The sequence below is a fragment of the Sturnus vulgaris genome, chromosome 7 (assembly GCF_052056855.1).
Source record: "Sturnus vulgaris isolate bStuVul1 chromosome 7, bStuVul1.hap1, whole genome shotgun sequence".
NCBI lineage: Eukaryota > Metazoa > Chordata > Aves > Passeriformes > Sturnidae > Sturnus > Sturnus vulgaris.
Window position 1 is genome coordinate 17,564,752 of NC_142249.1, and position 122,752 is coordinate 17,687,503.

At 39.4% G+C, this 122,752-nt stretch overlaps 3 protein-coding genes across 4 annotated transcripts; 2 read left to right on the forward strand and 1 right to left on the reverse strand.

Moving 5' to 3' along the window:
• The first annotated feature begins 14,502 nt into the window (after positions 1–14,502).
• NEUROD1 (neuronal differentiation 1) lies at positions 14,503–18,218 on the forward strand. Of its 2 annotated transcripts, XM_014880258.2 has the most exons (2): positions 14,503–14,621; positions 15,714–18,218. In XM_014880258.2, the coding sequence occupies exon 2, from the start codon at positions 15,723–15,725 to the stop codon at positions 16,809–16,811; it is 1,089 nt and encodes a 362-aa protein (XP_014735744.2). In that variant the 5' UTR covers positions 14,503–14,621; positions 15,714–15,722; the 3' UTR covers positions 16,812–18,218. The 2 variants fall into 2 exon arrangements, with proteins under 2 accessions (XP_014735744.2, XP_014735743.2); XM_014880257.2 differs by lacking the exon at positions 14,503–14,621 and having other exon boundaries at positions 15,708–18,218.
• Positions 18,219–27,003: 8,785 nt separating this feature from the next.
• CERKL (CERK like autophagy regulator) lies at positions 27,004–76,682 on the forward strand. Its single transcript, XM_014880252.2, has 13 exons — positions 27,004–27,229; positions 47,970–48,212; positions 54,103–54,234; positions 59,162–59,225; positions 61,831–61,973; positions 67,960–68,034; positions 68,762–68,939; positions 69,208–69,273; positions 69,598–69,623; positions 69,708–69,816; positions 72,705–72,801; positions 73,997–74,163; positions 74,997–76,682. The coding sequence occupies exons 1-13, from the start codon at positions 27,004–27,006 to the stop codon at positions 75,076–75,078; spliced, it is 1,608 nt and encodes a 535-aa protein (XP_014735738.2). The 3' UTR covers positions 75,079–76,682.
• Positions 75,091–111,817, reverse strand: ITGA4 (integrin subunit alpha 4). Its single transcript, XM_014880326.2, has 28 exons — positions 111,594–111,817; positions 111,357–111,478; positions 105,397–105,503; positions 105,173–105,302; positions 103,814–103,881; positions 103,026–103,155; positions 99,571–99,656; positions 99,179–99,238; positions 98,948–99,085; positions 98,164–98,275; positions 96,453–96,547; positions 96,053–96,143; positions 94,658–94,703; positions 94,114–94,268; positions 92,647–92,801; positions 89,399–89,548; positions 87,888–87,964; positions 85,517–85,667; positions 84,704–84,802; positions 84,187–84,266; positions 83,775–83,861; positions 83,097–83,187; positions 82,319–82,426; positions 81,991–82,110; positions 80,413–80,532; positions 79,804–79,902; positions 79,473–79,592; positions 75,091–78,628 (listed from the first exon to the last, which is right to left on the reverse strand). Exons 1-28 carry the CDS (start codon positions 111,776–111,778, stop codon positions 78,536–78,538), a joined length of 3,075 nt encoding a protein of 1,024 aa, XP_014735812.2. The 5' UTR covers positions 111,779–111,817; the 3' UTR covers positions 75,091–78,535.
• Between the last annotated feature and the right edge of the window lie 10,935 nt (positions 111,818–122,752).

The window sequence follows — 122,752 nt, forward strand, 5'->3', positions numbered from 1 at the left end:
ACTTTTCTTGGGGTGTCCACCCCATGGATGTCCACAGCAGCCTGGAAGTCACCAGTACCTGCTGATCTTTGTGTGTGTGTGCTTTCTGGATGTGGATACCCTGTCCTGTTTTTCAGAGACATGTTCAGGAGTGGATGTCTCAGCAGCTTCCTGGCTGCATGAGGCAGGGGGAAGAGTTCCCTCTCCTTTAACTTCTGATATTCCTTATCATAATCATCCTGATCGTGATTAGCTTCAAATGCAACCCGCGTTCCCTCCTCCAACAAAGGCCAGTGTTCTGGTGATGTGCACAAACACCTGCAATCACATCAGTCCTGCAGAGCCCCCTGAGTGAGGAGGGGCAGCGTGCAGCCGGGGCGCGCTGTCCCAGCGAGCGGTCCAACGGCCACTGCGAGCATCACGGTGACCAAGCACCACCTGCTGCCCAAAAAACTAAGCTCCTCAAAGCCCTAATTGCAGATTCCAAGCTAGCTGCAACAGGCATCATCTAATAACCTGCTGAAAGACTGAAGTAACCTGCAAATCTTAGCTTGCTTCTGCAGAATTTCAAACATTACCACTAGCCCTTACCAAACCTCAGAAAGTCGTGGCTACTTTGAGGTATATCACATCTATCAGTACTAGCTCTGTGTGCACTTTGAAATGCATAGTACTGCTCTCTACTCTGTGATTAGAGTCCTTAAATACATAAGATAAACTGTTGCTAAATTTACTCGAAAATTTAAAATATCACATTAGCTTCTCCTAACTTCAGCTTGGTATTTATTTGTATGGCTACCCAAAATCAAATATTGACCCTAACTTCCAGGAGAGCAATCCAAAACTTCAGGTGAAACATTCATTTTGTACCAGCTCTTTCTCCTCTCTGAAGAGATCTTGCAAGAATACATTAACCTGATCCTGCAGTTCTAGTTGTCTCATACTCTTCTAAAGCCTTCACAAAAGCAGAGCAGCACTATTCCTACCTGAAAATTAAGAATAAGGCACGAGATTCATGAGGCCAGTCCCCAGTGATCTCATGCAACTTTGCCAAACATTGCAGAAGAGATCCATCTCTGAACCCTTCTGTCCTAACTCTTGGACGCTTACTCTTGGACTTCTAGAAAGCTCAAGATCGCCTACAATTCCTGCAAAATAGAAATGCAACATTCAAACCCAGCCTTGAACTTGCCTCAGAGTATCCTACAGATTGGAGAGAGAAATGTGTTTGTCAGTATTTCATGTCCCCTTAATTCTATCTGTAACTGTAAGCCTGCAAGAGGGAATACAAGACCTAGATGGAAATTAAGAATAAAGGTATTCAATTATTTTTCTATGTGGCTATTTGGGAGGACATCTCAAGTAACCACAGGAAACTGCTGCTGAGATCTGATTTTCCAGAACTTGTCTGGAACTGCCCGGTTGCTCAGGTAGTTTGAATGAGACCACTCCATGTTTCCAGACCTACTCTCCTCTTACCTCAGGCAGCCTCACCTTACATATAACCGGTAAGATGTCTCCAAATACATCTTCCAAAACCCAAACTGAGTGACTGAGTGTTAACTGTCAGCCTGCAGGTGCCCAAACACCTATGGATGCTCCGAGTTTGATAAGACATTCACACAGGGCTATATCAATCCCATAGCTTTGCAAATCCAGCAGAAATCCTGCTGCTGCAACACTTATTTTCTCAGATCCTAAACTGACTCTTAACCTCAAACCCTCCTTTTGTTTTATGAAACGGCAAATTTTACCGATAAAGTGGTTCTCAGGGCCAGTTTCCTGCTTAACTCCAAGAAAGTTGCTGAGCATGAGAGGGAAAAGACCCCCCTGCCCCAAAGTTGAGTTTTCCAATTCTCTCCGTGCTCAGATTTCCAGGTTAAACCCAAACCGAGTTATTCGGATTTTTCTGTAACGTGGTCCAGCCGCGAGGCGGTGAGCTTGCTGTCCGGGAAGGGCTGAGAGACGCGGAGGAGGAGGCGCACGGTCGGAGGAGCCTCCCCGGGACGGACGGTGCCCCTGCCCGGGAGGGGGAGCTCCGCGCCCGCTCCTGCTCCGGCTCCGCTCCCGGCCCTGTCCCGGCTCCTCTCCCGTCCCTGCTCCGGCTCCGCTCCCGGCCCTGCTCCGGCTCCGCTCCCGTCCCTATCCCGGCTTTTCTCCCGTCCTTGTCCCGGCTCCGCTCCTGTCCCCGTCCCGGCTCCTCTCCCGTCCCTATCCCGCCTCCGCTCCCGTCCTTCTCCCGGCTCCGCTCTCGTCCCCATCCCGGCTCCTCTCCCGTTCCTGTCCCAGCTCCGCTCCCGTCCCTGCTCCGTCTCCCCTCCCGTCCCCATCCCGGCTCCTCTCCCGTCCATGTCCCGGCTCCTTTCCCGTCCCCATCCCGGCTCCTCTCCCGCTCCTATCCTGGCTTCTCGCCCGCTGCTCTCCCAGCTCCCTTCCCGTCCCTCTCCCGGCTCCTCTCCCGTCCCCGCCCCAGCTCTTTTCCCATCCCTGTCCCTGATCTGCGCGCGTCCCTGTCCCGGCTCCTTTCCCTTCCCTGTCCCGGTTCTTCTCCCGCCGGGCCCGCATAGCTCTCGGGAGGCGGCTGCAGCAGCCAGGAGTCCCAGTTTAAACACACTGCAATTATCTAAATCCTAATCTGACCGCTTCATGTCGGTTTATGACTTTGCAGTAATTAGCTGCGGTGCACAAAGCGCTGCGGGCCGAGAGCTATAGATCAGCAGCCTGTCCCTGTCCCTGCCCCTGTCCCTGTCCCTGTCCCTGCCCCTGTCCCTGTCCCTGTCTCTGTCTCTGTGTCTTCAGCCAGTAGCACAGCTGAGTGCGACCAGAAGTGAAGCAGCAGGTGAATAATACCGAAAATACAAATTTCAGCATAGAATTACGCGGAAAATAAGGGGAAATACAGCGAGGGAAACGCAAATCCATGCAATTTGCACACAGTGATAGCAAAAAAAACAAACTGTGATATTGAAATGTGAGGAAAACAGCCCAAATTCATAAAAAATCACATTTATAATTTTCAATATGCACAATATATGAAATAAAAGATGTCGAAGTGGTTTACTAAGCTAAACATTCAGGTGCAACACCGTAACTAAATACTAAAAGCACACGCATAAACAATGTTTTAAAAATCACTCGAAAATTGAAAGCTCAATTTGAAATGTGTTTAAGTATTTCATCGAGGCGTGCATAAATTAACATATTTTAAATAAAGCCAAGAAGAAAACTCGAAGATATCTTCCTGGAGCACAGAAAAAACCCCAAACAATAGTAGGTAGCACATAAAAAATGAGTAACAGATGGACCAACTGGAGGATTGTGCTTAATGTAATTAACATTAGCACTTACTGGTAACGGTTAATGGTCCTATACCATCACACCTCCCAAAACAAAGCCTGATCAGGGACGCATCAAAAGACATGAAGTGAACCCTGAGGCATAAGTGCCATTTAGATCATGTTGAAGACATTTTCATCAATCTTCATGAGAAGTAACAGCTACTGGAGAGAAAGAGATGTGAGCAAGTTTCCATCTTGTAATCTCTACATTTTCTTAAGTAACTAGACTTTTCCCCAAAAATATTATATATGGCTAAATTCTTCTCGTGTGTCTGCTGCTAAAGATGAAAGATTTACATCCCTTCAGCTGTCATTCAGTAGTAGGAGCCTATCTGAAAGCACCATTTTGCTTTTTAAGACAGGAGTATGAATTTACTGAAATTCTTCAAGAAGTCAAAGAAAGATTTAGTATATACCAGGTAAGTATATAAAAGGTGGAAATGCTCATGTCACTAGAAAATCCTTTGCATTTTTTATTGAAATTTGAAAAAATGTGTTTCCACATGAAGTTGCTAAAATTGCTTTTTATCAGTCGGAATTATAGCTCTATTCAAAATAACTTGATTGTTCATTCAAAAAGCATGTGTTATAAATAATAATTATATGAGAAAACCACTTTTTGCTCATAAGATCTTGTATTTGAAAGCTTATCAGTGTTGTAGTTTGATAAGAAGACTTGAGAAAACAAAGAAGTGCTTCGCTAGGCAAACCCAGATGGCATTTTTTAGGTGCTGTGGTTGGTTGCCTTTTAGCCTCTTATTCATCATGTTTGAGAACAAAATGAAAAAAAAACCCCAAAGTCTTAAGTCCTTCCTAAAAGCAAATACTACCGAGAAGAGATATCTTTTGAATTATTTTGCGTTCACAGCCACAGCCCCGGTTCGTGAATCCGGGTATTCTGCCTTTTCGGGTCTGTCTGTGGGACAGGTTCTTCAGTGCCATCTCCTGGTGGGCACGACAGGCAGGAACACCGACTGAGGCACTGAACCTTATGTAGGGTCGAGAAGAGGAAATGTCAATATTTATTTCTACCAACTTATTAAACAGAATGACACAATCTAGTGGCAGATAATTGGGGTTTTTTTTCTGCGTATGAATTGTGTAATTTGTACCATGATTTGTAACCCTTCAGTACATATATATATATGAATTTAGTTACATGGAAATAAATGGAGCACATAGAGCATTACTGCTTCTTGTCTAGAATATGTGAGAAAGATTTTTTCAAATAAATGAGGAGCGTTAGCTTTCTTATTTTCATCACCTAATAAATATTTCCTCTATTGAGTACACAATAAAAGGACATCCCCATCTTCTCTGCCACAAAACCCATGCAATTTTTGCCAAGGAGAAGAGGGTCATTATCATCACTTTATTGCTGACTTTACAGCAACCCCTCTGTGCCATCTTCAATTATATATGTGCTGAGCTGGGCTGAGGACAGAGGTGGAGAAAAAGAAATTAGTGCTCAGATATTACTGCAATTCCAGAGCAGGACAGAACATCCACAGACAGAATCCTGCTGCTGAGTGACCATGGCATGGTCCTGGATGACAAACTGTTGAGGATACACCCCTAACTGCTGAGAGCGTCATGGCCCCTGCAGATCATGGAGCACAGCAGTTCTTCTCTGCACATTTTGATTGTGCAAGGCAACTGGCAGCTGGTGTAAGTTGGAGACATTCTTCATCTTCTCTAATTTATCTCAGAAGTTGATTGGGAATGCAGGAGGCAAATGAGCTCAGAAATGGCTCTAAGTTACTTCGTTTCACGTCGTCCCCCACTCCTCCCACTCATCTGCACAGCACTGCCCCCATCACCATCCATCTCTCCACCACGGCACTAATACACACAAATGAACTTTGTGCAGGTGCTCCAGTTCTTCTCTGTTGCCTGTATGAAGAAAAAGATCTGATCAATTATTTTTTTCTTCCTTTAATATTCTAATGTCTGTATGTCACTAAAGGCTTGTTTTCAGTCTCTTGTAAACTACCTTACCATAACGGTCAAGAATATTATCTCTAATTTGCATCTCGATGAAAAGAAAGGAAGATGTGCTCTCTTGCACTTAACTGGATACAAAATAAAGCAAAGCTTTGTTTAAGTTGCCTTTAGCATAAAGCTTATTTAACCATTTCAATCCTGTGTAAAAAGGATTCAGAAAATACTAATTTTTTAATAAAATAAATTTTAGCATTAAGGTTGTTGGAAGCAAGCTTCTGATGGTTGATGCATGAATTCCTGTGCCACTAGCGATGGTCACTGAATGCCTCCTTCTTTAAGTCTAATATGAACTCTTGTCTGTTTCTTCCCAAATATTGCTGTTAATCCTTTTACAGAATTCCCTCCAACCTGGTCTTAAAGAACATCAATATTTGGCTGGATATTTTCTTGCTAGTTTGGTTGCTAACTAAAACAATTCTATTGGCCAGACAAATGAAAGCTGCCATCCCTTCAAATTGAAAATTTAGATCTAAGCTGGATCTTGTGTCTGCTCTTCCGAGTGAAAGAGCACAGGTGACACTTTGGGGTTAACTTGGAGGAAAGCTCAGCACATTAACTTGGAGTGAGAAGGAAACACTTTGCAGATGGACAGTGCAAAAGGTAGTATGACATGGACTTAAGCCATCCAGGGAGACTTCAGCTTCACTGAAGACATCTCAGGTATCATTTTTTCCGAGATCCAAACTAGAATAGGCAGGACTTCCCTTCTGCCATTCCTACAAAGCTAAAAATGAGGAAAGGACAAAAATATTGTTAATGTAATAGCACAGAGATCCCATGCTGGGCCAGATCAAAGGTTCATCTAGCCTGGTAATGATGTTTTCAGCAGGTCCATCTCAGATGGTTTAACAAGGAGACAAAAATGATGCAGTGCCACCAGTGATGATGGCTCAATGCAGAACCACATTGCAGCAGAAAAAGTGAGGGTCTCCGTCTATTACTTTTCCTCCTCTCTCCCTGTCCTGATTTTGTGCTTGGCTGTGTGCTTCTGCTTCTTATCCTGCATGTGCAAAGGTGTTTGTCAGGTCTTCTATGAGCCAGTGCAGCCAGTTCAGTGACAAAAGAGTTTTCTAAACTGATTCTCACAAACTCTAGACCTGTATCAGAGGATGGAGTAGATTACACCAACAAGAGCAAAGCAAAGAGAGAAATAGGAAAGTAGGCAGAGGGAGTGAGCCTTCCCACCATGAACAGCATCATTTCACAACTGCACATGGACATAATGCTCTGCAGTAACCACATGGCTTTTGCTGAGCCCTCAAGTGCTACATGCCCCTGCACTGCCCCACTCGGGCTCATTTTCTCAGTCCTTAATCCAAGGTTGGAATACAACAGTGCTGCCAACCATCGGCCAGGCTGACTCCTCACTGCTGTTCCTTCCTGGTCACAGCTCCCACATGTTTGTTCACAGCAGCTACTGAATGAGCTGCCCCGAACTTTCAACAGAAAATTTGAAATTGAGGTGATCTAAGAAACTTATAATTACTTGTGGATCGATAGTAGAAGAAATGGATTATAAATTACACTTGAGATCAAGTATATGCTTGACACCAACTGAAATTGCCAATCCTTTTTAATAATAAATCATTTTAGAAGTACTAATCTATCAGAGGTAGAGATTCTTGCTGTTGTGAACCTTCTCCGCTCAGTTTAAAAGAAAACCAAACAAAACCAAACAACCTGCTGACAGTTTCTTTTCAATCCTGGACAACTGTAACTTTTAAATTAATTTTGGAAAGAATATTCTCTTTACTGATAGTTTTACAGAGCATCAGTCTACCTAGAGATGACACAGAAACAGAGGAACTACAGATGATAGTTAGAAATAGATCTTTGAAAAGTATATCTTAATGTTATACTCTATATTTCTGCTTCCACCACTGCTTTTTAAAAGTCAGCTTTAAAAATGCTAGCTCTCATTCTGCATTGTCTTTTCGTTGGTTTTGAGGTTTTTTGTGTTGCCAAAAAGATTCTGTAAATACCACAGCATGAAATCTGAGGATAAATATATAGAAATACAAAAATCACAGATTTCTTCTCTACTGATTCACATGCGAAATTCTCAACTACAGATCTGCAAGCCACCTGAAGAGTGACCAGGTGAGAGTTCTCCACTCCTGTTGGAAGGAGAGGTTTAACACCCCCTTTCAACAGTGACCCCACTCTGCAAAGCAGTGGAGAGCAGGGTTATTTATGTGCTCTTGTTCGAGGGAACATAAACAACTGGATGCTCTAGCAAACTGACAATAGTCTACTAACAAAGGGCCAGATGCTCTTATCCACTTGCAAGGGTGAAGTGGGACAAAATGAGTAAATATTTATATTATCACAGTGGCATGTAACTGGAGCTCAGTTGTAGGGAAAACAGTGATTTACAAGCATGTTCCTCCTCTCTTGGGAACCCACATAAACCAAGCAAAGGTTCAGCACTAAGAAAAAAACTCTGACAGAAGGACTAAGCCAAATGAGAGAGCTACAGGTTTTCAAGACATACTTTTCTCTGGGCTCAGATGATGACCAGCAAAGAGAAATGTTTTCCTGGGCAGGAGTCATCACAAATTAATAGGAAAGATCCACCTGGTACACGAGAGAAGTGAGTGTGCATTGTGGCACACAACTTCAGTCCCAGCACCTCAGAAATACTCCCAGCTAGAGCTTTGGACTAAAGCCCAGCATTTAGGATGTCTCTCTGCAACATTACTCCAGCCAGAACACCCTTAGCTGTTGCATCACTGGCTGCTCATGCCATAACTCTGCTATAGCCAGCCTTCCTCCAAAGGGCACCTGGCAGGCTACACTATGGACATCATTCCTCATCTACTGCTTTTTTCAAGTTTGTCCACACTTCTCCCACAATCACTTAGAGTCACGGCCATCAGTTCTCCAACACTGAGCACCTCAACAAGGCTTGCATCTTCTCTACTGAAAGATCACAGAAAGTTAATTTTGCAGAAGAACTTACAGTAAAATATTTTGGGGTTTGGACATATTTTTGATCTTCATGGACGTTTGCCGTTGAAAGTCCTTGGAACATGATTGCAATTTATTTATGTCTATGTTGTGCTTGGTTTCAGCCCTAGAGCCTTCATATAGCCATATGTCTTGTAGGTGAATTTTAAGATTGCTCCCAGCCAATGGAGGGCAATACAATCAATCACACTCTGCAGGAAGTGATCTAAGAAAAAATTATTTTTTTTTATTACATGATATCATCTTTTATGTGATTCTTTTCAAAATGTGGTATCTAATGCTTATCATGTCCTTTGTGGATTAGAGGTTGAGACACCTCCTCAAGAGACAGAGAAGGAGCGCATCATGTCAGTGTAGGTTTGGGATAATCACACTCATGGCTGGGATAGTGACTGTCCCAGGAGTATCTCTGAAAAGTAATCACATGTGATGACACACTCTTAGGCATTTGACACAATGTTCTGGGCTGACAGCGATAATCATGGCAGTAAAAAGGGAGCAGTGACAGGAAGGCCAGAGGAAGGCAATCTCTTAAAATGTGGTGATGTGTATAACTAACAATATCCTCATATACACTTGAAATGCTTAGCAAGGGTTTCAGTTGACAACTTCTGTTCTACAGCTGTACTGTGATGGGAAATGATTCTCCATCATGCCCAGCACACTGTGGAACACTTAAAGCACAGATCCAGGTGTGAACTCACTCCAAGAGGTAAAAACAAAGCCGCATTATGTAATAAGATTTAATGATTATTTGAATCTCTTTTTCCATCCCTGTGGATCATTGATTTAATCTTTCTTGTTTTGTTCTCAGGATATTGCTTAAACAAGTAACCATGTTCTGAGATTAATCAGGACCATTTTTGTGTATAACTCTTTAAGATAATTTTGGCTTTAACTTTCTTCAATAAAGGAACACTAACAGAAGTAATAGCTTTTCTAGGAAGTGCAAAATGTTGGCAAAATGTTCAGATTGGATGGCCATAGGGAACAAACCCATAAGCTTTTATGTGCACAGCCTAGGGTTCAACTGCTATTTTCTCTCAGAGGAAAAAAAAGCAGACCTTTTAAAGCCACCACTAAGGAGATTTCTATTTAGAGAATATGCAATAACTCATATTGAGACAAGATTTTAATCTCAGCAAAGCTTTGGATAATCTGCTGGCACCTGTGTTTGATGCTCTTCCACCCCATTGCACTGCTTAGACTGAGGCCAAAGGCCAGATCCTGCAAGTGTGTTTGTGGCAACAGTCCTGCTTATGTGGGGGAGAGTTCTAGCTGAAAAGAGGCAAAGACTGGTCCGGATTTGACCTTGAAAATATCACCTGCTACGAAATGACACCAGTGTCATCATCTTTTCTACTCCTTTGGAGCCTCATATTCTTTTAAACAAGCACTGCACGAATTGACATTATTTGTTGTAAATATCATAGCAATGCCTTGTGCTGCCTTGCTGGAGGACACGGTGTGAAGTATAGACCATTCAGCCTGAGGGAACCAGGAGAAAGGTAATATCTAGGATGATTTTAGAAAGAATTGAGAAAGGTTTTTCACATGTAGATCTTAGCTGCTGGAGGCTGTGCATCAGCCTGTGTGTGACCTAGAGAGATTTTTACAGAGGTTTCAAGGTACAAGGAGATGGGGATGGGTTTGGTACTGTGCAGATACCATTAGAGAGGCTGTGGAGTCTTGTTGCTGCTGAGGCCTCGGTATCCAACTGAGATGTGAACTCCAGTTAACAAGTGTGGTGCTTGTAGAAGTTCAGTCTCTGCAGCTCAAGGAAAGAGAAACAAATGCACAAAATAAAAATCGGCTTGGGTCTGATAATTTAGGCACAGAGTGAATGGTGCTGTAAAAGGACATAATGTGGCTGACATAGGAAAGAAAAGGAAAAAAAAATCTACATTGATGTATCTTACATTGATGCATGCATCTTTCATCCCCTTAAAAATGAACTTTATTCATTTGAAAGGGTTAAAAATAACATCAGGTTTCTCTCCTTCTTTGATTCTGTGATTCATGTGTCCCATTTTAAAGCCTACACCCTGTGAAGAGGAGTGCATTATCAAGGAAAGAGGCTTGCCAGGGACAGAAGGCAATTTCCCGTAGCAGGTGCGTACAGCAGGTGGTACACAGTGTACCTGCAACGAAAAGGTAGATTTAGGCTAAGATTTTATTTAATATGGAAAACTTATTGCATCCTGAGCCACTACTGGGGATGTGCCAAAAATCGTGTCTGCAGCATGATTTATTACGTGAAAATACCACCGAACTAATCAGTGGAGTTACTAATTAATACAAATCTGCATTTTTGCATAAGCAATTAGTGCAAAGAGAGTGCAATGAAAGAGGAAGTTTGACTCATTTAATCTCAGTGTCTATTCAAGCGGAAAGACCCACTAGGGCAAGGCACTAGGATCTACATTTGGATTTTTTTTTCCTTTTGATTAGTTAAAGGAACTAAAAGGTCAAATTATCAATATTTAATTCAAATGGAAATGCATTTGTTCAAGAGGAAAGAAAACACTTTATTTAAACAAGGTGGGACTCTGGGGGTAAATGCCTGGATCAAAAATAATTAGATTTTGCAGTTACAACAGCATCTAAATCCCTTCTGATAAGAATCCTTTTTCCTAATAACAGAGGTGGTTTGACACCGATAGCAAAGACTGCTGACGCTATTTAAACTGTAGCTCAGGCGGTAGCCACCCTACCAATACAATTTAGACAGTTGCTTTAATGGTACGTACTTCTCTGATTTGTTTTTTTTTAATCAATTTGAATTATATTTTAAATCTATTGTGATTTCATAATTGTGCGCGCTTGACTAAAAGAGTAATTTAAAAAGCTGATAATTAAACCTTGGTGGTGATGTATTTTCCATTAACTAAATAGAAGTTTACATTTATAGAATTAAAATAACAACAGCATTTATCTAGTGGAGAAAGGCTCAATAAAATTAATACACTGAGTTTTAAGGGGGAAAAGAGCAGAAAAGGCACCTTAATCAGCCATACCAATTTCCGAGCCCAGATGTACATTTTATCCTAGAGAGACGCTACCCAGTGCGAAGCAGTCTCACTCCGCACCGAACCGGTACCGGAGCGCCGCTCCGGAGCGTTGTTCTCCCGCGGTGATTCCCGAGCCACGGCAGCCAGAGCAGGCTGTCACAGCTCGGGGTGATCCGGGCGATGGGGCTGCCCTCTCCTCCCATCCCCTCCCGTGGCCGCAGCGTTTGTTAGTGGGCGAGCGGGGAACACCGCGGGCAAACCCAAGCCGGCCCTTCCCGAATCCAACCCCCGCTCTGGCCCCTCGGTGCTGTGCGCTGGGATGGAGGGACAGGGATAGGGGGGAGAGACGTTTTCCCTTCTCTTTTTTGATTCAGGACAACCTTCGTGTGCTGTGTGGGCGCCTCTCTGGAGTGGGAGAGAACGGGAAACCTGGCAGCGAAAGGAGAGAGCCTGAGCAGCCCGGGCTACCCGGGCAGTAAATCACTCGCTCAATTATAAGCGAGGCTTCCTCTCTCCAATAGCTCCAAGCTATTTGGGCAGGCATCTTTCCCCCGCACTCTCGCAGGTGCAATATGAATCAATTATCTTAATTAAGATAATGCCGCAAACCCAAGAGATTTCATCGGGAGCGGATTTCGTGCTCCGGACAACTGCAAGGCGTTTCCACAGCGCGGTTCCCCGCAACAATCCCCTCTCCCTCCCGGCTGGGAAGGGGCTCAGCCCCAGCGGCGACCCGCGGAGGGGCCGCGCTGGCCGCAGCCTCAGCGGGCCCCAGGCGGCCCCGGGACCGCCTCCTGCCAGGGCCGGGGGCAGCAGCTGGGGCGGGAGCGGGGGCGGCCGGGCCGGGCCGAGCTTTGTTGGGACGCGTGCGGTTCGCGTGCCGCGCCGCGGGAGGAGGGGAGCGGATGGGGGGAGGGAAGGGAGCTAGGGAGGGAAAGCAGAAAGGAAAAAGAAAAGGAAAGAAAAAGGAAAAAAAAAAAGAAAAAGAAAAGGAAAAGGAAAGACAAAAGGAAAAAAATTAAAATATAATTTTAAAGAATAGAGAGAGAAAATAAAATCAAAGGATTCGGGAGGAAAAATAAACAGAAGCCGAATTAGAAGCCAGATGGAGAAGGAGGAGTCTGTAGGTCAGGGAGAAAAAAAAAAAAGACACGCTTGGAGCGATAAAATCAAGCGGCTGGGGGAAGAGGAGAACAGGGAAGGTGGGAAACTGGAGCTGTTGAGCGAGGGGACGGCCCGAGTAGGGGAGGCAGAGCCGACTGCCTGGGAGATCGGGAGAAGCAGCAGCGCCGAAGCAGCGGGAAGAACGGGAAGGATGAAGGCGGAGTGCAGAGAGCCCCGGCGCCCCCCCCAGAGCAGCGCTCGTCCCCTGCCCCGACGGGGGGCACGGAGCAATGCCTCGAACCTGCCGGCCCGGCTCCTCACGGCCACGCGTGTCCCCTCGCCATAACCCACCGGGACGGAATGAGCCGGGTTTAAACCCCTCCGTCCGACTGCCTGCTTCTTTATTTGTGTCTCTGGCAGGTTACCTGCCAATGGACAACGTGTTGATTTTATTTTGCTCCCAGGGAAGATGACTGTGTTGATCACACTCAGAAGCACACGAGCACCCCAAAGTTCTCACCGCTCCCTGAGATCCAGTTTTCTGCCTCCTCCCAATATTTTTGCCTAGTGTTTACCCAGAGCCCCACATTCCCGGGTGTATTCCCAGTCCCATTTAAAGGGACGTTTTCCAGCAACCGAGACGGGGCTGGACCAGACCCATCTCTCTCCTGCGCTCTCCAAACCCGTTCGAACCTCTCCGCCTCAAAAACGCGCCGGTTCCGGCAGCGCGGCTGCCCCCGCAGCTCCCGTTAATGGGGTCGCACTCTCGGGGGGTGCTGCCGGACCGGCGGGAGGCCCGGCCCAGCCGCCCGGGGTATGGGCATGCTCCGGGACCCTGCCCCGGGGGAGGGCCTCTATGGCCAGAGAAGGCTCGCCACGGGCAGGGACTATCCATCGGTGAGTCGGGGCCGGCGCTTCCCTCCCCTCTGTGCCCCAGGGAAGGGCCGCAGCCGCCGGTCACCCGAGGGTGCCCCGCTCCAGCCCCACCCGCCGGACCCGGCGGGGTGGCACACACGGAGCTGCTGCTCCTCGCTTCTCACAGAGAACCGCACAGCTTTGAAATAACAAAAAGTGGCCGGTTGCCCTCTGTATTTGATTACCGAGAAGGCGAACATCCCCGGAGTCCCTTCCTGCTGCCCCACCGGCCCCGGGCTATGTAGGTCACCAACAGGAGAGAAACACTTTAGAAATAACCCGACCTGGAAAAATATCCTCCAAATCCATCTCCTTAGGGCGGAACTATTTGTTTCACATTTAAAGCCTCAAGAGGCGAAAATAATTTTATTGTTATTGAATAAATACCCAGATAATGCGTGCCGGTAGCACAGCTATCATGCGAGCGGGCTATCTCCCTCCTTAAAGAGCATCCCTAAGGTTTGACGGCGTTCGCAAACTCCGCCGAGGCGTTTAAAGACTCTAAAGCCACCCCACTCGGCGTCTTTCTTCCAAACTTCCCGTTAACCGGCAGTATTCCCATCGAAAACCCGGGAAAAGCGAGCCGGCGTTTACTCCAGGCGTTAGGACAGATCGGGAGGTGTGTGTGTGTGTCACAACAGCCCCGGGACGTCCGTTTTCCCCAGCACAGGAGAAACCCGGGGAAAGAGAGGGGGTCTGTGGCGGCGACAGGGACAGGGAATCTCCTGGGGTCAGCGGCGCCCGTTAGGAGATGAAAGGGGGTGGCGGCGGGGACCCTCGGTGGGCGCACCCCAGAACAATGGGAACAATGCGGCTCTGCGGGCCGGCGCTCGGCGGCGGCGGGCGCGGTGCGGAGCGGAGCGGAGCGGCGGGCGCGGCGCTGTCGGGGTCGCTGGGGCGGTGACAGATGGCGCGGCCCGCGGGTCAGCGCGGGCGTGGCGGCTCCGCGGGCGGGCGCGCGGCCGCATACAAATAAGGCGCGTCACGTGGGGGGGGCCGCCGTGCGCCTGACGTGCGCGGCCATATGGCGCGTGCCACCGGGCGGGGCGGGGCGCGGGGCGGGGCGCAGGCGCGCGGGGCGCGGCGGCCGGCGGGGCCCGGGGCCCGGTGCCGGCCCCCCGCCGCGCATCCTCCGTCCCGCTATAAAACGGGGGGAGCCCGGCGCTGGGCGACCTCGGGAAAAAAAAAATAAAACAAGCACCGTACACATACACACACATACACACGCGCGGCGCCCTCGCACGAGAGCTGTGCCGGGGTTATGAGACCGTCACCGCGCAGGAGAGGCTGAGCAACGGAGGTAACGGGAAACCGTGCTTTACCCCCGCGGGAAAAGGGATCGCGGCGGCTGCCGGGGTGGGAGAGAACCCTGCGAGGTCGGGGAGGACGGGATCTGCCTCTGCCGGAACGGCTGCAGGTTTTATTGTCACTTGCGGCCGTTCCTGCCGGTGTGTGCGGGCACACCTGTATCCACCCGTATAGGCGCATATACATATGTGTATACATATGTATATGTAAATGTGTAGATGCGTCCATACACGCATATAAATATGTATATGTGCGTCCGTTTGTACAGACGTGTATTATATATGTTGATGCACCTTCGAACTTTCGGCTCCCTTTCCTCCGCGGTGCGCGATCGCCACGGTCCCAGCGCAGGCTGCGCCCCGGCGGGCGTGCGGCATTGTTTCTTCCCGGTGTGCCCGACGCTACCGGGGGGCGGTCGCAGCCCCGCACGAAAGGTCCCCGCGGGAAGCGGGGGAAGCGATGCCCGTTTACAACAGAGGGGACGACGGAGACAGGGAACCGGGGCCAATCCCGCACCTGTTACCACGGGCAGGGGCCGCGCAGCCCCGCCGCGGGCACCCAGTGACAGGGGACGAAGGCAGGACCGGGGAGCAGGTGCTCGGCGCCCGCCGGGGCGGCACAAGCCCCGCGCAAGGAGGCGGCAAGGGGGAGCCGCGCAGAGTGGCGGGGACGGGAGTCACAGGCGCCATCCGTCCCTGCAGGTGGCCTGTGTGTGCGTGTGTCCCCCTTCCGCTATTCGGTAAAAATGTTTGAGGATTTTTTCCGAAACAAAACAAAACAATCCATTTGCCTGGTCCACTTGCGTTTTGCTGCTCGGGCTGCCTCCCGCACGCATAATCTACTTATATTCCCCGCTAATATCGGCGAGTTACATAATGGTATTTGAACATATGTCAACTTAATTACAAGGCAGAAACGCGGAGACAATTAAAAGTTTGCCCTGGCACGGTGGGGAATCCAGGGCTTCCCTCGGGAGGGGGCGGCGGGACCGGGGAGCGAAGCGCGGGCAACTTCTCCCCGCGGGTGGCCACGGCCGCTGCTCCGGGTGCTGACACGTCTCTTTTCTGTCTCCCCCGCGATGCAGAGGCTCACCATGACCAAGTCGTACAGTGAGAGCGGGCTGATGGGCGAGCCCCAGCCGCAGGGCCCCCCGAGCTGGACGGACGAGTGCCTCAGCTCCCAGGACGAGGAGCACGAGGTGGACAAGAAGGAGGAGGACCTGGAGGGTCTGCACGCCGAGGCCGAGGAGGACTCGTTGCGGAACGGAGAGGAGGAGGACGAGGAGGACGACTTGGACGAAGAGGAGGAGGAAGAGGAGGAGGAGGAAGACGACGACCAGAAGCCCAAGAGGCGGGGCCCCAAGAAGAAGAAGATGACCAAGGCGCGCATGGAGCGGTTCAAGCTGCGGCGCATGAAGGCCAATGCCCGGGAGCGCAACCGCATGCACGGGCTGAACGCGGCCCTGGACAACCTGCGCAAGGTGGTTCCCTGCTACTCCAAGACGCAGAAGCTCTCCAAGATCGAGACCCTGCGCCTGGCCAAGAACTACATCTGGGCGCTCTCCGAGATCCTCCGCTCGGGCAAGAGCCCGGACCTGGTGTCCTTCGTGCAGACCCTCTGTAAGGGCCTGTCGCAGCCCACCACCAACTTGGTGGCCGGCTGCCTGCAGCTCAACCCGCGGACTTTCCTGCCCGAGCAGAGCCAGGAGGTGCCGCCGCACGTGGCGGCGGCGGCGGCGGGCGCGCCCTTCCCGGCGCATCCCTACCCCTACCAGTCGCCGGGCTTGCCCAGCCCGCCCTACGGCACCATGGACAGCTCCCACCTCTTCCACCTCAAGCCGCCGCACGCCTACGGCGCCTCGCTGGAGCCCTTCTTCGAGAGCGGGCTGGCGGAGGGCGCCAGCCCCGCCTTCGACGGGCCGCTCAGCCCGCCCCTCAGCGTGAACGGCAACTTCTCCTTCAAGCACGAGCCGGCCGCCGACTTCGACAAGAGCTACGCCTTCTCCATGCACTACCCCGCCGCCGCCGCCGCCGCGCTGGCCGCCGCGCCCGCCCACGCCGCCATCTTCCCGCCCGCCGCCTCCCGCTGCGAGATCCCGGTGGACGGGCTGGCGCCGTACGAGGGCCACCCGCACCACGAGCGCGTCCTCAGCGCCCAGCTCAACGCCATCTTCCACGACTGAGCCTCCCCGCGCCGCAGGGAGGGCCGGGGGAGCCGCGCCCCGCCGCCCGCACCGCCTTGTTTACAGGGGGCAGCCCGGCGGGTCCCCCCGCTCACCCGCTCTCTTTGCTTCCGCTCCTCCGAGCGACGCTGTAAATTGGGGTAGGGGCATTGGGATCGCGTCAATTACCTGATCGGGATAACAAAATCACAAGCAATAATTAGGATCTATGCAATTTTTAAACTAGCGATGGGCCAATTACAAAATATATATGAAATCTATATTTTTCAACCAACGTTTTACTACTTGTTACCTTTCCCATGCTGAATTATTTTGTTGTGATTTTGTACAGAATTTTTAATGACTTTTTATAACGTGAATTTCCTATTTTAAACCATGCAGCTTCATCAATTTTTATACATATTGGAAACGTAGAATTATATCTAATTTATACAAAATGATTTAACTAATTTAAACCAGCAGAAAAGTGCTTAGAGAAGTTATGTTGCCTTAGCACTTCTTTCCTTTTCAAATAGATGAAGAAGAAAAAAAAAATGCACAATCCGGGCAATTTCTTTCCCATGCAAGTCTATTTTTTCTTTTTTATTTATTTTTCTTTTTAGTTTCTTTTTCCTTTCCCCCGTACAACAAGAACCAGATCCCCTAGGTCTTGAGAAGATATAAGAATGATAGACTTATTTTCTATTAAAACATATCATTTCAACACATTACTTGCACAAACTTGTATATAAAGATTATAAGCAAATGCCAACACCCTTTTTAAATCGAAAGCTGCTTGACTATCACATACAATTTGCACTGTTTCTTTTTAGTCTTTGAACCCCTTGGCATTCCGTGTTTTTGGTTCGTTGGATTTTTTTTTTCTGTTTTATTTTTTTTTAAGATAACTTGAAGATGTTAATGTTTCCAGGCGCTATAAATGCATGATTTTATACATGTTCACACAATCCGTGGTTGTCATATGCTCATTTTATGAATCTGAACCGAAATCTAATCAGGTTGTTAAAGTCGGGCTATATACCTATTGTAGTCGATTAGTACGGTAGCTTGAAACAAATTCAAACCATTTAATCCGTAATTAGAACAATAGCTATTGCATGTACAATGCAGTCCAGAATAAGTGCTGTTTGAAATGTAACGCTGGTTCAACTGGAATCAATCTGTACTGTAATTTTGTTTGTAATCCTGTATATTATGGTGTAATGCACACTGGGATTTTAGAAAAAGACATCCATCCTTTGGCAACAACATAGTATTGAACATTTGGTCGAATGTTGCATTTTTCCTTAAATGTGATTTTTTTTTTCTTAGTGTATGTAATTCCTATGGGATTATTGTTTTATTCGGATAGCTCATGAAAGGTGCAACACTTATTATTTGTAGAATAAAATTGGACTAAAAAAAGGACGCGGATTCTTTACTTACCTTGAGGAGCACTCGGGGCGGGGGGGTTCGTTTGTTTGTTTGATGTGCGGAGCGAGGGGAACGGGACAGAAGCGCGGTTCGCCTGCGACCTGCGGCTGCCGGCACGGGCTGCGCCGGGCGGCTCAGCCCCGGTCCGCAGGGTGTCCGCAGCCGGTCCCGGCCCGCGGGGTGTGCGCAGGGTGTCCGCAGCCGGTCCCGGCCCGCGGGGTGTCCGCAGCCAGCCCCGGCCGGCCCCGCACACCGGGAGCGGGCGTTCGGCCCCGGCGTGGCGGCAGCAGGTGCGCCTTCCCTCCCTCCCCCGCAAGGCAGACCTGGACCCGCGCTATCGATTCATCGTCCCTTCCTCTTCCCAGAGGGGAAACGTATTCCTTTAATCTTCACTGATTATTCTGAGGCTTAAGAAACCCGGAGACACAACCTGCGGGAGAGCAATTCCCCTAATGACCAGGAACAATTATCAACAGGTCTTTGCCTCCGACCGTCAGAAACAGATTCAAGACGTAACCTCAAATACTTTATATGAAGCCTGTCACAAAGCGGAGGTATTTAATAATATTTCAGCAGAAAGCAAACAAGCTTTCCCATGGATGACGGCTTTCCTTCCCCTCCCCCCGCCCAGGAGAAATCAAGCTTCTAGCATCTATTTTAAAGGCGTTTGTAGCTACGGAAATCCAACGTCTAAGCACGGCAAACCTGTCCTAGCAGTTCAGCAGCCTCTGTTGCCAGGCTTCCCCGTTAAAAACATGCTAAAATTTAATTGCGATGGCGACTGATGCGTTTTGCAGCATCTCCCTGCGTTTTGCCAGACCCTGAAGCTCCACTCTCGAAAACTGCTGCTGAATCTGAATAGAAAGAAAGCAGAAGGCAACTTTTCAAGCACCCATTATTAACCTTTCCCAGTCAGTGGCAGTACAGGTACATGTGCCCCAGATAACCCGAGGGGGATGGATGAATGACGATATTTCAGGTAAAACTGAAAAAGCTGACCCAGGCTCGCTTGCCTTTTGGTTATGCACCTTCTTAAATACAAGGATTCTTCTAGTCAGTCAAGGGGCAACTCACATGCCACCATCTTTTATTCAAAGGCAGGCACAGATGTTCCTTCTGCAGGGGAGGTTTTAATTTATGAAAATGATATTGTTTATGCATGAATGCACTCTGCATAACACACAGTACTTCCATCTGATGAGAGAAATACCACAGAACCAGTGCCAATGTCAGGAACATATTCTGCAAATTTAGTCGCTTAAATGTTTAATGAATATTTGGAAGGCATTTCCAAAGCACAAGAAACCTTTTCAATTACCTTTTCTTTTTCCACTGTTGATAACAAAATTCAACTCCTCCAGCCAATGCAACCTACTTAAAAGATCTACCTAGGCTATCTCAATATTTGCTACTGTGATACTTCAGAGAAAGTAGTGTTTTAATGCTATGAGCAATCTAACAAGGAAAATTAATTAGGCATTTTGGTAACTAGAGGCTCTATTCTACAAATCACTTGTGAGTTTTCTTATTTCAATTAGTTTGGGGTGGTTTTTCCCTACCACCACCCTTACAAAATATTGGAGACCTTCCCCCCTCCCCCGCTTTGCTGATGCTTCTGATGTCTCCATGATACTTCTTTCATACTATTAACATCAAGCCAAATGTTGAAATTTCTGCTCATGACTCCCACAGGAAGGTCTATCAAGGTCTCTTTTAATGGAAAGAATTACTCACACTGTTCCTCTCCTATGAACATATCGCTAATTAACTAAGGCTATAGGGGGATTATCAAACCTCCGCACGCAGAGAAAACTCTGGGCTTGATTTGTACCCACACACGTACTGGGTCAGCCAGCACAGGCCTAAAACTCTATTTTTAGGGCTAGTTGTGACCAATGGCCTTTCCCTTCTTCTTTGTGACATACTTTTGGCAGCAGAAATTGCTCTGCCACCAGTGCATGCTTAAGGTTAAATCTGCAGGTACAGTACATGAGAAACAGTCACGACTTGCAGCTTTTCCTTTCTTGGCGTTCTGGAGCAACAGAAGAGGATCTGTGGAGGTTGTGGACCCATTGCTGGCTGTGACAGACACAGCTGAGGCCCCAGCCAGAGCAGAGAAACCTGAAGTGGTGGAATTCCAGGTTACATCCACAAGATGTCTGAGAGACTGAAGCCTCTGGTTTTTCCTAGCCCAAATGAACAATGGGCCTGAAAAACATCTGACCTTCACCCAGTGCACTCAGGAGTCTCCAGGTGAAGGGAAGTATATTCAAAGAGAACCAAGATTCCTCAGTTCACCAGAAGAAAACAGGGAGTCACTTTTTCCAAAATACTCTGTTACAGCATATTAACAAACTAACACGGAAAAGCAACATGCAATTCCAAAGGTAATAAGAGATCATAGAAATTAATAGGAAAATAGAAATAATTCTAAACTACATACAAGTAAAGCAAGTCTTTTCTGTCTTCTGTAACAGTAAAGAAATCTTGCAATTATTTCAATATTGTAACTGATTAAAACGAGATCCACCATGACCTTATCAATTGCTTTTGACATATTAAAAACATGAGTCTGTCTTTTTAAAAAAATACAATACTTCTGTTCAGAGAATCATCTTGTCAAATAGTTTTAGAAAATACAGAGTTAAATTTAATTCTCTTTTCTTATATAAAAGGTATCTTAAGATAAAAAAAATCAAACAAAACCCACTAATTTCTCACTCATTTCTATTGAGGAAGAACAGAAATGAAACTTGGAGTTCTGCCTGGTGCTGTATCAGGGAAAATATGCAGAAATTGGTCTTTGTTTTTATTGACCAAGATGGGTTGTATGGTAATTATTTCAGAAATTATAAATGGTCTACACTCTTTCCTTAATTGAAAATTCCATATTACAAAAAACCCTTGAAAAACATAGTACATAAACACATACTGAAACAGTGAGCTGAAGATCTACAAATACACTGTTATTTAGATATCTACACAAGTGTTTTTTTAAATAATTCATATATGTATTTAACAAACTGTCAGAAGCTATGCAATACAAAATTAAAACTGACAATGCTCTCAAAGCATTCTCTTAAGTATTTAGGTTGCCTACAGGGTATGTAAAACATAGAATATCAGTCCTAGTTTTCCATTCCCTAGCTTGTAGTGGTTTGCATCATAGAGTCAACTGCATTTTTCATGAAATAAAATAGAAGCAACTAATATTTACATGTTTACCAACACTGTGATAGAGCAATAGAAAATAAGATTCAGAGTGAAAAAATTACCTTAAAAAGATAGCATACCAACCTTAATGCAAAGAAAAGACAATATACTCTGATCAATACCTTCTCATTTTATATTCTTCCTATAACCACATTTTTCTCTATTGTTCTGATTAAGATTAATTTCAATTCATGGGAGTATCAGGAATGGCTGCAACTTCAGACTGCATTTCTGCAGCTTTGTATACCTGCATAAGAATTTCACTTGTTCTTCTCTTTGCAAACGTTTGTCCATTTCCTTTCCTACTTTTCTTTCTCTGTTCTTTAATGCTTTTCTTCTTTTGAAAATTTAAAGATGCATAGCAATAGCAATGCTCTCTTCTACAGACCTTTGATGCCATTTTCCTTCAGAATAATTTATGGCTTTGCTTATCGTGCAAAAAAAAGGGTGTTTTGCTTAATGTCACTTCTTCATGGTAAACCAGCTCAACAGAGCTGAATTAATATTGAGAGTCACAAAAGAAATGTAAGAAGGTAGCATACTTAGGAGAGTTAATATCTGTGAATGAACAGCTGAAGTATAACTGACTATACACTAAACCTTCATTGTATAAACACACAATGTAGCCAGAAAAACATACAAGCCAAGGGTATGCTGCCAACTTCAAAATTCAGGTTTCTCCAGAAGTAAATCTCCATTAGCTACAGAAAACAAGTCAACTACCAGAAATGTTCAGTCAAAAGCTCTGGAATGGGGATCAGGTATTTTCCCCAGAGTGTCCTCTCATCTCTTCTTGTCTAAATTCCTGTTCCTTAACTTGAACATCACATTTTTTATGAATCCAAAACTGGCCTACTTACCTCATTGCATTTTTACAGATATTTTTCTTGAGGTGGGAGGACATATTTTCCAATAGCAAGCTTTACCTGTTTGCTGTCCTTCAGTTAACACTAGCTGTACTTCCCTCACTCACTATTTCTCTCACAGACTGTCTTACCTCTTTCTTCACTTCACAAGGTTCTTCTAGGAAAGAGTTCTGATCCTCTCACTACTTCTTAGCATCTAGAGAGCAAAGGATGATTTCCAGAAATAAACACTGTAAGTTAAGGAGAGCTTAGCTCCTCTCTTTGTTTCCTACTACCTCTTCTCTTGGTCCAGAGGATGCTTCCCTCTCCTAGGCCATCTGGTTGTGCTCGAGGCCAGCATCCTGACCTGGGGCAAAACATCCCCTGGGTCCAGACTGCTGAAAAGAAACTCCAAGGAACCACAAGGGAGATGTCCCTTCTCTCATGCAAGATCTATGATTTAGAAGAGGTTCTTATGTGTGGTGTCTGCCTTGTTTTATTGCTGCCATGTCTGTGCCACATCCAGGTCCCGACCCACAAACTTGATATCCTTGCCTGACTTTGGACCAACTTTGATAACACAAGCTTTTCTGGTGGCTGCTGAGCTAGCACTGGCAGTGGTTACTGTCACCTGACCTGACCTAATAGCTCTGTTTTTCTGCTGGATGCTGGACCTACCTTGATACAAGGGGCTTGTCTCTTGGGCTCTTGTTGAACTTAGCTACACACAGTTCTGTTTACCTTGGTCAGGTATGCGGGATCTTACCCGACTTGTAATCACTCTAAGCCCCACTTTCTTTATGAAACAGCCTGCTCCTACTGTTCCTCAGAATTCCTCCTATTGTGCTTCTGTCTGCAAGGCCCATGAGGCCACTACTGAGCCTTAAAAGCCTTGAGCATCCCCACCTGCAACCCCCTCACCGACTCCACACCTGAGCCTGGAGCGCTATTCAAGTTCAGTCAGGGACTATAACTCTTTCCATTATAGAGGCTGAGTGATGCTGGTCTGCAGCTCAGCCACAATCCTGGTCTGCCTCTGAACCCTGCTGATCCAGACCTGCCCCATCATTATAAACTTGGCTGATGATTTGGGTTTTTGATGGATTCTAGCACTCTCTCCAGACTTCCTTGCTCAGGTACTTCCAGGTGGGTCCTGGCCAGAAAGGTCCCTGCCTTGCTAGCCCTGGCATCTTTCTCAGCTCCCTGTTTCTTAGGGAGCAGCTGGCCCTTGCTGTTCTTAACAATAGCTTACTTCCCTTTCTGGTGTGTCTTCTTCTCCTCATCCTCTTTTTTTTTTTTTTTTTTTTTTTTTTCCCTGAGTTTACTTGAGATATTTGTCTAAAAAAAACCAACCAAATAAAAATGTGAAGACTATTTCTAAGGCAGCTCCACACCCTCTATGGAAACCACCTGGAAAGTTTCAAAACTTAATTTGAAGATTTATTTTAAAAATGTTATTCAACTTAATTTTTATTAATAGGCAAACAGGGCTTCTCTATTTTCTTATACCTACTGGTATTGAATCATAAGATGGATTGGGTTGGAAATGACCTTAAAGACTATCATGTACCAATACCCCTGCTATGCCCACAGTCACCTTTCACTAAACCAGGTTGCTCAGAGCTCCATCCAATCTGGCCTTAAACCCTTCCAGGGATGGCCCATCCACAACTTGTCTGAGCAGCCTGTTCAAGTGCCTCACCACCCTCACAGTAAAGAACTTTTTCCTAATACCTAAGCTGAACCTACTCACAGCTGGAAACCAGACCCCATTCCCCCTTGTCTGTTGCAACATGGTCTCTTAAAAAGTCTCTCTCCATCTTTCTTGTAAGCTCCTTTCAGGTCCTGGAATCAAAATGCCTGTGAGAGAGCAGGAAAGTAAAACACACTTTACCAGCTTTGGCTGACCTTCAGTGTCTCCTGCATCATCCCATTTCTTCATGCAGCACACTGTACTTCTAGAAATCCCTTGATCATTCTGTTGTCACAGGTACTGAAATGCTCCACTTCCAAAACTGCCTACGATCAAAGATGTCAAAAAACCAAGACTGTTGAATGTAGGCTCAGTGCTTCACGCTGCTTGATTGCCTACTATGCAACTCCTACTGATTGTCTTGCATCTTCTTTTTCTTTCTTTGATATGAGAACATCACAGAAGATACTACATTAGACTGATACACACAACCATTTCTTACAAGAAAGCTCAAGGAAGATTTATGTGTGAGAGTTCCAGACATAGTTTAGAAAAATTGCATTTCCATGCATTTCCAAATTCAGTGTGCAAATCTTAAATTTGTGATAACTAAAAAGAAAAGGGTCTGTTAGAATAGACTCTTTTAGAACTTATCCCCCCAGGAAAATAGTGTCTGTCTCAGATTTACAAAGAATTGTGGGGATTGAGGATTTGTTAACAGTAGCAAAACACAATGAACAGACTTGTATGGTTTTTGTTACTATATATAGTTCTACTATTTTATGGTTTTATCTAATACATATTGTACCTTAACTGTTACTGATTTAATAGACTTTTCAAGTAATGCCTATAAGAAGGTGTTAGAATTTTTAATTACATCAGTTGAAGGATATTACAAGTCTCTTAGGAACTGAAGTAGTTTTCCACTGGTGGTACTGAAAACACTATTATTTTAGGGTTCTAAGCCAGTTATCAGTTTGCCCTTTCCTCTACCTTAGGAGAAGTTATCTGGTGATAATATATAATATACACTAGGTGATATAGGCTAATCAATTGACCCAGAAACAAATACAAATTACTGCAGGGGATTATACAGGGCATACAGCCTCAAAAGAGATTTGACTATATCTAATTTCACATTATGCTTTATCTTCCAGTTAATGATTTAGCTTTCCTTTTGAATGACATCAGTGCAAACACATTAAAGATCACTGACACCAAATAACAGGCACAAGTTTAATTGGCTCATCTACTGCTGTATCAGAATGATAAATATTAAGGCAAGCTTGTTTGACTCACAGTTTTTCTTGGCTCATCAGTCTTTTTTTTTTTTTTTTTTTTTGCTTAAATATGTTTTGCACAAAACTTCTACACTTCACACATCATTTAAATTATTTATACGTTATTCTGTCTGGTTACTTTACAGCTGAGATATTTATATCCCAACAAAGAAGATCTAAGGGACAAAACAAAAATTGAGACAATTGCTAAAAGCTTTAAGCAAACATAAACTTTATGTGGTCAGTTTGTCATTCAGAAAGGCAAATTGGTGAGGGCTGCATTTCAGTAAAAGCTGTACTAATGGCTCGATGCAAATTGAAAACAGGTTGTATATTTAACAAATATTTGGAATATACTTTAAACATGGCAAAGTAATAGACGGAAATAAGAATCAAAAAATTGTACAGTGGTGACTTTTAAAACGTGTCTAAATCTGTCTTTTCAGCTACATAATAAGTAGCTTGGTACTGTTTTTTACAGAATTATAAAGGAAGGCAACATGCCTTGAGAACATGCATCGTCCCGTGAGATCTTGGCTGGTTTGACTGCAATCAGATTTTCTTATCTATAACAACATTTCCACAGGAAGAGCCTTGGATACTCTAACATGTGGCTTAAACGGTATCTTATATCCATCACAAAAGGCAATATTTTCAATTTATTGCTTTATTTCTCAGAAAGACATTTACATTTGTCTTGTTACAAACCTTAAAGATAAAATTACTAAACATCTTCTTTAAGAATATCCTTTTCACACCCTAGAAGCCACTCTGACATTATAAAACTTTATAAGTGTACAAGTTTAGCCCTTACAGGGTCAGAAGCACCTTACAAATGGAGTTGGCCCTGCACTCTAACGTGATTGTCATCAGTGAACCTTACAGCACCTTTGAGTAAAGCTGTCATACCTCCAGCAGTAAAGTCTATCATTTATAGAGTAAGAGTGAAGTGGTCTTCCTACCCTACATTCTAGCAGGGAATACCCTTCTGGGTATTCTTTCTGTACTGGTCCACTTGACAGTGGATCTGTTCTTGCAGGGTCAGTATCAGACTCCGGGTCACTGTTCTGCTCGGCCCTTATGAATGAAGGGTTAACTGGGTGATACCTCCATCGGGTTTATGGCAATAATCTCATTAGCAGCAGGAATGCCAACACGGTATTTACATTAAGGTTGTGTCAGAGTCACAACGTGTGAAAAACTCAGCCTTAGTAATATACGGAAGGGCTATTAGAACTTCACGTCGTAGTTTTCTAAAGCTAAGTAACAGCAGTATTGTTAATGATAACAGAAAAGTGGAAGACGTGGGACTCTGACAAGGAAAATTAATTTCTGAAGTGGGAGCGTTCTTTCCTTGGAGGAGTAACTGAGGAGAGCAGAGCGCTGGGATGCCCGAGTGCCCTCGGCCGCTGTTCCCCGTGGGCAGCGCACCTGGCGCGGCTCCGGCCGGCGCCGTCCTGCGCTCTGCCCGGCGCGGCAGGGACCCGCCGCCCCGCCGGCCGAGCCCCTCTGTCCCTCTGCCCCCGGTGCCGGCCGAGCCCCTCTGTCCCTCCGTCCCTCGGTGCGGGCCGAGGACGCTGCTGGCAGCCCGGGCAGCCCCGGGCGCCCTCCCGCCGGCCCCCGGGCGGTGCGGCCCCGCCTGCGGGGCGGGGCGGGCGCTGCTGGGCCCGGCGGGCCGCGGGCGGTGCGGCGGGGCCGGAGCCCGAGCCCGAGCCCGGCGGAGCCCGGCGGAGCGGGGTGCCGTGGCAATGTCGGGCACCAGCGCTGTCGCGCTTCCCCGCCCGCAGAGCCGCGCCCGGGCCGCGCCCCAGGAGCGGCGACGGAGGGTGGCCCCGCTGGCCGCGGCCACGGCCGCCCGGGCGGGGGACGAGCCGCTCCTCAGGGGCATCTTCGAGATCGACAAGAGGAGCTGCGATGTGGTTCTGAGCGCCCGGCGGCTCCGCTGGAGCCCCATCCTGCCCGAGAGCCCCACAGGTGGGACGGGGCAGGGCGGGGCAGGGGTGTCGGCCCGGGCCGGGGCGCTGCGGGCGGCGCGGGGCAGAGCCGCCCGAACCGGCACTGCGGAAAAGTGCTTGAAGGCAGCGCTGCCGGGCACCTCTGCTCCCTTCGAGCTTACTTTGCTGACTGAAAAGAAAAAAAAAATTGTTCCTAACGCTTTGAGTGTCTTGTACCTGAACCAGCTCTTTCTGGCAAGTCTTGTCTTCTCGGTGGGTCATACGAAAGGGACAGAAGGTAGAGAGGATGCTTTTATGGCCTCTTAGCCCTAGGCAGAACAATAAGAGGATTTGATTTTGTTTCTGCGGCATCAACTTTTCCTGGCTTATACTCTTTGGCAGGTACACAAACTAGAGCACAGAGAAAAGAGTGTGGTTTTGCGGGGTGTGCCTGAGTTTTATGCCGAGGCTTGTGTTGCAGGTCGTCGTTGCTCTATGGTGTTCACACGGCAACACACTGAGAAAGTGTGGCTAAAGGATTTGATCGAGTGAAACAAATCATACACAAAAGTTTAAGAAGCAAAGGAATGCTGCTTGAACGTATCCAAATAGATATTTTTCTCCTAGAAACTGTGTAAACATATATCTAGTTTTGAAACTGCGTACACACTCCTAAAGGTGCTTGTTTATTTCAGTGACCTCCCAGTGCTCACATGAAAGAGAAATCAAAGTTGTATTCAGGAATGCAGTTTCCAGGCAGCGTGTTTGCCTTCCGGGATGGCATGGTTAGCTTGTCCAGGCTTAAAATACCACGTTTATTGTAGCAGTGTATTGGACAGAAAGTTCCTATAGGTAAGATCTCCTAGCCATAAAGTCAGCATTTAGAGAAGCAAAGAAGTAGTCAGCTGCTCACCGATGAAGTCAATATGGTTCATTTAATGTAACCGTGTTGGGATACTGGAGCTACTGAAACTGAACAAATACACAGTCATGCCCTGCTGTTGACTCCTCTCCTCTGCATAGTGTAACCATGTTAATGCTTAAATGCTTAATACTCACGCTTAAATACCTGCATTTCAGCAGGACGGCTGAGTTCTGATCACCCCTGCACCCGGTGTGGGTGCGCAGTCCTTCCTCTTGGGGAGCCAGTCTGGGCGCCTTCAGTAATGCTGTTAGTGCTGAAGGTTCTCTTCCTTCCCCTTGGGGACTAGCTACAGGTCTCTGTGTATGTAATGTGATTTATTAATTATTTAGTTCTGTGTGTAGAGCTCTAATAAGAGTGTCACTTTTTGTTCTGCCTCCTTTAATGTAGGTTGAATTGCCATATATCAGGAACTAGAGTCTGTAATTGTCTTGTAATTGTCTTGTAATTGTCACCAGTGAGGGATATTAAGGTGCAGACAGGAAGAATAAATTTTGGTATATATTGCTCCTTGGTCCAGAGATAGGGAGTATATTCTGTGGTTTGGGATTTGTGTGTTTTTGGCTTTTTTTTTTTTGTTTGACTGGTTTGGTTTGTTTATTTTCCCAGGAAAAATGAATCCCTCTCAGTTTCTGCTTTCATACAGACATTGGAAACTTTTCATGGCTAGCTCCTGAAAGGTAATGAAGTAAGTGGTGCCTAAAGTCAGACCTATAGCAGATGGCAGGACTTCAGGAGTCCTATGGAAAGCAGCACTGACAAGCTGCTGCCAGTTTTATCAGGATTTGGGCTTTTACTGAACAAATATTAAATATATACTGAAACGTCTTTCTCTGATAGTTTGATTTTATACTCTGTGGCAATGAGCTGCTGAACGGTTTCAGTTTTGAGAGGCTGCAGTTGCAGCAGTCAAACGTGAATTCTGGAGCTTGAATGCTTTTTCTCTCCCTCATTCTTGGCTCCTAGTAGCATTTACCCTGGGGTGTTCTGTTCTGGTGCTGGGAGGAGCCATCTGTGGTGAGGTCTCATTCGTAGCTAAGCACAGCAGTGAGTGTTCAGAGATGGCTAAGGGCTCTCTGGACACGTCTCTCCACTGGGATTTGGCTTGTGCATGCTCTCTCCAACCAATGTAGTTTGCCTTGGGCTCTGAGAGGTCAAGCCAGGTCTTCACGCTTTGCAAGTGCTGCTGAAAGTCTCTTGCTTGGATTTGTATGTAGCAATTCTTCCTATTTTAGGGAGAGATGTTTCTTCTATGGCAATTGCTACAGTCTGTCAAAATCAGAGTAACCTCCCATCCCCCATAGTTGTCCAGATGAATTCCTGTCTTGCTGAAGTTACGTTTTGTCTTCCACAGCTCTGCCATTCTGATTGTTTGTTTTTACACGTGGTAGTTTGGGCAGCCTTGGCTCCTCCAGGTTCTACCAGAGCTCCAAGCTGCAGCTCAGAGTTCCCAAGCAGGGGCCACCTGCAGTGCCCGGGCCCTGTCATGTCACAGGGATGTATGTGTAGTTGCTCCATTGTGCTGTTCCTGTGGGGCTCTAGGCAGCCTGGTTATCAGGAGGACTTCCTTCATTACTCTGTCCTGGGTATCTGCAGCTTCCATCTCCGAGAGGTTTTTGGCTACCCATGCTTGCTGATGATTTGTGATGGCTTCCTTTGTTGTTCACTCTACAGCAAAGTTCCTACCTCTCAAATAAGCGTGACCCATGATGAATTTTGTGTGTTATTCATTTTGACAAAGCTTATGGCAGAAGCGAGTCCTGGGCAGGTGTCAGGGTGTGGAGCTGGGGAGTGAGTGTGTCAGGTGGGAATGTGGACAAGTGTGGGGCCCAGCTCAGCTGCCCCTGGGAAAGGCTGCAGCTCCAGCCTGGGTGTGCAGCTCAGCTGAGCCTTTTCTCCTCTCTGGAGGCAGAGCCCCTCTGACCCATAGCTGGTTGCTTGCTTCCAACACTGCACTGGGTACCCCAGTGAGAAGCAGAGCTCACAGTCAGTAGCTGGTAGTTGTTTTCTCTAGCTTCTTTTTATGTGGCGTTCCTATGGTATAAACATAATCACAGAAATTAAGAAAAAGGCAAGACTTCTCTATTAATAATCCAGCCCTGAACTGTGGAGGTTCTAACATTTTGAGTGCTGCTTGAAAACTGTAGCAGAGAAAACTATCTTAAGTACAGATTTGAATATTATATGTGACTTTTATAAGTTCCCAGAAGATCATTTGTATCCTCTTTATCATATGGCTTTTTTTTTTGTTGTTAAATAAAGACTTTAATTCTGATAATTTTTAAAGCCTCCAGCATGTTTTTAAAGTTTACTACAGAGTTTCCCAGTTAACAATAATTGCAGCTTTTCAGCAGATTTCTGTCAGGTAGGAAGTGTACCAAGACTGGCACTTGTCCAGTGCTTTACCAGTATGTAAAGTCTGGAGGATTTTGATCATTATGAAAAACTTGATATGTGTAATTTCTTGTTTGTGTACTAAACTGAATGGTATGTGAACTTATTCTCTGACTGACAGCTTGCAGGCTGGGCTAATTGGATAATAATAGTAATAATTTGGATGAAACTTGCTTTTTAAGTATAAGTATTAAACATAATTTTTAAATTAATTAATGAACAAGAAAATAAAATCTTGGAGCAATCCAGAGGTTAATGTACTATTAAATATATTTTTTTATAATGCATAAAATAAAATTTTTTAAAAAATTATAATGAATTAAAACTAATCAATATATTCTTTAAGTATACTATTCTTATCTACAGTATGCTATAGTTCTTGTTGATATTAATCTAAAATACAGATTTATAGAGATTCTATGTAAGTGCAGCAATAAGGAAAAAGAATCACTGGTGTATTTCAACAGTGAAAGAGTCAGCAATAAAGGACTTAAAATTAATTCCGAGTGCATAGTGGCCTGTTGCCAAGGCTATTTAGGAACAGATGTGGCTGAAATAGATACCAATAGTCTGTTTGGGATCTCTAAAGTAAGACATCTGTCAGTCTATCGGTCAGTCAGGAATAATGGAAATGGAAACTGGCTGTTACAAAACGGGAATTACTGAAGTTCCAAGAGGACCAGATTCAAAGCTTTTGATTCTGCTTCTGACATGTAGAGAATGTATTTTCTCTAAGTGACTTAACTATTGTTCAATAAGAAAAACTATTTGTAAGGAAGTGACATAAAAAATATGAAGTGTAACGGAAAGTGAGGTGTTCATGTACCACATTAATGTATCTGGCTTTGAGATGTAAGCTGAAGGAATAGAGCATGCAGTTTTAAACAATCTCATGGTGTCTGATCTTATAGGACACTCAAATCTTTTTCCAGGAAGGCTGTAAAATTGATGTCTTTTAGAAAAATGCTGCATGAAGCTGCAGAATAATTTACTCGTCTACAATTCATTGTGGAGATTGAAAAATATTTATGGAACTAGGATACACTAATTAAAGGAGTCTTAAAATTTGTTCTTTGTTTCAGGGGACTTTTGAACATAATACCTTGACTGTCCATGTGTGATTTTTTTTTTCCTTTTTCAGGAGATCAGTTCATGTGTTTGTGGCACAACTTACGTTGTTTCATTCTTTCTGTTCTTTCTTGTATTTCACACATTTGTGCACCTGTTTGCTTACATTGAAAGGGGCTAATATCCTCTGGATATCTAATAGGGCCTTTTATATGCACTTTAATTTTCTACCTCCAAAGAGAGAGATCAGATATTTAAATCTTTGTTCCAGGAAAAAAGTTTCTATGCTAGTTCTTGAAAATTATATTTGTGTGTTCAAGTTTGCATACACATTAAGTGCTGCCTGTGTCAGTGAGTTGGAGTCTGATTCTATGGGAATTTGAAATAACAAGATTTATTTAGCTTTCATAGAAAGTAACCCTTCTTTGTGACCTTTTTAATGCAAAACTTTCTGTTGATGAATTCGTGGTTTGTGTTATCTTAAAGCTCTTGTAGGCATAAACTCAACAAGTTTGAGACTTGTATAAAGGTGATGGGATTTGCTTTTGTGGCTGTTTTTTTTTTTTTCTTAGTTTCTCCTGTAGCACTGTGTAATAACTAGGTCTTTGCCATGTTCTGTTATCACAGATAAGGCTGTATTTTGCTTTATTCCTCTCCTCTTCCTGGCTGGGGAGCCAGGACGGTGCCTGGCTGGGTGCTTGGCACGTTGTGCATCACTGGGCAGCTGCACACCAGGAGCAAGCCAGGCGTAGCTGGTGCTGCCTTTCCACTGAGCAGAGGATTGAGGAGAGCTAGGTGGGAGTCAGGGCAGTCAGGAGCGCTGTGCTGGGGTGAGCTGGAATGTGATGGCACTGGAGGGGCTGTGGGGCAGTGCCCTGTGGGTGTGGCAGGGATGTGAGTGGGCACAGGGGACACTGGAGCTGTTGCTGGGCAGACAGGGAGACATGCAGGGTGATGCTGTGGTGTGAGGGGGGGTGTGAGACAGGGTCGGGGTGTCACTGGAGAGTTGGAGGAGACATCATAAGGTGATGAGCAGGAGAATGTGAATTTATTTAAAGAAAAAGTTATTAAGGTTCCATAATTTTCTTGTTCATAGAGTAGTTGACAACTCTTGACTGGGGCAAAGTGTGCAAGATTCAGTTGCTGGTGCTGCTTATATAGCATGATGGAGAGGATCCAAAGGTGTATGTTAAAAAAGAAGTTGATATGCTAACCGATCTTTGATGCCCCTGCTAGTGATTTTCATATCCACAATAGTGCTGTAATACTGAGTCCTTTCTCAGTGTAAATTATTGCTCTTTTAAAATCATTAAAGAATATGTAGTCAAATCCCTTATCTAAGTAGAAGTCTCTTATCTCAGTTTCTTAATTATCCTGGTTTTTGGCCCCTCAGGAACACTAATTTTTTTAGCCCTTCTTTCAGATCCTAGATGCTGTTCTATTCTTTCTTTGTCATTTTACCATATCATCCCTGAATCTGTACCCCTCTATTATGCACCTTTGTCTTTTTCTATTGCATCAAATGTTGCCTGCTATCTTGACTTTTATGCTTAGTTATTGGAAAATGCATGATTTTTTTTTGCAGTTGCAAAATAGAAATAAAATCAGGGAAGTCTGTCATCTGCTCTTGTTGGAATCAATAAAATTAAACTTAGAAAAACAATTTTCCTCTCCTTGTAAATGTTTTATTAACTATGTATGTTACAGAAGCAGCAGGTAAATAATAGATACTGTTGCAATTATGTAAAACCCAAACAAATAGATATTGGATAGAAAAAACCCTTTTTGTTCGCTTTTTTATTTAGGTTTATCTGGCTATATTACGCCCTGCCTTTAGAAGGAAGTTTTAATTGAACATATGCAGTACTCCAAAGATATTTTTATCCTTCTAAGATAATTTATGAAAAAGCTTAAGTGGCTGAAAATCTGAGAACATAACCAGAAGAACTGAGTAGTCTGTGTACCTTAACATTAGTGGGTCGTGGAACTAATGTTTTCCTTTTGAGGAAATCAGTGGTCCTGATTTTTATGACTTATGTTGTAACAGTATGTGCAGACAAAAAACCATAATGTGTTGAGTATCTGATACATGTATTACCATATTGCCATAAGGAACTGCTATTATGTTAGACACCAACTGATTTTGTGATAGTGTTGGATTTCTCTCACATATGCTTCTGTTTTTGTACAGATGATCCTTTAGGAACATCTGCTAGTTTTGTGGTGGTATCTGCTGTTTCCTTTCAAAATTTGACCTTTTGTCATTTAGTGCTGTGGCTGCTATAGAATTTTGTTTTACCAGGATCATTTTCTAAATTGATTCCTGTCTCATAGATATTAACTGTCAATTTTTTGGGTTGTGATTAAAAAAAAAAATTAAATGCTGACTTGAAATAAATGACTAGAACGTCTTCCTTTCAATTGTTCAGGGTGTTTCAAAAATGCTGGTATATGTGGTCTAAAGGTGTGGATGGTACATCTCGGATTATTTCACTAGGGAAGTAGTTTTGGAACGCTTGTCTTGCAGTTTAGGAACCCTTCTCCCTTTAGCTGAAGAGCAGATTTGAACAGTGAAACCAGGTTTTATAGAAAAAAAAGAAATTGTAAGCCTAAATTTTTGTGTGAGACTTGATGTCTGGTAGCCTACCTGTAAGTTTTTGATGAAATACAATTTACTTATGTTTAAAATCTGGTGGAACTTCCTCCTTCCCCAGTTTCTTACTTAATTGTCATAGGAATATGTTAAATCTGACAACAATTTTTTCAATGGATTGGTTTAACTCACAGTTTTCTACTCTAGCATGTGGCTATTTCTCACCTGTATGTTGCAAGTTTAAACAAATGGTCAGTTCATTAACAGAATTCAGCACTGAACTCTGAATTTCCTGGCTTTTGCCTGTTTGAGCAATGTCAGATGGTAGTTAGCTGGGTGCTTTTCAGTACTGAATAGTTGCTGTAGTTGTCAGTTTATTTGAACTGTGACAATATATCTGTTCTGCCAGTCCATACACTCAAGTGAATATAGGAAAGTAGTCTTTGTGAGGCTCTGAAAATGCAAAGCAACAGATGTTGTGTACTGCACAATTATAGGTATCCTGGAAACAGATCTTTACACAGTGCAGGCAGCCTTGGAAAAACAAAATTTGACATGTGAATGATCAAGTTAAGGGTAACAGCAATAAATCCTTACAACTAAATATAATGCTGTTTTGCACATACTGATCTGAGTTTGGGTAATTAAGTGCTCAATGTTATATCACCCTCCTGTCATTTGACGAAAGTTTAAAAATTATCTTGTAGTTATATTTTACTTCATTGTTTTAATACAGCCTAGTAGAAATAGAGTAAGTATTCTCTCTTAAAAATAACATATAAAAATGGCTTTTGGAAAAAAGCCTATGTAATTCTAAGGAGTGAAAATTCTTCTAAACAAATTGCTAGCAGTAAATACAAAAAAAATCAAGATGGCTTTGCTGGCTTTCTGAGTGAAAATAGCCTGGCTGATTTATTGACTGTTCTGAAGATGGTTCAAACTGAGATTGCTCCTGTCCAAGACCTCTCCCTGCTCTCCTGTTTGTTGCCTGGCCTTTTGGAGACTTGTCAAAATGCTCTGTCAAGAAAGGTACTGAAAGATTTCACACTTGGATGATTTTGGGTTTCCCAAAGGCCTGCTCTGTCACATCTATGTAATTTAACTTGGAGTGAGGTGATTAGCTAGGGATCAAAATTATCATAGTGCCAGTGAATAATACACTAAAAGTTAGATGACTGTAGATGGTGGTAATTCATATCAACATCAAACTTTCAACAGATTTGTGATTTCATTCAGTGAATTCTGCAGCTGACACATTCTTTGGTAAACCTAAGTGTATTGTATGTTACTGTGACTGGGAAAAGACTACATGCAGATGTCTATTTTAAATTTTGTATTGTTTTTATTTAAGAAAAAAGAATACTCTGAGTATTTAATGTCAAATGTATTGTTTCTTGGTCACTTGACTGCAACACACTCATTAAACAAGGCTAGTACTAACGAGTTGGTTTGGAAAATGATGCTTAGCAGAAAAAAGATCAATGTTTGTTTCTTTTTTTAACAGTAGTACAAATTTAAAAAGAGCATTTTTTTTGGTAAGGATTTACATTTGTTGAGTAGTTAATTATTTAAATTATGATGGAAATGAGCAGGTGGTGATTTTGAAATTTTGTCCCTATAGGTCTGACTTGTTTTATGGAAACCGTTTAGAGAAGATACACACAGAAATTCAGTACTGAATTTATATGAATATGAATATTTGTCTTGCTTAAAGCCAATACTGCTTTTTTCATTAGCATTTAGCAATATAGATTTCATATGGGAGCAGAGTAATAAAGTAAGTTCTTTCCTACAGCACAACTTCAGAGCTATGGCAGTTTTACAGATTTGACCAGGCAATGGGACAGTGAGTCTGAGTGGGAATAATTGCACATAGTGCAATGTATTGATCTCTTACTGTAATGCCATCAGCTTGGAATAAGATCAGGAGCTGTAGCTATACCATTCCTAATGTGTATGATTATAGGTTTATCATGTGGAAAATGTCATCTGTCACTTAAACAGTTGTTAGGATTATTATGTTGAGGATAATTAGAACATAAATAGAGACTAAAGCAGATGTTTGTATGCTCTATAAACCAGCAGTTATTTAACCACATCTTGGATACTCTGTGCAGTTCTGGTGTTCTCAGCAAAGGGATGTGGGACTGGAGAAGGGTCAAGGGGTGACAGTGGTTAAAGGTACATAATGGCTTCTGGAGGAGAGTGGCAGACCAGGCTGGCACTTTTTGGTCTGAAAGGAAGGTACTTGAGATGGGGCCTGGACCAAATATGTGGCAGATTACAACTTAAGAAATAACTTAATAAGGCTGAGAAGAGCCAAATGAATAGTTAAGAGAACTGTAAAACTTCCTGCCAAAGGTTTGCTAAAAGATTTTGTGGATTCAGATGGAGAGGGAAGGCCTCATTTGAGTGCTGTTAAATGTGTAGAAACCCCAGTCAGTTCAGGGTGTCCTACATGAAAACAGGTGGGGAATGGAAAAGTACTAGTGGGAAACAGAATAAATGCTTCCTTTATTCCTTCTCTTCTCTTAGCAGCTGTTTATGGCTATGGTTTGATATAAGATACTGGGGCAGATGGACGTTTTCTCTGTCCTGGTATTGCTGGTCTTACATACCAGAAACCAGTTAAATTATATTTAAATTATATTTTGAGTAAAAGCACACACATCACTAGTCTGCAATTCCACCTGTGTCTGTAGTGCCAAGCAAGATTTAATGATAAAATTTGAACTTCAGTTTGCCTAGCCTTCCGTTTGCAAGGTACTTATTTTTACTGGTGGAACAATGCCTGACAAAATACCAAGGGATTAATTTTATTAAATGTTGGTTAAGAATTACAGTGCAGTAGCAGATTGTATAGCAAACCTGAACTTCTTAGCCATAATTCCCTTGAAAATATTATTCATGTGAATGCTTATAATTATTATAGTCTTGGGTTTTTTTTATATATTTATTTTTATTGTGGAGAAAGGAAGTTAAATTCCAAAGACACAGTTAGATTTGTATAGGATGAGGTCTGAAACCATTGTGAATGATTTCATTTGGTCAGTCTCAAAATAAGGAAAAAGTGTAGCTTCAATATGCTCTACTGATATTTTTCCATAAGTATATTTGAGAAGATTTCTGATGTTCACAAATATAAAACATCCATTTCCATTTGCTATGTCAGCAGCTTAAAGATGTGTGCCAAGATATCAATACTGATTATTTATTGAACACAGGTGGTGATAATTTTCTTGCCCTAATTCACTTTATGGCATAGTCAAAGATTTTTGTATGATTTGTAACGTGCAGCTGGATATGTGTAAAAACTAATATTTGTTCAATTTACTTTTAAATGAGCAAAATAGGTTTAATACTGTGGTAGAGGAAAATTTTCATGGAATAGTAACAATAACACAATGTGCAAGTGCGTGCTGGAGAGTTTGAAGATGCAGTTCTCTGTTGCTGGTTGGGTGCTCTGAATGGAAATTGTTCCCTGACTCTGCAACCAGATGCAGGATCGTGATGCTGTAAGTAAAATTCATAGGATCTGCAAGTCAAATACTTCAGCCTCATAGTGGTAATCCCTGTGCATATTGGTGTAATGCTAGCATTTAAAAGTTTAGGGGAGTAAAAATTCGTGTGTATTATGGGAGATTTGAAGTGCATCTTTGTCATCTGATGTGTTTATTCAGCAGTGAAAACTGATCAGAAACGTTCTTTTTTTTTTTTTTTTGATATGTCAATCAGTAATCCTTCTGTTTGATTTTAGTACTTAGTGTTAGGATTAGGAATGGGTATGGAAATGTGATGTGTACGTGCAGTTACCATACTGGAGATAAGAGGAGTTGGTGGTAAAAGCCAAAGAACTTGCTTAAAGTACATTGGAGAGGTTTGTTTGAAGTTGGTGCATGCCAGGATGCAAAGCAGATATTGTGGAGCATTTTGGGGTGGGTTTTTTTGGAGGTTTTTTTCTGACGAGTGGCTCTGTTTTAAAGCAGTCAGAAAATAGGTAGGTTTCTGTATATAACATAGTATACTAATGTAACTTGATATAAAAGGGAAAGTTACCTCTATACTTAATTTTGAATTTCGTGGTTCTCAATGTTGACGTTTTATTCATAAAGCATTTTATGAATTCTGCATGCTCTCTGAAGTCCATTAACTTACCCTGCTTTAGGCTATGTCACAATTCAAAATGGAGATCTCCAGATTTTTGAGAATCTCATAAAAATTCCAAACAATATTTTAAATACTCATTACCATTTATTAATGTAATTTCTGAACGGTATAACAACATAAAACATTGAAATAACTCAAATTAAGGGTTTCACCTGATGATTTTGAGTGTATTTTAATTTTCAAAATAACATTATATATAATCTTTTATAGACTAATCAGATATTCCCTAGAATTATTTTTTCTGCTAATCATTTTGCAGACCTGTTGATAGACTTGATAAGTGCGGGATGCACACGGACCATAATTCAAACTAGCTCAGAGATATTTATAATTTCCAGTTTTCGTGGGGCGTGTTGCAGCGTGTGCTGCTCAATGAAGTGAGCGTGGTGAGCTCAGTGCAGCTCCACGGGCACAGGTGGGAATGCACCACGCAGGGAAACACATGGCACCACACAACATGGGGCAAAGAGCACGCAGTTGGAATTAGGAATCATTTTATGGACACCTTGGAAATTTGTGCATGTTCGTGTACAGGCTGTGATTTCTAAAAAGGGCGTGCGTGTGGTTGTATTGAACATTTGTGAGACAGACAGCACTCTAATGTAGCTGTCCTTACTTTGTGCAGACAGGAGCTGTTGTACAAGCTTGTTTATGTCAATATTTTAATAATTTGTCTTTATAACTGCTTTTGACTATATTTATAGCAACGTTGGCACCCTGTGTACAGAAGATACAATCACTGTTGAAAGGAAACTTGCATCCATCTGGAAGCAATAAACTTTTCTAAAAGACTGCACAGTGTTACTTAATCCTGTGATTTCTCACTGTGAGTGAAATTAAGGTTTGGTTCAGTTGTGTCACATCATATTGGTATCAAATCTTTTGTGAGAGCTTTGTCACAGTGTTAAGCTACAAAAAAAAAATAAAATTGATGACAGTCTGAGAATGTAATTTCCTCAGTCACAGAATTATGCATCATTGCAAATGAAGTCAATTCTATATAATAAAAAATAATTGTGATACCAGAAAGCTTCTGGTGGTGCATTTTGCAAGCCTTCTCTTTGTATGAAGTGCTAATTTGTATACTGCACAATTGACTAAGAATACCTTAACTTTGGTGTTGTGTTCTAAGTAATTTTTCTATTGTACATCTATCATATAAATTATATTTTTAATATGACAAAATATTTTACAAAGAGAATATGAACACTGTCCATAAGAAGAAAGGGGAAAAAAAATCTGTATTATAAAGATCATCTAACAAAATTCTGGGGTTTTTTTTTTGGTGCTTTTCTTTTAAGTTTGTTGCAAGTGTGGTATACATGAACAAAATGGGATTCATTCACCCCTGCAGGCATTCATTCTTCCTGTTCCTAAGTGGCAACTGAGCGCTGGGGTGAGGGAAGGGTTTTATGCTTGTCAGAGGATTCTGGTGGTGCTATTGCCATCTCTTGCCCTTGGGCTAGTGTAGGAGATGCAGATACAATGATACAAAGGATGGCAGAGTTTCCTTCATAAATCTCTGGGAAAAAAAATAGACCAGAGATCAATGAGGATAAAGGCAAACATGTAGAAGTTCATGGATGAGCTCATCCAGCAGCTGATAGCTATGCTTTGATAACTAAAAGCATGACTTGCTAGGGTACATGAATTATCAACAGTTTACAGAAGGAAATTCACTTGTGTTTGGAATGGCCTGCTTGTTCTTTTTTGCTGAAGAAAATGCTTCTCGAAAACCTTGTCCAGAAGAGACTAAAATTCAGATATTTGAGTCATACTGAAACACTGATATTTAGCAGTATGGATGGTTTCTAAATCTGTATTTGAAGCTGAGGCAGGTCTGGTGCAAGTAAGACTCCAAGTAAAAGTAATTATTAATTTGTATTTAATCAAATTCAGTAATGTCATGTGGCCATAAGAGGCCGTTTGTTTGCCCACTTCCCCATATTTTCTGAAATGACAGAAGTAATTGCTGTGATTGTAACATAAATTAGTAGCTACAAAACACTGTGTATGTGTGAGACGTTTTCGAGGAAATGTAAAATTAGGCTCATGATTCCTCTTTGGGGATTCTGTAGTATATTTCAGCTCTGCTAGCCCATTCTATTAATCGTGTAGGCTACTAGAGACCAGTCTTCTGTTTCTTTCAGAAACCGCTCAAAATAAATTCCATTTTATGATGGGTGTATGGTTGGTCTGTGTAAAACCAGTCATTTAATCTGATGCATATGTTTGCAGAGGTTTTGGGAAGTGATGGAAATCAGTCATGCTTTTTACCCTGTTATTACTCTGATGTTTCTTACATAAGTCCTCTTATTTACTAAGTGAAAAGCTTCAAAGTTTCAGCCACTAAATGAAAGGTTTGCAGCTACTTTTCAAACCGTGTTATGAATTTAGACAGTAGGTGGGCCATATTCTTAATATAAAATGTAGAGCTTTCTGTAGTATATTTCCAGTGACCTCTTTGTTCCTGTGGTGTTGATAAGAAAATGTAATTATTAAAAGCAAAGTCTTTGCTTCGTAAATCCTCTCAAATGCTGCAGGATGGGACTCAGTCATTGTCTGCCTTTCTTCCTTTCAGCTTACCTTGTTGTTCTAGCATTATTCCCTATATATCTTTATGTTATTATTAAATTTATCATCTCCTCAAATTCTTTCTTGTAGAATGAAGGAGAAACTCTTCCTTAAGGTGAAGTTTTTTGCTCTGGAACAGTGTTAGGCCTTCTGCTAAAGCTTCAATCTCACTTTTTTGCAGAGGTATTTATTCAATAAGCTATTCAACTTATTTTCAAACTGTCAGTTTCAGTATGTTTTTCTAATCAAATTCTGCCATTAGCCTGTAGTTAATAAGCAAGGTACTTCACTGCTCTGTGTGAGAGCTGAATGAAGACACTAATGAAAGCTTGATGGATAGATGTCTGATGAGCCTCATTACCAGAGGAAAAGCCTTTTCCATGCCTGCTGGGCATCAAGCAGACCCAGGATGCTGTGTGAGTGTGGCTGAGGTCTGGTCATGCTCAGGGGGGAAGTCCCCATGCCTGGCCTTTCTCCACAAGGCATCAGCTCCAGCAGAACCAGCCCCTGAGCTGTGCCAAACTATGCTCTTACAGTGTGGGATCCTCTTTGCTCTTGCTTCAGCCAGAACGAAGTAGTTTGGTGATGGTTGTTCTTTTCAGAAATTTACCTATTTTGCCATGTTTTAAAGCTGTAGTGAAACTTACCCAAATTTTATGTGCTTGAGTCTGGTCGAACTGAAGACTTCAAGGATGACACCAAATGTTCCCTAAAGCTGCCTTTCCTTCAGTTGCTGTGATCTGATGCTGTGCACAGGGGCTGTGTGTGCAGCAGCCCTCCTGGCTTGGTGGGATGTTCAGAGGCTTGAGGATTAGTTTTTAACAGATATGGTGGAGAACAGGGGCTGGAATCAGCTGGTTGTGGTGTCTTGGGGGAAAGAACTGTTTGAAAAGTGGTGAGAGACAAGAGGGGAAGATGAAAGGTAGGAGGATACAGTTTTAGATGGGTTTACCCATGCTGGGAATATAGTAAAATTGTTTAGAAACAAGTGAAATTATTCTGTAAGCCTTTATCCCACGACTGATATTTTCATTGGAAAATTACTCGGTTTGTTGGGTTTTTGGCTAGTATTGTCTTGAAAAATTGAAACCTGAAGTACAAATTTGTTCCGGAATTTAATTATTTTTTAATATGTTCATTATTCTTCATAAAAATATTATTTTTAGAGGTAGCTATCTGTGATAATAGTTTAAAATAAGATAACTTCTTTAAGCTAGAATAGTGAATAACTCCTTGTCCAATGAAACATAACTGTGTCATTATTGTTTTGTAAAGTCGAGTTTTATTCTGAGACTTATAATTTTTATTTTTTTTTTAATGTATAAGATGTCCCTAGAGCTCTAAAGAATTAAGAGAAGTCATTGTGCATCTTTTCCAGCTCTTGCTGACTCTTGTTGATCTGTGTGCTCTTTGGGGAGTTAGCAATTGGATGTGAAAATGCACAGCAGATTGGCTCAAGCCACGTTGACTTCCTGCTGATGAAAAGAGACGGTCCCAGTTCTTCCTCCTTCCCTGCTGGGAATTTTCTTAGCCCTTTGTAGCATCTCTAGTTTTAAAGGACTTTGCCTTTTAAAAAGACTTGTGTAGAGGTGGTTATACACTGAACAACTTGTGAGAAGACTAAGCCAAGTGAAAAGGGGGCAATCTCTGTTACTTTAGGGAGCTGTTTTGACTCAGCTGGGTTTTGCCCAGAGCCAGATTTCAGGAGAAGGGCTGGACTGCACAGTCGTGGCAGGTGAGTCGAGGGTAGGTGTCTGTACTGAGAGAGGGATTGGCAGCATTTGCTTGGCAAAATACATCACTTCTCCCTGAGGTTCTCTAGAGAAGGAGAATGAAAATGGGTTGTATTCCTGTCAGATGTTTTTAAGCTCAGTTTTCTGCCCTGAAGGAATACAGCTGCTGCTGCAAGTGAATAGCTGCCATTAAAAGGTGAAGTGAGTAGTTTACCCTGCTTTTTCTCTCCAGCTCTGCAGAAACTGAGATGCATCTCTTCAGTCCCCTGTAGTACTTCCTGGGCTCCTTGCTGCTCCCAAGCATTCATTGCACACAGCCTGAGAAATGCGTTTCTAGATTAGGGCCTTGCTTGTGTTAAACTTCTCCTGTAACACCTTTTTAAAAGGACTAGAGTAATGTAAAACTAATCTTCAAACAAAAACCAGCCCCTCCCCTGCCTGGCCCTGGCTGTACCACCTTCTCCTCAGCTTACTGTTTGATACTTTTGGCAAGCAGAAACTGGAATTTTGCTTTCTCTGCTTGCAGAAGAGAGTAAGAAGCATAGCATCAAATTTTGACAGAAATGTTGCATGACCTATCTTTTTGCAATAAGAAATCATTCCAAATTTATGTGTTTTGAAATAGCTTTTCTGTCTCATGTTTAGAGTACTTAAATAAGTGCTAAATAGCCAGAAAAGCTTTACAGTTTTTCTTGGCTTTTCTGGCAAGAATAATCGTATCGGTTTTCTCACTGTCAACCTTTCTTAATCAATAAGTAGCTGAAAACTGTAGAGGTTTTATGAATCAGCTGCATGCTGCTTACTGTGCTTTGCTGATTTACAGTGAGGGAAAAATGGGCTTAGCAACTGATGGGCTAACAGGTGCTGGTTTATATGTATTAGACATTATATTAAATATTCCTAAACATAGATTTATAGACATCCTGTCAAAACTAATTTAATTTTAAATTATATTTATTTTTTGCTTTATATTAATATAGTTATATTTTATTATAGATCCCAAATGATTATTTTGAAAGTAGTGTTCATGCAGTGCAGGATGATCTGTGATCAATTTTATAATATATGTTTTATAATAAAACACTTCTTTAGTAAGTACTGATCACTGTATTTTCTTTGGTATGGTCTTGATGATTTTTAAAAATTTCTAATTATTTCTGTTAAGTTACACTACACTCAGCTGTATCAATCAACTATTAAGGAAGCAAACTTTGAGAACATAGTGGGGCAGAGAGCCTAAAATGTGTGAAAGATTTATTTATTCATTATAGTCAGGAGGGCTAGGTATCTTGCCAAAGGTCATAGGAAGCATTTGTGACCAAGGGAATATTAAACACACTTTGCTTTGTGTCCAATTCTTGTACTTGAATTATAGTCACATTTCATGTGTGTTTTCTGATATTTTCCATGTACCCCAGATATTTGTTATGGAAATTAAGTCCTTAAGTACCACTTCTGGGTGCTGGGCCTCTGTGGTAAGATAACAGTCCAAAAAAGTGGTTCCTTGGTGAATTGTTGGTGTTTATATTTAAATATCACATTTTCTTTAAAACTGTTCTATTTTTCAGTAGTACTTCTTTTTTTCCTTGTGTATGTTTGCATCAATTTGTCTTTTTGTTTAAAGCCTAGTTTAACACTCTTAACTAATTAAAATTTGGTTTACCATTTAAAATTAAACTCTATTTGAGTGTATTTGTTCCTCATCTCTTGATTTAGCTCAGTTGGTTGATTTAGACATAATTTTTTGTTAAATAAGAGATTCAGCTACCATAAATAGGAAAAATGTAGCATAGTCTCCTTGCTTGAAATTAGTGAGATGATAAATAGGGGCATAAAATTTCCTAGAAATCCATCTAACCAGGCAGATTTTTCTTTTTTTTCATCCTGTATTTGGAAAAAAAAAAAGTGGACATGTGCAGAAACTGTGAGTACAATTAGCGTCAAGCAGATAAATCCAACTCTAATCCTGTTTACGCTCTACATCAGACAGATGTGCTGAGATTGATTTAGACAAGCCCTTGGCTTATAGTAACTTTTTTTTAAGTGCCACATATTCTGGTTTTGTTAGATCTTTGTTAAATGTTAAGTGCTGTTAGTTTTGCTCTTCCCTAACGCCTGTAACCTACTTTATACAGGTTCCCTCTCTGCTTTCATGATGACAGGGCAGCCTGGTAGAAGAGATTATCTTTATTCCTTGTAATTAAATTGACTTTTTTTTTTCAGAAGATACAACAATGGGAAGTGGGTACTGAATTAAATAAATAGCATGATATCTAATAGATGTATACTTAAATCTCTTGCAAGAACAGATGGTACCCAATATCTTTCTAAGTAATGTGAGAGGACAGTTAATGTCCTGAAACTGCTCGCAATAACCAATATGATACTAACGAGGCAATACGGTTTTCAAAGTTTAAAAAAGTGTTTAATCCAATATATACTTTATTGCAAAAGTAAGCTTGGTTGTTATTCTAGAAATATTGTATGAATACTGCTCGTGACTTAAATTTTCTTTATCTGAGTTGTTTTTAAACAATAAAATAAAATTCTTCTGCATTTGCGATGGTCTTATTTTCAGTAAGCAGAGAAGATGAAAATTATAGAATATGCCTAGGATTTAATGCAGATTTCTTTATGACTTTAGTAAAAATGGGCTGTCCTAGTCCTACTAGCTAGTTCAACATTTCCTCTAGAAATTAAAACTCAAGGATGATTTTTTTTTAGAGTTTATCATTCCTAGAGTTTATGTCCTTTTCCAGAATGCATCTGGAAATGTATTCCTGTAAAACAAAGTCAGATAGTGGGTTTGAAAGTCTAGTGCTGCCTAGTAAGAATGTTTTATTTTAAATATCAAAAATTTTGATATGCATCTGAGCAACATAAGAATTTGATAAATACAGAGTAAGAGGAAGATGCACAAGCAAATAACTGGCTGAAATAGTAATGAAAAGAAAATGCACACCTTACCTGACTTAAGACTAAATGTCATTTTATGAAAGCTTGTGGGGAATAAAAACTATTTTATCAGGCCTTCATTTTCCTTGACTTGGGCAGGATAAATAGGCTAATATTTGTAACTTACATGGGGTGCACATCCATAACATTGGCATAAGAGTGTTCATGTTCATTTCAAAGTATGATTTATTTAAAAGTATTTAAAAAGCAAGCCCACTTAGAATATTTGTATTGGTCTGGGGAAATGAATTTTGCAGCTCAGTTATTGCTGTGGAATGGTTGTGGTTATATTTCACTTGTCTTTGTTCACTCCTTTTCCTAAAACATTGAGGTTGTGTGCTGGCATTTTCAGTGTACTGTGTCTCTGACAGTGAGACTTTGTAAAAAAAAAAACCTAAGCAGACCCCTCAAAATTCTGTTATAAATATAAAAACAAATCTTAAATGTAGGTATGAAACAATGTAGTTTTAGGTAATTTGGGACACCACCAGTCAGTTTTTCATTTCAGGCCTACAAAGACTATTTACCCTTAAATGTTTTAGAAGAGCAGTACAAAATTTGACAAAAATGAAGATCTTGGGTTTGGTAGTGTTAGTACCAAGTTTGTTTGTACAGTGTCTACCTTGAGTTTGTGCAAAATCATAGTTCAAATGGAATCATAAAGTATTTTTCCCCTCTCAATTCCCTCATTTTAAAAGGATACATTGAACAAAAATACTTTTACAGCAGTTGTTACAGTACTTCAGGATTTATGTTGGTTTTTAAAAAAAATTAGGTGAGTTTTCTTCTGTTTTTTTGCAGTGTACTTGTGAAAATATACACTACAGACAATTTGCTGTGTACTCTCTCAATGCACACCAACATTTACTTGTCACTGTATTCCTGCTAAGAGTGGAATGTGATTTCAGTCCAGTTTTACACTCTTAGTAGCTGATTTCTGGAGATATTAGAGTGATAAAGTATAACAAATTGGGAAGAATATGTGAGAAGTATAACAAGGTCATGCTTCTACTTGTCACAGGCTATTTGGTACAGAACAGAAAAAATTAATGGCTTGAGAATTGTGAGTAGAAGTCATATTGACTTGAACTTTAGCTGTGTTAGCCTGGCTGAGGAGAAGTCATCCAGGATTGCTGGAGAGAGAGGTGATCACTGCATAGTCTCCTTCCAGAAATGATGTTGAGAACTGCCAGTATCAAACTGTTACAAGAATTGACAAAGTTGTCTTTTTCCTGCCCAGAAAAAGTATTTGACTTTCTGAAACCCTCAGCTTCATGTAGTATAGTGAAGTAGGATGTGCTGTCCATCTTCCCCTGCATGACAATTAAAATAGGTTTTTCCCAATACAGCAAGTATGAACTATTCATCAAACAGAATCTGCTACAGTTTTTGCTATTGAGAAACCAGTTGCCAGAGCTGTTGCTAGATTTGGGGAAGTTTTCTGGTTTCTAGCATTTCTTGCCTTGAACTGCAAAGGGACCTTTATTGGTGTGCTCTATCAGATCTGCTGTGATCATGAAGAAAGCAGGGAAGGTTTTCTTTCTGTGTCCAAAGAATCCAATACTGACAGGAAGGGTGACAGTTTGTGTATTTGAATTTGTTTTTGAGGGATCAGAATGCAGCTCAAGAGAGCAGAAAAGGGAGAAGCCTGTATCAAAGTGCCTCAGCTGATAAATCTCCAAAAGGCACTTGGAAATGAAGTGGTAGCATCTGCAGGCACAGCATCCATGTAAATAACAGCCCCAAGGTAACAAAACCTTCCCTTAGCCTAACACAAATCTCCCCTGGGATCAGGATCTCAAACTGTCACAAGAACTTTTCTGAAATTGCTTTTCTTGTCTTCTAAACTGAATTCATAAATCAAAAATGAAAGCGAAGATGGGTAACACAATTTTGGTTTATTTGTCTATTTTTGCTTAACTGTTTTCTGGTATGTTTCTGATGTAAGCACAAAAGGCAATGGTTGTATCAAATGAAAAAATATAGTGAGCATATAGTCAGCTTGGGTCATAGCACACTTTCTGATCTATGATTTCCAAGTATGACTGCTATGATTTGAGTGAATAGAATAAAAAATTTGCTTTTTGAATCCGAATTTTAAAAAAGTTTCTTAGAGTGTGAAATGTTGTTAATTTTTTTGAACCCCAGAAAGCTGAGTAAATAACCTCTTTGAAATTGTTTTGTTTGTACAGCTGGATAGATAACAAAGTTGGTAAAATAAAAGACCAATGATTGAGGGAAATTATATGCCATAAGTTTCAATGCAAGCATGAACAGATACAAGAAGCGAACCTATAGATGAAGTCCTAACAATACTTTCAGTTGTTACTCCCAATCACATTAGTAATACTTTCTTTTTTTTTTTCCCTTACAGGTGATTCCAGTGTGGCTTTACAGGCTCAAGAGGAGATTATTGAAATGAAAGATGTGTTTTCAGTAAAACTAAAACGTCGTCGTTTTGCAGGGCAGAAAAAAGGTGGTACTTTGTTGGGTATCACAGTTTTTACATGCTTGCATAAAGAAGAGAATAAGCTTACAGACTGTGCTATCCATTTAAATAACTTGAGTGAAGATCACTGTCAGTCATGGTTTAGACATCTGAAGGAAATTCTGAATGGTAAGCATTTAATTGAGGTTGATGTCATATTTATCTGTACCTGCAATGTATGAGGCTGAGTGAAGCTTAGAAACATCTTGCCTGTGGAAATTAAGACACAGATAGGAATCTTATTGCTGGTAAATACTACACTTTGAATTAGGATTTGTAGTGCACTTCTAGTAGAGTTTCACAAGCAGATATTAAAGAAGCAACATGAGTTATTAATGGTGCATTCTTGCATTGCTTTTTGATAGTTTGCTTTGGATTTTCCCAATGAAAATTTATATTAAAAAGTGCCTTCCCTTTTCCCCTTTTGAAAGACTTTATCATGAAATATCTCAATCTGCAGAAGTGCCAGGATTCCTGTAGATCTCTAGCTACCCATAAAGGCAAGGACATTTGCATGAGGAGCAAATGTCTGTTTTGTTCCTAGAATACTCTCCATATCAGGAGCAGTGATACCATATGTTCACAGGAAAAAAAAGCTGCTGTATCTCTAGCTCAGGTTGCCTTGACCTCGAGGTGCAGTCTCTGTTTTATAGCTTTGTAATTGGAAGCCACCTGAACCTGAAAAAGAAGTGTTCTGTGCAATGGTGTTTCAAGTTCTTGCTCCAGTCTTTCTCCAGAAGCTCAGACCTTGTACAGATTTGTTTTGGGTGTCTGATCAGTATACTTTTTCTCCTTGTCTTCTACTTCAGGAATAAACAGAACTCAGAGAGATAAAAATAACCCAACTAAACCATCATCATACCAGTTGCTAATGTATATATTCCTCTAAGTCTGAACTAAAAGTATACAATGGTGATTTCTTGGTGGCTGATATTTCTGTGTGAAACAGTAATGGATTTTCATAGTTTTTGCTGCAGCCTTTTTCTTTTTTTGTAGTAGTGCTGGAGTCGTTGTTAATGAACTCAAATTGGCTGCTTCTGATTTTATCCTTCTGAAACAGTAAAAGTTAATTCCCTGCCCACCCTCCTCCCCAGTCTGTCTGACCACAAAGTAATTTTTCATTAATTGCTGCATTATTTACTTGAAGGATTTTTTTATTGTTTCTGGGCTGGATCAAATTAAAAGCAGGTGATTTATCAAAGTAGAACATATATATGGTCAATAATATTTAGGCATTGTGGGAGTGCATGTTACTGACAGGTGTGTTTCCTCTGCAGAGAAATGAAATTTCTACTTATTTACCTTACTCTTTGACAAGTTTTTAGTTTTTTTTTACATATACATTAATTAAGGAACAACAAAAACAAGTTTATTGGTGATAATATGAGCCAAATAGAGGTTTCTAATGAAGATTTTATTTTTTTTAGAAGTTTCATGTGCACAGTTTCCTTTTTACAGTATGATCTGTGTCTGGCATGAATGTTTCATACATGGTTTTTCCCTTTTAGTTTTTATTATCTTCACAGTGAGTATCCTCTGTTGCTCTGACTTTGTGTTCAGAGTTTAACTGGGCTATAATTTTTTATGAAGCCTGTTACCATGTAAGTGAGCACACACAGATATAAGTATTTAGAATTTAGTTTCAGTGACTGCTATTACAGTTCTTTCTGTGTGTGTGACAGGGTAACAAAATATATGTACATCCATCCTCCCATATTCAAGTAGGTTCTTGTTTTCTGCCTGCTGTTGCTGCTGTTCCAGTGCATGCCAGCTAGATATGAAGAGCTTGCTCACTGATAGTGTTCCTGAAATCTGATCTGTACATCACATGTTTTTTAAACTGCTGTAGGAGAACCACTGCCATTTTCATGCCCCTCTGGAGCCTTGGCTCTGGTCTGGCTCCTGGAAGGCCCCAAAGGGCAGCTCAGACAGGGTCTAGTGTGCTCTTATCTCATGTCAGTGCTGGGGCACACCCTACTCCCAGTGATTTCCATTTATACATCACATCTTTTTGTACAGGGTTTATGGGCATGGCATGTGAGGACACACTGTGTCAGTAGGATTCACTGTTTCATCTAAAATCCTCTGCACATGCAAATATTCAGTGGTTCTTAAAGGATTGATGAGAGAAAATGTAGAGTTGCCAACGCTCATCCTTTTTTTAAAACAAGATAATACTAACAGTGGATTTGAAAAAGCTTTACTTAAAAACTCTGTAAACTAACAATGTGGTTAAGAAGTAGCAAAAAAAGCACAAAGTTCATTTTATTTTTATCTACTGTTCCATAGTATCTATCACACAGGGATTTGATATGAAAGCCTGAAACTTCATGCATGAAGTTTTAATTAAACCATTAATGTTAAACATTAACTTAGGTTAGTTAATATTAACAGTGGTGTCTCCATAGTTACATTATCAACTCTGCCTCATATTGTTAGTTCTTCTCGTGTATAATATTCCTAATGTTGTAGAAAGTATTTATAAATGTAGGTGGTAATGACATGATTCCAGGCTCTTAACTTTTGTAACATAAACCCATTTTCCTGAGGCTGGGGCCTGAAAGCAGCACAGATGTATGTCTGAGCACAGCGTCTCTGCTGCCCCAGGAGCCTTTGTTTTCTGAACACCCTGATTGACCCAGCACCCTTCATGGTTCACTGATTCACTTGATAGATCAAGTTTAAACTAGTGCATATTAGCACATTTGTTAGTACTAGGGGAACAGTTGGCCTTCCTGCTTTAGGCTGCTGGCTCGTTTCAAATGGAGCAGCCACAGAAAACAATAACAGAATACCAGTTAGGAGAGCCCCAAAAGGCTGCCAGACTGGGATCGGTTGCACACGGTAGTCAATGACATTGATTCATTCATATAGAGGTAGTTTAAAGACAATTAAAAGATTATTATTTAAAAACACTTTAAGGAAGCTTCACAGTAATATTGTGTGCAAGTTTAATCTTTGGCTGTTACAGGATGTGCTTTCATTAAACTCAGTTTTTTGGTGTGTTCTAACGTGTCCAGTGCACACCAGGAATGATAAAGTAATAACTTTTGTCACGATCATCCTTTCATGTCAGTTGGCAATTATTTGGCACAAACAAAACCACTTCAGTAGTGTACCATCTCTGCTTAAATGCCTTGTTTGTGAAAAATATTTTTGTCAATGAAATGTTTTATCTCTCTAAAAAAGTAAATTGATATTCAAATAAAGAGAATATTTTAATACTATGATTTTGTGAATTCATTTGGTTCTTGTAAATCTTGCTAGGATTTATGTATTAACTCATATACTTTTCAGTGATAGCCCAATACACATAATCATAAATATAATTTCTGGTTTCGAATGGTTTAATGAATTAATTTTTCTTAAAATATTAAATTCAAGCATTTCCTAAAAAATCTAGGCTTTTTCCCCCCACCAACTGAAAGTCTATTTTATTTTTCCTACCTAGGATTTCTTTCAAAACCTTATATTGCTACCTAGGGTTAAATTTTTACATCTCATATGCAGAAGCACTGAAGTGAGATCATGATGTTTGCTTTTATCCCTTCAGTTTTCTCCTGATGTCTGTTTTGCAGAACTGTAACTTGCACTGTCTGGGTAACAGAATTTTTGACACTTCATCTGCTTTCTCTGCTTCTACAAACTGTACTTTCCTGTTCTTTCCCCCTGCTTTGTGTATTGTATTCTTATATTTGTATGTTTGGAGAGGGTGTTTTTGGTTTGGTTTTTATAACTTTTAAGGTATACTCAGATAGCCATGACTGAAGTCAGTTTTTAGTTTTTTAGCTCTGAGTGTTGGTGGGGGGCTGAATATTAGGAGGACCAGCTGATCACAGTTTGTTGTAAATAAGAGAAGAAACATGACAGCACATTTATGAATTTGGTTCAATCCTTTCTCTTTTGAAACAAGAGTCCTTATTCTTATAAGTTTTCCATTTGATTTTTACTGATACTTTAGGCAAATGATAAAGTCACAGATATTATTTTTTTGTCTTAATATTTTCATAGTTCCTAAAAGACTGTAACAATACCAGTTAGTAGATTTCAATTAAGACATTATTATAATGTCTTTATGATAATTATTTATATGTATTAATAGTCTTTGAGAGCTTTTGTTAGTCTTCCTTGTTTGTATTGTAATTCCTGTAATAAGAAATTCCATGGCAGTACATACCTGCAGTTCTTCTTTCTGTTTCCAGAGATTCAAGAAGAATTTAGGTTGGAATGGACCTCTGGAGATTATCTGTTCTAGCTTCCTGCTCAGAGCAGGTGAGCTTCTAATAAAGATCAGGTTGCTAAGAGCCATGTCCAGATGAGTTGTGGAAATCTCTGAGGACAGACCGTGTCATCCATGGCGTAACTGCCCTCATTGTGAAGGGTGTTTTTTCTTGATTTCACACTGGAATATTCCTTGTGCCACTTGTGGCCATTTTCTCTTTGTCCTTGCAGCTGCAGGAAGCCTGGCTTGCTGGCCTGTTACTCCCACGGGAGATGCTCAAGGAAAGCATCTTGGTGGATTTTGTCCTTGAGGCAGAAATCCACATCCACAGTCTTCGCCAAGTTCCCTGTTTTCTTTTTTCTCCTTTTTGAAAGAGATGCTTTTGAACACAGGTGCTTGTTACTGAAGGCATTCAGGATTCTCCAGGATCAATTTGCTGTGCAATGACATGGCACTCAGCGTAATATTTTGACATAAACATGATTATACTTTTTTTTTTATAATTTTGAGATTATAGCAGCAAACTGATCCAATAATTTCCTTCACTATCTTTAAGAAATCTTAGAAATTTTCTGACACAAACTGGATAAAAAGCTAGTTTTCTTTTCAAGATTCTTTTATGTGCTTAAATAAATGAAAAAATAATCTCCGTGACTTTTATATTTTGATCTTAAGAAATGCTTTCCTCTTTAATGCTGAAATAGTATTTAGATATCATTTCTTTGAGTAGCTGTTCCTATTCAGTTGTTGAGGTGGAGTAATTGCAATGAGCTGCAGGAAGTCCCTGCTGGCACTCTGAAGGTACATGTGGCTGTAAAAATTGAAGTAGTATTCTTCCTGGGGCAGGAAAATGTGCTTTCATTCTTGGCACCTTTCAGAGTTGTGGGTTACTACTGATTTTGTTCTTGAATGTTGAAAGCAGTACACTTCCCATATATTCCAGCTTTTATTTGGCTAAGAAAGTGATAGTCTACCCTGATACTAAAACAAAATTTAGAATTATTCAAATCAAGTATTTTAAATAAAGACCAGAAGAAGAGCAATACTGTACACTGCTACTTGCTTCTTGAAGCAAAGCAGCCTCACTGAACCATGGCAATTGCAGGAATTCTAGAAAAGGGAATTTGAAAAATGTTATTTGTTTAGTATGAGTTATTTACTCTTCAAAAAATGCCATATTTCATATAATAAAATTACTTCATGGGATCAATGTGTAAGACAAGGTTCAGCTTTGCACAGCAGTATTTCTCAGTGTTATTTGCTTGGAGTTTGTTACTCCAAAGACCTAAATAAACAATAATTCTCAGATTTCCAAATGATACTGCCAATTTTCTATTTCTTTATATTTTTGGACCTCTTTCACAATGAGGAAATTTCCTTTGGACTGTTTGATTTGCATTCTCAGAAGACAAAAGTGTTGGATTGTGGTGTCAGTTTAGTTGGGTGTTAGTTTTGTATGCCTGCTGGGAGTCATATTAAATACCAACAAGGATGCGTTTTTATATTTGGGTTTCTTGTCTTGTTTGGTGCCCCAACTTCACACTCACCCTGCTCCTGAATCAGGGTTTAACTAGGCTATGAAATACGCATTTTTTTTCTGGTTCCAAAAAGTGTTTATTAGCTGTACACAAAAAAATAATGCTGTAATTTAAAGATAAGTAGTGCATATGCAAGAAGAAATTGAGACTTTTTCTAAACTGTAATTTACTTATCCTGTCAAAGTTTTGTAATGGTTCTGATATCAAAAAAACATTTAAGCAGTAAAAATAGTCGGGTTTTGTTTTGTTGTCTTTCTAGGCTTTGAGAACAGACCTAAATCCTTGAAAGTGTTCGTTAATCCAAGCAGCCACAAAAGAGAAGCCACTCACATTTATTATGAAAAGGTTGCACCTCTTTTTAAACTTGCTGACATAAAAACTGATGTCACAGGTAAGTTGCTTCAGAAGTATAACTTAATCCTTTATGAAACTAATAGTTCAGCATGAGAGACAATTTGAATTTACTGCTTATCCTTATTGCCTTTGACTGCAAGTACTGCATTTGGAACTCTAGTTAATACAACACGATATATTTTTGTTTTGTCAAAAAGTGCCTTAGTAATTCTGTTATTGATTCAGTATTTTTCACCTATAGCAATCAATACTAATAATCTTTCCTGTATCTGTTGTAATTGACTTGAAAAATTATCAGTCTCAGCTTAAACAAATTATAAGAGGTCTCATCTTGCAGTTGTTGCTTTAATTTCTTATGAAATGACAACTAGTTCAGGTTGCAGGCCAAAAATTATTCTGATAAAATCTGATTTAGCCATGAGAATATACTAATGCAATAATGGTAGATGAAAATGATCTTGCTGATTTTATTCCCTGTATCCATATATTTTTAAAACTATTTAGCTCACAATTTAAAGTAAAATCAATTGAAGATTAAAGACACGTTAGAAGAAATAGGAAAAAGATTGTCTGTATTAGAATTCTGTAGCAATAATTTCTTAACTACCCTGAGCTGAGAGGGAATACCAGCAGCTTTATATAAATTTGAATTCTCATAGACACATTTTTTCACCTAGAAGGCATGGATTGATAGTGTGAACAGAATAATAATGCTGTCATATTAGAAATTGGACTTAACCTTGTTTAGTCACAATTTTAAAAAAAAGTTTTAATACAAGTTATGATTATAATTTGTAGCGGCTTCAAAAACATTTCTGCTAGTGAAATAAAAATAACTTCAAGTTTATTTTTTAATTATTTGTCTTTGAAATTTTAATAGGAAACTTCTGAATTGAGCCAGAAAATGTTTAATGGCCTATCCTTTAATTAAGGTGATTTTGGCAATGTTTAAATACTACTGTGCTTATTAGCTGCCTAACACTCCTCCTACAGGCAAAATGAGAAAACTGCATTGCAGTTTTCAATGCTAGTTGAGAACTAAATAATTAAGAATTACATTAAAAAAAAAAAAAGAGGGTGGTGGTGGGTGCTGAGTAAAAGTCCTGTCCACTGGTACCCTTTTCTCATAAAATTAAGTGCTTTATTTCAAGCAAATTGAACTGGGCTTTTTCCTCCCATAATTGTTCTGGATTCTGTGAAGTTGGAGTGTGCATCTTGCTGTTCCTGCTGTTTTGGAACATGGCCAGTATTTACACAATTGGTGGCATACGAGGGTGGATTCACTGAAATTGTGAAGGCTTTTGTACAATTTTTTGCACTGAAGATAGTTTTCATTTAGACTTAGCCACATATATTTAAAATTCATTGAACGCCAAGTTCAAATTTGTTGAGTGCAAAAGTTTTATAGCAAATCTGAACTGGCTTTTACTGTATATAAAATAAAAAATTTGCAGGTTACTAAAACCACTTCAGAACACCAAAGATTGACAGTGGGGTGCTGAAAGACAGAGCTCTCCTCAGCCAGTCTTGTACATTGGTAGCTGTTGCTTCCTCTCTGATCAGGCTTTCCAGATCTTTGTTGTAGCTTCTCTTGGAATAAACTTCTTGTGTGTTTAGAAGTTTGGAGTGGAAATATTCTGTCCTGCCCAAGGACATATAGCAATCTTAAGACATGTATGTAAATAAGTGAGTGCTAAAGTAATATTTACTTTTTCTAATTATTTTTAAATTTTTTAGAGGTTTTTTTTTTTTTTTTTAATTTCCCCAAATGGCTTTGTGTGCTACGCTTTAATAATTTCAGTAAAAATAACAAAGATGTTATGGAGTGGATTGTGTTTTGCTGGGGTTTTGGGATATTTTTGTTACATGCAGTAAGCAAATCTCTGAAGTGCTTAGAGCACTAGAAAGTGTGAGTTGGCAAATTTAAACTGAAGCAGTAGTTTGAATTGTAGCTAAGGTGAAACAATAGTTAAAATCTGGTCTCTTTTAAGAATTGGGCAATTTTTTGTGCTGCAGCTGGTATATGGCTGATAGGATAAGAACAGTGACTCTTACAAAAAATGAATTCTACAACATCTCACTCCACTGTTGAGATACCTGCAAGTACTGGCAAATTGTGATAATTGCAGCTGGTATTTTAGAAATACATCAGTATCTTACAAAATCTTACATATATTTAAAGAAAAATAAATAAAGGAAGCCCTGACAGAATCCTAGCTTGTCTCACTTCTCTTCCTAGTTTTGACTCTTTTGCTTCCATTTATGTACACTTACAACCTGGACTTTTAGGCAAAAAATAACAGCCTTCCCAAACTCTTTTATTACGGCAGAACCACAACAGAAAGGAATATTTGAGAGTTGCATAAATAGCATTGTTTTGAGCTTACCATATGGTAAATACCAGCAGATAACTGGTGTTGGTGCTGGATGAAAAAAATCCGTTATCATTACCAGTTACATTGATTTTAGTCTGTGACATGAGTGCCAGTATGTTTAGGTGTCACATGGAAGCGTTCCCTGTTTTGAAGTGTTGAACTAATTGTATATTGCTTTTTCTATGTGCAAGGGCCAAGCCCTTGGTTCTTGTTTGCAATGTGAAGAGGATGTTAAAGTGGTTTTGGAGTATGTGGGACTCTGTTCAAATGAGGTGCACCTTTGGTGTCCTTCTTCAAAATGATGTTATCTGACACTTAAGAACAAAACATTATTGAAAAAGAAAATCTTTCTAAATTATGCATTAGAAATGGTCAAAAATAATTAAATAATATTCTTGTGATAATAATTTTGACAAATATGAGATTGGATCCTTCTCAAACAATGAAATAAGCTTTCTTCCTATTACCAAAAGACATTGAGTAGTTGTTTTATGTTAGTTTGTTTTTCCCTCTGAATTGGACCAGTGCCAAATATTCAAACACTTAGCTTTTTTTTCCAGCTATCAGAATGATTTATACATGCCTCTCTGGAGGATGTCAAGCCTGCAGAAAACTTTATACATGGTTTTCTTATGTCTGTTGGATTTTTCTAGGTTTTTTGTTTTTTTTCTACTTGAATGATTCTGTATATGTTCTCACAAAGTTTTTCCTGAAAACCTAATTTTTTGACTGTCTTATTGTCATGATGTGTCAAAATAGATCCTCTGTTATTCTCTCATCAATTTTAAATTTCGTGGAATTCCCCAATCTTAAGCCTTGAGCAGTTCTACATAATTTCCAAACTTAAACTATTAGATGCAAAGAGGATGGATCTGCTCTCAATCTTGCTAACAGTAGTAATTTTTACTGCCTTTATTGATTTCTCTGTAGGCATGAGCCCTCTTTATTTTCATGTCCTTATTCTTTGAGTGAATTAAGGGTAACAGTAAGCATAACTTACATTACATGAGGAAAGCACTGAGCATGTTTTCTGATACAAAATAAATCTTATTTACTGTTCCATTTTAATTAGACTGTACTCATAACTTTCTAAATGTCATCGTGTTCATTTAAAAAGGCATGTAACCTGGTAACCAACTCTATGTTTTCATGGGAAGAGTTTCTTTCACAGCTAAGCAATGGTAAGATACTTGAACCTTTCTGCATTTTTGCATGATGCACTCTTTTATTGGTCACTTTTCACACAGCCTAAGATAATGATAAAAGCATTGTTCCCATTGCTGAATATGGTAGCTTAAATAATGTGCTTTGATATTCCAGAGAGGCCTTGCATGGAAGTAAATTCTGGAAATAATTCCCAAAAGTTATTATAGTGATAGGTGTTTCTGCAGCAAAATGATAAATCTCTGCCTTCCATATAATCAAAACAACTGTAGTTATTTAATTAAAAATGTTCAAAACACCAAGCAATACAACTTTGCTGATACTCATTGGAGGATTTTTAGTTATAGGCAATATAAAGAATTTTTTACTGTGAAGTGTAAAAATTGTATCACTTCTGTTTTGATTTTGTTTTCCTTCTTATTTTTTAGGAGAAAAGATATATGCACTCACTATATCCACACACATACTTGTGTGCTTGTATAAATAGGAAGAGATGGGGAGTTTTCAGTTCTTGTAAGCAGCCTTTGAATAGTCTGTAGAAATACTGTTGGAACAGGTACAGCTATGGAATGATTGTTTTAGACACCAAGACTAATAATTTTAACAGTGTTTAGGAACACTAGAGAAAAGCCTTGAACTATGTGAGCACCAGGGACAGACAAGCATGAAAGATTAATGTAATTTTGCATATAATGATGCACATTCTTACACAAAAAATCCATCTGCAAGTGTCATGTCAGTCAGCAAAAATCTTTGATGGGTGGCTGCAGCTGGGCTGTCTCTTCTGGCAAAGCTGCCCTAGAAAATGCTAAATGTAGTTATGATGCTTTGTGCCATCTGTAGTATGCCAGTTTATCCTGTCTCCACTGGCATTTACTGTACTATATAGGGTATCAGCAAACACAGAGACATCAATGTGGAGTGACAGATTCATTTCCTCCAGAGGCTATGAACTCTGGTGTATACTTGTGCCACCTTCCTCTGTGTGTTATATGCTGTTGTCACTGGTATTTGGCTTGATTTCATATTTCTGTGTTTAACTCCTCTTATTTTTGACTTAGCAATTTGCATATCCTAACACAAAGGCAATTAAATTTGATTGATCCTGAAGTAATTCAGTCTTAACTGAATATATGCTTATTTTCCTGAAGTTTACCAACTGTGTCAGTGCTAAAACTTGCATTTTGATGCAACAAACATCTTCTTGAATTATCTGAATTTAATGCATGAAATAGCCATGTATCTGATAGCAACTGAAATTTAATGTTTGGCCTTTTAGCTAGCATAACTGTAAAATATTCTCATACTTTGAATGCATTCATGACTTAAAAAATTAATCTGAATTGAATTACTCTGTGTTCCTTATGTTGGTTGGACAAAAAATTTAAAATTATCTTATCTGCTGATAATTGATGTTTTCCACAGTAACTGAATATGAAGGACATGCTCTCTCAGTACTTAAAGAATGTGAACTGCAGGCATTTGATGGGTAAGTTGGTTAGTGACTATGAATTTTAGTAAAGCTCATAACGTTATTTTTTATTTGCGTTCCAATTAAAATTATGCTGGTGGGTATTTAATGAGTTACTCTGTTTCTCCTATATATGAAACCTGGGAAATTCAGTTCTCATTAAATACTTAGGTATTTATTAATTACTGACAATTGAAATGTATCTTAGATTCATAAAGAACAGTAAATAAACGTAAAGCTTTCTTAAATATGCTTCATGAGAGTTTCAGTCTCTGTATTTTTAAGAATACAAGATAGAGAAGAAAAAGACTGGATTGTATCCTCTTTCACAAGTATCTTCTACACTGAGTCATATTTGAATTGTTTCATCTTTGATCTTTGCATGGACACTGAGAACTTCCTCTGTAAGGCTTTCTCCAGTAGCCAGAGCTAGGCTGGAAGAATATAAGTCTTTTGAAAGACCATGGGCATATCTATTAAGTACTCTACCTTTTTTGTTATCCAATTTTTTTGGAAACACAGAAATGTAGAAATGGCAAAACAACGTGATGTTTTTATTTATTACAGTATGTAAACAATATAGCAACACACAATTTCTGGGCTTGATTTTCTCTCTAGGAGAGTTATGGTTCCTTCCATGTTAACAGCAGATGAAGTAAACTGAAGCTTATGATTTGCAGCAGTAAACTGGAAGTTTATGCCACAGTGCTTTCTGAAAGCAGCACTCCTATGTGCTAGTTCTTTTTCAAAGCTGTTTTTTTGTATTTATAATTTCTCTGATATTCACACTTACTATTCCATTTTGAAAGACCACAGGCCGATATCTTATACACTCTACCTTTTTTGCTATTCACTTTTTTAGGGACACTGAAAATTGAGGCACTTTGTCAATTTGGCTTTTTCCCCCTGACTTGTGGCTGAACTTTGGTGACAACAGACAGACTGCATTTGTGATGCTGCTGTCTCAGCTGGGTTTTCCTATTTGTGCAGAGACACAAACAGACAATGCCCATGCTTATATTTCTTCTCTAGTCAGGAGCCTAAAGTGGCACGGATATTTAGAGTAGCCTGGGTTAGTCAATCCTTAGTGAATAGTTGGTTAAGAAAGTTGAATGTGATGGTTAAATAGATGTTTCTTTCTTTCAGGAGCCTTCTTCAAGGTCTAAGTAAAATTTGTTTGCTCAAGACTTTCTGCTCCTTATGCACAGCAGGTTCTCACTGATTAGCATGGGAATCCCAGGTGCCCGATGGTATCTCTATTTCCAGCCAAAAAGGCAACTCTTGATGATTAATGCTAAAATAATAAAAACCAAAATTAGCAGCATTTTCATGTTATTCCTTGGACTCTATGTACACAGCACTCCAAAATCAGAGGAAAATATATCTGCTTTCTAAAGTTTCGATAGCTAGAAGACAATCCATGCAAGTCCTTCTGGGTATACAGTTTTTCAGACTTCAAAGATTAACTGGTTTTGCTGCTGTGACAAAGAATTTTAAGCCTGGGAATAAACAAAAATGAGTCAAAAGAAAGGCGATGACTCCTGATTGCAATGAGGAAGAAAATATGCTTCAAACTTTTATATTCTATTCTTCAAACTATGTATTGTATTTTTTTATTTAATGTGGCAGTGTTTAACTAGATAGAGGAAACATGCCTAAAAATTACAGATTAAAAATCAGCTTGGAAATAATAGTAGGAACTGAAGAAAAATGTTAAAGGAGATGAGGTAATTGAATTTAAATATTTGATAACATTAATAACATAATGAGTTTTTTCATATAAAGATCTGACCAGTTTTACCTGGTTGAATGATTGGACATAGTTTCACAACTTCATTCATACAGATTTATGAAAAGAATATAATTTAGGTAAATTCCTCCCCAAGTAACTACGATGCTTCTGTCATAAATGCTTGGAATGTATTATTACTATTCTTACCATTAAAATATGTTTACTAATTTGGAGAATCACTGTAATATGTACTTAAATAAACAAAAACAAGGAAAGAAAAAGGTTTGCTGTAACAGAGCTTTTACAGACAAATGCATTCCTCTCTATAGCCACAGCAGGTGGGAGTTTAATTATGTGCTCCAGAAGCAGTGATTAAGTACCTTTGTGCAAAGGATTGCTGGCACTAGGATTTTATACTTTGCTAAATCCCTCAACTGCCTGCATAGTGTGTGAAAATAGCTGTTTTCAAGTGTTTTTTTATTTTATTGTAATCTTTGGTGAGTTGTTATTATAAGGGCAATTAAAAGGCATTGAGATGTTTGTATGGGTCAGCACTGAAGATGTAAAGAGCTTTTCCACTGAGGCACTTAAATGTGTTTGGTTCTTCTATCTGATCAGTTTATGTGTATGATGTGTGCTAAGGTAAGAAAAACTTTGTAAGTTTTTAAGTGTATTTACTCCTACTCAGACAGAAAGCAGAAATAAGAATGCTTAAGGAGCCTTCAGGTAACATTTACTGATTTGGCAGTGAAGCCCAAGCTTGTTGTTAAAGAATGTTTTTTAGCTTTTTGAAATATCATTATGTATGTGGCGTGGGGTAGCTACCTTCCACTTGTTTGCTCAGCTATGAAAGTTTGTTTTGAACTGTTTGGCATTTTTGTTTTGTAATAGGGTGGTTTGTGTTGGTGGAGATGGATCTGTCAGTGAAGTTGCTCATGGGCTACTACTCAGAGCCCAGATAGATGCTGGGAAAGACACAGACTATGTGTCCAAGCCTGTCAGAGCCCCCATTCCTCTTGGAGTAATACCAGCAGGTGAGAAGGAAAGGTACTGTTACATTTGTTAGTCATCTGTTTTAAGTCCCTCTGGCATGTTTTACAGTTTTGGCTACTAAAGGCAGTTTTTGATGCTAAAGCTTCAGTTATCTAAGGGAGCTATTGAATAAATGTTCTAAATTAACGATTTATATTGATTACAAATGACTTGCTTTTAAATTGTAATGATAATTTATAGTAATGGCACAGATGAGCTCTTTGCCTGAAGGAGGAAGCTGAGAAAGAATAAAACTAAAATAATTTTCAGCTGATCCATACAAGATCAAGTTTCATCCTTATTTTGTAACAGGAATTACACCAAATGGAAACTTTGTTTTCTAGATTTTCATTTCTTGCATCTCCAATTTTTGTGGCAGAATTCTCATTTGGATTCATGCTTAGGGTCCATTTTAAAATCGTGTTCCAGAAATAAATTGTATGCGTTATATTGAAAAAAAAATTGCTCAAAAAACCTACTTTCTCTCTACTTCAGTTTTACAGGCGTGAAAATCTGTCTTTCTTAAAAAGTCATCTTGTTCTTTTTTTAACTTGTATCTTGTGGTGTGTTTTTTTGTTTGTGTTGGGGGGTTTGTGTGTCCCTTCTCCTGAGTTTTTGTATTGGCCCTCCTTGGAGTGTAGCTTTGCCCAGCAGGAAGGCTTTAGTGAGAGCTGTTGTGTTTAACCCCAGCCAGGAGCTCAGCCCCATGCAGCTGTTCACTCACTGCCCACCAGTGGAATTGGGGAGACAATCAACAGGGTAAATGCTGGAAAACTCTTGAGTTGAGATTAGGACAATTTCATAAAAAAAGCAAATGCTGTGTGCACCAGCAATGCAAAACAAGGAATTAATTCCCTGCTTCCCATGGGCAGACACGTGTTCAGCCATCTCCAGGAGAGCAGGCCCCCCATCACATGTAACTGTGGCTTGGGAAGACAAATGCCATCACTCCAAATGTCCCACCCTTCCCCCATTTTATATACTGAGCATGGTGTCATATGGTCTGGAATATCCCTTTGGTCAGTTGGGCTCACCTGTCCTGGTTGTCTCCTTCCACCCTCCCATGCAGCCCCAGTTGCCTCACCAGCATGGCAGTACAAAAGGAAGAGGTGGCCTAGGCTCTGCGTAAGCTCTGCTCAGCAGTAACAAAAACATCTCTATGTTATCAACCCTGTGTTCAGAGCAAATCCAGAACATAGCCCCATATTAGCCATTGTGAAGGAAGTTAACTACCCCAGCCAAAACCAGCACAAATCAGTACAGTCAGGGTTGATTCTGGACTAGTATATGAATCACTTCTCTTGAAAACAAGAGAGGCATTTTTGCATGAACACTACTCTCTGGTGTGAATGTTTGCTAAGACTACTTGACATAGTTTCTCAGACATTTTTAACCAGTAAGGAAAAATTTCCTACAGCCAGTAAAACAGCAAATCACTGTTTATAGTTTTCTACAAAAAAAAGGAGCGTGTCACTTTGAGCAAGCAGGTTTTTAAATGCTTTGATTTGGTTTGCACATATAAAAGGAACATTAGTTGCTTGTAAAGGAGAGAGATTACATTAGCTTTTTCTCAAGTTAAAAAACCCTTGGTAAAAGAGCCATCAGTCTCAAAGACATGAAGGTAATGAATTTGAGTACAGGAATTGGACCACCATTTACCAGCACAGTTACTCTGGATATCTCGATGGTGCTGAGACAGAATCTCTCCAGCACCTGACTCCATGTTGTGTGTAGGTCACTGAGCCTCATCATCAGTGCCTACTCTCCTCAGTGTAAGGGAAATATGTCATGATCAGATAGGACTGTACACCCAAAATAATTCCGTACTGTTTCTTACACAGAATGGCATAGATTTTGTAAAAGACAATCAGAACAGTTTATAAAATGATATCGTGAGAAACTCCTAATAGATTCCTTAAAATAATCTGTTGTTTGTTTGATTTCCATCTTCCTGATATTCCGTGGGGTAATCAGTTAGGAAACAGGTAAATATGATACCTGTTCTCATCAGCATGCAACTCTGGTCAGTTAACTTTTTTTTCCCCACCAGAAATCCATTGTACAAAACTATTAGGATTTTCCAGCTTAGTAGAAACAGCAGCTGAATTACAGGATAGTATTATGTGGGTGGTTTAAAATCTGGTTTTAGCCTCCATAGTAAATACTTAGACAGCATTTTGAACTTTTAGTCATCTTGATGGGAGGGAGATGCTCTTGAAACAATTTACCTCCTGAAGAGAGAGGTCCAGAGGGGAGTATGTTTTTACTGAAATACTCTACTGAGCTGCCTTATTGTGGTCCAAATCAAATGGATGAGATGTGGGGAAGCCTGCAGTTGTACTGCTGGCCATTAGCAAGAGTGTTTGTTGCTATGGGAACTACTGCTAAGGAACTGTACGGAGGGGGGAACAGGGAAAGGGGAGGGGGAACTGTGGAAGGACATTAGGAAAGCTACCCAGTTGTTACAGAACAAGAGACAATCTATAACTGATACCTATGAACCTTTTGGTCCGAAGTGGTTCATTTAAATAAATTCACGATTCCCAGTTAATTCAGAAAATAAAATATTACTGAAGGACTGTTAATTTCTATGATATTTCAGGCAAAGAACCAAAATGTTGGTGCAGTTTTCATCAGAATTTTAGCTATGCTTGACTAGGAAGTCATTACATCACATTTATCTGTTTGGATGGGGGAGACATTAACAGCCTTATGAATATTCATGTCGTCTGGTTAATTAAGTTAATTGTACTGCAGAAGTGCTTGCACTTCCAAGGACAATTTTTTTCTCTACAATTTCTGTTTGGTACCTTCATCAGTCATGCTTTACATGACCTGCAGATACTCTGTTCTTACTGAGATGCTTTTGCACTTTTGCTGGAAAGGAGGTGGTAGGAAGTTGTTTGTAATATCAGGAAAATTGGTTGGTATTTTGAACAGAATTACATTGTTGGAGTAATAAAATCTTCTTTGTTTCTGTAAAAAAAAATGCTGATGAGAGAGATGCTGGAATTGTATGGAAGAAACCTTTTCACATTAAACTGAGTAGCTGAAATGAGAAGTAAAAATGTGACTTACTAATGTGTGAGCAGTGCAAGTCATGAGTTTCAAAGGTTTTTGGTCTCTGAAGTAATATGATAGTGTTCAGGGGAACAGTTGTTATTGGTAAATAATATCCTGAGCTTGCATAGGGGAAAAGAGATTACTTGGGAGTATGAATAATGACATTGAAACCATTATTGAATCACCATTTGAATCACAAAGGTTTATATAATTTTTGTATAACTTTTATAGTTTCTGCTTTCTTTAAAGGCTGCATGTTTTGGGTTTGCTTGTTTGTTTTGGTTAGGGTTATTTTGTCTGGCATCCTGCTTGTATAGGACTTAGTTAATGAGGCACATTTTTCAGTCATTATTGGGATCAAAAATGCTGGTAGGGATGTACTAAGTGGAATTTTAAGAGAATATGATGGTGCTTGGTCTAGTTCTTCAACTTGTGGAAGGGTGGATGTGGTGCTTTTGTTTTTGAACACAGAGCTTGTTTTATCTTCCTCTGAGTCCTGAAGGTGGGATTTTGCCTTGTTTACTTCTGCAAATGTTAATGAGCTCCAAAGATTTAAGAGAAGGATGCAATTACTTGTGCCTATCCTGTTTAGTAGGAATGAGATTTAAGTCTCATTAAATTCAGTTTGAAGATTGGTACCGACTTCAGCTGTGGTTGTTTGGTATCTTGCTGCCATCTGCATTGATAAATTACTCTTAAATCAGGATTGCAGCTTAAACTTACACCAAGCTTGACTTCCAAACTGTGTTCTACCTTGTGCTCTTTAATTAACTTGATCTTCAGTGAGAAGTGAAAATATTATTTTTTTTTAGAATAGCAGCTGCCCTATTTGACATACAGAAAGTAAGCATGATTTGCCTGACTTGTAACAATCTGCTGCTTGTATGTGTGATTTCCTTTGTTTTGGAGACATACTCATAACAGTTGATAAGAGCTGTATAATTCTGATTGAAGGAAATACTTGAGTATTTTTGAGTTATATCTTTAGCTACCTTCACTGGCAAAGTAGAAGTAGTTGGAAGTTAAATCCCTGAAGTCATTCAAACATGAAATAGTGTTGGGCATGTACTTGTCTGTGAAGAATTGCTTTTTAGGTCAAATGTAGGGCGTTTTGTAGTTTTTCAAGCTACACCTTAAAAGATGCTCCTCACTTCCTTCATATAGCAGGAACTCAGAGCTGCTCTCTCTGATGTTATGGCAGCTCTCCATGAAGTTCTGAATTACATTCAGAGGCTAAGGTGCTCTAAGGACTTAACAGGTGATCTGTGAGATTCCCAGTTATACTCCAATTTTTCATTTAGAGAAATTATTTTAAAAAGTCAAAGATATATTCCTGAATAAGAATAGCATGATGCCTTTAGAGCTTTGTTATTATGTACATCGATCTTTGCAAATTCAGTATTTTTTTCTGCAGTCTGCATGACATCAAAATGGTAATTTTATTTAGGGATAAACAAAGTTTTTCAATGTGGTACATGAGGCTTTAAAAGTGCTTATTTAAATATTGAGTGCCTGTTGTTTGACATGTGATAGTCTTTCCCTTTCTTCTCTGCTTTCCCCTACTTTAGAAAGACAAGTAATTCTCCATAAAACTTAGGGCAACTTTAACATTTAGAATTGTCTATTGCTGCTGTAGCTCATTAAATAATTCAAACAGGAAAATAGTTTGAAAATCTATGTGAGCTAATTTTTATATGGGATTATAAGGTTCTAAACTGTTCTTTTGTAATTTTTATTATTTTAATTGAACTGTTACTGAATTATTCGTCCCTTAATCAGTGATATGAAGAAGTCAATATTCTGCCTGTTTGGTGAGAGGCAATTATTTTTCCAGAGGAGAATTCTTTTGCTCTGCTGTGTGGCTAAGTAATGCCAGAAATGAAAAAAAAAAAAATTTAAATTTTTTCTAAACCTATACCCATTTAGGAAAGACACAATTGGTCCTTCATGTTTTAAAAAATAAATTTATATTCAAAAGTCAGCTGATGCACGGTATTTTATGTCCTAGGCATTAAAGCAGAAGGGCAAAATTTGCATATATATCTCAATTTTCTCAGCCAGGTAAAGTGCCTTGACATAGCAATCACCACCAGTCATGGGCTTCAGACTCTGCTTCTTTCTTTTACAAACTGACAGCTGATTTTTCACTCACTCGTTCCACTCTGTGCTGATGTAGCTGGGTTTTGACTTTTTCTTCTATTTGCAGCCTGATTTATTCACTCTCTTGTTTCAAAACGTGCTCTGCTCTTCTCTCTGGTGGTTGTTAGAAGGACTGGCTGCAGTGTCCAGGCAGTGGCAAATAGAAGTGAGATGGATCAGTTTTGGTGCACTGAATGCAACTCATCTGTTTGTCAGATGCCACAATCTGCCTTCCCTGTTTTTCATTGAGTTCTTATTTATGAAGCTGATGTGTAGTAATTAATTTTATTCACTAGTTCTTCTAAGAATCTAAAATAAGAAGCACAGCAGCTATCTTTGACTAGATTAAATATAATTTGGCTTGGAAAATTTACAGTTTTACGCTGGGTATTATTTTACCAACCTAAAAGTATTCCCCAAATACATCTTATTAGATAATCTACCTTCTAGTTCCTTAGTACAGCAATTGGGTATATAAGAGGTGATTATTAAGGAGATGGTTTTAAAAAAACCCAAACAGGCAATATTTTGAAGAGCTTGTTTCTCCCCCCGCTTTGTTTCTTATGGCACTTATGAATAAATTTGCAGAGATTTTATAGACCTCTGGAAGTTCTAAAGGTTGTAATTTAATACTATTCAGCATTTCTGCTGTTAACAAGTCAGTTTATGTCAATTTATGGGGAAACTTTTTTTTTGAAAATGTTGTGATTAAAAATGCTGAATATATTTGTTCTTGTTATTCTGTCTCTCTCATGTTCTTAGAGCAGGTTTTGTTCACTTTTACAGGTACTACAAATATTTTGGCCCATACACTCTATGGTATTAAACATGCAGTGACAGCAACATTGCACATTGTAATGGGTAAATATTTTTACATTCATTGCCAGATTATAAATAATACAGCAGCATGTAGAAGTTTGTCATGACCAGTTGCTCAGTAAAGGCATAGCATTTTGCTGTGTCACTGTAACCTATATTGGAAGGCTTTGCTCTATTTCTTAAGTCATAATACAAAACCCTTTACTGGCAAAATCTAAACCTTTCTTTAAAAATCAGAGACAGTAAATCCAATGGAAGATGCTCAGGGTCTACTAAAGAAAAGGTGTATATATCCTATCATGAACAGAATCATATGTTTATTTCATAACTGTAAACATGAATACATTTAAAACCTTTATTTAAGAGTTCCCATATATCCTCCAGTACAATGTGCAGTCATTACATATATTTGATGAAATGGTTGCAGAGATTTATGCAAATATTAGTGATATTACATTTTCCTTGATTCTAGTTGTTGAAAATGTACAAAGAATTACGAGTCAGACCCTTAGCAGCCTTATGAAGTAGCTGAATGTTTTACCATAACTTTAACATTGTCAAGCATCTGAAATGACTACTTTGATAGAGTCTTAATTTCATCTAGATTGATTATGGTTCTGATTAGTAAAACCTAGAGAGAGAGAGAGAGAGGAGTCTGGAGGGACTTTTTCCCCCAGCTAAAGCAGGTGAAAAAGCAATGGTGAGTTGTGTGTCATATGGAATAACCCAGATGCCGGTTTGTTTTCCTGTTGCCTGTGTGAAATGTCAGGACACACCCAGGCCGTAGATGTGTGCACGTTCAGCGCCCCGGGCAAGCTGCTGCGCTTCGGCTTCTCGGCCATGCTCGGCTTTGGGGCGAGGACTTTGGCTCTGGCCGAGAAGCACCGATGGATGCCCTCCAGTCAGAGGAAGGATTTTGCTTTCATCAAAACGCTGGCAGATCTCAAGTATGCCAAGAGATGTGTTATTTTTTTTCCTAGTATTTCTTGTTTTCTTGAGGAAAGTGGAATAGTAAATCTGATAGAGAGAGAGCAGTAATTTATCTTTATTGCAGACAGATTTAACTCAGATGTGATGTATATCCCTTTTACAAGTTAAAGAGGAGATACATTCTTTATATTCAGAATCTCCTTAAAACCATCTTAACTTCGATGAAAGTCTGTCTAACAGTCAGAATATTGGTTTGCATCATAGTAAATGTCAATACTTTTCTAGGCCAGAGGAATGTGAATTATCATTTCTCCCTCTACAAATTCAGCAGGAAGAATCTCATGACGACAGGTAAGTAAAACTGACTCAAGACATTCCAAAGCAACAAAAATACGTCTTTCAAGGATAAAATTGAATATATTCTTTACTTTGTTCAAATTTAATCAACAGGTGATATAATCTTAAAAATATTTATTTTGATGGCTGCAAACTTGTACATATTGTAAAGTGTTTCCTGTAAATTATTATACAGGATTTTGTTACAAGGCAGTCTTCCAGTCAGTGTTATTGATTTGTTCAGTTCCACTAATATGTTACATTTTTTATAAAGTATGTGTTGCTTAAATGTGCAAAAATGATTTAAATTTTTTTACCTATATGTTTCCACCCTTTTAGAAAGAACAAAGAGAGAATGAAGATAGGTAAGTTTCTGGTTTTAGGATTTTTTAAAAAGTGAACCATGGCTGATTAACTGGAGTAATACAGAATTACTCTGTTATATTTAGGTAGCAAGGATCAATGGCAGAAAATTCAGGGTCACTTCCTGAATGTGAGCATTATGGCAATCCCTTGTCTGTGTTCAATGGCACCAAGAGGCTTGGCACCTAATACGAGGTCAGTACGGGTTTAGAGAATTAGTCATGTCTATAAATTCTGACATCTTACCTTAAGACCTTGGCTTTTCCGAGAATATGAGCCTATGTTTAGGTAGTCTAGTCCCTCTGGACTGGGGGAGGGAGCAGAGACTGCAGCAGACTCGATAATCCCAGGAATTGTAATCAGTTTTTGGATCAGGCAAATAAGGTCAAGCAGTCTAACTAGAATTATGAGTGGATAATTGCTGTGATTAAATTAGTTGGCAAGTCTGACTTAAGTAGTAGTCATCGAGCAGTCATCTGTCATAGGATTTGGCTTTATGGGGAAACTTCACCCTTAGATTTAATTTTATTTTTTCAAATATAAAAGTGGCCCTTGTCTTCTGCTCTACAGCTACAAAAAATGAAATATGAATCTTTCTCATGCTATTACCGACTAAAGTTCACACCTGTCTTTTTCTTATTATTTTTTGTTTGGTTTCCCTCAGAACTTGAGAAATGAAGCTTCTACTTGCAGAGTTTGGGGAAACAAAGGAGTATGTAACCTGGTTGTTGATGTTGCCTCATTTTGCCTTTAGATCCTTGTTGAGAGCCTGGTTTGTGGTGACCGAAGCAGGTCTTAGGTGATAAATATTTGTACCCGTTGTGTCCAGTTGGCAAATGAGCAGAATAGTAAACACAAACCTTGTAGTTGTATGCAAAGTACAAAATACTCCCTCAAAAAGAATGCAGAGACTCGTGTGTGCATGAAGGTGTACCACAAAACCCCAGCACTCAGGGAAGTTTATGGAATGAGCCTCTTTTGTTTCATTAGATTGTCACTAGGTGAAATTTGAGAAGAATTGATGAGGTGTTTTTCTTCAAATTTACTGGCTTATCTAGTAGAATTTGACTTCTTGGAAACGATGTAGAACCAAATTATTTATGATTAAACGCTTTATGGGAAGTTTCTTTGCTACCAGGGTTTTGCTCATCTCACAGTCCTCAAGATAGTGCTCTGATGATGTCCTGTCTTAGGAGCTTTGTTCTGTATTTAGTGTTTTTATATTCCAGTCAGTTGGAAAATTCTGGTGAGAATTTTAGCTTTACTTTCTCTTTCTATCTGTTCTTCCCCATTTCTCAGGGAATTTTGTGACGACTCCATGCAATTATTGCAGGTTTGAATGAGCCAGTTTTTCTCCCAGTGTAGCTGGTCAGTGATCTCCCTATTTTTTTATGTGGAAGAATACCCTTTGTTCTTTCATCTATTTTTAAAAGTAATCTTAAAGTGTGGTCAGCTAGTAGAGTAGGAGGGTAGACTCAAACAGGAGCTTCCTTTGTCATAGTGAACACTATATTGACTGTAAGTCTTTTCAATATGGGAAACAAAAACATGGCACTGATTGTTAGAGACTTGAGACCCACTATGGAAGGAACTCATCTGGGTTTCTTCTCTCTCTTCTTTGTCTCCAAGGGGTTTCTGCCCTGTGAAGACATTTGGAGTGAGATGCAAGCTTTGGCTGCTGCCTGTAACAGCAGTTACACTGGTCTAAATTTGCAGAGCCATGTTCAGATACATTTAACACTCTGTGCTATGTGAACCCTGTGGGATGTGTTTTTCACAGCATAGGTGTTGTGCTTCACTGCAGATGGGGCTTCCTGGAGAATTAATGAAATTCTTAGTCATTTCTAAAGATGAAAGGCCCTCATGCTGAATGCCCAGTAGTCTGCTGTGCCCTTTTGTTGAAACAAATATGATAAGGAGGCGACTTTTTAAATGTCATCATCACTCTTTCCTGAATCAGCAAAGTACTGCTGTGCCAGGTGACTGGCTTAATGTTTATGTAACAATTACCCTCCCAGATAGTGCTGTTACCAGAGAACATTCCTGATGCAGCTGTTCAGTAGCTATTCTGAACTATCACTTTCACTGCTGGTAGGCTGGAAGTAATTTTTTTAAACACTCAAGATATTTTCCAAATATAAATGCTGAATAAATAAATAAATAAATAAATGTGTGCCTGTATGTGCAGAAGGTAGGACACACACCATCTCTCTAGAAGGGAGTCTCAGCAGGGATTTCCATGTTCATCAGATACTCTTGTTGAACACTGATCTGCCTCTATAACTCAAATGGAGCTTTAGGCATGGTTGCAGGGATATTCCAGTTGTTAGCTTCTGTGTCCAGGTACATTCCAGTGGGGAATGGGGGAACTGGCATTGGCTCACTGTCTGACCCCAGTTCTCATGATGACTGGATACTGAGAGCCACTGAGTATCTGCACTGTGAGGGCTCTTGTTTACTCTCTAGTACATGACTGTTGTATCTTGTATAAAATTCTTAGTCCTTAACTTTTGTTTTGTGAAATGTATAAAAATAGAACCGTACTAAGAACTGCTAAGAGAGTGTGTGTTGGAGACAGCAGCCTTTGTTAGAGCAGCATGGGTGTTGGTGGAGGGGATGAGGAACCCATCTGCCCTGGGTCTGTGCTGGGGGGGCTTCCATGCACCATGGCACCGTTTTCTGGGTACAGCTCTGCCTCAGCACTTATGGTAACTGTTACATGTTGCTGGAGAGAAAAGTAAAAAGAGAAATTTGTGATCCCCGATGTTTAAAAACCATCTGTTAAGTAAAAAGCAAGCTTTTCTAGATTGTATGTATTGTGTTCAAGAAATTATGGCTATTGATAAAGAACTATGAGTTATTATTACAATGTATATTATAATTATATCGATGCTGAATAACTTCGGTGTGTAACTTATGTTGATCTATGGGGCTGGGGTCAGCAAAAATATTTGAAAAACCATTGAGACTATATTATTAATTTACTCTTGTCGGCTTTTAAAAGATTTTATTTCTAATCTAGGCTATGGAAGAGCCTGCTATACTTCCAAATAATTGAATTATCCTTTTGGTCTGCTTTTCAGGTTGAATAATGGAAGCATGGCTCTTATTGTTGTACAAAATACTTCTCGAGCAGAGTTTATAAAGCATCTGAAAAGATACACCAGTGTAAAAAATCAGGTACCATTAATTTCTTTCTGGTGATTACAAAAAGAACAGTTAATCGTGAAAGTAGACAAGCTGCAAGAGTTAATGTTAGCATCCTCATAAGGAGACTTAGCTTCCTGTCAGAATACATTAGCCCCTTTTTATCTGATTTTTTTTCTTTTTTTAAATCACTAGACTAATACAGATTAGCCTATTTCAGTCCATCTGTTGTGGTTTAAATTGTGTTTGTGTTGTACCATAGTTTTACGGGTGTAAAGCCCTTTCACCACAATGAGGAAATGCATGCTGTGTCTGAATTTTGTGTAGTACAGAGATGAAGAATGCAGAACTGCAGGGGCATCACACAACTCTGTCAGAAATTGGTAAAGTTGGTAATTTCAGCAGGTCACTGCTGTGCTGGTAGCAGTGGGTTGTGAGCATTGATTTTTAGCAGGTATGCATCCCATCTAGTTACAATGTTTGCAGAACTGTATTTCAAAATTGTAGTCATAATTCTGTCTTGGAATAGAAAAATGAAGCATTCAAACACAAATCTTATTGCTGTCTAAAGTCCCACTGCATGGCCCAAGCACACTGTACTCATTCAAATGTTCTGGGATTATGTGAAATCATTTTAACAGGAAGGTTTGGGTTTGAATTCATCTGCAGCCAGGGAGTTTGGGGGAGAGATAGGCGACAGCACTAATGGCTGAACTGAGGAAGTAACTTAAACTTTCCAGTTAGGCTTTTGGAGGAAGGCCATGCTTTTCTCTCTGCCTTTGTAGTTACAAATCAGACAAGGAGATGTGGGCCCTCCTTTAAGCTTAAGACAACCATTTACTAGAATCCTAACAAGCCTGGTTTAGGACAAGGTTACTGATAATGATGAACAGAGCACAGGAAACAATCTGCTAGGACTTTCACATATTCTGAAAGTATTTGGTATACACGAAATAAACCCCCTTACCTACAGGTTGATCAAGTCCAATATGGGAATACAAATGGAACAATACTATTTTTTCCTGAGGCATATTTAGGATAAAAACACCAGACTAATCTCTAAATGCTAGCTGGAATATATAATGGCTCATGTGGTCAAAGCTTAAGTTAAATGTTCCCACTTAGGACAAAAAAACCCCCAGCTTTTTAATTTCAAGTAACCCATTTTGTTCTGAGCTACCACCTGTATCTTTTATCTTCATTTGCTGTCTATTTGTATTTGGTTTAGTTCAATTTTCCCTTTGTTGAGACCTACACAGTTCGAGAAGTAAAAGTACAACCAAAGCTTAAAAGTGGACCTGATGCCAAGGAAAATGTGTGTCTGAATGCAGAAGGAAACTACCCTTGGAATATAGATGGAGACTTAATGAAGGAAGCATCAGAAGTTCATGTTCGGTAAGGTTAAATATCTAATTTAGGGACCAAATACCCATAACAGATTAGTGCTGCAATCTTGGCTGTGTTACATCTCTGTAGAGCACAGATGGTACCAGAGTTAGGTGTTCTAAATGCTCCTACAGTAGAGCTGCTGTGCACTGCAGGGTCTGGCCCTGCCACCATCGTTTGGGCCCCTGCCCTGGTTGCCTTGTGCTCATCTTTGGAAAGGTTTGTTATGACTGACATGGCCTTTCCATCCTGGTTCTTCATCAGCTTCCACTCCAGTTCTCTTCTTTCTTGTTACTTTACTACTACTTCTTTCTTCTTTCCTATTACTTTACCCTTCCATTTCTTGGAGAACACATATATACAGTGTCTCCATGAGTGTCCTTTTGGGACAAGGATTCCTACTTGGAAAGCAGCACGTGTAAGGTTAAGAAAAACATGTAGTTCTTCAACTGTGGAAAACTTAATGCTGCTTGAGAATAGTCTCCATATCTAAGAATAGTCTCTAGCATCTAAGAATGAGACTACAAATACACAGGAAATGGGAGGATTTTCTGTGGAATTAAGTGGGCAGTGGCTCATTTTTCTGCAATGCACACAGGATTAGTTGAAGGCACACAGCTCAGAGTAAGTCTGGTATGTAAAATAAAAGGCAGATCATGTTGTAGGATATATAATATATTCTTCTAAAGATGATCCTATAGGAATTGTCAAAATGTAATTCACCCTGATTTATTTCCATATAAAAGTTCATAAACATTCGTTCTCACCAACCTCGAAAAGCAGCACTCCCATTGCAAGAATTGATGACATTTGATTTAAAGTTTGACTTCCTTGCTTCACAGGGTGCACCCTCAACTTATTGATCTCTATGGAGTGAACACTGATGACTTGGAGAGTTCCCAAGTGACGTGCAACTGCATCTAGAAGGGACACACTGGAAATTCTGTAATAAAGAATCCTGTTCTCAGCCCTATGCACAGCTTTCTAAGGTCTGGGTTGGTACTGATGTCAGTTGTAGCAGACACTTAATTGGGATGTTTGTTCTATTTCTGTGTTTAAATTTTTACTAAATGATATATTTTTATCAGGTTCTATTTAACTGTATTGAAGATGTTAGGCTTTAACAAGAAAAAATGAAAATTGATTATAGTGGTCTCTTACAAATTTGGGGTTCGAGAAGTGTCCATCAGAATAGAATAAATTTTTTTTTCATTAGTCTAGGTTTTTTTAGGATTAGATACTTCTAGGTCTGCTGCTGCTATCCATGTTGTCAGGTAACTCAGTTCAGCACAGGGAAGAACCATACCTCTACTCACCAGCTCTAGATGAAGATTGGTGGCAAAATAAAAATGTATGCATTTATTTTTTTAACCAAGTACTTCTATTTCTAGTTAAAATTTTTAATGTTGCCTTAATATATTTGCTCTCAAAATGTTTCTAATCAAATAATAGAATATGCTGATGTCCTATACGGCTTTCCTTTGTTAAAATGTATTTTTTAAACTGCTCTTTGTATAAAATTAATATTTTCTCTCTTAGAACTGAAATGTTATTCAGCATAGTTTTTGTTGTTGCTGAGACTAAAGTTGTGATAAATAACTTAAGAGTGGACTTAAATTTTTATAGTTTTCTCGTAGGGCATAGCCATAATTTTTGAGTGTTTGGGGTTTTTTTGTAATTTACTTAATATTGAAGACAATTATTTCAGAGGGCAGCAAATTAAGATTGTATTTTTTCTGGGAACTGGCTTCCTTTGAGGCAAAAAGTAGCAACTGTTTTTCCTGGCGTGCAGGACCGGGGATAGCGAATGTTTTCCTGTCACTCCTCCAGGAGTCCTGCAGGCAGTGCACAAACAGTGGTGTGGAAGCTGCATTATGTCAGGGCAAGGAGCTGTTTTAGGTGCTTTCTTAGGAAGCAGGCGAGTGTAATATGAAATCCAGCCCTTGTATGGTGTTGCCAAATCAACTGTGATTTTAAAGAGTTGTAAAAATGAATATTTGTGATAAATACACAGGACTAAGTACTGCAGATGAGGATTTGGCTCCTTAACCCAAGCTGTTACCTGTTGTCCAAGTCACAGGAAGCAGTCTCCACTTCAAGTTGATACTCTGTCCCATCAAATATTTTTACATTCTAAGGCAATTCAAACTAAGCTTCTTTAAGTTGTCTAAAAAGCCATTCGAGTAACATTTAGTAGATTTAACTGTTATTTATTAAATGAAATTTAACAAAAGAATTGAACTTGCAAAACAAACAGCATTTATATGTTTAACTTGTTTGGGGTTTTGTTTAATAAAATGCAACTGAGTACTACTTTATAATCTTGCCACCATCAGGACACTGTACAATTTTTGTCCACCTGGTTTACAAAATCTTCATAATTTTGCTTCTTATCCTAAGAAAACACAGCCAACATTTACATGTTAACAATCAAATCTGAATAGAAAGTGTACAATTTCCAAGGCATCATTATCACATGTATGACTTATGTAAATTGTTTCAAAGATAAATAAAATGCTTTGATTTCACTTCCTTGCATTGTTTGTACTCAAAAGAACATGAATGCTTATTCCAGTATTTGAGGTATATTTTTCACAGTATGCTGTAATGTCAAACTAATTTCTGTTCAAAGGTTTTTTTGGTTAAAGTGCAAAAATTCACTAAAGCCATGTGGAAGGTAAGCATTTTTTGGTACAGTTTTTACATAGATTTGCAAGAAAGTATTTTACTCTTGACATACTTTGACTTTTTAAAAAAATATATGCACATTCATTTGTTCTTGCACTGTAGATATTACAGGAAAGCATACTTTGGAGTGATCCACATCTTTGGCATCAAATGAAGTGAAAGGAAGTTACAAAATGGTCCCAACTACCTTTGGAATCTGTGGGCAACGTGGCTTTTATGGCACCAAGCACTCCAGCAGCAGAACTGCTTGCTGAAGGCACTCACTGGGGCTTGAGTTTCAGGCTCATTCCCGTAGGATGGTGCAGCTTTGAAGCATTTGTAGATACATTCCTTTCTTGGTGCAGCTCAGAAAGACATCCAAGGCCCAGCCTCATGGCCATACTCTGTCCTTCTGCTGCAGCCAATTCAGTGATTGAAGAAGTTCGGCATTCTCCAGCTGTTCTGGGGAGCAAAGGAAGGTTTTTTTCCCTTGTGGCTTGTGCTGTTTGAGCAAAGCTAGGTGGCAGTGCAAACTTAGCTAGCTGCAGAAGGTTCCTAGAGTAGCAGAGCAGTGGTTTGATCCATGTTTCTCTTCAGTTCTTTGCCTTTCACCGAGTGGCTGCTGAGGGTCCTATTTGGATGGTATTTATCTGACACCTTCCCAAGAACCCAAGCTGGCTCTCCAAGTGACTTCCTTATTAAGTACTTTCTAAAGTACTTATTCTAAAATTTGGCCCATTACAGTTGGCAGTTGGAGTCTTTAGGGTCTCTCTGTTTTGTCTGCTGAAGCCTGTCTTTTTTTTCAGGTTCTGGAAGAATGCCAGCACTAAATTCTATTATAAGTACTATAGAAAAATCTTCAAATAAATTAAAATAAATACTTGCTTTAAAAAAACCCCACATATTAATAATTCATTGGATAAGTCCAAAACCTTATGGCAGCACTGTCTGAGGAAAGGATGAAACAAGTAATTCTATCATGCTTGCAAGTACCATGTTATAGATGGCTACAAATTATGATCTTCAATACTTTAACTTTCTACAGCTGCATCTCCAGGCTACCCCACACAATTCCCTGCTCTGAATTCACCTTTGGCCTGCCTAGGTGTCCAAGTACCTTCAGTGATGTGGCTGTGCCTGTGAAGCCAAAGATTATGAGGTTACCTGCAGAAGCCCTGAGCTTCTGAGAGCCTTTTTCTATGTCTGTGTATTCTACTTACAGTCCTATGGGTTTGAGCTAATTTACCCTTGGTAAAATGCCAGACCAAGGTGAGAGAGGATTTTTTCTTGAATGCCTGATCAAAATATTATTGAAACATTTAAAATAATAGAATAACACATGCTAATGTTTTTAAGATCTTACTTTCCAGGATTGGCCAAAAATTATTTTATAAAAATACTTCCTTTTGGTAAATAATTCTTCTTCTCTTTATCTTTAGTGTTCTTCTGTCTGTTTGAAACCATATATATATATATTTATATATATATATGTGGCATTTCAAATATTCCTGTGAGACTTCAGAACAAATTGTTTTACCATTTTCGTATTAGAACAGTACTGTAAGCTGTATCCTCCATACAGTTCAAGGAAATAAAGCACGTTATGTAAGAGCAAGTAAGCTCAAGGCCTAGGTTTCTTGGTGCTGATGTTTCTCCTGTGAATTAATCTGAATTTTAATGTCTTCATTTTAAAATCCAGCGTTTATTTGCCATCTTAGTCATCTTTGTTCCCACTTTTAAAACTCCAGCTGTCTCTTCTGTTCACGTCTTGAGGGACTGGTTTGTATTTCCTTTTGAAAAAGCCAATCTGAAATACATAATTTGGAATCTGTTGTCAGCAAATCTTTGTCATCAAATCTAAACCATAAAAGATTAACTAAAATAAAAATGCATATGTATGATGTTTATGAAATATGGTATTTGCCAGTGCTTTGTTATACCAAGTAATCAAGTGTTACTCAATCAAAAACACAGGTTTGTTTTTTCTTCTTTTACTTTTTGGGAGGCTAATGCTCTCTTGTATGGTGTAAAGACCTGGGCTTTTGAACTTTAACAGTCCACAGAATCCAGTATTTTTAAAAATATGGTAATAAAATGTTCCTGTTAAATTTGTTTCATTTCTACATGTCCCTGTAAAAATGATGGATGGAGAAAGTCTCGATGTAGGTAAAGAAGTTCACAATCTCTTAATCACATGTCAGAGGATCTGCATCCTTACTAGTTTTCTCTTTTACTTAGGTACAGAATTTTTTTAGTATTTATCTTGCAGTTTGAAATCTTAAACACTTTATACTGGTATGAAACCGTGCTTTAAACTATGTCATCATCTGTCAAGTGATATTAAATGTCAAGCACCATCCCACAAAAATGATCCATTTGATATCATTAATATACATAAATCATTTGCAAACATGAGATGCTATATAAAACATTGTAAGGAGATTAATGGTGTTGAGAAAATGTAGAACATGCAGAAGATGAAATGGAATGAAGAAAATGGAGAAATACTTTTGAAGAACCCCAAGTTACAGGAGGAATTATCTTTCTTCAGAAAGGACAGATCATAATAAAATGTTATTTATTCTTTAACCTAGATCCTTCAGCACTATGAATTTCAGACTTGAAGCAACTAAAGAATAATAAAAACCTACCTTCCATAATATAAATGAAAGAACCAGTAACAAGGTAACACCAACTATTAAGCCTAGGGAAATAATTAGCACAGTCACATGGTATTTTGGCTTTTGGTGGTGCACTCCTTCCAAATAGACCTGAAAAACAGAAAATAAGCTTAGTGTCAACTGTAGGGGCTTTCTCCCTAATAGATACAAAAAAAAGCCCTAGGAAAATCAATTAATTTTTAAAGTAATGAACACTATCTTCATTGCTGTTATATAGGTATGTATAGAATTCTACAATACTAATTGCTGTTAGTTTTTCTACTTCAACATGTTTGTCACAAATTCATAAGAGAATTCTTACATATGCAACTTGCTTGTCCTTATGTAGTTCAATAACTTTTTCGGTTTTTTCTGGCCAGGCCATTGCTCTTACTTCAAACTTCAATACTGATGCATCATCCTGATTAAAAAAAAAATTATATTTAAAAAAAAATAACACATTGATTCCTGCCCTGCAAAAATGATAACACAGCTGCTGACATAACCAGAATCTCACACAAACACACAATGGTGCCTTTTTTTCAGCACAAAACAAATTAGTACCAGAAGCTGGAATTAAGCCAGGTTGGATTTTACTTAAGTCCACATCCATGCTGCTTTTCTTAGAAAAATACAACTCTGAGTTGAAATTAAATCCCCATCCTACATAATCCAGCCAGAATAGGCAAAGCAATACAAACCATAAATATAAAGTGACAAACTAAACCACATATTTTTGTTTTTCATACATCACCTTGAGCCTTAGCATTGGCAACATAAAATAGGTTAAAACCTAAGAGATTTACATTTAATCATGTTTGAATCATGTTTCACTGTTAGAAAACCAATACAAACACCTAGAATTCATATGCAGGGAATACTGCAAATATGCCTTGAAGTATTCCCCTCAAGTATGAAAAATTCACGTTACCATTTGTAAAAGTAAAGGAGTAGCCTCCAGATGCAAGTGAACAGTTGCTTCTTTTCCACTTTCCATGTTTCCCAGCGTGCAATGTATTTGTAAGCAAAGGCTGTCATTTTTCATACAGTACTGTACAAGGGAGGGAAAGATGAAAACTTCACTTTATCAACTATATAATCTTAGCATTAAAGACAATAGGAACTGACTAAAACAAAAGTATTCATGTTTATTTTTGAAAACTCAGGGTATAACTTAAGGTTGTCATCCATCACTGTCATTCCAGAGGTGTTAAAGGTACAGTAACAAGAGACCAACCTAGTTGTTATACAAAACACGTCATTTTTATTAAAAAATCAGTTATTTTAAAACTAAAGAAGAACAAGTGCCATCATTTGTTTATATGTTTAGGGTTTGTTTTTACACTGTTGTTTCACATTAGCTTTTACCAATAATGATAAATGACAGTAACTCTATGCTGTCCAGTGCAAACAGTGTAATTGGTTCATCCTTACATTTGTACACTGACAACTGGCACCATTTCACACAGCTTTGGAGAAGACAAAAACACAAGGCAGTATGTAATTATGTTTATTATATCTTTAACATTATTCTCTATCCAAGACTAGCATGCTGAATATTACTGGATATTCTACTGCAGGCAATCATTGGCTGATATTTCCTGTCAGGTGCTTACTTAAAGGTCCCAAATTAATATTTAAAAATGTTTTTTAAAATATATTTTTATATCACATATATTTATTTATTTTATATATTATATCTATTGATATATATTATTTATATAGATATATAATTTTTTGTTTGGTTGGTTGTTTTTTAAGGTGACAGATTAAACAACGTTGTACTTAATCAAAGACAAGGTGCAGGAAACAGATTTCTCTGAGGACAAAGCCTCAGCAATGCAGTGCTAAAATAGCAGGTTTGGACTGTGCAGTGGAGTGTCTGATCTCCAGCAGGGTCTGTGAGCACAGAGGGATGAGCTGGAACAGGCCACACATGTATGGCACTCTCCCAGCCCCCCAAATATTTTTAATAGCTCCCCAGCCAAAAATTATTTCCTATATTTTGTAATTCTTACTGACTTTCAGTCCCATTAACTGTATAGTCTTCCTTGTAATTCAGTTATTTTTAACATTTGGGGTCTTTTTTACCTAGCTCCTGTTAGTTATGTTTGATGGCACTGTTTTGGTGAGGAAAAGACAATGAATCTCATCTGCATACTTCATCTAATTAAAATAAAGCCTGTTTTTCCCTGATGCATCATTTTCTGTTTGTTACTGAATTTCCTCTGCCATCCTGCTTGCCAACTCATTCAGTTCCATACCCCTTTGGCAGTTTTTTGTAGGTGCCTGTTATCCACCCTGACTTCAGCAATGTGTCATTAATCAACTTTCTCTGCTCAGTTCTCACTCCTTTCACTAAAGTCACTTATGACTACCCTGAACTTATCATAGGTGCCACCTCACATCCTTGGAAGATGGCTCTGTGACTTCATTATATAAGATACACCTTTTTCTTAAGGTTTATTCATAGAGTCATTTCCCACTGATGCCAAAAGACAGGTCTTACCATGTGCCTCTTAGTAGGCTTTGAAAAGAAAGTGATGACATCCTTTAATATGTTTTCATTTTTTTCTGCTGCAATACAGTTTCTGGGATATTTATTATAGGAGCAGTGTCCAGCTGTTGTCTGAAAATAAATATAACATCATTATTCAAAATGTAAATTTTATTTCCGGAATTCTGAAACACGTGGGGCTGAAGATGATCCTGTTCTAGTTCACTCTGCTTCACCATGGCTAGCTACTCAAACACAGGCTGAGTGCCTAGCTGATTTTGTTCTGCTCTTTTTCATATAATTCATACAGCTACAAATACATTAGGTAACCTTTGCTTACCTTGATATCCAGTGGGTTGAATAATTTGGAGTCCCTGGGTGGAAAAGCATTTGGTATCATTATCTCTAAGTTGGTATTTGGAGACATGCTTGGTCCTGCATTGATAACCTTATGGGAAGAGGTGAAGAGTTCAACAGTTAAAGCTTCAAGAGTAGCTATTCAAGGAACAAAACCATACATATATAAATACATAAAACTGCACAGAATGGGGTAGCAGCTGCTCTGTTATGCTGTCACAAAAGTGGATTGTGCTAGGAGTGTTAACATTTTGTTCATTCATTCTGTGGGCTTACTGAACCCTTCCCTCCTCCAAAGCTGATGAGTAAGTGGTGCTAATCTGTGCTGAGTACCTGAGGTCATGCAGACTGCCTGCCAGGAGAGTATGCAAAAGGAACTAGGAGAGATTTATGTCCAAACTCCTGCTTTTAATCCACTGCAGACAAATTTGATGCTATAGATACTCTTATAAGAAACTCCTAATTCCTTTTGAAGGGTTTCTGAAAGGAAAAAGTGGCAATTCAAGACTGCTCTACTACTGTCAATCCTGCTTGTGTTAGGAAATTTTTCTCTGATCACTCAGTGGAAAATTTGCCAGGCCAAAAAAAAAAGTGTTCTAAGAGGGATTAGCAGCAACTTTCCATCACTAATGCACAAAAATTACTCACGGTGCCCTTGTACTCTTAAAAATTTCCTTACTGACTGTCTAGACTGGCATTATATGCACTAAACATTAACCTTCAAAACAAGGATGACAGGGTTTACAAAGGAAAACTCTTACGTGGAAAGTGAAATTGATATTTTCCTTCATACATGTCACTGGTGAATCTCTGTCTTCTGCTCCATAAACAAATGAAGTTGGTGACACAAACCTACAATGGTTTAGAAACTGTTAATAAACAGAATTCCTATATATTATTAGCATAACTCTCTTCTCCATGCTACCTCCAGTAAGACTGGCTATAAGAAAACACCCAAGTTTGCTTTTAAGTTAATCTAGGACCACAGAGAGAAATTATTGCCTTTGGAATAGAAACCTCTACATTTGTACTCTTTCATCTGAAAAAGGCAGATGAATCATAAAAGTCATAATTCCTCACCCAAAGCTACACTCCATGAATGCCCCACAACAAACCCAGAGTATGGTTCATGTTTAACAAGGAATCTGAGGATCTGCTATGCTCTTATTAAATATATCTTTCTCTAAAAAATATTCCACTTTTAAAACACGTTAGTCTGCTTAGAGACAAGTTCAACCACAGATACCAGTGGTCTTATCTCACAGTAGTGGAAAAAAAACCTCTTACAAGTGTCTGGGTCAGAGTCCAGGATAGCTGTGCCAACTCAGTCCCAAGATTTTTTTGCAATGTCACACTTCTGCTTAAAAACTGTGTGAATTTTAAAAAGTAACAAGACAACAGTTCTGTGGATGTGCAGGTAATACCAATAGGTGACTTACCCATGAGTAGTTAACTCCATCTCATATTTTAGAGGTATAGGTAAAGTTAGCATGTTATCCAGCAACATGTTCCCATCTTCATTTTTACTACAAAAATGCAAAGAGAGAAAAATCCGTATTGAAGGCATCATCATAATCTATACACTATTTCTGTAAAAAATACTAAACCTTTCAGCTTATTAAAATAAAAATATTTAATTGGTAACAACATATCAGGCATTAATGTCCCCCACCTTTTTTACAGGCATAAACCTACTAATTATTTAAATATCTATCACCATTTTTTGGTAGTTTCTCTATTTGATTTGCAACCAATTTACTTTCTTGCAATCCTGCTTTGCTAAGCTTTTCCAGTTATCTGTTTTCCAAAGCTAGTAGTATTTTTCATTAAGCAATTTTTATTAGACTTTACCAGGTAGCATTAATGATGATGTTGAGGTCCTCTTCTGCCCTGGTTAATGAGCTTGCATCCAAGAGGAAACTGAAATCCAACTGTAGAACAAATAAATTTTTCCTTATATTAAATGACAGTGTATCTTGACACAGTTTCAATGCAAATATTTTATTAAGCTCATTTAGAATTTCCTGCCCTGAAATATTCAGAACTAAGGAAATACTTGCTTTATGTGTCTTCTACTCCCTTTCAATTGACCTAACACATATGTCCATGGCATTAGTCAGCTCACTTGTCTAGAAGCCAAGCACAATCAGGCAATGCCTAATACAAACACTATTGTCCCTTAATGAATTATTCCAGAGAGTGTTTAAGCAATTCATTTAAAAGTAGCAGGGGAGGAACAGATACCAACATGATAAGAGATGTTAGTTGGGAATGAAGAAGAGATTCAGAGATTTTTTTTCCCCTCCATGAAAATCCTCATAACATATTTAGAGTGTTTTTACAGCTAAGAACTTCATTTACAGCTTACCTTTGAGTTGTGATCCACATATAAATAGCCAACACTGCATTCAAGTGTCACTGCATTAATTTCTTTATCTAATACTGCACAATGTATCTGTTTTTCTTCCTAAAATAAAGGACAAGCTACTAATGATTAAAATAAAAAAGGGTTCTTTTTTCAGACACTTCAAATTACATGCACACATTAAAATTGGGTGCTTTATATTTCCTGAACCAGGTGTTTGTTATTTCACTGATGCCAATATCCAGGACACCCATGACCACTTTAACATAACAAATTATATTGATTATTGTATCAATTACTTCATCTGCTTCTTGCTTTTACTGAAGCTAAGGCTCATGCACCAGACCCAGACCCACCCACGTTAAAAGCCAACTCACAAAGGTGGATCTGGGGGATTCTACAAGGAGAACATTTATTTTTAAAAGGCAGAAAAAGAGCACAATTAATATTTATGACTTTTTATAAGCCTGTGTATTTGGGAAAAAGCAGATTTGATAAGTTCTTTGTGATCACTGAAAACATGATCATCAGCCAAAACACAGCCATAACATCCTGGAATAATTTTAAAACTTTTAAAAAAATTAATTTTAATTGTTACCAAAATGATGTAAGTCGTCTGTACTGATTAAATTGCACCTGATTTAGGTAGCTAGAAGTCTAAGAACTTAAAAATTGATGTTCTGGCAGCTTTTGATGAAGGGACATAGGTTCAGTATCTAACGAAACGCAACAATTCATAAACATAATTTGAAAAACGCCTGGGTGAAAAAGAAAAATATCAAAGGATTACTGTTTGAGAGATTTTTTTTTTCTTACCAGTTCTGAAACTCGAATGTAATAAAGACCTTTAGGGATCTGAATGTGGAGGACAGTTTCATATGCATCATCTCCAACATTAAGCAGAGAAATCTTCAACAATAAAGTCTTCACACTTCCAACAACAAGGTAGGCTTTCTTGTCATGAGGCCTATAAAAATAATTATCATCATGTAAATGGAAAGTGATTCTAGAAACAGCCTGTAGGCAAAGCTGCTCTTTTGGGTGATTTCAGTTGGTTCTGACAAAGCTCAGCTGGAGATGTAAGGGAAGGTTTTACTCAATTCTGTAACTAAGGAATGAGACCAGTTATTTGATGGTCACCCCTTAGAGCCTGAAGTGGTTAATGAGAGACAAGGAAATTGTCATCCATCAGTCCAGTTGTGCTTCTGGCCTTTACAAGACCAGTCCTTTTCTTTACAGAATAGCAATTATCACTGCTACAGTGTTTTCAGACATTATCTCAACATTCACTCTCTGCACTCAAGATCTGGGATTGAGTTACTATGAAGAGGGGCAGAGTGAATATGCCTCTCTTATGATCTATGTAATGTTTTATAATCATGTTACAAGTACAGACACCCTACCAGGGGCTAAAAGTAAACTTCAGCTTGACATTAAAGTTTAATTAAGACTTGTAGAAAGGGTGCCTAGAAATAGACATTTATCAAATATTCTGGCTTGAAACCAAAGCATTAGTCACCGAACACCTTTGGGAAAGAAGCTGGCACTTATAAAAGCAACAGAAGGCAAAAGCACTGCATAAGCAGATAGGTTCCAAGACAAAGGCAAATTAAAGAAAAACACAATGTTAACATTTTGGTAGCTTGTCAAGTTTAGGTTAAATTTGAACGTTGTTTTAGTACTTACATACCCACTACTCACTCCTCTTACCCATGTTAAAGCCAAGCTCATTAACAATATGCTGTCACAAAGATGCCTCCCAGCTTAACACACAAATACACAAAAGCACCAGGTGCACATCTGGGACTACAACAAAGCTGAACTAGAGCTTTTCCCTGGTAATCATATTTCATTCTCCATTAAAAAATGCATGATGCAGACTAGAAATTTACAGAGCAGGCCAAAATCTAAGCAATTTAAACAAAACACAATAGTGCATACATGAAGACTTGTTACTCAGTAAATAAAGCATTACATTGCCATCCCTATTTGATTTCATTCTTTTAAAACCAAAGGTGTTTGCTTTGCTCTTCAAGGATAATGAATGCATTCTGTCTAGACAAAATAAATTATCACTTCACAGCTAACTAGTTTTTAATCGAGATTCTAGGGGCACAAGGTAATTAAGGTGATACTTCACACTTTATCAAGATATTTAGACTATTTATTTACACTGCAAATCTGCTGCTGGTGCCTAATGTCAAGCAGGTATGTTGCAATTTGTTTTCCTTTCTTGGAAGTACTTACAAAACTGCATTTCTAATGTCATGAATGAAAATTTTGCTGCACAACCATTCTTTCTGAAAAGTTTATGAGTGTTTAAATAAATAACCATCCAGCCTATGAAAATGAAAGGGCTTAAGACTCATGCTACAGGCCACATGTTAAAATGGGCAGAAGGATATTCATCTTACTCTGACATCTCTGAAGATGACAAAGTTGGTGCTCAGGATCACACAGGTGTGATTAATGTGCATTATGTGACTGTCAGCATCTTTTGATGCCATTTTAGGTTGTTCAACCTAGTGTTTTGATTTAAATAGAATCAACTTTAAAAGTGATGAATGACACAAGTTACATGTAAAATATCTAAATAGCTGAGATTCACAACAGGTACAATTCCTCTTGCTGCTCACCTATATTTCTTACTTTGAAATCTAGTAGTCAATAAAAAAAAAGGTTGTGATGATAAAATACAACTTAAAACAATTAAGTAGCTCTTGTATTTAAGAACATCACATCTTCAGTTTTGTACTGCTGATTGGGACTTCATACAGTGCAATTACAGTATATCCAGAAAGAGCAGCAGAAATAACCAAGAGCTTGTCAATTTTACAATAGTTATGATGTCTGCATATTGAGTATACATCATGCAGTTTTATCTTAGCCCAGTTATATATGAAGTGTAGAACACTATGTTTTTGTGAATATGTATTTAATGAGCTGCAAAATCTTCTAATTATGCAGTAACAGTACTTCAATCATATAAATTTCTGTTACAGTTCCCGAAAGATTTATTATTTAAAAATAGTCTTCAACTAAGCACAGCTTTACTTCTTCGTTTTTTCTCAGGGAGTTCTGAGAATTTGCAGTTTACTGTTATTTTTATACAAAAGACTAAGGAATAATTTGAATAAAATCTTCCTAAAACTTGTAAAAAAAAAAATGAAAGCTACATTATACTTACGTTGGAAAAATAACTTTTCCAGAAACTCTCAAGTCAGCCGAACAATTTTCTTGGGAGCAAAATCTTGCAAAAATAAACTGTAAAAGCCAAATTGAAAAAAAAGGCACTTCAGTGTCTTATGCTTCCTATAGTGAGTAACAGTATTTCTAGAGAAATAAAGCCATTGCCTAGTAACTAAACATTGGGAAGTGTCTAATACCTCTTACTGCTAACATACAATTCAATCAGGTTATGATTTTCCATTTTCCAAACACATTCTGTGCATCCAGAGTAACAGTGGGGAGGCATTCCAGACTCAGTCTGTCACAGTTAAACCTGTGGGTGAATGTTCAGACAATTTTTACAGCAGTACATAAGAGGGCAGAATTTTTTAGATGATCCAGAACTGATGTCTGTGCAGTCTCTCCTGTAATATAGCACATTAATTTTTGCAAGAGTTTAATTACACAACCCTTACTAATCCTACTGTTAGTAAGGTTTGACGAGAGCAGAGACACCGTGAGTTGCAGGTGTCCTTGTCTTGGTTATCAATATGTGCTACAGAGCACGTGTATGTCACTGTATATCACTCTCTCTCTTTCTTTCTCTGTAACTCTGAGGTTTCTAAAACAAAATTTTGAATGACAATGAGAAGTCAAAGCATGCCTTTTAAAAGAGGATTTTACGTATCTCAGGAGTTCTGATGGCCAACTGCATCTCAGTTACACGGATCACAGAGGAAGCTGAGTTGGAAGGGATTCACAAGGATCACTGAGTTCAGCTCCTGGCCCTGCACAGGACATCCCCAAAAATCACAGCCTGTGCCTGAGAGCATTGTCCAAACACTTCTGGAACTCAGACAGGCTTGGTGCTCTGACCACTTTTCTGGGGAGCTTACCATTGTGAAAAGTTAAAAATTCAGCATGTTCTGATTTTCACTAAAATCAAAGTCTCTCAATAATAAGTTGGGATTTTTTAGGAAAAAAGTTAATTCCATAGTTACTAAAGGATAAAGAATATACTCTTTCTTTCCCCTCGTAGACCATGTGTTTAAAAACCTGCAGTACCTTTACAGAACTAATATTTCAGCAAAGTCAACATCTCAAGATTAAAACCAACATGATATTGTGTATTTAACACAGAAATAATTTTAAACTACAACTTTATATTGGAAAGTGACTCATACTATGTAGTTGAAAAAGAATGGATACTTCAAAGAGTGAATTTCATACATGTGTGTTCTGAGGTATATAATACTATATTTGGCAAGCAAGTTCCCTGCACATACCTTTTTCATTTTAAATCATAATACAGATTGTATACAAGTTCTGCAAAGATTTTTTTTTTAGCAAAAAAATTGGCATTTTTTTTAGCATTCTGGTTTATTAATTAATATCAGGACACTATCCCTACATGTTGGTCTGGAAAATGCATTCCTTTGCATGCTATGAATCAGTGAAGCTTTTTTAAACTGGAGATTAAAACATTCATATTTACTCACTGCGTTGGAAAAGGAGAACTCATACACTAACCTTGCTTTTTATAACATCTTTTTCTTTCCTGCGTTGAAGAACAGGTTGAAGTGATGGAAATTCTTGAACATCTCTTTTCTGCAGAACATGATGGCCCAGACGATAACTCGCTTCAATATGTACAGGAGTCAAGATATCCCTTACATCTTTCTATGAAAATTGGAAACCTAATGAGTTAATCATATAAGACAAAACATGTGTGCTTATGTTTTAAAGTTACAAGGTTGCCTAGAAGTCACTGAAACAGCAAAACTTATTTTTCACATGTAAAATAATTCCATATGGCTAACATACTTTTCCAGACATCTTTGCTGCTGAAGGAGAAAATCAGAAATGCATAAAATCATACTGTGTTCAATGACAGCATCAGGCATTTCAGAATGAATGATTCTTCTGGGAGGAGATATCTTACTGAACAGCGAGCCTACTTCTGTCTATAATCCTGCCTCACACACTCATTTAAGGCTGAACTGCCCAAGTAGAAAAATAGGCAAAGTTGGCTAAAATGGAGAAAGTTAACCAGTGGAATGAGGCCAGACAAACCAATGGGTATTTAGGTAAGAAATCAAAAGTTCTCCCACAGTACAACTAAATCAAGTGGCAACTGCATTTTATTTTTCTGCCCCTTTTATTTCCCAGTCTGTATTAAAAAGATTGAACTCCTCAATAAATGACTATTTTGTACAAGCCCTGCCTGTGTAGGAATGTTCAGATCAGAGCCCAAATTACCTACTTGTGAAAACTGAACAGCTTGAAGCACCAACAGTAACAATCCTGATTAAATTATTCCCTAAGTGTAGGGGATAGACAGACACTGATTGTTCTTCCACATGGCCACTATTTTAATTCTTATCTGCAAGCTTGTGTTGGCCAAATCACATATTATCTAATTCATAATAATTTTCCACAAGGTCTTCTCTGCATCTGCTTTATATTGCTGCCATTATACTAATTAGCTATTAATTAGCCTTTACTCAAAATACACAAAATTTATATTGTCTCTTGCAAGGACTGTACTTGACAGACATTCACACTTACTTAACTTTAGGAGTTTCATACAAGTACAGAAACCTTAGTGGGTGGAAGGAGATGCTTATAATGCTATTAATTAAGAACTGAAAAGAATATTGAATTCTATGGAGGAAAAATCCCCCTAATGATGGACTATAGGAAGTGATGAGGCAAATCAATTCCTTCCTCCTACACAAATACCTGCTAATGCTGGTACAGCAATCTGTACAAGGTCAGCTGTCAATCACATCTCTGCTGGTTTACAGAACTCTTAAAAAGTGGCAATTTGCCACTGCTCCTGCAAGCAACATTCACTTAGGTGCAACTATCAGTTAAGATGCATCTGGGCAATTTTCCAGTAAGTAACATAAGCTTTCCTTTCTACCCTGAAGCTTTATGATGAAGAATTGGCTTCTAATCGTGTCACAAACAAAAGGTAAGGGAAACCAAGGAAGAAGAAAAATACATGGAAGAATATTTCCCTGCAGGTTTTTCATAGCTGCAGAAAATAAAATTTATTTTCCAGCCTTTGTGCAGGATCAACTGCATTAGTCACCTCAATAGATGTTCGTTTCAAAAGGTCACAGAATTGCTACCTTGAGGATATTAAAGAAAAGGCTAGGCAAACTAGTCCATTATTTTATTGCCCTTATTTCTCCTTACATCTAAATACTCCCTCTCTTCCCCCGTAGATAAGATCTGACAGGAGAGAAATCTGTTTTTATTGAGTATAATAAAACACGGTTCCTTTGTGTCCATTGATTTTTATTGTTTGTTTGTTGTGGTTTAGGACTTCAAAGTTCTTCCAAAATATTTGTTTTGGAAGACAACCTTCTAAGATGTTTGAGAAAGTAAAAGTGATTAGTTTGTCCTTGTTAATTGAATGGCCTTAAAAAAGTCCTTGTCCTGATTACAGGTTTTTTTCCACTTTCAAGACAAGTCCCTCATTCATCTTTCAGAGGGATACACCAAGCATGAACACAACAGTCCATTCCCTCCAGGGCAGCAGCCTCTTTGACACTACGTTTGTAGTTGAGATCTTACAGATTCTTACTGGCTTACTTGTGGGTCAGTACCATGCTCAGTTTGAAAGGATGGTGGCTGTTGGATCAAACTCTACTTCTGCAGAAACCAGAAGCCAGTGCCATCTATTCCTGGTGTTGGTACAGCCTCCCTGGCTGACACCCTGCATGACTCCAACAGCCTCCAGAAATTCTGCCAGAATTTCTGCCTCAGTGGCTTCTCCTCTGAAGCACTTCTGTCAGCAGATTTTTCTACAGCAAAGCTGTCTCTACACCATCACAGAGGGAGAACTGTAACCACATTCACTGCTAATCTGGTCCAGGAGAGAGACATATCTCTGCAGGCTTCATGTTTGTAAGCAGAGATCCCTTTTTCAGCACAGTGCACATTCTTAATCTTGTTCAGCTCTAAACTCATTCGTGGAACTCTCACGAGTGCTTTTGCTACCTCCATTTCCACCTTCAGATTATGGGTGAGTGCTGCATTTCTTGAAGGAAAAAAAAATCAAGCAAGCCCAAGCAATGCTCTTCTTCACACCCTGCTAGCCTTTGGCTCCTTGCAGCAAATTCACAAAGCACTCCACATATAAACCTTGAACTACAGACCTTTCTAGCAATCGTCTTCATTTCACTTGCTATGAATCAGGAATGCTTCTTTCCTTTTTAGCTGAGTCTACTTTATCTACTCACAGTAAAAACAGGAGCAAGACCATACACGTGTTCTTTGAAATAGTTACAAATGACAAAACATAAAAATTACAGGTTTTAAGATTTGCATTAAGGAGTACATAAAAAAGTTCCATCAGAAATGTTCGGCAGAATATGAATGTTCTATTTTCATGGTTTCTTCAAACAAGCCTCAATCTATGTATGATCTGTTATCCATAAAAATGACGAAAAAATTTCAAGAATGCTCATGATCCAACTTAATCACCGTGGTTATTATTATTATTATTATTATTATTATTATTATTATTATTATTATTATGTATCTTCTCACCAATGTAAGAGATGGCAGACCCACTGAATTCTCCAGAGAAAGCTAAGAAAGCATCAGAATTAAAATATATTAACTGTGAAAGTTCTGAATACAAATATTTTACTTCCAAAATGATGTGATGCAATTGTACACAGAATAGGTCCTTTTGCAGCAGGTCTGCTTTTCAAAGGAGAACAAAGGATTTACAAGACAATACATACTGAAAACTACATTACCCTCATAAATGCTGGATGATCTTTGCAGGCAGTAATATTGCTGTAAATCTTTACTTTTCCTGAGATTGTATCATATGTTCCATTGGAGGAAAAATAAAATCTTGCTTGTGTATTCTCTTTTCTGTTCACGTCAACACTCAGATTATAAAGCAATACTACAAAATTAAACCCAGGGAAAATAAACGTTAAAAAAAAAAAAAATCTTTCATTGTTGCAATCTTAATGAATTTATGGTAGAAATTACAATTTCTGAGATGCTTCCGTAAGTATGTTCTGTAACATCCATTTTAAAATGCTCTGCTTAGAAACACTCTGACACAAATCCATACCTAATAAAAACTTCTCGTACCCTGAAAATTGATTGCTTCATGGTTGCTCCCTGATACGTGCTTTTATATCAGGAATAGATCATCAGGTTGTATTTCTATTTTCTATCAAAATCTATTTATAGAAAAACCACTTCCGTTAGTTACAGGGCTGACAGTAGATTACAACAAACACTTCAGTCAACTACCACTGACAATTGCTGTTTAACTTCAGTTTTTTCTACTTAAGTTAGCATTAATTGCTATAACAAGTTGCAAGCAAGTTTCAGAGCATTACAGACCTATTAGCTCTAAATTTTTGCCAAGGGTTGAGTTATCTACAATTTCTACTAGTCCCTTTTTAAGTTAAAAAGTCTTATGTAAAAGTCCAGCAAGGGTGACCAGTTTGACTGCTCATCTTTCAAAATGAATATGAGTTTCAAAAGACCTGATAAAGATTAAAACACGTAACTTTACAGTTCATCACTGCATGTGTTCTCTGTAACATGCTCCCAAATGTTATTGTCTGCTCTCACACAGAAGAGTTGAGCAATTAAATTTTATATACCAGGTACTTGCAGGGCTGTTAGCAGTTTACAAATAGCACATGACAAGTAGGTTAAAAGGACTCAGGCAATATAGTAAAATTTAATCAGCAAATTATTTTAAATTAATTCCATTAATAACCATGAATATCCCCTCTGATAGATACCACTTCTAGCAATACCAGTTTTTTGCCAAGAGCAAATTATGCATTCTATAAAATATAATACAAGATTTCTTTTTCAGTAATTTTGGTGGGACTCCCTCTCTTTCACATAATGCCTCACAATGGCATGCTCAGCTGCTTGAGCTGGCTTGGGAAGGAATGTTTTTTCTCTATTGCTAGGTGAAAGGCACCATCCTCCAGCAGTCCCATCTGGTTTGGTCCATGCCTGACTCCAGCAGTCCTAGCAGGGATATGCTGTTATTCCACATTGAACAGAAGTGTAACAGCTTGATGTTATAGGGTAATCATGATATAAAAAAGGTATCCACATTTTCAGCTTTTCATTTTATACTAAAGTCAGATTAATGGTCTATTAAATACCAGTAGCATTATTCTATAAATAGGTGCATTTAAAATGAATACATATAGTGGATTATTTTTCCACTAACTTACCTATATAACCAGGTACTTCTCGTCCTCTATAGGTAAAGCATATATTCAAATTCATACAGGTGGCAGGCTGCTCATTTTCCATGCACTCTAACTTAGTTCGATTTATTGAATTAGAATGCTTTAAAGAAGCATCAACAATTATCACTGGTTTTGTTCTAAGAATAGAAAAGAGTAAGTGTTCACAAATAATGTTCAGATATAGCTTACAGAATCTCTGCAAAAACCAACCATTCCTGAAAATCAATTTAATCAATTTTTTTATTTTAGAATTATAATTTTAAAGTTATCTGCATTTTTCAGATAGTTTCAAATAGTAGTATTCACATTATTTGTTACCTCAAAAAGCTACAGAATGATATTTTTATTTCTTCAATGTGTTTACTTAAATGTTTCATTTGCAGAACCTTCTAGAGCCTAATGACTGAAGTGCAAGACATCAAGAATAGAATGAGGTTAAATTAAACTACTGAGTTTTAATAAATTTCACTAAAAAATAGAGTTAAATTGTATGGTCTTCAAAAGAAATGAAATGCAGCAATCTTACCTCAACACCACAGCAGAATCAGAGAAAAATGCACCAACTGCTACATCTGCACAAAAAGAATGTATCAATAAGCATAATTTGTCAATGGGAATTACTTCTTAGGTACAAGCATTTTATAGCATATTCACCTTTTGGTCAGCATTAAAACACCATTTGCCCTTTATTTATTAGAAGGGATATGCTAGTATACAAAGACAGTTCCTCAAATACTTGTCCACTGTCTATAAATGCTGCATGGTAATTTGCTGGACTTGCAGATATTGATAAAGTGATGATTTGATTTCTATTCCACATTTAAGTGGCTGATACTGAAGGACAACTCGGCTAAAGAGGAGATACTTGCCTTCTTCTCCATCCAGATATTCACTATTGCTATACATGCACATACATATTGTTTTCTATATATGTAACTGATTTGCTTATGTCTGTTGTATGTTTGAAATTATACACAGACAGAGGGAGAGAGAGAAAAGTATTTCTTTTATTCCAAGCTAACTGAAACCTATTCATGCAAGAAGGAAAGAAATATAGAGAATGTATGTACCTCTCAAAGAAAGTAGCAAAAGTGAATTGTTAGATGACTAAATGATATAAGGGCCTGAGATATGACTGCCAAATTAGTAACCAACAGCTGACCTGAGAGCAGACTACTTGTAACTTACCTTTTAGGGCAACATTACAAATTAACCTGGATAACATTTCTGTGGACAGAGCCAAAACATACAACATGCAGTTCATGGTAACTTTGTGCTTTTACATCCCCAAGAGCAGGACAGACATACCTGACCTGACCTAAGACTTATCTGCAAAATGTCAAAATGTTTTGATGATACGTATAAAGCAATTAATATATACTTGGCAGCTAAGTTGCTTTACACCAAATTAGCACTACTTTTCATGGCCACAGGAACTCCACAATGCTCTTAGTTCAATGCCACGAGCCCTAAGTGAGGTTAAAGTATTGTTCACTCAGACTGAGAGTCAAGGAGCCCATGATTCCTGTCAAAATCCAGACTCTGGGAAGGCCAGCAATATATTTAGGTTAGCACAATAGTCTGGACAACAAACACGCTTCCAGTGCCCAAACCAGCTCATTGTGACATTTGTAGATGAGACGTCTTTAAAATTATAAACCACATTTCTCATCCCCTTGTGCACTATGATCTCACTATTACATTGTTCTCAGTCCTTAAATAATAGTTAGATGACCGTGAAAATTGACTGCCTGGCCTCAGCTTTACCTCTTCTTTTTTCTTCCTAAAATATGAAATGTGACATGTCATCTCAATGACAGATTCTGCTTCTGTTAGAAGTAATCAATTAGCACAGAAAGACTGTTCCCTATGCATTTCTATTATTTTAAAAATTAAAAATAAACAAAATTGTTTAGTTTACCTTGATAACCATTGTTATCTACATCAATGCCACTTGATATGGACTGTCCAAACATGCTTAAAGAATTACTGACTTCTTGTCCTTGTATTCTCTGAGGAGAAAAACGTATAAGAGAAAATTAGTCTTGGAAAGCTAATCTCTGAATTACAATTTCCAATGAAAAATGTTAATGAACAATCCTGCTGCTGAACTTAAATCCCATAAACCTTTTCTAAAGCCCCCAAAACAATTTTTTCTCTGTTACAAATTATATTATAACTGGAATTCACAGACCACGTAAACATTTTCTGACGTCTTTTAATGTACTTCAGATGGTCAGACCGTTAAATGAAGGGAAAACCCTCTCAGATTTAAACTTGGGGTTTTTCTGGATTGGGTATTTTGCATTGAAAAATCATACCTGTGAAAATGATGGTGTTATTCCATCTTCCCTGCCATTGTATATATAAATAGCCCCTTTTAGATTATCTTCTTGTGGAGCCCCAATTGCCACATCTGTGGAAAAGCAATTTAGCAATGAACTGTTGACTAGTAAATATGACCACGGATCAGTTGAAGAAATGCAAATCATGATGCATGCAATGCCAGACCAGATTTACTTGCCTCAATTCAAAGGCAGTGTGGAACACAGATATAAAGCAAACAGAAACAACACAGACCATCTCAGTAATCTGCTTCTACCTTAATTACTATGTGAGAAAAGCAGCAATCAAATACTGCCATTTTGTTAAAGATGAAGTCTATTTCTAGTAATACTAATTTTGACCCTTAAGAAGTTAAAAGATTGCCATGAAAGAAGGCAAAATTATCATGATCTTTAAAAAAAACAGGAAAAAAAAAAAGCCTTGTATTTATGGAACAGTGATGATTTTCCTGTTCTTCCCACATGGTTTAAGTCACTGAAATACAAATACTCTTATTACAATGCCCAAAATGAACCATTTATTTTTCTACGAAATGTCTGTAACAGTTGAATAAGCTTGAAAAGGCATTTAACAAGGACATGAAGGTAGCTGGTTGGCACAAAGGGATATGTTCTATGCCTAGATGACCTAATCCCAGAGGGATGTGGCAACTCGAATGTTCATTCAGCACCTACTCACCAATCCATCCTCAACAGGCCTGACCAAAAACTCTCATGGTTCAAAAAGCCAGAGGTTATTAACCAAACAGTGGAGAGAGGGATGGGGAGATTATTTACACCATCTTGAAAGTCACTATTAACAACTGTGAACTTGCATTTACAAATAACCAAAAACTGAACTGTCTGCAGATCAGAAATACTTTATGCTGCACCAAACCAAAATCACAAGAAATGCAAAGCTTCTGACTGTTAGTTTTACAGAGCAATTCTCTGAATCCACATTGACTGAATCCATACTGTGGTGACTAAACCACATAAAGCACATTATACGTCTCTCTACTGGCGAGATGAAAATGGGACAGTCAAGTTGTGCCTGTTAAAATTACACACACGTTCTTGAGGTCAGATTCTATACCAACACATACACCATTATCTTTACAGGACTGATACTGATGGTTTAGATCATTGAAGAAGTTGGCTGTGCTCTGCTTTTTAATTACTAGAGAAAAATGCTTTATATTACCCAATTTCTCTTTATATTTTGCTTCCAGCCTTTTCCTTACATTTTCTTTTCCTACTGCCACTCTCAATATTACAGACAATTTTTATTTCAATATTTCCACAGCAGTCTCCTAATGTGAAGGTTGTTTTTAATATTCCCATGTATTTAGTACTTACTGGTGACACAGAAGCAGATTTTGACTCAATTTGGGTTTATGATTGCTACAAAATTGCCAAATTGTTCCCCAACCTTTGTCTCAGATATTTAACACAGGATTAGTGATTCCATTTGAGGTCCAGCACCAAAAACTACAGATTATGTTATCACTTTATGCTCATGCAATTTATTAGACAGAACCTAGTCTCTTGGTATTGCACATCAATGATTTTGAAGTAGCTGTACCTCAAGTCAGAAAAGAGAGTCCCAAACCAAAAGAATTCTCAGACTTCCATAATCCTCCGATTTATCATGACATTCCACTGATCAGAGAGAATTAAACCCACCAGGTATTCTTTGCATTCTTACCTTCAAAGCCATCATTATCTATGTCTCCTAGATTGGCTATGGACTCTCCAAACCTCGCTGCATATGAGTCACTCCCGCTGAGCCCTATGTTCAGTTCCACCATCTTTGCTCCCTGAAGGAAAACAGAGACAATGGCACATTAACAGAGTCCCTTCCAGGTGACCTGGAAGATTACTCAAAATGTTAAAAACTGCCTTGGATACCAACATTTAACCCTACCAAACTCCTTGATGTAGAAGTAAGCATTTTCAAATATATTTAATGGTATTTAGTGTAAGAACAGTAAAGTGATTACACTTCCACTTCTGAAACTTAGAAAGAATAAGAAGTAACCTATTCTAATGCATGACCTGTCCAGTCACGTTATTTGCAAAGCTGAGGAGTACTAGGCTCTTTCCTGACTGGTACCAGTAATTGCATGCAAATGTTCCATTCCTTCATTTCTGAAGGGCTTAAAAGGTTGTTCTTCAGGTGGCAATTCAGTGGGAAGGGAAGCACAGTAGTGGAGGAGAGCTTGGGAAGGGCTGCAGTGGCAGGCTGCCGCCACCTACAGCTCCTAGGAAACCAACCCAGTCTGTCTGCAGTTCCAACTCTGGTGTGAGTAACTGTGCTACAGCTGACACTGCAGCCTCTGGGGGTGTGCTATGCCCTGGGGTACTCATCACAGCTCTACTGTTGCTTTTTCCATATCTTGAAATACAGGATAAGAAGAGAGGAAAACTCTTCCTCTTAGCCTTTTAAACCAGAACGGCTGTGTTGCAGTGTTTCAAGAGAAAATACTTACAGAACCTGAATTAATATAGACATAAACTCTTCCCTCTTCTCTGATAGTACTTTGCATTGGAGCACCAACTAGTAAGTCTGAGAAGCCATCTGAGTTCAGGTCCACAGCACAAACTGCAGCTCCAAAGTAAGAACCAAGCTGTGTGCACACAAGAAATCATTATTATTTTTGAATTTTGATGAAGATGTGCTAGATGCTATAAGGTACAGAAAAATAATATGAAAGATTTACCTTTTTACCTCTTAGTTCAAATAGAATATTTAGTTGCCCCTCATTGCTAAAAATATATGCCTAAAATGAAAAGAAAATACAAGTGGAATTCAGCAAACTGTAATCTGAAATACTTCCCAGTGCTTTCTGTACAGCATGTGCTAGAGAATCAGCTAAACAATGTACAATATCACAAACTACAGCTATCTCCTGTTTCCTACCTGCACCTTTCTTTAACATCATAGTTCACATCAATGCTACCCAGACTGCCTACCCTAATTCCTTCTTCAACTTTTTCCCCCATGAGAAGTCATATCTGATACTTGTCTTTAATATATTCATCTAAATGGGAAGATCATGGGTGTTTTTGTGGGGTTATAGTCTTCAAGCCAGTATTATAGACAATCCCTTACTTTACCAGTCTGCTCCTGTTGGGGTGCCCCTCCAATTACTTCTGTACTGGATGGTGTCAGAAAATGTCCAGCTCCAACAGAATATCCTGCAAATCAGAAATGCACTATTCAATACTAGAAATGTTATATAACAAAGAAAGAGTGGGAGCATGCCTTATAAAAGCTGTCAACACCACAAATTACTGTGAGTCTAACATTCAGACCTCATGTAAGTTAGCAATGAAAATGGAATAGAAAGTTTTTGAAGTAAAAGGTCACTACAGATAGTTAGTTCCATCAAGCAGGAAAAAGTGCCAGAAACACTCATTTCTTCCCAAGAACTCAATTATCTGCCATACTTCAAAGGACAAAAAAATTCCAAACATCTTCTGTTAATGCATATTCTGCAATTGTTCAGTGAGCCCATACTATTAATACAAATAAAAAGGATCAAAAGTACATGCACTGCAATGTGGAAGTACTTGATTCAGTTGTTACTTTTTGACTATTATAACTGGATTGAAGAAAAATTAAATGTAGTGCTACTTCTGTGTGCACATACACACGCACAGCACCATGGATACACACACGAAAATGTCAGGAACAAATTGCAAAAGCCTGATTACACAATGAGAAAACATTACATCAGCTTTTGTAAATAAATCTACATTACAAAGCATTTCTGTATGTGGAGAGAAATCGTAAACAGGACCATATTTTGGTGCAGACATCCAGACACAGAATTGCAAAACAAAGGTGAACACCTTAAACTGTAGCTGCACAATTCATCATTACTCTTTCCAGAATACATCACAGCTCAGTTGAAGCAGGGAACACAGATAATATATTCTGCTACTCTTGCATTTACTGAATGACTGCTGATGTTCACAGCATGCAGCAGAAACTGGAAAAATCATCTTGGATAGATGAGAACAAGCCTTGAATCTTTCATCTGTGAAGATAACTGCCTACAATTCAAGTTCTCATTAAGCCACTCTTTTCATATTTTAAGCTAAAGAGATGAACAGAGCAATTTATCACTTTGAAGGTCAACACCTAGTTTTTATTTACTCAATAAAAAATTAAGGATGAACCTTCATTTGCCTCTTCTGACATTTATTTTCTAGTTATATTTATTTTGCTAAAGTGTAAACATTACAAATTCTTAAGAACTTTCAAAAACCCCAAACATACATCAAAACAGTAATCACATAGTCCTCATTTTTCTTTAATGGTATTAAAATGTTTGGCAGGGGAAGGGGAGCTCACATAAATGACCCTTTAAATTTAAATGCATAAAGAAATGTTATTTTATTTCCAACTCCATAGTTTTCTCCTTTCTACCATCACTACAGTTGTTCAGTTCTCTGAAACGTTATTTGCCCTTTTCAGATTTCTAAAAGGAACAGTCTTCTACTTTATGATTTCTTTAAGGCAGTTTGTTAAGTGCCTAAGGTTACTTTTTCATCAGGGCCAGCTGATTCGAAAGACTGAATAACTTTGAAAATTCCTTTTATAGAAGTCAGCTACTACTCTCTGAGAGACTCTGAAGTACTCAAGGAAATATTACCTAGTGTTATGTATTACAAATGTCTTTCTAATGTCCTTCTTTGTTTCAGTTGTCTGGTATACAAACAGCTTTGCTTTTTCCAACTTATGGAAAATGCTACAATACTACTCCACTTCCTGTAGTCTCTAGTTTCTTAATTATTATTCTTTAACAGTTTAATGAAAAATATAAATAAAGATTCCAACATCTTGGTCCCTACCAGAGGAAGAAGAGGGTAAGTAGATAATTGTATCCACTTACATGCTTGAATTACACTGGTCACAATAGACTTGGTAGGAACAATTTTATTCATTACTTAAGGGAGTAACAAACTCAGACTTCTAAAAAAAAAAGTTTGGTAACAGAACTAACCCTGAACAGATTGTTTTCTTCAATAACTACAAAGACAGGACAGAAGCTGAGGGAGGTGAAGGAAAGTACCTTTAAATTCTTTCATCTACACTAGGATTATTATTAGGAGGGAAGGAAGCAGAGGTTAAAGTAGCATGAAGCTGCAGAATTCCAGGTTTATCACAACTGCTACTGTAAAGACACACAGATGAGTATGGTGCCCTTCTTCACTTTCCTGTAGAAGGGTGAGTTTAGAAGACATACGGCTCTGCTGAGCCAACATGCACCAGATCACTAGAGCAAAGTAAACTCCAGCTGATTTCAGGTAACAAAGAGAGACCACATATGTGTGGAAAGGCCTTCCCTAACCTCTCCCCAACACAGCCCTTATGTCCCTATTTGCCTGTGTCTGGCTTCTGACTGTCAATGATTTGACTCCTTCATCACAGAAATTCTCATTCTTATACTTGTAGAAGCGTGAATCTGGAATAAACTCCGTTTCCCTAGACAGGTACAGTATTTTTCTGCTGATTATTATTGGAGAGCTGGAACTTTCCATTCTCTGAAGCTTTTCTTTTGTCCTGTGAAAGGTTAGAAGTTCTACTGGTGGACCCTAGGGATCTGCGTGTCAGATCCCCTTTTATCACCCAGACTTTCTTCTGCTTGACTTCCCCACAGAGTCACTGTGGCCTTTGCAGGCTCAGAACTGAATTCTGAAGTCTTAGACTTGAGTCAGTTGACTGTGTTTCACAATAGTTATTTCATAACATATGCCAACTTCCCATTGTCAGAAGAGTGGAATCAGAAACAGGAAATGTTTATCCACATGAGCCGGAACTTTGAATGGGAAAATGCAAAAACCAATGGTTACAAGCAAAAATATTCTTGCTCAGGATTCAGGAAGGACAGATGAGCTTTTTCTCAGTATGCAGTGAGAAGACTGAAGTTGCTGTTGCTTTTTTGGCATCAACCTTTCCAAACTGTAGCACTAAACTCAGCTAGTTACTTGGATATAGGTACATGAGTAGAACTTGACCTTGGTTACAGACATTCACAAATGAGGTCTGTCTTCTCACATATCCAGACTAAGTTATGTTTTGAATAAAAAAATTAAAAAAATAAACATTGGAGGAAAGCTTGTCTCTAAATATCATAGCATACTCCCCCTTACTGCAATACAATTAAGACCTGCTTGCAGCTTTCACTGTAAAAATTTTTTCATATTTCTGTTATATGTGAAACCACTGTCTTTTTCCGTGAAAGCTCTTGGCAGCATTTCAGACTTGAACGAAATGAAAACCATTGCTAACCAGAAACACCCCTACTTTCTAAATCAAGAAATGGTTAGAAGTCAGTGGTGAGATGATAAGAATAGAAATCCACTGCTCAAGAAGTTTCCTCATAGAAAGAACAGAAAGGAAGACTTATAAATAAATAATATTTAACAGAATCAGAACACACATTTAGAACTTTTGCTTCTGGGATTAATAGTGAAAACACTGACAAATAATCTGCACTCACCCCAAGACCAGCTATTTAGTTTATATTTTAGTAAAGTATTAAATATTTTAAGTACCTAGATAACTGCCAGATTTCACTTGGTTATTTGAATCTGTGTAAGCGTGGATTGTATTTGCAGTTGTATTGTATACAAAAACAGAACCAGTCCAATAAAATGATCCAGGGGCTCCCATTATAATTAAGTCCTAAAAGAAAAGTAAAACAAAGCCATGTTATTCACATTGAAATATTAATGAAAATAAGTAAAACAGGTAAAATGTTCTTCTTTAGATCTCCTGTGAATTCTGTGAAATGCTACTGGAGATGCATCTGGCTCAGCACTAGGGTTTACTACTAAATTACAGATAATATTTTCCAGACTTTGTAAGAATACCATTATTAAAAGCTTTGAACTGTAACAACAATATAGAGCAACAATCAGGATATTCTCTTCTCGAAAGAGTTTTTTAGAAAATAAAGTTTTAGGGTGGAATGGAGATTAAATAATACAGAGTATTACTCTGTAAAGCAAGAAGGTAAGCATTATAAATGTTACATCAAACCGATTAAATAAAATAATAAAACTTCATCCACCGCTATTTCCATGTCCTTTTGCCAGATGAACAATAAGGTGCCAAGATGTAGTAAGGTGCAAAAGAATTCTTGAGAATAAAAAATAAAGTCTTACTTGGAAATTATCATGCAAGTCATAGCAAGATTCAATTTAAAAGAAATTAGAAGAGTGATTTTTCCCTCCCACAACAAAATACGGTGTTGATATTTGCATTTACATATGCACTTTTATATACTATACATAAAAGTAAGTATATAAACAGAGAGACATTTGGTATCTTTAATACACACCTCAATGTAAAAACTAGATATTCCAGCCTGACATGACCCATGGTTTTCTCCAAACTTTTGTGCCTTATCTGGGAATGGGCAAGAAATATTAAAAAGGATGAGAAGCATGCAGTTCCAGAGTTTTGTTACCAGGCTTTCAACACAAGTTGAGACAACTCAAAAAAGACACTAAACAACACCTCCCCCCAAAAGTTGGTTTTCAGCTCTGTAATAACACTAAAAACACTGGTTTCCACTATATAGCCTTTAGGTGCAATATAGCATTGTAACAAACTCAAAGCACTATGTATCACTTGATCACACCTGCCTTTGAAATACTGTGACTTTAAAGGCTATACTTTCAAAATTGTTCCATGAACGAAACAGCCAAATAGTTTGAGCACCACATCTGGATACTGCTCCACTCTGTATTTCAGGCTTATATATACTTATATACTCTGACAGGCTTATGTATCCTGATAGAAGTTGTCCTGTGCTCCACTGGTGCCATGAAGGGTTTGTGTTATGGCAGTCTTAGACATACTGCTTTCATCCTAGCCATCCAACAATGTCTCAGCTCTGTTTTCCTGCAATTCTTTGCTGACTGCCTACCATCAGGGTTCCCTTCATTCCATAGATTTGTTCACTTCAAGTCTCCAAAGATAAAAGCATGATTTCACCACCCCTTGTAACAGTCTGCAAAGCCAGCAGACATTTGATGACATGACTCTGTCTGCACAGAAAGGTCAGACTGTCAGCTGATCCTTGCACTGACAAGGCACAGGGGCACAAGATCCTTCTCCTGGGTGGGTGGGTGGTTGATAAGAATGGGAAAGCATGGAGAGATTCAGGTCTTGACTCTTAGTCTGCTCCTCAAGTTCTCTGAGGAAGAACCCCTGAAGGTCTTATGCCACAGCAGCAGCCTTGGCAGAAGGCAAGTAATGGACAAGGACACACACTGTGACAGGCACTGCAGCACCTTTGTATCAAAGGCTAAGGAGCAGATGGCAACAACCACTCGCAGATATTTCTGCTGCTCTGCTGGGAGACTCTCCAGAGAAATGACAAGAGTAAAGGAAGGAAGGATGTCCTCTACTGGCCTGTTTCTGAGAAGCACACATCCTCCAGCAACGCAGTCTGGGAAAAAAAACTATTCTGATGCCCTGTTTCAATTCATTTTTTTTGCCTTTTGAAAGCAGGTTTTCTTTTAAGTGATAAACATCTTTACATCACAAACTGGGCTCATATAATCAGCTCTCAGCCTCCAAGCCTTTGGCTGCAGAACAGCTGCTCAGAGCAACACAGGCTTTTCACAAACTCTGCACCATTCAATTGTGTATCTCACCCATCCCTACAAAAGGACTCAAACATTCTGCTTACCTATATAGCATGGGCATATTCTTCTGCTCAGCTCAGTTCGAAAATCAGGAGGGATGGCAAAACAAATACCATGTGGCAGTCTGTGCCCATTTTTCATGTAAAACACATTTTTCCATCTATGTCCACAAGCCTATGGATATAAAATAAACACAGCATTGGACATGGAAGCCCAAGGAAGCTGACTGCAGTCAAACAGGCACACAGACCCAGTGGTTCATACATACAACAATAGATCCGCTCTCCTTTGGCTGCCTGGACAAGCTGACACCCAGCCACTGATTATCCCGCTCTTCCACACAAGTCCTCCCACAGCGCTCTCCACTGGGATGGCCTAGGAGACAAAGAGCAACGCTCTGAACAGAGGGATGAGGTGAACAACAATATGGTGAGTAACAGAAGCACCTAAGAACTCTGGGGGCACAATACAGCAATTTGGGTTTGGTGGATCTGACCTCTGTCTCTCTTACACAGGTCATGTTGACTTTTTACTTTCTTCTTGAGCAAAGGCATGACTGTGGGTAGCCAAAGGGAACATGCTGGCTCTGAATGTGATAGCTGGCAGCGAGGATGGGCTTCTCCATCATTACTCAGATAGAAAGTGACATTACACTCAATTTTGGTCAAGGGCTGTTCCTGTAAGTGCTCTTCAGCCTAAAAGTTCATAAGAAGTACAAGTAATACCTCTGAGTGCCACCTAAACTCTAGCCTAAAGCAAACATCTCTCCAACGACGTGTCTATTGGTGGCAGACCTTAAACAATCTCTACTGCAAATGGCTACCAAATAAAGGTTGTCTAACTGCCATCTCTGCTGGGGATGGCAGATCCTTACCTATGCATGTCCTGCATGCTCCTTTCACTGTTGCAGTTATTCACCAGCAGCTCTTAGCGTTTGTTCTTAAACAGAGTTATTTTTTAAAACCTTGAGCGAACACACCGAAATGTCTTCTACCTCTGCTCTCACACCCCAAAAGGCTACACTATTGCCAAGTTAAGAAACACTTGCTTTCTTCTGAAAAGCAGTAATGGATCCAGGGTAAGGAGAAGCTACACATTTATTCTAAGTTATATAAAGCAAGCTTTTAATTTTTAAGATGTTTGCATGAATAAGCATTAACTAAATTATTGAATTGGTATTATCTATGCATACACATGATAGTTTATGAAAAAAACTTCTTATAAAATAAGGCAACACATGATCTTATTTGAACAAACTCTTTTGCATAATTTTTAAGACTTTCTCAGATTGAACACAGCTGAATCCAAAACGTCTGATGTTTAAGGGTTAGTTTAGTTACCCAGAAGAGGCTGCCAGTACAGACCACAGAGTACTAATGCTGATGGGATATTGTTTGCATGGAGAAAAGCCCCATAAATCACACCTCTCACGTTCTCACCTCTTGCCCCACCAAAAAGCCTGCAACAATTAACCCACCAAACAAAACACCTATGCTGAGAGCAGAACTGGCATTTATTACTGTCCAATGCATCAGAGAGTTTAAAAGAATACACAATTATGCTATTGGCTAATGTTAGAGATGTGAACTTCCATGTACTGAACATATACTTCAAGAAACAAGTGTGGAATTTAGCTTTGGATTTGAATTTTGGAGTTATGTCATGGAAAATTTCTCATTTCCTAAGGGAGACATTTCCAGGGTTTGCATGAATTACAGAGCATGTTAACCTGATTGAAATTTCCTCAGAAAAGAAAACTCCATTACACTCCCAGGTGTAAAAATTAGTCCCCCTTTAAATTGCAAAAGGCACTTCTGGTAACTCCCTTCTAGCAACGCATTTCATCCTCTTGTAACAACGACTTACCTGGCACTTGCTTTTGTACGGATTTGCAGGAAATGGAAGAAGTAGAGAAGACCAGCGCAATAAATTAGACCCCAAGAGACTGAGACTTTTCATCAGTAAATCAAATAAAACCAGACAATGATGATGTGAGAGATAAGTTCGGCCTGACTCAGTTCTTCATTCCTGTGCCTGTTTTAGAGGTTTGTAACAAGAAAAAGCACCACCATTCCTCAACACTCATTGGATTTCATTCCTCTTTTCCTTTGCTCCAGAATATGGTGATTCAGGATTATTTTGGCCCTCTGCTGACATGCTGCCTTATGTTTCCTCTCTTTCTCTGACTGGCAAGTATTCAACCGCCTTGAAATTGCAGACTTTTGTGGGAGAGGGAAGTGAGAATCTGACATCCCAGACACCCTGATGAGTCCCTGCTCAGGCTATGGCATTATAAAAGCTTTATCAAATGAAAAAATGCAGTATTCTGCACAAGCAACAGAGCAGCACTGCATAAGCTCAAGAGGACATGGCAGCTTGGTTGCCTCAGGGAAAAGGAGCACGTGCTGTCATAAAGTCACTGAGAAATAAGTAATTGCCCATGCCTGTGTACATTACACAGCTGGAAGATAACTTCTGCTATAATCTCCTTTGAATACATCCATAGAAACAATGCAACTGCAGATAAATAAGGTCATAACTTATAAAGCCACTTCTGGTTTTGGCCTCAAGGATCATAATACAGATGTTTGCAATGTCATCAAGAAACCAGTTTTATATAACTTGCTCCAGTGTTTTCCATGCCCAACAGCCTCTCACCATCCTTTTTATTCTTCCATAACTCCTCTGACCCTATTGCTAACTGATGCAACAATGAAGTCTACTGCAAAGGCAATAAGCCTTCTGATATCCTGCTCCTAGATGTCAGGGCCTCAGAGTCTATTTTTACTCACCTAGGAAGTATTTTCTGTTCTCATAGATCTGATAGGTTTTATCCCTCTTACATCCCTCAAATGACTTCTGCCTAAAATATTTTAAATGACACCTCTTTCCATCCTTTATAACAGACCTAAGTCCAGAAGATCCCATGTTCCTTGGAACAGTATGGCTATTTGAAAAAGGTCACTTGCAAGGTATGAGCAGTGCAAGCGCCATAAAAAAGCCAAACCACCAAAACCCAAACTTACCAAAATCAAAGTTGAATAAACAGAGCTTTGCCTTTTGGGGAAAACCATAAACTGTTCACTTTTCCACTGTAATGATTCAGCTGGGGGAGCTAGAGGGCAATTTGTTCACAGGTTAATTGTAGCAGAGACTTAAAGGAAGGGAGCAAGACTGAAACTGCAGGCAGAACTTTCTGGCCTTATGTTAAACAGTATGTGCTGAATTTACTGCTTTCATTTGTAGCTAAAACTAATTTTTTTCTTTAGACTGGATGGCAAATTGCAAATTATTTCCTATATACTTTAGCCAGTCAATCAAATCTGAGAGCAATGCTATTGAAGAATTTCTGCAACATTTTGTAAGTACAAAATTCAATAGGCCAAAACATCTAAAGAACTTGGTGTAAGTTCCTCTGCAATAATCCATGACTACCCCAAACTCATGTGGGCAAGGATTTGAAACTCAAGACTAGAAAATGGACACTTAGTGCTTCAGCCTGAAGCACTGTATTTTGTACTTGCGCCTGACTTCGATTACAAGCCTCTGTATCTTACATAAGCTACTATTCAAAAATACTCCAAATACAAATGAATCTGCAGTCTAGAACACTTGACACCATAAACAGAAGTACTAGAACTTGAAAAAGAGACTGAAGACCCTTCTATTCATCAATCAGAGAGAGATTTAAAAGTGCCAATGAGGAGCTAGGACGACAAAGACTTGCTAATGTATCTCATAGCTCTTCTCAGCTCTTAAACCAGCCCAGAGCCTGCAAGGTCTTGAAGAACGTTAAAATTCGTTAAAGTATGTCTGGATGAGTTATCACAGATACTGTGATGACTGCAGCACAAGACTGTTCCAGGCAGCTCTTTTGCTACTGAGGAAGCAGATAGGAACGTGTGACATATAAAAATACAACAGCAGTTTTGTGTGATCAGAGGCTTCCTACTTGTTCATGAATCCTTCATTAATTAGTTATGGCAGTTTCAAGGCTACTTTAGCGAAAAGAAGCGACAAAGTATTTTATCATATTTATGTCTCACATCCATTTATTAGTAGTAGCCCAACATTTGGAAAGCCACTTCTATTGCCTGTTATCACTTCTATTTTTTATGACTTATTAGAAACTTACCACCTCAAAGATGCTTTTACCAGAACGAAATCCGAATTCAACTATTTAAGAGCAAGATAGAAACACTTATTTCTCATTGTGCCTCTTCCACAGTGTAATATATCACCATGCATTTTTTTAAGGAAATTGCCTACTCTATGAGATCAGAACCCAAACTTGAATGAGTTAGATGAGAGATAATTAAGTTCAGCTTAGTAATTGCAAGTTCCCCTGCATATTTCTCTGACCTCAGATACTACCCCACTTCATTCACATCCCATGCACCACAGCTGCCTTTGGCTTCTCCACTGACCTCAATGACCTGTTTTACAATACAGCACTTCTTTTCAGCATCTACTTAACTTCAGAAATACTACAGACAAACCATAGTGATGCAAAGATGTCATCTGGCAGTAATGGAAACCTAGAGTTTGCAAAAATATTGTGATATAACTATTTTTTTAAAATGTATGTTGTGCAACCTGCAGCCTCTAAACCTGGGAATAGAGGCAATGTTAACCGAAGCCTTTGGAACCACATAACTGTTGCCTCATTTCACTTAGAATCCCCTAAGCTATTGAAGAAAAACCCATCATATTATTTCTTTAGAGATTTTGTTTTTCCATTGGCTAAATGAGTAAACTGAGAGGCACTGCAGATGTAGGTAGGTTTCAAAGAACCTGAAAGTTTCAACCCTTCCTTCCCCTCCCTCACACAGTAAAGGGCTATTTTTACCACCAGTCCAGGGACAGGGGTTTTTTGCCTCTTAGCATATACTATTTCACCACTGTAGTTGACGTCTTTGACTTTTTGCAAGCCTCCTGGTACAAATAGGCAGTCAGAAGAAAAAAAGAGTTCTTTGTTATGTATAACTTTTTAATAGATATAGTATTGGAATGAAATTACTCAACAAAACCCCCCAAAAAAACTACTTAGGCTGATATAAAGTTAATTTCCATTCTTTCTAGTAGCAACTGCTTGTCTTATGCGACTACATGTAAAACACCACTGAAGTACCTTAGGTTTTTGTAGTCCAGTTACAAAATATAACTCTTATTTCCATTTGTAGCAAAAAAGATGGACAGAACCTATCAGTTCCAAGTTTTATGCACAGACAAGCAGAGAAATAATTGTTTCACCATTTTTTTTTGTCACAGAATGCTGAGCTCTGCCCTGACAGCCATCAGTCCATGGCGCGCTATTGCTTTCAAATATTTTGATAGCCCTTTCCCGCGCTTGTCCTGACTGGGCGGCGTGCTCATAACGGATGGGAAACCCTTGGTCAGAGGGTGGCAGAGGAACGGGGAGGAACATTCTCTCCGTCGTGTATGAATGGCGTGAACAGCACCGTATGCAAACGGGATAGGAAGAGAGCCCAAAGCAATTCACACATTTTCAGGGCAACACACTGCAAAGCCTTCCCCTTTTTAACAAGTATCAAACACTTGAAAGTTGAGTAAGTTCAGCCAGTTACATCTCCCGAGTATGGAAACTGTGGAGATAGAGAAGTTAAGTTAAATGCAGGACCCGTAGAAACTGATTCAGTAAAAAAAACTTTGCTAGCCTGAAACTCCAGCAAATCTGCAAACAGGAAGAACCCATCAGCAAGACAACAGTGGTTCAGAGTTACTTTAGGATGGCTTTTACGAAGAGAAGGCTTTTTAGAACAAAACGTGACTTATGCACATACTTCCACCCTCCCATCCCTGAGCTTACTGCACTCACTCACTGTCCTGAAAGCTGTCTCAGCTCTCCGCAGAGCCGTGTCAGACCCTAATTCTCATGGGGCTTTTGACCCGGAGGCTGAAAGGTGCGAAACGGCTGTGGGAACGACATCTGGCACACCTAACTTCCCCAAATCAATTTTTGGCGCATGTTTTCTCTCTTGATGCCTCTGCAGTCCTCGGGCAACAGCTTTGATCTCGCCCTTGGGCTAGAGGCAGAGCACGCTGCACTCTGAGCCGGAAGGGCCCAGCGCTCCGCCAGGCACCGGAGCGGAGCCGGGTGCGCGCAGGGCGGCGGGCACCGACCCTCCGTGCCCAGGCACCGACCCTCCGTGCCCGGCCGCCGCCCCGCGCCGGGCTCTCCCCACCCACGCCCCGCCGCCGACTCACCCAGCTGGAGCTGCTCGCACCCTCCGCTGGCGTTCCCCCCGATCCGGCACCGGAATATGGCCCCGGGGTTGACCACCGACTCGTTGGCGGGCCAGCTGGCCCGGGGCGCGCCCGCCACCAGCCTGCGGGGCAGAGACGGCAGCGTGAGGAGCCGCGGGCGGGACAAGAAGCCGCAGGCCCCCGCGAGGGCGGCCGGGCCGGGGGATCGCTCGCTCACTCGCTCACTCGCTCACTCACCATCGCTCCTCGCCGTGGCGGTGCAGTAGAATCGAGTACCCGAAGAGGGTCCCGTTGCCGCCGCGGAAGAGCAGCGCGTGCTGCGTGTCCAGGTTGTAGGGCCGCGCCGTCGGCAGGCACTGCCACAGCAGGAGCAGCGGGGCGGCCCAGCCCGCAGCGCCCCGCGCCCTCCCGCAGCTCCGCATGGCTCCGGCCGACCGGCAGCGAATCGATGCCGCCTCCCCGCCGCTCCGCTCGGCGAGAGGGCAGGGCGGGGCGCGGCGCTGCCCTGCCCTGCCCTGCCCCGGGTCGCCCTCCGCGCAGCCCGTCATGGGGGTGTCCCCACGAATGGGGGAGTCACACGGGCACGCCGCCACCTCTCCCTGCGCGGCCGCAGCCCCTCTCCCTTCCCAGGCGGCGGGGGTCGGGTTTCTCCCCGCCCCGTCCGCGCCCACGGGGACGCTGCGGAAGGGACACGGCGCCCGGACCCCCGTGTGCCCGGGCGGTGCACGGCCCCGGGGGACGCGGCCATCCCGACACTGGCAGAGCAGAAAGGGCCGCGTCCCCCTCGCTTCGCCTCGACACACTTGCCCGGCCGGGTAAACTTGTTCTAAATACTGCAAACTTGTCCTAAAATCTCCCGCCGAGCAGCGGGCGGGCTGCTCCACCCAAGCGCGGGACCGTGTTCTGAGAGAGGAAGTGTGGAGAAGATGGGGTTTTCCTTTTAGATTTAGGAAGAAACCCCAGTACCCCTGTGTTGAAAGCCTTCCCCAGCGTCGCTGTGCTGAGGGGGTCTTCCCTGCTGTCCCCCGGTGGGGGGAATTGATTCTTGAAACCAGTGCCGCAGAAGCAAAGCGCAGCGAGCCTGGTCTACCCATGTTGTGCAAGACTGCTCACTGCCCATGGCTCCTTCCTTTCACGTGTGATGTAGTCAAAACGACCCCTCATCTCTTATTTTACATTTTAGAGTAACTTTTTCACATTCCTGTTCAGTTCTTCAGTTGCTGAAAAAGTTAGCAGCCATGCCTCCAGAGAGCAAAGGAACAAAGGAAAATGAGCATTGTGCAAGAGATCTGGTATTTGGCAGACCTTGAAAGGGCTCCCTTGATCTTAGTGAGGAGCTTTTCTGTGCCTGTTTTCAGCAATCAGTCCCCGACTCTTGATTTAGCTCATACTGAGTTGTGTTCATCCTGAAATCAAGTTTTTACTTCTATCTGCAAACCTTGCCTCATTGAAGTTCTTTGAATACAAGGGCTTCCCTGTTGCTATAATAATCCCTGTATATGGATAACCTATGTATAATGGTATTTTGAATCTGAGGAACGAGAACAGAAGAACTTCCAAATGAAAGTTTTAGTTGCAAAAGATTACTTACTGTATCTGGAATAAAATCAAGTATGTTTGCAACTACTGAATATTATACACATTAGAAATAACAATGAGATGGCAGACTATCATCCTCTAACGGAAATTCAGAACATGGCATTTTAAGCTTCTCGGGAAAATACCCCCATTGCATTTCCATTAAGTTAGTGGAAATGTGGAAAGTTTCACACTTTGCAAAATGCTGAGCAATTACCAGAGCGGGCACTGAGGCAATGCAGAGTGAAACATCTTGTCATCCTGACCACATGCAGATATGTAGTTTCTGGAATGAGATCAGCACAGTGGAAGATCTGACAGTCAGCCAGTCAGCAGTGTATCTTTTTTTAAGTCCTCAGCTCCAGAGCCATCAGAGGGCCATCAGATGTGGAGCAGTGGCTGTTTCGTGTAAAGAAGTCAAACAGCCCCTCAATTGCTATTCATCTTCCTTCCAATTACTGACATCAAAGGAGTTAAAACAATCAACAGCAGCTGTGAATCTGCGTTTCCACTACTCAAGAAGTTTTTACCCTCATTTGCAAAGCAGCAAAGCAAACATGATTCAAAACTGAAATGCTAAATTGTGGTTTAGTTGGTGAAAATAGCATGGTTGCACCACCATGACGCAGGAACCATGTTGAGATGGTGGCAGGGCTCCTAGGTGACAGGAAAAGGTAGATTGTAAAGTTGTGGGATTCAATCATTGGCACATAAATAGCTGCTTATCAGCTATGACATGAAATTGAGACCTGTACCTCGCCTGTCATGAAGAAATTTGTGTGTTGTCTCCTAGACTCCGCTACAGTGGATGTCATCATGATCCATCAGACATCAATGAAATCAGTGGAATATAAATTACTGGAAAGTCAGACATCAATATTTTGAGAAATATTTGCAGGTTTCAGTACCATTCAGGTGCAGGACCAGTCAGAGAGCAGAATAAATGCAACTGACAATATAGAGTAAAGGAGAGAGAACTTGGGTTTTATTAGGGATTAAGAGAATTTGCAGAAAAGGTGGAGCCAACACTGGAAGCCAAGTATCTGTATTTACAAATCAAATGTCAGTTATGTATCAGTTTATATATGCTATCCTCAAATAATTAAAAAAGTTCTCCCCAGAACATCTTGCCGCTATGCAATTATAACAGCACATCTCCCACAGTCCTCTGTGGGTTAATAACATTAGAAGCAAAATATCGCAGTGACTTGCTCTTGTGGTTGAATTTGGTTCACCATCTAAGGCAATTTCAGAGGAGCCAGTGGGATGATTTGTTAATGATATTAGTCCACAGTTTGGCAGCATTTTTTATAGCAGATGTGTGCATTTCATCTGACTGTCCTAATCTCTTGCTGCTTATTCTTGAATCATCCTGCTGCCCCTGTTACACTGATACTGTTCAGTGTCTGAGCAGTAAAACACATCAGAGAAGTGCTGAAAAGAAGAACTTAAAATTAAGCAGAAATCCACTCCCCCAGCATTGAGCTCCTGCTGGAGCTCAAGGATATTGGTCCAAATACTCTTCTGCATGGCTCCAGCTAAGAAAGAGCTATATTAGAGTAAACCAGAATTACTGGTGCTAAATGTCGACAAACAGCATGTGAGCAAGTACTAAAAAAGTTCATTTATGGTCATTCAAGATGTAATATTTCCAATGCAATTATGAAGTAGTAGCTACTGCTGAGATTTTCATTTGTTAGTTTTTGCATTTGGGAGGAGTATGAAAGAAAGTCACTGGAAAATGAACAAACAAAAAAATTGCCTGCCCCATAGCTGTTCAATTTAGGAAAAACAGTGGTTTGAGTCATTATTTGTTCTGTCAACATTGTTTACCTGTAATACATCCCAGTGCTGGTGAGAAGGGAAAGAAAATTACTAAAGTAAAAACATATTGATTCTGAATATCTGTCAGCTTCTTTCTTTGGAACATATACATTTTGATTCCCTAAGTTGGAAGGCATTTGTAGTAAGTCCTGTGTATGGGCTTTTGGGTAGCTGATCACCGTGTTATAAATACATGAAAGCAAATGTTGCTAAAAAATCTTCATGGACATGGCTGGTTTCAGCTGTCTGTCCCTGGTCTCCTGTGTGTCAATATAAGCCTGCCACTGCTTACGGAACAGCATCTCCAAATCTACTGTGAATCAGAAGTGAAAACAATCAGTGGTTGAGTTCCTGTTCCTAATTAGAAAGACTTGAAAGTTTAATTTTTAAATTGTCTAAATGCTTAAATAGTGCTATTTCAAATTTGAAATTTCTAAACCTTTCTGATTTATTAAAACGTGGACAATCTAGGGGTTTGGTCAGACCATAACTATGTCTTGTTTCCATGTAAGTTTCTCTTCCACCACAACCCAACAATGGCAGTGGGCCACAAAGTCTATTATTCATATGCTGTCATCTGAGAAATTATAGAAGGCAAATACACTCTTACACTTACTTGTAAGGCTCTCTTCAAGAAACTTCATCTTCCCTCTGCTGTAAGATACATGTGAGCTCGCATGAAGAGGTTATATTGTCCACTGACAAGTATAATTAAGCACAGATGTCTGAGGCACCACAAAGAAGCAAATGTTAGCAAGGGTCTTAATTTTATCATTTTGCTTATATTCTCCTTAGAGATCTGAATTTCATTTCGAATCAGTTAAAGAGGAACAATCTTTTAATTTCATCAGCTTATAATATATTTACACTCATATGATGTCTTTTTAGGAAATACTTAAAGAAGTTTTTTCTTCCATTGAACAATTGTACTGCTGAAGTAAAGACTGATCTGCCAAAAGTGCTTTCCAGTATTTAAACATATAATAGTGTCATACAGACAATGCCTATGGCAACCTGACTAGAAGAAGCAAACAAAAGATAATTATAGTTAACAACAGCTTAACTAATAACTGCATTTTGATTTACCGGTAGGTAGGACTGGAAATTAATGATTATAAGTGTGATTGATGCATTGCCTATATTTTTTATTTCTTAAAATTTTGTCTAAGATTCTTGAGTTGCAAGATCAGACACAACTTAATAACTAGTTCTGAGCAGAATTGGGCAGTAACCTCTTTTCCCATCCCAAAGGAATTGCTGAGCTTTTTAAACTTTCCCATCTGAAATTCAAAGAGTGTTTTTATGCACTATTTGTGTCTTTCTTTGTAAAAGACTGGCTCAGCACAATTGTAGCATTTTTTCATTATTATCGCTTTAAAACAAAGATTTTAGTTAGATATAGTTTCTTTGCGATAAAAAGGAAAGACATATGTTCAGAGAATTTTTACATAAAAATGTAGTTTTCTTTTTTCCAAAATTAATAATTTATTTCAATCAACACTTTCCCATAATTAATTAATGTTTCCACATATTCATCTCTACACAGAAAAAAAAATTCTGATAATTTCTTGGTATTGTGTTTCTATTTTTTTCATATTTCTATTCTTCCATAGGTTCCACATGTCTGCTGATGAGATCAGATGGAACAGAACAAAATCCGAAAAAAATCTGCCTAGATTTATTTCTTAGCTGCAAAACAATTTTCAGTTAGACATTGGTCTGTTCCATCTGCTAAGGAAGATAAACTAGAGGACCAGGTAAAAGCACAAGCTTTGGTTATTTAAACAAGCAGATATTAGTTTTGCTGAAAAGAAGGATCAGTTCTGTACTCAGGTATGAATTTATGTAGCACTTACCATCAATGTTAATTTCAATTTGCATCAGTGTTTTGAGTATGTGCATGTGTCAATCCAATGTGTTATGCTATATAGGACTGCCTTAATGGTTATTTTCCAGAGGTTTCCATACAAGAACACTTAAATGACTGAATATTTTGAGGGGAATGTAAGGTTCTTTGTTGTCTCTCTCATTTATTTTTAAGTGTTTTTAAAAATAATTTCAAACAAAAAAAATATGCATGGTCAATGATTGGTGCAAGTTGGACAATTAATAGTTTAGAAACTGAGTCAAATGATGATGTGGCTGAAAGCCTTTGGCTCCATAGAAACACTAAGCACTATGGAAACAGCCCCCAAAAATAGAAAGGAGGGATGCGTGTGTACCATGTTCTTTCAGCGGTGACAACAGCTATATTTCAGATAGGAAAAATACCTTACAAGACCCTCTTATTTCTTGAAAAATAATCCACCAAAAACCCAAACTGAAACAGTTTTTGGAAGAGAACTGTTGAAAGGAAACATCTGGAGGAAATGCCATTCCAATTTCAGTCTTGTCTTCAGTATACCATAACATTCATCTTTCAAGATGTGATACTGTGCTTCATCAGGCAACATCACAATGAGATCATACCTCTGAATATGGACTCCAGGTCACCTTTATGAAGAATGGTAGTTATTATGTGTGATTCTGCTTCCTGAAAGAATATATTAAAAATATTTCTCAGCAATTGGTCATTTCTTTGATGCTAGCATGAAATCCTAGATACACCCAAAATGATTTCTGCACAAACTCCTAATCTATGTGAGGATGGAAGCAGGCATCTCAAAACAGGAGCCAGCCCTGAGAGTTCAAGAGAGTTGCAGAGAAAAGTCTAAGACAAGCCACAGCTAAATCCAGAACGATGTGATAAAAAGGAATTATGGTAGAAGGCAGTGAAAACTGGGTGATTTTGTATAGCCATATGAACAACATGACATTCCTGGAATTCCTCAGAAGAGATGAAAATAAAATATTTTTCTAGATTGTTATGTTTCTTATGTATTTATATTAATTTTTTTTTTATTCCTTTCATGGATGTTCTTAGTATGATTCCAAACCCCATCCATTCCCCATACTGTGTCTTCATGGATTTATTAACGTCTTTAAAAAAGAGGTTTTGTTTAAAAAGCAAAAATTTTCTGGTAAGCTATCAGAGCTCTCGTTGTTAAAATGTCAACTTAAAATGCCCTCAGTACTGGCATTACATTTGTAAGTAGTTATTTGCCAGCTGTGTATCTGTGATTTCATAGTTATCAGGTCCAATAAAAGTACTAAGCGTTCATCCACTTACAGGTAAGCTTAGATGTCCTGGTTCCTGTATTTTGCCAAAGTAAGCTGTGTCTATTTGCCTGTTTGGCTGTTTTTTTCTCCGTATAGTAATCTATACAATGGGCACTGTAAACCATGTTACATGTTATTGCTAGAAAACTTGCAATGAAAGAAACAAATAAGATGCTGTTCTACTTGACGGATTCTCTGAGTTGTTCTTGCTCTGTTTTAGAGTACTGCATGTAGTAGCTTTAATGTTTTCTTTTTTAGGTTTTGACATGTAGTATTTTTCAGTCTATTTCTGAAATATTTTAATTGCAGATGGATGTATTTGAAATGTATGTGGCCTTTTGTGCACTTGTAAAATCTACAGACTTATGGCCCAATATACATGTATAAATTATGGACATATGCATTTTAATCTCATATTCTATGGGTTATACCCTCTGTTGCAAAATGGACCTGAGCATTCATAGAATTCTAATGCTTTTCCATATACTTATTAAAAAAATTTACACATTCTAGATACATTAGGATCAAGTCTGAAAAATGTTATTCCCCACTGAAATGTTATTTCAGTGAGTTCTTATTACACCTGAGCAGGTGCGCCACAGTATATTTGTTCTGAGAAGAGAATACTCTGAGTGCATTTTTTCTTCAAAGAATATTGATATTCAGCTTTTGCAACTAAAATACATCATTCCCAAAACAATTGTGTCTTACAGCAACACAATAAATAAGATGCCTTAACAAACTTCAACAGAGGAGTCTTTCCATAAAAACAATATAATTCAAATATGCCAGTGATTTTGAAAGGAAGGGATAAGATCTATTATTTTCTTTCCTTTTGATGGAACGGTACTTCCAAAAGTCAAGGAAAGGCCATGTGTGTGTTTTGCACAGTAAGTGGTAGTTGGCATCCAACCCTTGCTGGTCCGTGTCTTTATGGGGAGATCCGTACAGACGCATAGAGCAGTTACCCTCTGCATACACATTTGTAAAGGAGCGGAAGGCACAATGAAAGTGGCTCTTTAATAACTCCCGGGACAAAATCGCACATGTCCTGGAGGCCCATGCAGGTGTGTGCTCAGCTGTGGCACGCCTCTGAATTTTAGTGAACTGAAAGTTCAGCTCATATATGAGCTCCTCGTTGGACACTCAGTGACTGAATGTGTACCAGTTCCCAGCTCACTCTGGGAGGTGGTCCCCAGCTGTATTTGTTTTTCCCCCTGCTGCCATGCCAGGGAGCTCAGGGCTTGGCCATGTGCTCCACGTGTTCCCTGTGTTCTCCACACCTTGTCCCAAGGCCAAGGATCCATGACGCCTGGCAGTGAAGGTGTTGTGCCGCGGCCTGGAGGGATTGCTGGCAGGCGGCTTGGGGTGTCCCTGGCAGGGCACGGGCAGCAGGGCGGCTGCAGGTGCCCTGTGGGAGAGGCCAGGGCCACCCTGCGCTGCACACAGCCGGTTCCAGCCAGCCCCAACCAGTTCCGGCTGGTTCTGGCCAGTTCCGGCCAGCTGCCTCAGTAGCTCCTGAGGGCTGTGCCAGGCGCCATGTTGAGGGCACCTCTGACATTCCTTGACAAAGGCAAAATGCTGCTCAGCTGGTGAGGTGTGAGGGGAAAAGAGCGATGGAGAGCACTGCGAACATGAGGGGCAGGGCAGGAGCGGGAAAGGCGCCACAGATGCCAGAGCAGAGACTGGTCTGGGAAGACGAAACGCCATTAGAGGTACCCAGGCTGTGGCTCCTCCAGGACGCCATCCTGGAACCAGCACATGTGGCCTGGAGGAGCAACTGACTGTGGAGAGCCCACATATGGAATCATAGAAGCTTTCCTGAAAGAAGCTGTGGTCCTGAAGAGCTCATGCTGGTGCAGGGCTTTTGTGACAAGAACTGTGGCCATGGACTGCCCATGCTGGAGCTGGTTCCTCTCATGGCCCCACGGAAGCACACATTGTAACAAGTGACGGGAATTGCACCGGTGCTGGAGCAGGTGCTCGTGACAGCCACTGTGGCCCTGAGGAGGCTACACTGGAGCAGCTTCTCCTGACAAGAACTGAGATCCATGGAGAGGAATTTCAGCCCATGGACAGGAACCTGCAGCTGGTGGAAAGGACCCACACTGGAGCTGTGGAAAAATGTGAGAAGGAGGGAGAGGCAGGAAGGGGCTGTCGTGATAACCTCACACTCCCCATCTGCTCTCCACCTCTTGGACATGGCTGGGGGATATAAGGGACCTGGGAATGAAAGAGTGAAATGGAGTGGGAGACAAACGTGTAGTTGCTGGGGAAGGTAGTGTTTTAATTTGCTCCAAATCTATTTTAAGTGGCATGAAATTATTTTCCCACAACTTGATCAATCTTTTCCTGATGCCAGTGACATGTAAGTGATTTCCCTGGCTTTACCCTGACCCAAAAGATTTTCATCATACTTTCTCCCCTTATCCTCTCTGAGTGGGACACTGAGAGAGAAGCTAAGTGGCTCTCTGCAGCCAAAGTCAACCCACCACAAAGTTCCAGGCCTTTTCCAGTTCCACAATACTGCTTTCAGTGTAAAGAGACTGGAGCTATAAAATTTGAGGTGTAACCCATGTTCAGGACAATTTTTAAGGTGTATGTAAATTAACTTACGACATATCACAACTATGTTCTCTATTTAACTCTCTTACATGAAACATGATTTAGTGCTTTAATTTTTTTGTGAGGTGTTCCACGAGAGTCGTTGAAAACGAAGGCTTAATCAAGGTCTAGTACCTGCAAGAAGAATCAAGATAGTTCTTCATAACTAAACAGTAAGAAATCACACTTTTAAAAATTTTTTACAGGTTTTAAGTTGATATTAAGTTTCTCACACGATGTATAAGCAAAGGTTCCAGCTCTTGGTTATACAAATATCTCACTGGGGTTTACAGCTGTTATAATCTCTATTACATCTTGTGATCCCACCTCTGGTAGCTCTTCCCTACTGTGTCTTCCCCATGACAATCCTTCCTGGAGCTGTACAGAGAATTTAAAAAAAGTTGAGGTTCTTGTCCTCTATGTGTGAATTTTATCAGTTTGAGATAAGGTGAGTGGAGAATCTACAGCACAGTATTTATGACATAATGCTTAGAGATACGAAAATGAACAATAATTTTAAGAGCAAAAGATTTTCTTCTTTTCAGCAGAGTACAGTTGTCTTTTTATGGTCATGATTTTAGAGCAAATGAAAGGATTACTAATAATAAACCCCACACCTACATTTAAACATGTGATTTATCACTTTTAATTTGATATGAAAAATTATGTTGGTATTAACCTACCACATAAGAAAACAGCAAAAATAACTCAGCCTTCTTCTTTCTTGTGACATATTTGAAAAACAGTTCTCTCTTTATTCTCACAGTCAAGATTATTGCATGTATAAAACTGACCATAAATGAACATACAGTTTCCACCACAGACATGCCTGTGGGGTAATAAGATATAATATGTGTTTTGAGAAATGAGTGTTACTGATCTAAAAAAAAAAAATTCTGCTTGCTGAGATCACAGAAGGCAGTTTGGAGAAAAGTAAACCAGAATTTAAGTGTCATCACAGATGGATAAAAATAAGATGTTTAATATGTATTTTGTGTAGCTAAGACAAACTTGTTTCACAGAGAAGCAAACTCAGATCTAGAGCTACCACAGGCTGAACATCTTCAGCAATGGGCCGTGTCTCTGTGACCTTCAGCAGCCACTACAGCTGGTTGGCATTTCATTTTATGAAGCAGAGATTTGCCCGTACTATTCACTATTCAAGCTTAGACTGGGTTTGAAATTCTAGCTCTTTTAATAGCTACTGGAGTTTTCCCATTGTTTTCAACCAGGACACAATCTGTGTATTCGTCAGGGACTGTGTGAAAACTAAAGCATGATCATTAGATAAAATCAGATTAATGTGTTTTGCAGTGTGATTTTCTTTTTGTTTGTTTGGTTTTTAGGTTTTCTGGCTAATGAAAATCGATCTTCTAATTAAAACCCTCACAAAAATTCTGGCATACTTATTTAAAATGCGATTGCATAAATACTTGACACAATGTATGAAAAATGGGTTCTCTTGTTAGAGGAGTTTTTCCAAGATATTTCTTTATTGAAATGATACAGTGTGTTATAATGTCTTTACTACATGGTATCAGTGTTATAAACCTTCTGTTTTGTGAAAAGATGCTACATTTTTTACTTCACATGTAAAAGGAAGTGTAATATTGTACGTCTCTTTCTGAACAAATTTTGTTTCTGCTATAAACCTATTGCAGTTACTATGAAGAACAAGTCAATAAACAGCCTTCCTCATGTCCCAGTGATTGTAAATCTTTCAAACTCGAGTTTAAAGGTCTTATGACATGAAAATACAGAGTTTAAAAGGCAGCCGTCTGTTTAAAAAGAAATCTGTTCCAGATAATTCTGACCATTTTACCACTTAGTAATTTTCAAAGTTATTGCTTGTCTGAGACAGTAAATAAGGCATACATGAGCAAACCTGATAATCCAAGAAATTTTTATATTTTGGAAAGCTTGAGTTGGGTATATGTCTTTAAGAATACAGGAATAGCCTTCTGAACCCAACTGATCCATGTACAGAAATATCTGCATTATTTTTCTTTCTTCTTGTCTAGATGCATTCTTTAATTTATCTCAGGTTTTCAAGGCCAGAGATGTATACTTTTTTTGAAATTAAACTTCTATTTGTGTCATCTCAGTTTTCAGAAGCTTTTTGAATATTCGTCTTGTGTTGGCTGCTTTGTCTCCTTTCATGGTTCAGCTCTTGAAAATGCTATTAGACACAGTTTGTGAGCCTGGGAAATCAAATAGCTCTGTTTAGTCAC

Excerpts from the sequence above, each read along its gene's own strand:
- NEUROD1 (XM_014880257.2), top strand. The coding sequence starts at position 15,708 with ATGCAGAGGCTCACCATGACCAAGTCGTACAGTGAGAGCGGGCTGATG.
- ITGA4 (XM_014880326.2), bottom strand. The coding sequence starts at position 111,778 with ATGCGGAGCTGCGGGAGGGCGCGGGGCGCTGCGGGCTGGGCCGCCCCG. Across the intron at positions 82,427-83,096 it reads ATATCAATTTCACTTTCCAC|GTTATCAATGCAGGACCAAG; the intron begins GTAAGAGTTTTC and ends TCTTCCCATAAG. Across the intron at positions 78,629-79,472 it reads TTTCATTTATATTATGGAAG|ATTGGCTTTTTCAAAAGGAA; the intron begins GTAGGTTTTTAT and ends TATGTATTTCAG.
- CERKL (XM_014880252.2), top strand. The coding sequence starts at position 27,004 with ATGTCGGGCACCAGCGCTGTCGCGCTTCCCCGCCCGCAGAGCCGCGCC. Across the intron at positions 54,235-59,161 it reads CATAAAAACTGATGTCACAG|TAACTGAATATGAAGGACAT; the intron begins GTAAGTTGCTTC and ends TGTTTTCCACAG. Across the intron at positions 59,226-61,830 it reads GAACTGCAGGCATTTGATGG|GGTGGTTTGTGTTGGTGGAG; the intron begins GTAAGTTGGTTA and ends GTTTTGTAATAG.